This window comes from Cupressus sempervirens, chromosome 10 (assembly GCF_028749045.1).
Source record: "Cupressus sempervirens isolate cs-2001-9-10 chromosome 10, ASM2874904v1, whole genome shotgun sequence".
Taxonomy (NCBI): domain Eukaryota; kingdom Viridiplantae; phylum Streptophyta; class Pinopsida; order Cupressales; family Cupressaceae; genus Cupressus; species Cupressus sempervirens.
The window spans coordinates 385,408,881-385,553,059 of NC_143127.1; positions in this window are offsets into that span (position 1 = coordinate 385,408,881).

The following is a 144,179-nucleotide window of genomic DNA, read 5'->3' on the forward strand; positions in this document are numbered from 1 at the left end:
CAAAGTTGTACTTTTTCAAAGATGCACTTTCCATAAGGTTTTCCAAATCAAGACGTTCACCAATAATTTTGAAGATGAAGCAGTGCATTGACAGTTAATTGTTAGTTGCTAATTTTAAGCATTCCATGCCTTAGAAATGCATTTTGACAATAGATCAACTCTCATAAATTCCTAGAGAAGGCCAAGCTTCCATTTTTAGAAGCCTCAATGACTCTCTGATCATCTCATGGCTTCTCTCCTCTTGTCTTCTTACTCTTTTATTGTTCTTAAGTCATGTAAAGGCTCATGCACTCATTAATTGATATAAACAAGGGTAAAGACCTACTTAGCGCCATTTAGAGAGTTAGTTTTTATGTAATTAGCTTTGGTTTGTTACTTTTTAGCGTAATTTTTACATTAGAAGAGCTCTCAGTCCTAACAAAAAAGGAGAGGATTTCTTTTAAATACATGGATGTAATATATACTCTAGGCTAATATTTTGATGCAATAATAAATGTTATTGGTGTTGTCATTCTAAGTGTAGTAAATCTTGCTAGAGTATGTATATTTTGTGATTGCATGTTCATGAATAATTATGGACATAATGGTTTTATTGTGTTGTTATAATTGTGTAATATTATAATTTTGGTGTTTTCCTTATGTTAAAAAATATTTTTGTTGTGATGAATTGGAGAAAGGATCATCATTGTTCTTACGTAGCATTTTGTCTCATGTGAGTTCACTTTTGATGACCTCGTGATTTAATGAAATGTGAGATATCTTTCGATATTTATTGAATTTTCCATCAATGATTGCATCAATGGAGTTGAAGAAGCATTGCTCATAATATCATTAGTTTCCTACTAGATCCTTTTGATAATATAATTTTTAGATGTGTTGTTACTTTGGCTTATGTTTGTTAGGAATTTCCCTTTCAGTAATTTTCTTTAATCTCTTGTTACTCTATCTTCATCATTTTCTTTCCAAAAACATGGTTAAAATAGGAATTCATTTAGTTGCATCAACTAGAAATTGCAGTAATCATGAAACAAAAAAAACACAAATATATTGTTTTTGTGGTTATGTTGCAGCAAAGTTGTGGAAAATTGGTAGATACCAGTAAGACCTCCTTGTGAACATTCACATTTATCTTCAATTGAGTTATCTAGTAGGATGAAAAAAAACCATCTAAAACCTTGGAGTTGGTCATTGATCAACTTTTCAAGAGAGATTTGAGAGAATTTCAATCATTAGCATTGTGTAAAATGACCGCTCAACACTATTCCATTTAGAATTTTGCCTACTATTCTCCCCCATAATCTCAACAATTCTAGGACACCTATTTAACTAATTTGACCCATTTATGGAAGTCAGGACCCCAAATTTTTTCTTTTCCCTACAAAATTCTCAAATCCTATGAAAAAGTGTTTGGATTTTTGCATGTTTTGGGTAATGGGACGAAAGTCATATTTTAAAAAAAGTTCACTAGTAAAATATCAGATACCCTATCCTAAATATGTAAAAGAATCACATGGAAAATGGATGGTGTGGATTAAAAGTTGAGGAGAGGTCCTGATTATCCCCTCCATGATCCATGTGACTTCTAAGTTGCATGTTTTTAATCATTATAAATGAGTTCTCAATCAAACAATTGTACGCAGGTTTTTAATTACAAATTATGATATTTAATATATAGTTTATAAGATATATAATTATAATATATTATATTATAGAATATTATATGATAATATATTTTATTATATTTTATTATATTTTATGATATAGTATATAGTATATTCATTCATATGGGTCAAAAGGGGTCAAAGGATAACCTATGACCACTTTTAACACATTTCTTAACAACATATCTTCATCTAGGGACCTATTTCATTTACTCATATGGGTTAAAAGGGATCATAAGATAACCTAGGACCCCTAGGGACATATTATGATTGTTTAAATGGATTGAAATGGGTCATAGAATAACATATGACCCCTTTTGACACATTTCATGACAACATATTTCCCTAGGGGCCCTAGGACCCCTAGGGACATATTATAATTGTTCATATGAGTTGAAAGGGTTCATAAGATAACCTATGACCCCTTTTGACACATTTCATGAAAACTTATATCTCTATGGGTCCTAGGACCCCTAGGGACCTATTATAATTGTTCATATGGGTGGAAAGGGGTCATAGCATAACCTATCACCCCTTTCAACAGATTTTATGACAACATATGTCCTTATGGATCTTAGGACCCCTAGGGACTTATTTCATTTCTTTATATGGGTTGATAGGAGTCATAGGACAACCTATGATCCCTTTCATCACATTTCATTTCTGTTAGGATAAACCACTGACAGAAATAAAAAACTACATGCAAAAATAACCTATAATAGAAAAATAATAGATCACACACAAATGAGCACAAGGTACCAAGATTTAACATGGTTCACCCAATCCCTGGGCTACGTCCACCAAATAGCAAGTCTAATCTTATTATAATCCAGTGATTACAACTTGATTACAATCCGTAATCCCTTACAACTCAATACCGCCGGCCATCAGTCACCATAATCTAACAATCTCCCACTTGGGGATTGATCAGGCTCCACACTAAACAACAATCTCCCACTTGGAGACTGATCCTAGAGCAATACCACTACCACAAGGGGCTCCCTCTAGATTAAACCACCCTGGACTCAACTGTTCTTTGATTCATGTTCAGTCTAAAAGACCAACTGAAGCTGAAGAGGAGTTCAAATTCTCCCTTGTTACAACCTTTGTCAATATATCTGTTGGATTATCATTTGTATGGATCTTCTCCAACTTTACTTGTCCATCCTCCAAAACTGGCTGAATGAAATGGTACTACAACTGTATGTGTTTGGTCTTAGAATGCAGAGCGGAATTCTTTGCAAGATGAATGGCACTCTAGCTATCTGTAAACAAATAATTATCCTTCTGAGGATGTCCCAATTCTTCCAAGAAGAACTGAAGCCATATCATCTCCTTGGCTGCCTCTATAGCAGCAACATACTCTGCCTCTGTAGTGGATAAAGCATTAATCTTCTGTAACCTAGAAACCCAGCTCATGGCTGCCCCACCAACAGTAAAGACATAACCTATAGTACTCTGCCTAGTATCAATATCCCCTACCAAATCTGAGTCAACATAGCCTTGTAAATCAGTAGTAGAGCCCCCAAAGTGTAAACACTTATTGGATGTTCCTCTCAAATATCTGAGAATCCACTTGACAGCATTCCAATGCTCAAAACTTGGTGACTCATATACATGCTAACAACTCCCACTACATATGCAATATCTGGCCTAGTGCATACCATAGTATACATCAAGCTTCCTACTACTGAAGCATATGGTACCTTGGACATCTTATCCTCTTCGTCCTGTGTCTTAGGACACATCTCCTTATTCAATTTCAAATGGCTAGGTAAAGGTGTGCTAACAACTTTGGCATTCTCCATAGAGAAACATTGCAACACCTTCTCAACATAATCAGCTTGAGATAGCATTAATGTTCTGTTCTTCCTATCTATACAAATTTTCATACCAAATATTTTTTCTGCGGCCCCCAAATCCTTCATAGCAAATGCATGTGCTAACGAGCATTTTAGCCCCTTAATATGATCCATGTTAGATCCAACTACAACCATATCATCAACATATAAACATAAAATAATGTAGCTATCATCATCCAACCTTTTAAAATAAACATAGTAATCTGAATGACACCTATTATATCCATGCTCATGCATAAAACTGTCAAATTTCAGATACCATTGCTGAGGTGCTTCCTTCAAGCCATATAAACTTTTCTTCAATTTTCACACTAAGTTCTCCTCACCTTTGACCTCAAAACCCTATGGCTAAGCCATATATATTTCTTCATCCAAATCACCATGAAGAAAGTCTATTTTAACATCCAACTGCTCTAAATGCAAATCTTCAGTAGCCACAAGACTTAAAACAATATGAATAGAAGTCATTTTAACAACAAGAGAAAATATCTCATCAAAATCAATTCCCTTTTTCTGTGCAAATCCTTTTACAACTAACCTGGCCTTAAATCTTTTCTGACCTCCTTCTTCTTTCAACTTATAAACCCACTTATTCTGTAAAGCCTTTTTACTTGCAGGTAACTTGCATAGGTCCCATGTCTTATTCTTTAGCAAAGAGTCCATTTCATCTTTCATTACAGACTCCCACTAAATCTTAGTATCCACCTACATAACTTCATTATAACTTTCAAGTTCACCAACATCAGTAAGTAAAATAGAATACAAAGAGGGAGAAAATCTTTGTGGAGGTCTAATTTTCCTCGTTGACCATCTAAAATTCACTGGTGTGTGTGGTATTTGTTGTTGTGGTTGTTGCACATCATAAGGAATGTCTAAAACATTAACTTTTGGAATATCATCCAGCACTACATAATTATCTTCTTTCTTCTCATGTTGTTGCAACAGATCTTTGTACAACACTTTCTCATTGAATATGACATCCCGACTTCTAATAATTTTATGATTTTCAAAATCCCAAAGCCTATAACCAAATTCATTAATGCCATATCCAAAAAAGACACATTTCTTTGATTTAGCTTCTAGCTTGGTTCTATTTTCAGAGTCTATATGAGCAAAAGCTTCACAACTGAAGGTCTTGAGAAAAGAATAACTCACCTTCTTACCATTCCATGCCTCCTTTGGAATACCATAGACCAAAGGAGTAGAGGGACCTCTATTAATCAAATATACTATAGTATTGATAGTCTCCACCCACATGTGTAAGGGCAACCTAGCATGCAACCTCATGCTCCTTGCATACTCCATTATAATCCTATTCATGCGTTCAACCACTCCATTTTCCTGTGGAGTCCTTGGAATAGTTTTCTATCTATGAATACCATTAGTGGAGCAATAATCTTCAAATTCATGACTTCAATACTCACCACCATTATCAGATCTGAGACATTTTAATTTCTTACTAGTCTCATTTTCAACCAAGCATTTCCATTTCTTAAAAGTTTGAAATACATCAAATTTCTATCTAAGGAAATAAACCCATACTTTTTGAGTTGCATCATCAATAAATGTAACATAATAATGAGAGCCACCAAGGGAAGATACCTGAGCTGGTCCCCATACATCTGTATGCACAAGCTCTAATTTCTCCCTTTTGTTTTCCTTCCCAGTCTTTACAAAACACTCTCTCTTTTATTTTCCATAGACACAACTTTCACAGAAATGCATATTAACACATTTCAGACCTAGTAAAACTTTCTTTGAATGAATTACTTTTATACCTTTTTCACTCATGTGCCCAAGTCTATTGTGCCACAGTGCTGTAGTAGAATTTACAACAACTATTTGTTCTCCCTGCTCAACTGCAGCAATTGTTCCTGAACATTCATTTTTCTCTGAAACAATCAAAGTAGAAGGAACAATATGACCTGTACAAAGATATAAGGTGCCTACTTTCACATCTTTATCTACTACAAGGGAACCTTTTGAAACCTTCCAATTTTTATCATTAAAAGTAACTACACAACCCTCATCACCGAGTTTCCCTATTGAAATTAAATTCCTACTTAGCCTTGGAACATGTCTTACCTCATGTAGTAGCCAATGATTCCCATTCTGCAACTTATTCTTAATTTTTCCCTCTCCAAAAATTTGATAGGGTTCATTATCCCCCAAATAAAAAAGACCAAAATCCCCTTGGACATAATCAATGAAATAACCTCTATGAGGTGTAGCATGAAATGAAGCACCAGAATCTAAAACCCATGAATCATCAACACTTTCTAAAGACAAAAGCAAAGCATCCTCTTTGGATTTTTTACTTACCACATTTACCTCCGTGTCTCCATCTGATTTATCTCCTTCATTTTTATTTTGATTCTAGCAATCTTTCTTTTTGTGCCCTAGTTTCCCATAGTACCAGCAATCATTTGGTCCTCTCGATTAAGACCTCTTCCCCTTTGACTTTCCTCTTAATTTTTCACAATTTCCAGAGTTACTTTCTCTCTCAGTCATTCTGCCCTTACTTTGTGCATTCAGAGCACTTCCTGATGTAGATCCACCTGAGGATTTTCTATGAGTTTTCTCACTCAAAAAAACACTGATCACATCATCATATTTTAGGGTACTAGATCTAGGAATGACATTACTCACTGCCATTACCAAGCCATTCTAGCTTTCAAGCAAAGAACCCAAAATCAAGAGAGCCCTAATTTCTTCATCAAAATTTATACCCACAGAAGATAATTGATTAGTAATAGTATTAAACTCATTTAAATGATCTGCAACAAATCTACCTTCTGCCATTTTCATATTAAATAAACGCTTCATGAGAAATACCTTGTTTGAAGCGGAGGGCTTTTCATACAGTGTCGCTAGGGTTTTTATCAACTCTTTTGTCATCTTTTCTTTTGTAATATTAAATTCCACTGATAGTGCCAGGCATAACCGAATGCTTGCAAGTTCCTTTCTATCCAAAAGATCCCATTCAGCATCTAACATAGATCCCTGATTCTTGGCTTTGCCTTCCAACGATTTTCATAAATCTTTCTGATACATATAGTCTTCCATTTGCATCTTACATAATTGAAAGTTCTATCCATTAAACCTATCAACCCTTAGTTTACCCTCATCTGCCATTGCTCTCACTGAACCGTGAGACTCCCACTCAATTGTGAAACTTTCCTACAGAGGATAACTAAAAAAAACTAGGCTTTGATACCACTTGTTAGGATAAACCACAGAAAGAAATAAAAAACTACATGCAAATATAACCAATAATAGAAAAAATAATAGATCACATAGAAATGAACACAAGGCACCAAGATTTAACGTGGTTCACCCAATCCTTGGGCTACGTTCACCAAACAACAAGTCCAATCTTATTATAATCCAGTGATTACAACCTAATTACAATCCATAATCCCTTATAGCTCAATACCGCTACAAGAAGCAATTTCACATCACAACATAATGAAAATACCTAATCCTAAACCCTTTTATACAAGTATTTTATCTGTTTTAGGGTTACAACATGTTGGCCATCTGTCACCCATAATATGTCGGCTACAACATCCATGACATAATGATGAAAAATCCATCCTCTAACCATGAGAATCAATCAAGGCATTAAACCATCAAAGAACTCAAAGTGCACATCATGAGCTCCTCAAAAGAAACCAAATAACCATGATCCTCAACCAAGAAGATATACCACCATAACTAAATCAAAAAATCCAAACTAATGAACGTCAAGGATGTACCTGAATATCCAATCATGTCATACCAAAAATACATGACACCATGATCACATCCATGAACTGAGCATCTGTATCTCAAAGTGTCCAACCTGTTAGCATAAAATAGTCAACCACAATCTTCCACCATGACTGTACCTAGTAACAACATCTCATCCCTTCTACATGAAGAAAAAATCAACGAATCATATTTCTTAAGGCATAGACAACCCAAATCCAAGCCACCAATCTGAATATGCATCAATAATGAAAGATCAATGGGAAAAGGCAACCCATAACCAAGCTATAAATACAACCTGTAAGTATAGATCACTTACAACACTGCACAACTTGTAGATCCAACCTGTCATCATACATATCTAAACCAAACACTGATAACCATATCATCATGAGACCAATCTAAATAATGAACTGAGTATACAATGACATCAAATCTTAAATCTCCAATGCCATAAACTCATAATGTTACCATAGTCAAAATGTACCATAAACTGTTTAGATCAATATATTACCAAATAAATCATGCCAAACCTACACCAAATCTAAACCAATGTGTAGAGCTCTCCAAGAGCTTTTTGTTAACTACTCGAAGTCCAAAATCTGACACCTTATGCCCAAGTTATGCCCTAATCTGTGCTCAAAATAAATAACATCTGACTTTAGGGCTCTTAAAACCTAACAAAATTTCAAAATCACAGAACCAAACCTATACCATGTTGTAGTGCTCTGAATTAGCTTTCCAACGCCTATAAGAACTCTAAAATTTGATATTCTGAGAGAGTTATGGCCATTTTACTAAGAGAAAATCTTTTTACCATTTTCAATGCAATTTTTCATTTTTTTTTATTTTTCTGTGATGAAAATTTTGATTGGATTAAATTTGAAAGCCATCATGGGCTAAAACAAAAAAAAATCTTTCATTTCCTCTATACATGGCCAAACTAGGGCATATTATATCAAAATTTATGAAAATGTTGACCCGGATCCAATGGTGAGGTTTGTTTTTACCCAAGAGGTCATTTCTACATGGTACCCCCAATACCCTCATTTTAAATGAAACATCCAAAAAATCTTTTTGTCCAACAATTTCATATGCCCAAATCTTTTAACATCCCATCATAACAACAAACTCAAAACCCTTAGATCTGCAATAAATCATTCATATATCTTGTCTTTTTTTATCCTCGCATGCATTCCCATGGATTCAATCTAAGGTTACAATAATAAAACTATAGCTCTGATACCACTTGTAAGGAAACTTAACAATAAAGAATATAACTATTTCCACATAACCCATAATAGATCTAAAATAAATACAAAATTACAATCCACATGCAAGAGAATAGACAACATACCCACAAAATTGTGACACAAGATATATATACTCTAGGAAACCCTCATTGAGAGAAAAACCTAGCCTCCAAAAGCATCCATCACCATGTATTATTCAGCAAAAAATATCATTTTCATACAACCATGGAAACTTTCATGGCCATAGCCACAACTGAGCAAAGTATGTGAACAAGCATGAATCCACACATCCCATGCCATGCTTCCAACCTTCACAAATGCTCCCTTGGCTAACCTATCAAGCCTTGTCCTGCTCGAGTCTTGCCTTTTTTTTCACTCTCACTCTACAAAAACTACCCTTGTGGCTACTTATATAGTAGCAAGTCTCACAAAACCACCAAGTGGTATTACATAAACCATGTGCTAAAATCATGTGCTACCTAACCCACTGACCCCACATTTAATATTGGGCATTTAATTCTTTTCCCCAATATTAAATAATTACATGAAATATTTTCATAATGTTACGATACAATTCATCAAAAATATTTCATGAGAATCTTTACATGTTGCATGTCCATCTAGACACAACATTACATAACAAAATATAACAATATTATGCAATGTGTGCAACACCCATTATCTCAACAACCTCCCACTTTTTTGTATACATTGCATAGGGTCAATCTGTAGCCACATAAATGAACAAGGGAACAATCCCTCCCAGCACATCCACCATCAAGGATCAAAATACACCAAGTGCTCCATCTTGGTACCTACAACAAAATCAAAGTATCCAGCATCTCAAACATGAATAATCTCACCTCCTATTATGCCACTGTCACTGGACATACATAGAATCCATCCAAAGAGAAAGCCAACCAACCTATCGCATTAGAAGATCATAAAATCTTGTACCAACTAATATTCCAAGCACAAAAAAAAACTGATCCAAAGGTAATCACATGTATCCGTAGTTGTCAAAATATTCATAGCTGAAATAGCATCCACAGCAAGTGCCAAACCCATCCAACTATCCATACCTCAAAGGTATAACAAGTGAATCTCATATCACTGACATATCCAATCTAAAATCTAAATTCACAAGCCTCAAGAGAAATACCTACCACATATTTACCAAGAAGCTCCCACTGCAAAAGATAATGTCAAATCTATAACCAATCCACTCACAACATCTCAAAGAAGTGAATCCATGTAGTATCAAGGACATCCATAATACATAAACTGATATCCTGCAAGAACAACTCTCATAACAAGTCTCTAATAATCTCCCAAATTCTCCACAACCAATAGAGAAAAGAGATAAAGGAATAACCATGTCATCTCTCACATGACATACATGAGCACAAACCAGTGATCACAATCTCTAACCAATCTCAAATCCAATGTAGGCAAAACTGAACATCTAGGAAGATAACTAAGATCAGAGAAACCATGCAAATCATAACCTGTATCATGTCCTTCTACACACACCTCTAGATGTAAACTGTGCAAGTATGATCTCCTCCATTAAACTCCAACAATAAGCCTCAACAACACCCAAACTGTACCATATAACTAATCATGGATGTAAGCCTCTCACAAGAAGACCAAACTCATAAAACTATTCCTAAATCCAAGGAATAACCATTCCTAATCCAAGGAATATGCCCAATATAAAACCATCTCTCAAAACTAACCAACATAACAACATATGCAAATAAAGATAACCAACACTAAACCATCTCTCAAATGAACCCTCCAGAACTAACTCATGTACCATAGCTCAAGATCCATATCCATGAAAGACAAGCATAAATATAATGCAACTAAGAGAGACAATGGGCTATACCTCTCAAGTAGCAAACCATCGAGTATACCAAGAGTGGGGAATGAGAATGCTCATCAAGATACCCAAATCTCCAACCAAGACTCATCTAAGAATAATCTCCTCTCAAGTCCATATTAGGTGACTACCCCTCAGATTTCTTGCTGAAACCATCAACTGTCCCAACAAATACTTCTCTAATCCAAGAGAAATCAACATCACCACCGTCTCTAAGTATCCATGAGCACCTGTAACCAATCAATCCATGCCAAATCCAAATGCAACATAGAAATATCATGAAGTATCCATCTTATGATCAGTGTACTCAATTCCATAAACTAAACCAAGATCAATGTCAAAGTTCAAACCATGGCCTCAGGAACATAAACATGACAACATGATCTAACCATCTCAACCAAAGAGATAACAAGATCCACATGAACATATTATAGCATGTCACAACTCTAAACGCATATCAAGAGTATACCATGACATAATAATGAAACCATCCTCATACCAAGGATGACATGCCAAATAAAAGCATAAGCCACACCTTTGCCAAGAACTATGTGAGTCCTCAAGATGCAACCATTTCCACACACCGTGAAGAAAAACCATCTCCACATACCAGGAAGAACCATCTCCACACACCATGAAGAACCATATCCACATACCATGAAGATAACCAAGAACCCCATGAGTCCTTAAGATCTATCCATCTTCACACACCATGAAGATAACAAGTGCACCATGCAAATGTCAAAGATGATTTTGTAGCAACAGGATCTAAGAAAAACCTCCAACATCTACAAACACTCAATAAATATATCAATGCCAACAACTCCCACTCAATTGTGGTAACAAGTCACCTATGGCATCATAAAATCCATCTCCTATATGAAGATCCAAACTAAACCAGGAACTAATCCTACACTATCACTTCATCAATGTCACAAGCTCCCACTAAATCATGTATCCAAGCTATCCATGACATAATGATGAAAAATCCATCCTCTAACCATGAGAATCAACCAAGGCATTAAACCATCAAAGAACTCAAAGTGCACATCATGAGCTCCTCAAAAGAAACCAAATAACTATGATCCTCAACCAAGAAGATATACCACCATAACTGAATCAAAAAATCTAAGCTAATGAATATCAAGGATGTACCTATATATCCAATCATGTCATACCAAAAATACATGACACCATGATCACATCCATGAACTGAGCATCTGTATCTCAAAGTGTCCAACCTGTCAGCATAAAATAGTCAACCACAATCTTCCACCATGATTGTACCTAGTAACAAAATCTCATCCCTTCTACATGAAGAAAAAATCAACAAATCATGTGACTTAGGGAATAGACAACCAAAATCCAAGCCACCAATCTGAATATGCATCAATAATGAAATATCAATGGGCAAAGACAACCCATAACCAAGCTATAAATGCAACCTATAAGTATAGACCTCTTACAACATTGCACAACTTGTAGATCCAACCTGTCATCATACATATCCAAACCAAACACCGATAACCATATCATCATGAGACCAATCTGAATCATGAACTGAGTATACAATGACATCAAATCTTAAATCTCCAATGCCATAAACTCACAATGTTATCACAATAAAAATGTACCATAAACTATTTAGATTGATATATTACCAAATAAATCATGCCAAACCTACACCAAATCTAAACCAATGTGTAGAGCTCTCCAAGAGCTTTTTATTGACTACTCGAAGTCCAAAATTTGACTCCGTATGCCTAAGTTATGCCCTAATCCGTGCTCAAAATAAAAAATATCTGAATTTAGGGCTCTTAAAACCTAACAAAATGTCAAAATCACAAAGCCAAACCTATACCATGTTGTAGCGCTCTGAATTAGCTTTCTAACACCTATAAGAACTTTGAAATCTGATATTCTGAGAGAAAGTTATGGCCATTTTACTAAGACAATCTTTTTACCATTTTCAATATGATTTTTTAAAAAAATTTTTTTTTTTCTATGAAGAAAATTTCGACGGGATTAAATTTGATGGCCATCATGGGCTGAAAGAAAAAAACTCTTTCATTTTCTCTAAACATGGCCAAACTAGGGTATATTATCAAATTTTATGGAAATGTTGACCCGGATTCAATGGTGAGGTTTGTTTTTACCTAGGAGGTCATTTCTACATGCTACTCCCCAAAACCCTCATTTTAAATGAAACATCCAAAAAATCCTTTTGTCCAACAATTTCACATGCCCAAATATTTTAACATCCCATCACAACAGCAAACCCAAAACCCTTAGATTTGCAATAAATCATTCATATATCTTGCCCTTTCTTTTATCCTCTCATGCATTCCCATGGATTCAATCTGGGGTTACAATAGTAAAACCATAGCTCTGATACCACTTGTAAGAAAACTTAGCAATAAAGAATATAATCATTTCCACATAACCCATAATAAATCTGAAATAAATATAGAATTAAAATCCACATGCAAGAGAATAGACAACATACCCACAAAATTGTGACACAAGATATACCCTAGGAAACCCTCATTGAGGAAAAAATCTAGCCTCCAAAAGCATCCATCACCATGTATTATTCAGCAAAAAATACCATTTTCATACAACCATGGAAGCTTTCATGGCCATAGCCACAACCGAGCAAACTATGTGAACAAGTATGAATCCACACATCCCATGCCATGCTTCCAACTTTCACAAATGCTCCCTCGGCTAACCTGTCAAGCCTTGTCTTGCTCGACTCTTGCCTTTTTTTTCACTCTCAATCTATAACAACTACCCTTGTGGCTGCTTATATAATAGCAAGTCCCACAAAACCACCAAGTGGTATTACATAAACCATGTGCTACCTAACCCACTGACCCCACATTTAATATTGGGCATTTAATTCTTTTCCCCAATATTAAATAATTACATGAAATATTTTTATAATGTTACAATACAATTCATCAAAAATATTCCATGAGAATCTTTACATGTTGCATGTCCATCTAGGCACAACATTACATAATAAAATAAAATAATAAAATATAACAATATTATGCAATGTGTGCAACACTCATTATCTCAACACATACGAGTCCTAGGACCCTTAGGGACATATTATAATTTTTTATATGGGTTGAAAGGAGTCATAGGATATCCTATGACCCCCTTCAACACATTTCATGCCAACTTATGTCCCTAGGGGTCCTACAACTTGTAGGGAACAATTTCATTTGTTCATATGGATAGAAAGGGGTCATATGATAACCTATGACCCCTTTCAACACATTTCATGACAACTTATGTTCGTAGGGGTCCTAAGATCCCTAGTAACATATTACAATTGTTCCTATGGGTTGAAATGGATCATAGAATAAGCTATGACCCCTTTCAACACATTACATGATAACATGTGTCTTTAGGGATCCTAGGACCCCTAGGGACCTATTTTATTTTCTCTTATTAATTGAAATGGGCTATAGGATAATCTATAACCCCTTTCAACATATTTCATGACAACATAGGACCCTAAGGGACCAATTTCATTTGTTAATATGGATTGAAAGGGATCATATGATAACCTATGATCCCTTTTGACTCATTAAAATGAATATATTATTTTCCTAAAGTTCTTAGGACCCCTAGAGACATATGTTATCATTGAATGGGTCCAAAGGGGTTAAAGGGTACTCTATGAGCCCTTTTGATTCATTAGAACAAGTATCTTATATATTGTATCATTTAATATAATAAAAATACTAAAATATAATATAATAGCCTAAAATATATTATAATATAATATGCTATAATATAATATAATATAATATACTAGATTATAATAATATATCTTATAAACTATATATATTAAATACAATAATTTGTAATTAAAAAGACTACATACTATTGTTTGATTGAGGCCTCATTTATAACAACTAAAAATACACAACTTGGAAGTCACATGGATTATGGAGGAGATACTCAAGACCCTCATCAACTTTAAATCCACACCCACCATTTTCCATGTGATTCTTTTACATATTTAGGTGGGAGACTATCAGGTATCTATTATATAAGATACCTGATATATCGGGTATCTGATTAGACTTGGTAATACCAAGCTTTCTTAGTCAACTCAAAGAATGCAAATTTGCATAAATTAAGAGTCTTCCACACTTCAACAAGGTATATGATGACTTGTGATCTGAAAAAAAATCATTGAAACAAAAAGAGTTTCTAGAGGACATTCTTAGATTTGTAGCATTATAATTGTTGTCACGATATTAGTTCAATAAGTATTTATTACTTATTTCTAAATGAAGATACCAATACGATGCTTAGTTACATATTGATTGAAAAATAGGTACATCTTTCAAATGATAAAACATTTTTGAAATCTAAAAGATGTATCACATTCTATGTTTCATCTAATACAATAATTCTTTTTAAAAATTGAGTAATGTTTTGAATTAGTTATGGTGGTTAGATGTAAGCCTTATTTTTCCTAATAACATTGTAACAAAAAAATTATAATTAATTATTTCTTTAGAATAAAATTAACCAAGAATATGTGTGACATCTAGGTATGGGTCTACTTATGATATCTAGAATCTAATAAAAAAATATAATTATTTACTTATGATTAAGGTTGTCAGACATACATATACTTCTTATTTTTTCCCTAAAATTTCCATAACACTGTATTAAATAATAAATTTTTGAGCAATTGCATTAAGTTATTCTCAAATAAGACCTAATAGTTTGTCAACTACATTCATTTTTTTTATAGATTCTATTCTTACAACTTTTTAATATAAACTTCACAACTAGATCAAAATTGCATGACAAGTTTGTTAGAGTAATAAGATATTTCCTTATTAATTAAATCATTCTAATTTTATTATCAAGTCACTTATTATCTCTAGTTTACTTAACCTAAATTTTAGGCATATAATAATTATTTATTTTATTAATTATTATAATGCAACCTAGGTTAGTTACCTATTAGGGTTTTGATCTCCTTTTATAAGGATTGATCTCTTTGTAATTTATTCATTCACTTTTGCTTATAGCAACCTCTCTTTTTGCTCACCAAGAATGTCTCATCTATGGATCTAGGAATTCTAGCCTCCATAGCTTTTGCTTCTCTCTTTTTGTGATAGGTGTTTGTATGTAGGTGAATCTTGGGGGCTGTAGAGTTGAGCTTTCATCAACTTCAACATGGTATCAGAGCTTCAGATCTCCCCCTATTTTCTTCTTGAGAGATTTGGCATCAGTTTTCAGATTTGTGGCTTTCAGAGGATTTTTATGTTGAATCTAGGGGGTTACTAATTTTTGGTGCACTTTAAGCCCAAACATACATCATCGTTGAGCTCAAAACACCCAAAAACCCATATTTTCATATAATTTTGTTCAATTTGGAGACAGTTGGAATTTGAGGCTAAAATTATTGCTCCTAAGTTGCGCATATTTCTCAAGGCAATAATTTTTTAATTTTGAATGTAAATTGAGATTTTCTGGTTCAAAAATTGATATTTTGCATGTTTCCTAAGGAAGTGCTTTTCTAAATTTTGGATCACAAATTGAAATTTTTGGCATGTTTCATGATGCCACAATTTTGTTCTTTTTGACACAAAATTGAGAGTTTTTGGCACGCTAATAAAGATTTTTGGACATGCAAATCAAGATAGTTTTGGTATGAAACTAGCACACTTCTCAAGGTGATTTATTGTACTATTTGGCACAATTTTCAAAATATTTGGCACAAATCCTGAGGTGGTAACTTTCTTTTCTTTTTCACGCACTTTTTTGACCTCCATGTGATTTTTTGGCCATAACTTGCACATCCAGACTCAATTTTTTTATCCGAAAGAGTTGTCAAAAAGCGGACTCTGAGCCTATCATGATGGTGCAATTTATTTGGATTTTTGATGTTGTTTGGTGGCCTATTATGGTTTTAAAATTTAGAAGTTCTATTTTGTACTCTAACAAACATATTTTGAGACATTCTATTTTCTAGATTTTGCTCTAGGCATATCCCATTCAATTTTTTACTTTTTTGCACTCTGATGGGTATCTTGGTTATTTTAAGTTTGAAGATCAATTTTGTTGTTTCAAATTATTTTCCATGGGTTGTACTATCTATTGTATCATCTTTATGTCTCTTTTGATCTTTGTTGACATTCTTTTGTAGTATTTTTGCAAACACACTAAAAGTGCCACTCTATTGCATTTTGGGGCATTTTGGGATCTTGCACATATTTGTGTTTTTTTGTACTCATACTACATTATAAATTTCCTTGGTAGGTTTCATGTTGTCCATATTCTCCATCTTCCTTTTTCAAGTGAGTGTTCCTTCCACGATATTAGTCTCATGATGTATCCATGACACATGCCATTATAAGTGTTTTTACTTCTTTTGCACTCTTAATATTCCTAGTTCTTCTTTTTGTAGGAGATATTGCATTGAGTTTCATTTTTTATGTCTTATCTTTTAGCATTATAGGGGGTTATGTTGGTTATATTGTTTTCTTGGTTCAATGGAGTGAGCTATGTATTAAGTACTTGATCCTATGTACTAGGCCATTGCAGTGGCTGGATACCTATGCATTTCAGTAAGATGGATCATTTACCATATAGAAATTGTTTCATTCCTATTTTTTGGAGTCCATGAAGATGCCTTTTATCTTCTATTGATCAGCTCTTTAGACTTAATCTTCTCTACCTAGTCATATTCTATACACTGGAGGTTCTTCAAATTGACAGTTTGGCAGTGTTTGCAACTTCATGCTTTAGTGATTTTCTTTATGATAATCTTTTGTTCCTATCTTATGGAATATTCTTTCCATCTCTTTTTGGAGTCAAATTTTTCTCATGTGATTTTCTCTAATTATCCTATTTACATAGATTTGGTTGTTCTTGGGTACCTCATCAAGCCTTTTTGTCAAGACCCAAATTTTCTTTCAAAAGCAGTTTCTAGGTTTTTAGATACGTACTCCCTAAGTTTATTTTAAGGGGGGATGTTAGAGTAATAATATATTTCCTTATTAATTAAATCATTTTGATTTTATTATTAAGTCACTTATTATCTCTAGTTTACTTAAGCTAAACTTTTGGCATATAATAATAATAATTTTATTAATTATTATAATGCAACCTAGGTTAGTTACCTATTAGGGTTTTGATATTCTTTTATAAGGATTGATCTCTTTGTAATTTATTCATTCACTTTTGATAATAGCAATCTCTCTTTTTTCTCATCAAGAATGTCTCATCTATGGATCTGGCAATTCCACCCTCCATAGCTTTTCCTTCTCTCTTTCTATGACATGTGTTTACATGTAGGTGATTCTTGGGAATTGTGGGGTTGATCTTTCATCAACTTAAGTTGACATAAACCTAATTTATTTATTTTACACTACTATTTAAGGGTATAGTTTGGCCCACCATGATCTTGTGTATACCTGAGAATGTTGATAAGTATATGATGTTGGATGGAATGGATTTTTTAAAAAAATCTCTAACATATCTATTATAATTTTATTGTGTAATATGGTTAATGTGCTCCTATTAAGGAAATTGATGATATGTAGAAGAGTTGTGATCATTAGGATAATGTTATTGATTGTGAAAGGATTGGTTGAAATGAACTTAGTTGGACTTATGTGTTTCTTCTTCTCTTTATGTATTTATGATTGTTTTTAAACTTTCTTGTTGGTAAAAATCCTTAACTATTTGAAAATTGATTGGAATTAGGTAAATTTTATATGTGAATTTTAGGGATGTTTAAATAGAGTAGTAACAAGTTTAATAAGTGAACATTTGGACAGAACCCTAAGACTAGAGATTAAATTTACTAGAATTTTCTATGAGTATGGATATTGTTTTGGCAATTGAATAGTAACAACTATTATAGAGTTATAAAATATGTCAACTTATATTTTGTGTAATGAGGTATGAAATATGTCATGTATGTGGGATATATGAATTTAGATATTCTCCTATGTTATAACATAGACCTTTGATGGGAATGAATTAACTTCTATTCATAAAGGAGATTTTCACTATGTCTTCTACAAGATTTCTTATAGAACTATATATTAAGGTGAATGATAAGTTTTGAGTATTTATAATTTCTCTATTAAAAAAGTATATATAATATGCAATGTATATCAACATTTTATACCCATCTTCTGTTGAACTTGTGATCTAGTATAGAAGTAGAGAACATGAATTTTGGAGCCCTCATTTGAGATTTCATGTTATATTTAGGGATGTTAAAATATGCCCTGATAGAACTCATAAAGTATAATTCCTATAAATTGAATTTCATGTTGTACTAATAAATTATTAATATGAATGATGTCATACTTTTATGAGTTATATTTTATATTTATGAGAATTGTTAGAAATTAGTGCATTACAATGAATCCTTGCTTCTTATTCTGTTATAGTAGATAAAGGGCTTTGATATAATATAGTATACTAAGCATTCCAATGTGTAAATCATGATCTTTTATAGAAAATGGATTTAATCTATATCAGAACCAAGTAAGCAAGAATTCTTAGGGATTACAGAACTAGTGTAAGAAATAGTATTTTTTAGAAATATATTAGGTGTCTTGTTGACTACCTTATTGTATGAAGTATAAGAGTTATATAGTTATTTCTTGCATTGTGATAGTCTTTTTTTAAATTTTACTATGATTAATCCATGTTATTCTACATTAAGTTATAATAAGATCTAGGGTTCATCAAGAAATTTGATGGTTTTCTTAATTGTGTGTGTATTAAATATATTATCAAGAGTACTAATAGTTGTAATTATATTAGCTAATTATTTCTAATTATATATTATATATATTTTTCTAGTACTTTTCAACTTTTGGGAGTAAGTAAAATTCAATAGGGAGGGGGGTTGGGATGTAATATTCCTCCAATCTTAACATGTCTTTGATAAGCTTGTGGAATCTCGAAAATGTTGTAGGAACCCTTGCACTCTTTTGCTATTTAATTTTTTGAGGCATTTCTTTAATCCTTTTTTTTCTAGCTATAGTATAATGATAAACATAATGATGTTAATGATATTTTAGGCAAACATATATGAATTCTATTTGAGTGTTCTCTTTATTAATGATTGTTATCATTCTTAGGTAAACTAGTTGATTTGACCAAGGACCTTAGGATCAGTTAAGATGTCTTGATTGAATATTCTAATTGATATTCATGTTTTCGTTATATGATCTCATTAATTCTTAGGTTAATATTTATTATCATGATTATTGCTCATGCATATTTATATGTTGTATTATCCTCTCACATGACTCTCATTTTCTCATTTATGACAAGATAAGTATGGCATTATTATCATTTATTACCTCTATAATTATTTTTTACATTGATAGATTTAGATGATGATATGACTTAGATTATTATTTTCATATTCTTAGAGTAATGTGTTCATGATTATTGTCATCTATGCTTATATATTTATGATTTTTATTATATCTTCATTTATTGATTTGATTATGAGACTAACCCTACTTGTGTGATGGATTATGATCTAACTCTTGTTTATATGAATCATAATGTTAATGTATACTTAATGCTACATGTGCATGTATCTATGATGTGAAGTTGTAGTCACTCACCTAGTGAGATCCACACAATGTCTCAATCTTTAGTCATTTTTCTAAAAATGTTTTCTTTATATGTATGTATATATGCACATGTGTATTTTTTTTGTAATATAGGATTGTAGATACTAGGCACAAAAGTGTTCCCTCAAATCCTTGATAGTGGTTGTTGCAAAGATAATACCAAGGTTCTCAATAACATCTCACTTTTTCATAGGATTCTTGATTAGTTGATTTATCTCAGCTAGTTTGGGTATATTGGTGATCTTTGTTGTTGGTATTTTATTTAGCCATTTATGTAGATTCATGTTTGGAAATCTTGATTAATGTCTTTCAAGTATTTGGTTGACATTTTTTTTACTTTATTTTCTATCACTTATTGTCTTCTTTCACTTTCGCACCTATGAATAAGGATACTAAGGAATTATAAATTGGTCTTGTGATCCTTATGTTAGTGTCATAGTTGAACCAAAATATTGAATTTTTAATACCCAATACAACCACTAGACTTATATGACATAGGAGGTTGTTAAGTCATGTCATCAATCCCAAAGGGGAACATTGGAAGTTAGTCTAATAATCCCCCCTCAACATTACCCAAGGAGATTTAAACATGTGACCTAGCTCTAATACAACTTGTTACAAGATAGGATTGTCATTATACCAAAATATCAACTTATCCATACACAATACAACCACTAGACATATAGAAAAAAGGAGGCGCTTGAGCCATGTCACGAATCCCAAAGGGGAGTATTGTTAGTTAGTCCAACACCTGGTATATTCAATGATTATAGTGAAGATATAACATCTTTGTGGTAATTAATGTGTATAATAAATATAATTTTTTTATTGTGCTTGGTTATTGTCCAAAAATATATAAATAACTAAATATTATATGTAGTGGATACACACACACACACACACACACACACACACACACACATATATGTAAGTATATATATGTGTATATATATATGTGTGTGTGTGTGTGTATTCATATGTATAAATATATACATATGTATGTAGGTATGTATATATGTATGTATGTATAGGTTCACACACACACACACACACACGTATGTGTGTGCTACACTATATTTATTACTTGTCCTAGTGGGTCTTTGAGAGAATGAGTAAATTAATTTAGAGGAAAAATAATATAAATATTTTAGAAATAGAAGTTTTCTTGGCACTTTAATGTAGTTTTTATGTCTTGTATTGATTACAAGTTTCACCATTGATGACATCATATATTTATGTGATCATGACATACATAGATTTTGTATATCACAGGCTGATTGTTGGACAATTAAATTGGCATGTAACAAATTAAGCTAATCAATCTTAGAATTGTGTTCATGGATGAATATAGATATCATGTCTATGTTTGTTGGAAATTATGTCGAGTTATGAATGAGCTACAAATGATTTGATGAAGACTGGTAGCATACTAGTGTACAAGAAATAATGTCAAAGGCACTTGGAGACATATTTTATATATCTTATCAGAGAGGTGGACTTAATATCAATGAGATTGGATCATGTTAGAGTAATTATTCATACAAATATGTTTATGATAGAAAGGCTTAGAGATTGTTTTGGAAAGGTTTCTATTATGAAATGTGCAATATGTTTTAGTAGCAACCGCTTGGGTTGAGGAAATGTGTTGATTATAATTGTAAAATATAATTTATTGTATTATAACATGTAGGAAGATTAATTTAATACTTTTAAAGATCTCATGAAGGTGTGTATGCCTTAGTATGGTTATATGTAATTAAATATACATTGGGGAAGCTTTAACATGCTGACCTAATTAACTATTTGTGTGGGTGTAAAAGAAATATGTTTTCCTAGGTTGTAAATAATCATGTATGTAATGTATATGGTCAATTGACACAAGCTTGAATTTTGGATGATTAGGTAAAAGAATTTAATTTAGTTGATTGTGTTGAGATTCAAAGGATCTATTTTGCAAGTAAGTTGTAACGAGACTAGATCACTTGTGTTGGATATATTATCCTTAAATTTGATCTTTACAGTTCTTAGACCATTTAGGCAGTGGGCCTACATCTATCTTTAATGAAATTTAATAGGTTATAACCTTCTAACAAGATTCCAAGGTCACCAATAGGGATCTTTCCACTAACATTGCCTGTTGTACAAAATGCACTAGAATTTGCACCTAATAGGGTCACATCTTTTCACAAGAAAAATATATCTTACTAAATAGTCTTGTGGGTGCAATATCTTAGTAAACTATTAGCATTTTGAACCAATTTCAATGCATCCTTCTTACAATAAGAATTTCTTGATTAATTAAGTCCTATTGTACTAGGCATTTTAGGTTCTAATTATCTTTACTTGACCTCAATGTCAAATGCAAAAAATTCCTAATCTATATTAATCAAATACTTTATTTAATTCCTAAATATTGATTAAATCAGATAAATTAACCTTACAATAGAATTAATTTAATTTAATTTCCTAAAATCCACCCCCTTTAGCTAATACAAATGAAAAAGGAATTAATTTAATTTAATATTCTCACCATAATGGTTGAAATTAATGAAAATATTAGACAATGATGTCATATTTTAATGGATCAATATTCTTTCCTAATTCATCTCCTGTGAAAATGTAATTAAATATATCGATTTCATTAAATACCCTCATCATAAATTTGAAACTAATTATTTAATTAATTAGAATATTAGATTATGAGGTCATAGTTGAATGGATCAATATTATCCCCTAATTCATCTCATTCAACTCTATTAAAAATGGAGGACTCAATCTCTCCTCCAATTTGAACCATACGTCTGATTTAATCTTGACCATTGATTAGATCCAAGATTCTATAAAAGGGACCCCTGAGCTCTCATTTGGAAGGATACAAGTGAAGAGTATCTAGTGATTATCTATTGTGATAACATAAGTATAATCAATATATCTAAAAATCTAGTGATGCACACCAAGACAAAACATATTGTAATCACCTATCATTTTTTGAGAGAATTAGTTCAAGATAAAGAGGTTAGTTTGGAATATGTGAACACAAAGGAGTAGGTTGATGAGATATTTACTAAACTATTACCTAAGGGTGAATTTTTTTATCTAAGAGAAAAGATAGGGGTCGTTCCCCTATCTGACATTCACTAGAGTATAGATTACTGATGCATCAACCAAACTACTTTGAAGAACTATCAAGTTGATGCAAAGGAGTTAAAGCTCATTGCATATGAATTAGTACATCAGGTACATTGTAAAATTACTATGTCAAATCTTTGGCATTTTATGTCAAAGAGGGAGAGAATCATGTCATATATTCATAAGGGAGAGATTTGTGTAATCAGAGCAGAGGTAGTAATTTGCAAGAGGGAGAACTTGATTTGCTGGAGTCTGAAGATAAGTTGGCAAAGGGAGAATCTCAAAGGGAGTTCTCATGGATGGAATGAAAATTAGAATGAAACTAAGGACATTATAAAATCTTATAAATCATATTAATTTCTCTAAGTTTTTTTTTCTTAATGACATGTTGGGTTGCCATCAATGCCAAAGAGGAGATTGTTGATAATAATTATTCAATTGTATATTGTCATTGATATTACACAAATGTTATACTCTAATCGAGTACTACTAGTTGGAACTAAGTTCAGAAGACTCCAGCATCAACCAAGAAATTTTTTAGGAATTCTTGTGTAAATTGAGTCAAGTCGCTTACCAAAGGAGTTTAGTGCAAATCAAGTCTGGTTAGTTACCAAGCAACTTAGTGCTAACTGAGTGACCTAGTTTTTAGTCTTAGCTGACCTACTGTAGATTATTTTTATTTATTAGTTGGTTTATGCAGTCTAATTCAATGGATGTTATTTTTTTATTTAAAAGGATATTCAAGTGAAATTGACATTGGGTTTCATATATATGAAAGGTCAAGATGTGGATTGAAATATGAGAAAGTGGAGAAGAAGATAAGATGTGAATAAAGAAGGATATTTGAGTTAGTGAAAAGTATCCAAGAACCTACAAAGAATATTCTAATCAGGGAGGATCCAGAGGACAAGCGAGAACAGTGATTTGAATTTGAAATTTAGTTACTTTTCAATCAGGTCAATCATTGTTACTCTTTAACAATTGTAGCACTGAAGAAATCTCTTAACAGAGTTGATTAATAGTCATTTTGTAAATCCTCTAACTAGGTGGCATTTCTAGATTGAAGTGTGTTAAGAACCCTATCAAGGCCATTCCTAACAAGGTGATTTAAATCCTTTAATAGGGTCACACCGAACAATGTGTTTTGTAGCCCTTAATAGGGTTGACTCCTAACAAGGCTCACTTTAGAAGAGTGAAAAGTTGTTACTAGTTGTATTGGTGGTTTTTCCAAATTGTGTTTCCATGATAAATCATGGTGTCTCTTGTGTCCATATTATTTCCTTACTACTTTATCTTTTTTCAACTAAGTTACTAAAGGTTAATACACATCATTATCTTAAGATTTCTTTGTTAACCATGTTACAGTGAATATCTAGTTCTAACCAAGCTATGAGTTAAACAGAAGTTTGTATTGACATCTATAGGATTTGGAATTGTTTTTATGGTAACTAATTCATCCCTCCCATCTTAGTTACTCTTATATTTCTTTTTGGAAATGTAATGCAATTTAGGTGACTAAGAGGGGTGGGGGTGAAGTAGGAACTACTTAAACTTCTTTCTTTAACCACTTTGTTAAGTTGTCTAATCTGCTCGCATGCATTAAACATAAAACAGTAAAGTAACAACACCATAACACAATATTTGGTAACTTAGAAACTCTCCATGTAGAAGGTAAAACTAGGGTGGGGATGGAATCCACAATGGTTCACTACTAAAATAATAAGGTTGGCCTATTAAGGCTTTACAAATGATCACTTTTGTTGATATTACTTGGTTAAGAGAAATAAGGAATGTTAGGTCCACCTTGTGAAAGGATTTATAAATATAGTTAAGTATATACTCTGTTAGGAGTTTCTGCAAAGGACTGTTAGGTCCACTCAGTTAAAGGATTTGGGAACAATGCACATATTAGGATGACTCAGTGGATTAATCTCTTTTATGAAACTCTGATTGCTGATGAAGATCTTTTGTAGTAAACTAATCACCTGACTATGATAGATGAGTCTCTTCCTTTCCTTGGAATGGTTGTAGCCTTCAAACAATCTGCTCTTCCATATTTTATAATGTTCTTCAATTACAATTCTTATGTCTCATCTTTGGATAAAAATAATAATTCATACTTATATCCATCCAAATAATTCCTTCATAGGTCGACTACAACATAACTAATACCAAAACAATTACCAAGTCGGCTCAATGCCCTAACTCAGGTCCAATGGCTTACTTAGGCAATGTTGAAGATACTCAAACAATACTGTCACCTTGTCTAACTTTAGCACTTGGATAATACTAGATTTTTAGTTCATGATGATCACTTGGTAGATATCGCTAACTCAATTTTCATTTTTTTGCCAACTTGATTAACACCTTGGAACAAAACTTCTTTGCTAACTTGGTTCGCACTAGAGCTTGGTAGATAATGACAACTCAGTTGACACTACAGTTTTGTGTGAACTATCAACTCAATTGATACAACAACTTAGTTGACACTTGTTACTTCCTATAATTTATTTTGATTGGATGGTTCCTTTGTGAGTTCAATTAACACTACAAACTGGAAACTCGATTACTTATGTCTTTCCATTATGATTAAGTGATTTGACACTAACTAGAAATATATTTTATAATGTGATTAATAATCTCCCCCTTTGGAAAAAGTGAAAATAACACTTATCATACACAAGATCTAAAAAAATTCTTCAATCAAACTCCCCCTTTGAGTATTCTATGTTATGTAGCTTGGTTTGCATTGATGACTCTACAACTCGATTTGAACTAAAATTGTTTTTTGAGTTTTTCAAAATTATTTTTTTAATTTTATTTTACATATCTTTCTTGTTTTATATAAGTATGTACATTTACTTTCTCTATATACTTTCCCCCTTTTGTACACCTTATTTCTCCGTTGTATAATGCGCTTTTCTCGCAATATACTTTCCCCCTATTTTTGTTACAAATGCCAAAAAATTAAAAGGTTATACCAAAATGAGAAATAAAATCATTATGTACCTTTCAAATTATAGAAAATATCTTGTCCTAGTTATGTTGTAGGGCCTTCAAGATGTGTAGATCAATCTAAAACTTTGGTGATAACTCAAGCATGCGATCTACAATTGACAAATTTGTGTCCTTGACTAATGTCCTTCCATGATTTATTCTCTTCTACATAATTTCCATGTGGGGAAGTATCATAACTTGTATATCAACCAACATTGTTCTTATTCTAGCCTCTTCCCTTAGCAATTCTACTTGAAGGTCTGTCAAAATTTTGGTTTTTGCAAAATAATTGGGACTAGAGCTTGGATCAAGTGCCAATTGATTTGCACTATCCTCTAAGTCCATGTCAATCTTGGTCAATTTCTCTTTTATTTCCTTCATAAAGTTAGTGGAATCACTCAACTTCATAAATAGAGATACAACATTTTTTTACAACAATTTCTAATGCAGAAATTAAAGTAGATAGATCTACTTGATCAATTGCTATCTTTTGTGCTACATTTTCTAGCACTTTATTCTCAAAATTCCTTTCAACTTTCATAAGTATTTTGTCCTACCCATTAGTGTCCTCATTGAATTTATGCATAATATCAATTAATTTATTAATGATAGGTACTTTATCATTTACCTCTATAGATAAAGCATCTACAAATATTTCTTTCATATCTTCAAAAACTTTTCTCCTATCTCTCTTGTCTCTTAGCATTTGTTGCTTTGCTCTTTTCTTCCATGGCTCTCCAAAAATGTCCATTTCCTCAACAAATAGATTATATTGGTCCCAAATTAGTATTATAATCTCCTCATCAAGATCAATGTCTTCAACTATCATCCCTTTTGCTTTGCTCTTGTTCTTGATAGCTAAAGAAGGAATAATTTATTTTCCCTTGTTAATTGAGTTCTTTTATTTCTGTAGCTCGGTTGAGACTATGGGAGCCTATTTCTCAAAACCTTTGGGGTAGAGGTTAGTGAAGGTGTGATAGTCTTCACTTAACTACTTGTTTCAACTATGTTCACCTCAACAAAATTTTGCTCAAATTTTGCCTTAGTTGGAGTAGATAGAAGTGATGTCATGACCTCTACAACAATCTTCTCAGCATTAGAATCCTCAATTGTCTAAATCTCTAGAAGAGATCCTTCTTCCTTGATGTCAAAAATGTTCTTCCATGTCTTTGTTGTGGATTTCCCAACGTCTTCTATATTATTTAACAAAACTTAAAATTTTTAAATCTTAGAATTTGTTTGGTTTCATTTTTGGATATTTCCTCCTTGATTTCTTTATCAGGGAGATTAGGCATGAGATTCCTAAGGGTCTTCTCTCTAATATCCTTCTCTATTTTTGTTGCATTATCCCAATGATGTGAGACAACCTTCAGTAGATTTTTAGGAGCATGCCCTTAAAGCTCAGAAGGGTCATATTTCCATCTTTCCTTTTTTAAAACTAATGCTTCCTCAATCTATCTACTCCTCTTTTCTTATGGAGTCATACCTTAAGTATTTAAATCCTACCATAACCCTTCCTTCCCTTATATTTTCTCGTTGTTTCTCAAAGGTAGGGGGTGCCTTCTTCAAATATATAATTGGGGTATTGTCTTAATCTTCATCATCTTCATCCTCATCTTGTAGCTTTATTTTCTTCTTTGGTTTTCTTTGCTTTGAGGTAGTAATCATAGTTGTAGACCTTGTAGATCTCCTTCGTGGAGGCTTGGATGGGGTATTCACCTTTTTCTTGGGAGGTTCCTCTACCTCTTCCTCTTTTTATTTTCTTTCCTCTTCCTCTTTCTCTTCCTCTTCCTCTTCTACATCATTACCCTTGCCTTTTATGATCATGAGAGATGAGTTTGATTTTACAAGTTTCTTTCCAATTCTTTCTAGCCTCTTCTTCCTCTCTTGAGAATTTTAGGGATCTGAATCTCAAGTGAGATTATTATCTTGGCTTCCTCATATGTTCCAAAATAAATATCCTTGGGGTCCAAAGGCTCATTTATGATTGCCTCAATAATTTCTCTCATATCATCAATATTCACCTCATATGTCAGAGGTTTTACCCATGCAATCTTAGGTCTGACTTATTGTATATGAACTCTATCATAGTCAACCAGGAAATATATATCTTGTTCATAATCCTCTACAATTTTCTTATGGATCCTAAGCCTTCTTTGTATCCTTTCTTTGAAATTGTCAAAGTATGCATCCATTATGCTTTCAAAGTTCTCACCCATCTCATTTATGAATTCATTAATCTGATATAGGACTATGGTGTCTTTCTTCCAAACAATATTTCATTTTCAAGGAAGTAATTTTTGTACATAAAAGAATAAATAGAATAAGGTTAAATAGAACTTACATGAGTTTTTATTTGAGGCCTAAATACTCTCTGTATTCTTTCTCAACTATGTACATTGAAACTCAGCAAGGTTGAATGATAGATTCTTCTTGACAACTGTGTATGCCAGGTCTACTGCCTCACATGATGCACTATTAGCATAGCTTGAATTGTAGATTTTGTGTACACTAACATGGATTCCAAATTTGACTTCCAAGTTAGTCATATTGTTCATCTTCATGTCTCTGTCATCCCATTCAACTAGGGTTAGCTTTTCCAATTCTACTCATCCTAAGGTTTTGGTAGCCTTAGATTTCTCTATCATTGGATACCCTATTATCTTGTGAATCATCTTCTTCATGATAGGATAGGTATGTTCCATCCAAAATGACATAATGTGATTTCATCTTAGTATGAGAAAATCCATTTGACTTGAAAGTTCCTCAACATGTAGATTATGTAGGTTAGATCCTTGACCTCCAGACATTTGTGCTCTGGCTTCAGCACATCATTATTACATAATATACCATATGCCTGATCTAGCTAAAGATTCCCTAGTTCTTGAATAGAGTAATGATAAAATGACCTGATGTCATAAATGAGAAATACCTTTGGATGGATTGATGAGTGAGCTCATTGAGGATCCTTCTCTTTGGAAATTGTTGGATAAAGCTAGAATTTTAGAGGCATATAATCTAAACTCTTTACCAACATTTCTGAGCCCTTCTTGACCTTTGAACTAGAAGATACTTCCATAATGCTTGGTTGATAAAGGATCTTGAAGCTATTATCTTTACTTGAGAATTTTCTTCAACAAACTTGTGCCTAATCACTTTGGGGGATTGAGGAATTTTGCACTCTTTACAAAACTCTAAAGTCATGGTGAAAATGAAACTATGATTTCTCCTTTTTATCAAATTTACAATTTTAGGTCTTAATTGAATGCTTCATGCTTGGGTAGGTAGAAGAAACTTAGTCTAGCCTTCAACCCTTGAATTCTCAACTATCACTAACTAGCCCTACTTGGTTGGGTCAGTGACTCAGTCAAGTCTATCTATGCTTGGTTAGGTCTTAGAGGTAACTTGGTTAGGTTTGACAACTTGATTAGGCCTAAGGAGTAACTTGGTTAGAACTAATAGATTAGAAAAGTATATGACTTCCTTCTATTCAAGTGCATCTGATATGATGATTTGAACTTTAGTGCTTGGATAACTAGAACTGATGTGGAATATGAATTTAATCACATTTGTAGTGATCTCCTTGCTTGTTCAAATAGAGATTATTGAATCACCCAATCCATTGTTTGGCATGTCAATAACCTCACTATTTTTAGTTGAATTATCTAGAGATTTCCTCATTCATTGTTGCTTCATTTGAGTCTTGATCTTCTCAACCTTCAATTTCTTTTCATCTTCAACCTTACCTCTATTCATGTAGTTCTTTTCTAGGTAACCAAGTTCTTTGCATATATAACATATTTTGGTAGGATTTCTCTTTTTGAGGTGAGCCTTCATGCAATTAGGTCCAATATGTCCAAATTCTCCATATAGATAACATTTGTACCAAGTATTATAGTCCCAACCAAGGATTGCTTTGACAAGTTGTTTAGTAGGATTCCAATTCTTGGTTCTATACTTTGAAGACTTATGACCTTTCTTATTGCATGTAAAACATTTTCCTTCAAACTTAGTTTTCTCTATGCATTCACTTTCCCTATGTCCATGTTTGTTACAACTATAACATTTTCCATAAAGTTTTGACTTTCCATTACTTCAACATTTGTTTTAAGTATGCATTTTCTTTCCACAATGATTGCATGTAGGTCTTTTATTATTTTAAGCTCCTTGTTTAGTGTAGCCTAATCTTGCTTTCCTTTTATGTCTATTCTAAGACATTTAAGCTAGTTGATCCATGCTTGCTTGCGATCTCATCATTCTTTCATTGGTTTCTCTTTCTACTCCAAGATCATTCCTAAGTCTTTCATTTTCTATCCCTAGATTGATGCCTTCTTGATTTGCATTGTTCAACTAATTTTCCATATCTACCTAATGTAGTGAAAGTTGGTGGATTTCATTACATTTTTCTTCTATCTTGGTGTTGAGTAGTACTTGTTAATCTCATATTGGTTTTGACAACTACGTGAAAACACACTTACATTCATAATGTATGTCGAGTGATCAAAGAAAGTTGACTAATTAATGTGAGTCAAGTGATCAAAGCATGTCAAGCATTAGTTTCCAAACAATACATGTCAAGTAATATACACAGTTAGTTTCAAGCACCAGAACATGCCGAGAAAATAGTGAGTGTCGAGTCACTCATAAGTTGAGTAAACATAGTATGTCAAGACATTAAGAATATGAGTTATAAAATTGAAGATGAAATGGATGCCAAGCATCAGAGCCTTCAAGTGCCAAGTAAACAATTTTGGATATAGTTGTTTGTAGTGACACAAACTCCTATGTAAACTATTTTGGGTTGACTAAAGGATTTTTTTCAATTCTTGAAGATATATATGAAGGTATATTATGAATCCCTATGCAATGTATGCAACCAATCAGATTAAGGGATGTTCTAAGCTAAAAATGGGTGAATTGCAATCATTGATGCATACCTAATCCTAGCTCACCTAAGTCTTCTTAAGGAAGGAAAATCCTATAGATTTTGTGTGCACAGATGAGAAGAGAAGGGAAATTTCTAAGTGTAGAGAGAGCATTGATGGTGACTTTGGAGGTTATGATCATATTATAATTGTAGAATCGATTAGAGAGAATAGAACATAGTAGTTAAAGGACATAAGAGATACATATGATTAGGAGGATCAAGTATAGAAAGAGAAGATTTGATATCTAGCAGAGAAGTGCTAACTGAAGAATCAATGTTGAAACATTCTAACAAGTGAATCAATGAAAATATCTTAACATAGTAGCCTTTACAAGTTTCAATTCCTAATAGGCTTTTGTGTAAATCTCTTAATTGAGTGTTTTTTTTATTGTAAGTTTAAGTCCTCTAACAAGGCACACTTCTAGCAAGGTGTTTAAAACCTTTAACATGACATACCTTTCATAGGGTAGATCATAGTTTATGGTCAAACTTATTGTAGCCTTCATTGGCTACACTTTATAGTTGCAACAACAAAGATTTTTGGGTTTCATCCCCACTCTAGTTTTACCTTTTCACTGGATGGTTTATGTGTAACAAATTTATTGTGTCATGTATCATTTATTTCATGCTATGGATGAACATATTTAGCTAGCTATTTCAATTACATGAAAATTGTGAGATGGATGTGTGGTGAATGTTTTTCTGATTAAAGTTTAGAAGGATTAATTCACCCCCCTCTCAGAGTTTACTTTCCCATTGTTAATTTCAACAATTGGTATCAAAACATTGGTTCTCTAGAAAGCAAAGCTTTGCAACTTTGAGGAAAGATCTTGAAGATGGAAGTCTACAAGTTGGGAAAATTTATTGATAACTAGAAGATTGAAAGCCAACTTGCTCTGCATCAGTTAAATAAAGCATGAGTTGAGTTGAAGCACTCATTAAAGAGAAGGAAAGAGATAGCTATTGAGGAAAATGACACACATTACCAAGAGGAAGACACTACTAATTTTTTTGTAGATGGAAACTCAAGTGATTTTGATGTAGTAGTTGAAAATATGATGGAAAAGAATGGTGCTCTTAGTCAAGAGGTCATAAATCTTAAGATAGAACAAGAATTCCAATCAGCATTGCTATGTGAGGTCACTAAGTAGAAAAAGAAAGTTGAGGAAGATAAAGTCATGATTGAAGATGACAAAAGAAAATAGAGCAATAGATTAGAAGAGAAGACATCAGAGGTGCAAAGAATTTCTAGCATGTAACTAGATATAATGAATCAACTAATGATTTCCAATCATAAATTGAATGGAAAGGACATTGAGATAACAACCCTAAAATTATAGAATGAACAATTGAGGAATGAACTAAGAAGAGAAAACGAATTTTTTGAAAGTTTTAGCAAACTTAGTGAAGTCATTAAATACTTTGACAAATGGATGAGATGCCCTAGATCTAACAATGAAACTATTGGATTGGGATACACCAATACTAAGGAAGGAGAATCATCTAAAAGTAGTGAATGAAGAAGAAATAAAGGTAAGAACTACAAACCCACTTGTCATAATTGTAGAAACTTAGGTCATATAGAAAAAAAATTTAGGAGCAACAATGCAAATCATAATCCTAAGCAAAAATTCAAGGGTTATTTTCATAAGTGCAACAAGCAAGGACACTAGGCACATGAATGCAGGACCAAGACCTTTAGTACACAAAGACTTGAAGGATATTGCCACAATTGTTAGAAGTATGGACATAAGGCATATGAATGTAGATCTAATGCCAAGTGGACATCAAACAAATAGACAAAGGCACAACACAATGGAAAATCATACAATTAGGATTACAATACAAGGTATAGTTGTCACTATTGTCAAAAGTATGGACATGTTGCTGAAAATTGCATTAGAACACATTTTAGAAGTGACTATAGTAGATAGTTGATTCAAACTACATGATCTAGTTGTTTGAAGACTGGTCATATAAGAAGGAACTATCCAACAATGTAAAAAACATCAAGCAATGAATTCAAAAAAGGCAAAGAAAAGGTTGATGTTGAGAAAGTAAAAGTGAAAATGAACAAGACATGGAAGAAGAAGGAAGATTGCAGCACATCAAGTTCAAATGAGGTCACTTCATCCAATGGATTAGGTGATCACATCACCCCCAATTAGGCAATGAAAAGGTATGTGGGACTAACATCACAATGATATATTTTACATTAGTTCCAAGAATCTAAGATCTAAAAGTATTATATTTTCATGAATTAAGATGCACTAGAATAGTTAGAACCTAGAAGAAATATTTAGGTTAGTTAGTCTTCATGTTGTTGCCAAGCATGAAAGGTTTGTTGCCAAGCATGAAAGGTTTCATTGTTACTATCAAGCATGAATGGAATTTTAGTTGATGTCGATTTGTGAAGGTATGTTAGTATAGATGGAGCATGCTATGTGAACCAAGAAAAGTGGAAGTGATGTGTAATCCAAAGAGCATGAAGGAAAATTTCAACATGAGACTGTTGCATTTTCTAACCAAATTCAACTACAACTCAACATATTCATTAGATTGTGAAGCTATTTTATTGGTTCTAAGTTTCATTGTTTGAGTTTTCATAAACCCCACATATAAATAATGGTAGTGAGCTCTTCTAAAAATGTTAGGAAAGAGGGAAATGAAGTTTTGAATGTGCAGTTAATTAGTAATGAGGTTAGACAACCACCTTTTTGGGAAATACTTGAAATTGCATATAAAGGAGACCCATCTAGTGTGTTATCCATGATACTAAAAAAGTCTTAATGATTCAAGATATTAGGTGTTGTTACACATGAAAAGTTGGAAGTATAGGTGACATGGAAATAAAGGAATTGTACATTCAAATTTTTGATAATGGAGTTTTAAGGGAAGAGAATAAAATTGTACAAATGAAAGGGTTGACTCATGCCCTAGATTTCCCTAATGTATTCAAGATTGAATGGATCAAGATTGTAATTAGTAAAATACATGATAACTTTATTTAGCTAGAAGATGGACCCATTAAGATCACCAAAAGGATCGTTAACTAAGTTTTAGGGTATTCTACTCTTGATTGACCTAAGAGCATGTGAAGTGATTCAAAAGAGATGATTGAGAAGACCATAGGTGCATAATGGAATAACAAGGGAATGTATATTGATTCAATCATAGAACTTCTAATTGCTTTTGTTGTGAGAGTGATAGCTCATAAATTCTTTCAAACTAGCAGATTGAATAGTGTGTCCTACATGGCTATAGATTTGGGATAAAAAATAGTGAAGAGAGACCACACCTATAACCTTGTCAAGTTGCAACTTCAACAACTATCTGAAAACTTGTAGGCCATAAGGAAAGCCAAGAGTGCATCTTGCAAATTTGGCTATTTATTAGTTTGTATATTCTTTTATGTGCAAAACACATTTCCTTCATTTGGTAAAGTTGCTTGGAAGACCAATAGGTCTATTGCAGTTCAAATTGGAGAATTCATAGGGCAACTTGGATATAAATTTGAGTAAGTAATGATAAGTTATTTTAAAAACTTTAAGAATTTTATGAAGTAGATATTAATGATTCCAATGCCACTAGTTGAGAAACATTATGATGATTTTTTATTTCTAGTTGATGTTGATTATACATATGTGCAGGTAGTCCTACCCAGGGTTAGATGGCTTAAGTCCTTGCCATATGAGATAGATATTATTGAAGCATCAAAAGCTATTACAACTTTACTAGCAGAGGAAATAGGTAAAAATGCCACCTCATTTAGTAATTATGAGGAAGCTGAGTCCAAAACTACAATTGACCTGAAGATGACTTTTGTGGTAAGTAAGAAGAATAAACTTGTGAAGAATCTAAAGGATAGATTTGGTGGAGGGATGAAGAAGAAGATGAAGATGAAGAAGAGGAGCAACAAGTCCAAGCCCCTTTATCAATTACTCAAGGACAAGGAGAAGATGAGGGAGCTCATGAAGAAGGTACCAAGGGAGAAAAAGTCAAGGAAGCACCTAGGCCTGCTGAAAATAAAAGAAATGATAAAGAGCCTATAGTGCAAAAATCCAAGAAGGAGGTTGCAAAACTGTAACAGTAGAACCCCAACAGCTCCTATTACTAGGCATAGCACAAGGGTGGCCACTAAACAAGTCAAGGTTGTCAAGAAACCTAAAGGTAAAAGGACTATTGCTCCAGAAGAGTTAAGCCAACTAATGAAGAAGACATATGAGAGGAGAAAATATGTAGCTCCAGCTGAGTCAAATGAGGAGAAGATAGATTTAGATGACATGAGTCTATTCAATGTGGTAAGCCATAGTCCCTCCTCTAATTTAGATAATTTGTGTGCCAATGTAAAATATAATGCAAATTTATCTAGTTTTGCAGACATATTTTGATAAGATAGGAAAAGTTGAATAAAATACTATAGAGGAAGTCATATATGTGATGATGGATACATTCAAATCAACTCATATAGAAATTTCCAACTCATTACCTAAGAGTCTTTATGACCAAGTTGAGAAAAAATGGCAATACAATCTATAGTTAGAAAGATAGATTAGGGAAACTACTTTAGCCCAAGTCATGCCTAAATTGCCAAAAATAATGATAGATGAGGCTATGGAGTTGCACAAAGGTAAATTTACTACAAAATATAGAGCATTTAGTATATTAAAGAAAAATATAGAGGATGTGGTAACTAGAGTAAAGGATATGGAGATCTATTTACAAGTTACTCACTCCTACTGTAATAGAGAAAGGTGAGAAAGCATTGCAAGACCCTAAGCAAGGTGAGAAAGAGTCAACAATACAAGAAGTAGAGACTACAAAAGATGAGTCAATCAAGGATGGAATTGAGGAAATATTAGGAGAATAGACCATAACAAAGGAGGAGTAGCAAGATTATCAAAATGTACCTAAGGTAAAAGTGTCCAATGTTCGTCCTCCACATGTAGACAAAGTGAGTCAATAGGACTCAATAAAAATCAAGGATGTTCCTAACAATTTTTCTCAGAACATCAATCCTTTGCTTAAGGATTATTTAAAGAATATATAGAAGAATTCAACCATGGAAGCTAATTTATGCACAAATACTATATTGTTGAGGACTTATGAAATTGAAAAGATAGATAGCAGAATGGTAGAAGAAAATAAACACATCTAGTGTGCCCCTAGAGGTAAAAACTATAGAAATACATATTGCAAGCACTAATAAAAAAAGTTTTGTTACAACACTAGTTGCATTATCTCTTGTTCCATTCATTTCTCACAAGAAAGGTTAATTATAGTTGAGGAAGATGGAATAGAAACCAGATTAGGTTAGGAAGCAAGTCCTACAACTACACCATAGATACAAGGTGAAAAGAAGAAAGAAGATAGCCAGATTTACAAGCCTAAAGACTCGAAGGTGACTACTTGTATAGAGGCACAAGTTTCTATTTAGACTTTGGCTACCTTGCCAGTTTCTGGTACTCCTACTAGTAGTCAAGTTCTTCTAAGGCCAAGCACTCAAGCCACACCATTGAAAATATCAAGACCAAATGTAGAGACATCAAGAAGATCAAAAGACATATCTTATGGAGATGTGAGTCTTGATGAGGAAATTGAACTAGCCAAGTTTGATCTTAGAAAAACCACTATTGAGTATATGAGCATTCTACAAGAAGCTCTACATAGGAAGAAACATCAAGAGTTGCTAAGAAGGGAGCACAAGCAGAAGCAAGTTGTTCATGAGATTAAAGACATATTTCTTAATGCCTTTAGTCTCCTAGCTATAAATGAAGATAAACCTATTCTTGAGCAACTGGTAAATATTGTTGACAAGATTAATGATGATGACCTAGACTCAAACACTAAACTATTAGAGTGGTTAGAAAAAAAAAAGCTTTAGAAAAAAGAATTTGAACAGATATCTAGTGTTATTGCACTAAGACAAGTTGAGTTAGCAACCAAGATGGAAGATGTGAAAAAGGCTTTGGAGAATATCTCTTCTCTATACACAAAGCTATGTGATGTGAATTTATTCATATATGAAGTACAGAGGGCTATTGGCCGGCTATGGGGAGATCTAAAGTCTATAGGTAATATCCTACAACTATCTCCAAGTCAAAGCTAGACTCATTTTCAAAGATTACTCTCTACTCAAGGTTAACTACTAGCACTCCAAGCACAAGATGCTAACATTCATGCTACCTTGATTAGCATCCAAGCCATGTTGACCCCACACATGGAAGTGTTACACAAGGAACTAGCCTTTGCAAAAACATTGATAAAGAAAGATTCTCATCTTTCCAATCATGATGTCCTAGTTAACCTTGCTATCGAGCTAGATATTTAGTATTAGTCTCTAGAGGTAGCATGTAACAATTGGGATGTAGCATTAAAGATCATAATGGAGGTCCACAAATCATTTTTGGAAAAACACATTATCAATGTACCACCAAAATGACATAAGTGTCAAAAAAGGGGGAATGAGAAAGAATAGGGGAGCATAGTTTTGAGACAAAAATAGGGGACATCAATAGTACAACAAATTTACTCAGAAGGAGTTATCAAAGGAGAACACAATTTTGAGATAGAAATAGGGGACAGTAACATATTTACTTAGAAGGAGTTATCAAAATTTAGATATGGAAAGGAACACTCAACTCAAAGGGAATTATGGAAATTTGAAGAGGTATGACTATTCAAGTCATCAATTTTTCAAAGTTTTGAAGTTTAGAAATTTTGTATGGAATAGAGTAAAGTATATATATTGTATGAGTTACTCGTATAGTTAAGATATATATGCATGACAATGTATTTTTGTCACTCATGTCAAAGGGGGAGGTTATTAATCTTAGATTAGTTTTGGCAATTGAATGACAAAACACTTTTTCATATTCATAATGTATGTCAAGTGATCAAAGCAAGCTGAGTAATCAATGTGTGCTAGGTGATCAAAGTATGCTAAGCATTAGTTTTAGACAATACATGCTGAGTAATATACATAGTCAATGCCAAGTACCAATATGTGTCAAGAAGATAGTGACTATCGAGTCACTCATAAGACAAGTAAATAGAGTATGTTGAGTCACTCAGAAGATGGGTTAAAACATTGAAGATGTAATGGATATCAAGCATTAGAACCTTCAAGTGCCAAGTAAAAAAATTTAGATATAGTTTTTGTAATGGCACAAACTCCTATGTAAACCATTTTTTGGCCAACTTAAGGATTTTTTTATGATTCTAGAAGATATATATGAAGGTATATTATGAATCCCTATGTAGTGCATGCAACCAATCAGATTAAGGGATGTTCTACATAGAAAAATGGTTGAATCACAATCATTGATTCATACCTAACCATATCTCACCATAGTCTTCTCAAGAAAGGAAAACCCTAAAGAATTTGTGTGTGTGGATGAGAAGAGAAGGGAAAATGCTAAGTGCAGAGAGAGAATTCATGGTGACTATGGAGGTTAAGATCATGCTATAATTGTAGAATCAATTAGAGTGAATAAAACATAGTAGTTAAAATACATAAGAGATACATCTAATCAGGAGGATCAAGTACACATCAAGAAATAGAAGATTTGATATCTAGTAGGGAAGTGATAACTAGAGGATCAATGTTGAAACATTCTAATAGGTGAATTAGTGGAAATCTCTTAATAGAGTAGCCTTGATAGGTTTTAAGTCCTAATAGAATTTTGTGTAAATCTCTTAACTGAGTGCTTTTTTTATTGCAAGTTTAGGTCCACTAACAAGGCACACTTTTAATAGGGCGTATAAATCCTTTAACAAGGGGAGACCTAACAATCTTTGTAAGCCTATAGCAGGGCAGACCTTTCACCGTATAGATCATAGTTTATGATCAAGCTTATTCTAACCTTCATTGGCTACACTTTACAGTTGCAATAGTAAATATTTATGGGTGTCATCCCCACTCTAGTTTTGCCTTCTCATTGGAGGGTTTATAGGTAATAAATTTACCATGTCATGTGTTATTTGTTTCATGTTATGGATGAATATGTTTAGCTAGCTATTTCAATTACATGCAAATTTTGAGATGGATGTGTGGTGAATGTTTTTATGGTTAAATTTTAGAAGGACTAATTCATGCCCCCCCCCCCCCCCCCCAAAGAGTTTACTTTCCCATTGTTAATTCAAATAGTCTTCTATCTTCTTTTGCCATTTTTTTGTCATTTTCAGCTTGGTTCTTTTATTACATGACTTCACATATCTTGACTAAATGAATATTTTGTTCTCTTTTCAATTTTATGTCTTCTTCTTCTTGAAGAATAAGGTTCCTTCCAAGTAGATATTCTATAGTTGCATCTACTTCATCTGAACTTCTCTCTTTGCAAGTATCTTCAATTATTTCTTCTATGTAGAGATTGTCATTCATCTTTTCTATTAATTATTTTCTTCCTTTTAGAGATTGAAAGAGTTGCTCATTCAGTTTCTTGATTTCTTCCATGGCTACATGTAGATCCAAATTTTCATTCTCAGTAGCTTTCTCTAGCTTGTATACTTCCATTGTATTTGATATTTTCTCTAAAGTTGCTAAATTTTTTGTTATGAGAACCTTGGCTCTGATTCTAATTGTTGGAAATGTAATGCAAGCTAGGTGATTGAGGGAGGGGGGGGATGAATCAGGAACCACTTAAACTTCTTTCCTTAAACACTTTTTTAAGCTATCTAATATAGTTGCATTCATGAGACAAAAGGTACTAAAGTAACAACATGATGACACAGTATTTGGTAACCTAGAAATCCTCCAAGTAGAAGGTAAATTTGGGGTGGGGATGACACCCACAATGCTTCACTACTATAGTAATAAAGTTGGCTTGTTAAGGCTTACAAATGATCACTTTTGATGATATTAATCAGTTAAGAGAAATAAGGACTATTAGGTCCACCTTGTGAAAGGATTTATACAATATAGTTAAGTATGTACTCTATTAGGAGTTTCTACAAAAAAACTGTTAGGTCCAGCTGGTTAAAGGATTTGGGACTAATGCACCTATTAGGATGAATTAGTGGATTGATCTTTGATGTGAAACTTTGATTTTTGATGAAGATCCTTTGTAGTAAACTAATAACTTGAATATGACAGATGAGTCTCTTCATTTCCTTGGAATTCTTATAGCCTTCAAACAATCTGCTCTTCCATAGTTGTTAATGTTCTTCAATTACAATTCTTATGTCTCATCTTTGGATAAAATAAAAACTTCATACTTATATCCATCCAAATAATTCCTTCATAGATCAGCTACATCATAACTAATACCAAAACAATTACCAAATCAGCTTTGTGTAGTAACTTGGGTACAATGGCTTACTTGGGTGATGTTGAAGATACTCAGGAAACACTATCACCTTGGCTAACTCTAGCACTTGACTAGTCCTAGATGTTTGGTTCATGTTGATCACTTGGTAAACACTACTAACTTGGTTCACACTATTCTTCCAACATTATTATCACCTTGGAATAAAATTGCTCTACCGACATGGTTGACACTAGAGCTTAGTAGATACTATCAACTCGATTGACACTACAACTCAGTGTGAACTATCAATTTGGTTGACACAAAAACTTGATTTACATTTCTTACTTCCTACACACTAGTAAATTTAGGCCTAAATTTTGACACGAAGAGGTCAAAATTTTGACAAGAGTAGGTTGATAAGGTGACCAAGCTTGTTGTCAGTCTTTTTTGGTCAGTTTTTCGCCACGTACATTCTATATCAAAATTTTGACTTCAGAAAGGTGGACTTACCGACGTGAATTTTGTCAATTTCTCTAGTCCAAGCTGAAATATTATTTCCTCATTTGCGGGCAGCTCTAGTCAAAATTTTGATGTAAACCTACACCAATTTGGCATCAAAATTGTGACAAAAACATCTTACTTTTGTATGCCGGTGCCATACAAGCAACATCAAAGGTGACCAGTTTGGTGTTGAATTTGTGACCAAAATACCAATTCTTATTTGCATTTATGTCAAAATTGAGACCAAGATATGTAGAAATTTCAATGAGCTATCCTAGTTATTGTAAAAGCTTTGCTCTCATAGGAGCCTTCTAAACTGCACAAAACTTGATTCTAAAGCATAATTGCTCGATGCATGAGAGTCAGGGTATTGTGCACATTTCTACCTCAACACCATTATTTCATTTGTCACATGATTTATTTCATACAAAACAATGGGAAGGAGGAATAAATGTGCATGATATCATGAGTCTCCACCGAGCAATTATGCTTTACAACTCAAATTTTGTGCAATTTAAAAGGCTGCTATGAGAGCAAAGTCTTTGCAATAATTGGCACAGCATGTCTAAATTTTGGTTCTTGAAGGGAAGAATAAAATTAGGAAAGAATTATTTATCAGGAATGAAAGCCAATAATTTCATCTATTTTTCAAACAAATAAATGTGAAAAAAAAACTTACAGTCCCAATCACATCATCATAAGAGTGCATATATAACTATAACTATAACTATGTCTAAAACCGACATAATTTACAAATATCCACAATTCAAATATTATCCCTTGATGTTTTCTTTAATGCAAAGTTTTAAGTCAACTATGTTATTGCCCTGGATGTAATACCAAACTGTCATTAGGCTAAAGACTGCAACAAGATTTACAATTTAGAAATGCAAGGAGAACTACCCAACCAAAGTAGAAAATGACATGAAAAGTTAACAATCTATCAATTAACAATCTAGATGAAATATTTCTAGCAATTGAACTATACATTATAGAAACAAGAAATTTCCTTAAAATTGACACCTCACCAGTTGTTCATTTGCATCCGTAATGGCTTCACAAAAGTTGAAATCTTACGATTTGTCAAGACCGCAAAAGGCACTCATAGTTCAGCTGCATCAATAAAACTAAAGTAGTTTAGTTGCATGGTGAGGGCAAGAGACTGTCAATATCGATTGTGGAGTTGTAGATAGGTAAGCGATAAACATAAAAAGGTAGTACAAGATCTTAATAGCAATTGTGACCTTCACAATTTTTCTTAGTAGTTTTGGGTCATTAAATTGGATAGAAAATTGATAGTAAAATGTGAAAGAGAACACACATAATGTCACATCAAAATAATTTTGCATCCTACATATGAGTATGCATCAAACTGAATTTTTATCTCCTCAATCTAGCTATATCAATAAAGAAATAAGTCATTTTTGTAATACAAAATTCTTGAACCCTATTCCACTATAATCTTTCAAACCTACAAAATAAAACAAAAGCCATACGAACTAAAATAAAAGGATTTATTTCTAACAAACTATCACAAATGCTTTGTATATACCTTAGGACATGATACAAGCTGCTTCACAAGGAACACTTAACATTCCAATTTTTTTTCTCGTTTACTAGAGTGATGATAAACTATATGAAAAGTAGAAATAGTGCAGCATAATAGATGATTAGTAGCTACAATTTTTAATACTAAAAATTATAAAGAATGTAATACTCATTCATTGCATTGGGAATATCCTACTTATTTGCAAACACCAATAACACTGCATCTCATAGTTCATCTTCCAAGAACAAGAAACTTAAATGATAAAAAAAATTCTATGGATAACATGAAAATAATTGTTAAAAGAATGAGGCCAATTTTACACATAATAACCAAAGTTGCCATGAGAAAGACATGAAATCTTCTTGATCCATTTTCCTATTGTGTTTATATAATCCTAAAAATTCACTTTGATAGTTTTGACTAATTATTGTTGGAAGGATTTTATTTGCTTCATCAAATAAGTGTGTTGGAATTATGATATATTTGTCATTAGTTACAACACTTATTCGATTCTGAATGCTTACCAAACTCATCACTCACTCTACAGTTTATACCGAGCATTCCTTTGGAAACTGAGCATATGGGCAGTTCAACAGTGTTTGCCAAGTTCATAATGGTTACCGAGAAGAATAGTGTTCTCCAAGTAGTTAGTGGTCACTGAGCTTCACACTGTTTACCAAGTTCTCAGTGTTCACCGAGTCATCAGTTGAAATCAGTGTTTATTGAGTGATCAAGGTAAACGAAAGACTTAGTGTTTACCGAGTGATCAAGGTAAATGAAGGACTTAGTGTTTACTAAGTGATCAAGGTAAACGAAGGAATCAATGTTTACCAAGTGAAGAAGGTTATCAATGGATTCAGTTTTTACCGAGTAACACAATATTCACCGAGTCACCAATGGTTACCTAGTTCAAAACTACTTAGAGTGATTAGTATGGACTGTGCCTCTACTCTTACCAAGTGCATGATGATGCAATGTATTGTAGTGGATGCCGAGTATCAGAAGGTCACTGAGTCATCTTGAGGAACCTGAGTTTTCTACTATCTGGTCGACTCAGTAATGTTTTGTTCACTTCTGTTTGGTCAACCTTGCCAATGTAAATATTAGAATGGTATATATGTAATGTATTATGTCATTTTTTTAAAAAGAAAAGGATGATGAAATGTTGTGTATCGTTGTATGGTTTTGTATTGCAATATTTTGAGAAGAATAAAAGCGAATCAACAGCAGAATAGAGGAATACAGCAAGGTCAACATAGATGCAAAAAAGTTATATCTATCACATCAGGTGATCAGTGCATAAAGGATCTTATTAGAAATTAGTTGTAACTAGATCCACTGCTTCATCCTAATAGGTGAATTAGTCTGTAAATCCTGAAATAGAGTAGACTTAATAATCTTTTGTAAATCTCCTAACAGAGTGCATACTTTATTGTATGTTTGTAAATCCTCTAACAAGGTGGATCTAGCAATCCTACTTGCTCCTAATAGGGAAGATCACTAGAAGTGATCATTGTAAGCCTTAACAGGCCAACTTTATACTGCAGTATTGAAGTTTTGTGGGCATCATCCCCACCCCAGTTTTACTTTCTGATTGGAAGGTTTCTGGGTCATCAAATTAGTGTGTTCATGTGTTATGAATGTTTATCTTTTCATGCATACAATAGATTAGATGGATGAATGGTGAATATGTTATTGACTTGAAGTTTTAGAGTTACTAATTCACCCCTCCCCTCTCAGTAACCTTGTTAGTCTTGATTATTTCCAACAATTGCTATCAGAGTATTGTGGTTCTCAAGATAAATTTTGACAGCTTGAGCAAAGATCAAGGACAATGGAGATATTTAGACTTGAAAAATCTATTGAGAATGAAAAGCTAGATTTGGAAATGGCCATGGCTCAACTCAAAGAATCAAAGGAGCATCTTTCTCAATCTCTAAAAAGAAGAAAGGAACTTGCAAGACAAATGAATGATCATCAGTATGTTGAAGAAAAGATTGAAGACCTTTTACCATCAACCAGCTCAAATGAAGCTAATGAAGAAATCAAGGAACTCCTAGCAAAGAATGGTTCTCTGCAGGAAGAAGTAAGAAAGCTCAAAAGAGAACACGAAATCCAATCCATTAGGCTATGTGAAGTTCTAGAACAGAGAAACAAGGCAAATGAATACTTAGAGGTAAGAAATAATCAATCCCTTCAGCATGAAAATCTTATAGGTCAACTATCTAATGCAAATAAAGAAATTGTGAATTTAAGATCTGAGAATGAAAGTTTGAGAAATGATTTAATCACTGAAAGACGAATCAATGAAAGTTTGGAAAATGACTTAAATATTGAAAATAAAGTTAATGAAAGGATGATAAAATCTCAAATAGATGTGGATCAATTGAATCAGCAAAATAAGCAGAATCTTCATAAACAAAAAGGTAAAGCAGGCCTTGGATATAATGAAGAAGGTGAATCTTCCAAACAAGGTGCCCAAAGGAATCAAAGACCCACTTGTAATCACTGTGGCAAGATAGGTCATATATCTAACAGATGTTGGAGCAATGGTAAAGGGAAATTCAATGGTAAATGCTACAATTGCAATCGGCATGGTCACAAAGCCAATGAATGCAAAGAGAAACCAAAATTTGAAGGCAAATGTCACAAATGAAAGAAACAAGGTCACAAGGTATCTGAGTGCAAATCTAAATCATTCAATCCAATAGAACAAATTATCAAAGCATTATTTGGTTGGGACTGCAATACTTGGTGCAGATGTCACTATTGTGCTGAAAATGGACACATTGGAGTAAACTGTACAAGGCATCACCTAAGGAAGAAAGATACTACCATAAGATGTTATACATGTATCGAACTTGGTCATATATCCAAGAATTACATGAACAAAGGAAGAGTTGAAGATGAAAAGAAAGCCAGAGCTAACAACATTCGAAAATAGATGAGACAACAATGGATTCCTAAATCTACAGAACTAGAAAGTTCAAATGATGGCAATGTCACTCAAGAAGTGGGTGACTCCACCATTTCTAATTAGACCCATCAAGAAGGATCAGGGACTACATCTTCAAGCTATATCCTAAGCAGTTCCAAAATGAAGGAGTGCAAATGAAAAATTAGTATTTCAGATACAAGACATAGTTCACGGTGATGCATCTACCGAGCAAGGTTGGTCTTAGACTTAACCAAGCTAGGTCGGGAATATGAAAGATTTTGTTTATTCACTGAGTTTCAAGGTTTATCGAGTAAATCGGTGACTATCTGAAAAACCTTAGGTCATCTCAACTACCTTTGTACCTGAGCATTAATGGCAAATTTTTCATCAAAAGGGTAGAATTTGATCTCATTTTTCACCATGAATTTAGAATATACAGAACAAAGAGATTTCCAAGAGCACACAAGTGAGATCAAGCAATTTGAAGTGATTTTTCAGCAAAGAATTTGTTTTACAAAATCATTCACTCACCAAACAACAATGGCATCCATGAGCACTAGCAGTAGCAAGGCGAAGAGGAGCTCTGAAATGCTTGTGAAGGGAGTCAAATGGAAAGCACCTAGCTTCAAGCTTGTTCCTACCATAGCTAAATCGCTCGACCCACATGGAGCTCAATCAAAAATTCCACCAAAGGTACTCCTTGTTAATGATATTCGTACTCATTTTAAGTGCAATATTCAAGAAATTGGTACATTAGAACTCTCAAACCCAAGCACAAGCATCTGGAAACCAAAGGTTTGACCCATATCCTACACTTGCCAAGGAACTTTCAAATGAAATGGATAAGATACATTTTAAGCCATGTGCATAATGGTCAGTTGTGGTTAGAGCAACCTGTCATGATAATGAAAAAGATTCATAAGATCACGGGTTTACCTTTGTTAAGAAAATCCAAAACCACTAAAACCCTAAGTCGGGATGAACCTACAAAGTTAACCCTAGCTGAATGGGATGGTAGAGGACTAAAACGTAACAATGTATTAGATATAGAGCTAAGATTTGGAATTCATTTAATTTCATATAAGATGTATAGTTCTAGCAGATTGAATAGTGTGCCCTATGAAGCTGTGGACTTAGCATATAAGGTTGTGAAGAAGAATATGGAATTCGACCTGGCAGATGTACTATTGAAACAATTCAACAAAAATATGGATAGCATAAGGACTTCAAAGAGAAACCCTTGTAAATTTGGTTCTTTGTTAACCTGTTTATTTTTCTATGTGCAAAATTTTTTCCCTTCTAAAGGTATAGTAGTATGGAGAAAGGATGTTCCAATTTTGTATCAGATTAATGAATTCATTGCAGAAATGGGTGAAAATTTTGATAAAGTAATGGATATCTATTTTGAAGATTTCAAAGAGAGAATGAACAACAGGTTTAGAATTCCCCCTAAGCTTGTTGAGGACTACAAAGATGATGTATGTTTCATGGTTGACTATGACAAAGTGTATATACAGGCAAACATACCCCGAGTAGCATTGGTAAAACCATTGCCTTGTGAGTTGAATATTGATGAAGCAAGAGATGTAATTGAGGCACTGATGAATGAGCTAGCTATTCCAAATATTCTAGCATTCAGTACCTATGATGAGGCAAAAGCAAGAATTGAACTTGAAATCAAGCTGCCTCAGGCAATTAACAAAGGAAAGAGGAAAATTGCTAAGTTAAAAACTAATACTAGCCCTCTTATGCTTACCAAAGGAAAATATGAAGATGTACAAGAAGAAGAATCTGAAAGAGGGGAATCAGAAAAGGAGGCAGAGCCTGTGAAGAAGAAAGGTAAGGTAATCATTACCAAACCTCGGGCAGTATTTTCAAGGAGAACAAGGAAAGGCAATAAGGAAAGTGAAGTTGTGTTTAAGAAGCCTCCTCTCACATTTTAAGATAGGCTAAAACAACTCAAGATTGGTGCAGGAATCAGCAACTTTAAAGCCTTAAAGTATGAATTAAGGACTCCTGCTGAGCAAAAGGAAATTGAAGATTTGGTAATGGAGAAGTTGGGAACTTGGAAATTCTCCCCAGACCAATTTGTCTCCCAAATTCCTGCAATATTGTTTGATAAAATAAAGGTAAGAAGGGAGATCACTGAGCAAACTGTTAGAGACATTTTTGAACAGAAATTAAGAGAACTGGTACCTAGCCTGACAGATGCAAAAATCAAAAAGGCAATGAAGGATCAGAAAGGAAGAATGAATATGAGATTCAATACATGTCTCATATTGTTAAAGAATATAGGACCAATTGTTAAGAATGCAACTAAAGTTTGGAATGATACTTATAAACTGCATAAGCCAAGTGATGAACCTATTGAAATCAAGGATGATGAAAGTGATGATATGGATGATGAGCAAGGTAATGATTCCATCTCCATGGATGTAACTAATGAAGATCTCCATCAATTATTAAAGGAGAAGGAAGAAGAAGAAAAGGAGGAAGAAGCAGTTCAGGTGGAGGATGACCCAATGAAAATTGCAGCAGCAGTCATTGCATCTCTTCCTCACACTCCACCAAAATTTGTTACTATAGAGACAACTTTCACTAGTGAGATTGTGACCACTATAGCCACATCAATTGCTCAATATTCACCAGTCTCCTCCTAGCTCCAGGTATTACCAATACAAGTGCCAAGCACTTCATCTACCGAGCTGCAGGCAACTTCTTCAGTTACCGAGTCATCCACTGCAGCAGCAAGCACATAAGGTATATCAAATCCTCTTGCAGTATGTACAGTAAGTTTTCCAGTTTGCTCTCCAATTATGTCAACATCAACTACATTAGCACCAATTTTTGCACCAGTAAGTTCTCCAATTGTGAATATTTCAGTATGCACATCAATTTTGGGAGGTATATCAATTTTGGATACATTTAGCACTTCTCTCAGTCTTCCTTTAGTTAGTCCTATTCCAGTTTTGACAGCCAGTCCAGCCTCATCAACCATTGTCTCTATTTTCAAAGGAAAAGATGTTAGCATAGCAGAAAAACCAAAGACTCCATTAAAATTTCTACTTATAGGCAAGACAGTGGATGAGGATATAGAATTGGATAAAGAAATTGTCATTCCCAAGATAGATATGGATACTGCTTCAATTCATGAACTAAGACTGCTCAGTCAACGCATAGAACTAAAGGCAAAGCAGAAACAACTAAGGAATGAGAGAGATAGAGAGATTAATATTATTGAAGGAGAAAATAATATTATTACTGAGGCTATAGGTGTTGATTTTGATACTTCTCATCACATTTTGTTACAATTAGAAGAGGTAGTTAATAAATTCAATGAGGATATCTCTGGTCAAGAAAAGTTGATGGAGAAGGCAGAAAAGAAGTTTGATAATAAGGTGCTTGAGCACATTTCTCAGCATATAGCAATAAATCAGGTTGAATTAACCATAGTTTTGGCCAACATTGAAAATTCTTTTAATAATGTAACATCTCTTTTTGCTAAGATTTGTGATGTTACCAAGTATACTAAGGAGATAAGAGAGAAATTGAATAAGATAGATGAGGATCTGAAAGCAAGTGCACAAAAGCTGAAGCTTGACCCCTGTTCAAGCTCATCTCATCACCTTAGAATCAAATTTTTGTCAGAGAAGTAGGCAAAGTTGCTTAGAGAAGAAGGAAGGATTCAGTCTACACTTTTAGATATCCAGAACATGATTCTTCCTATCATGGACACAATACAAAAACATATTGCATACTCCAAAACATTGATCCATGACAACAATTTCTCTGTTGCAGACCATGTGATTGAACTTTCTGTAGAATTTCAATTAGCTCTATCCACATGCAAAATCTTGCAAGAGAATTGGGATAAGACTCTGCAACTCATTCTCAAGGTACATTCTGAGTTTATCTCACATTTTGGTGTCTCTATGTAAATACATTATTTGATTCTTTGGCATTATAGTCAAAAAGGGGAGAAAGAGATACTCAGAAAGAGATATTGGTAAGATCAATGTACAAAAGGGACAAAGAGATACTGTGAATAAAAGTCATATAACTCATGTAAATACCTTGTGTATATTGTATGGGGGAGTTATATGTAAGGAAGCCATGCATATTCAGCAGAATTAGACATCAGTATGTCAGATGTTGTATATAAGTTTTGGATCATAAGTGTTTTTGTCACTAATGCCAAAGGGTGAGATTGTTGGAATTATGATATATTTTTCATTAGTTACAACACTTATTCAATTCTAAATGCTTACTGAGCTCATCACTCAATCTACAGTTTATACCAAGCATTCCTTTGGAAATCGAGCATATGGGTAGTTCAGCAGTGTTTACCAAGTTCATAATGGTTATCGAGCAGAACAGTGTTCTCCAAGAAGTTAGTGGTCACCAAGGTTCGCAGTGTTTACCAAGTTCTCAGTGTTCATCGAGTCATCAGTTGAAATCAGTGTTTACCGAGTGATCAAGGTAAACGAAGCACTTAGTGTTTACCAAGTGATCAAGGTAAATGAAGGACTTAGTGTTTACCGAGTGATCAAGGTAAACGAAGGAATTAGTGTTTACCAAGTGAAGAAGGTTATCAATGGATTCAATTTTTACCGAGTAACACAATATTCACCGAGTCACCAATGGTTATCGAGTTCCAAACTACTTAGAGTGATTAGTATGGACCATGCCTCTACTCTTACCGAGTGCATGACAATGCAATGTATTGTAGTGGATGCCAAGTATCAGAAGGTCACCAAGTCAGCTTGAGGAACCCAAGTTTTCTACTATCTGGCCAACTCAGTAATGTTTTGTTCACTTGTGTTTGGCCGAGCTTGCCAGTGTAAATATTAGAATGGTATATATGTAATGTATTATGTCATTTTTTATATATAAAAAAGGATGATGAAATGTTGTGTATCATTGTATGGTGTTGTATTGCAATATTTTGAGAAGAATAAAAATGAATCAGCAGAAGAATAGAGGAATACAGCAAGGATAACATAGATGCAAAAAAGTTATATCTATCACATCAGGTGATCAGTGCATAAAGGATCTTATTAGCAATCAGTTGTAACTAGATCCACTACTTCATCCTAACAGGTGAATCAGTTTGTAAATCCTTTAACAGGGTAGACTTCACAGTCTTTTGTAAATCTCCTAACAGAGTGCATACTTTATTGTATGTTTGTAAATCCTCTAACAAGCTGGATCTAGCAATCCTACTTGCTCCTAATAGGGCATATCACCAAAAGTGATCATTGTAAGCCTTAATAGGCCAACTTTATACTGGAGTATTGAAGTTTTGTGGGCATCATCCCCACCCCAGTTTTACTTTCTAATTGGAAGGTTTCTGGGTCATCAAATTAGTGTGTCCATGTGTTATGAATGTTTATCTTTTCATGCATACAGTAGATTAGACAAATGAATGGTGAATATGTTATTGACTTGAAGTTTTAGAGTTACTAATTCACCCCTCCCCTCTCAGTAACCTTGTTAGTCTTGATTATTTCCAACAGAGTGTATATTGTAGTCTTGGCTTCTTGTATTTTTCAAGATAGTATCATTACTCATCTAGTATTGTTCAATCTGGAAGGATGATATTGATATGTTATTTTTCTATAATAGCCAAAACAAGGGGTTGTTAAACTTTACACAAACAAGGGATGAAAGCATAAACATAGGGCATCAACAACACAACAAAAAAACCTCTTCCTATGCACTTGGACAAAAGTCTAAGCAACGCTATTGTTAGGATTGCATCAAAGGAAACCCCACTACAACCTATCAACAAGGCCCAAGAGTGATTATTTAAGAGTCAGCATTATTAGTAGAATTTTGTTCAAAATAGAAGTGGAAGCAGTAACTTCAACAACATAGGCCACAAGGCTAGCAGGCATCGCACCTGAAATATGGTCTAACATCCAAAATTGTGACAAGAATGGAAGTGATAGAAGTCTAGCTCAGACCAAGAGCATGAGAAGCATCAATATAATAAATAAAAAAATTCTTCTTCATTAGAAAACAAGTCCTCAAAAGAAAAATCTAAAATAGAATCAGAAGCTCTAATTTTCAAATGGTCATTTTTCATGGCCCTCCATCAAGTGTCAGTACCTATCCAACACAAAATGGTGATCATTAGGCATGTATCCTATAGAGATGCAATCTCTACAAAAAAATGGAAAACCCTCATATTCAATGCTTCACCCATGGCCTCTCATCAACCATGATTGAACTGGAGAGATCTCTATTTCAACTAGAATACAAACATAGAATAGCCCAAAATTGTACTAGATCCATCCAATTTTAGCAACTAGCAAAGGGAATTTCCAATGGCCTTGGGAAAAACAACTCACAAAAGTGAAATGAAGATGAGGAAGGAAAACCCAAACATAACTCACATAGGTATAGCTCAATGTCACCAAACATTAGGGACTTCAAAGAATTAGTCACCCAACGGTGTAAATCTTAGAGGCACTAGAGACTCAAAGAATTTATAGATCATACTTCTACACTTATAAAAGTCCATATTATCATCATAAAATAGGACAAACTTTGCATAAGACTTGACAACCCAAGCATAGCTCCTTCAACCAAAATTTGACAGATAATTATCTAGATCATTCAGCGGGTCTAGAACCACCAACAAGAGCAAATATCCTAGCACCTAGAAGCCTAGCTTAGCACTACACTAGGAGAGTCGAACCCCAACAAAAACTATCCAATGGATCTCTTTTGATGGGGTGTGTTATGATTATATTAAGTTCCCCTCTTTCTCTAGAGTGGAAAACATCATGAATTTTGAGTTCAGATCTACATTATGTAATACTACTTTACTCATGTTTAGAGATCCTTACAATATATTCAAAGATACTTATTATATCTACTCTATAATAAATGGAAGTGTAATAGCATACTAGCATCAGAGTTCATAACCCACATCAAAAGTGGATAGTTACACAAGAAGAAGCATCCAACATGGGACATGAGAAACAAATTCAGATTGATTTCTCCTCTATTATCAGAGGATCATAGTAAGGCACAACACAAATTCTCAAATATAAATAATAGTCAACTGTCATTTTCCTTAGATCCCTATGAAAATGTAGCACTGAAATACAATATACATTGGAGTTAGGAATTTAGTTGACAACCAAAATCAATTGAATTGAAATAAGAAACTTCACCAAAGAATCAACTAAATATGTAATTTCAAGCATATTTTGCTACTCAAAACATTATGACTTCTTCCTTCTTGACCTTAAACTCATGACATTTTCTAGTTTTATGGGGGGAAACATGATCTCTCCAACTATTAGTTCTAAATGGCTTCCACCTTAGGCACATAGAGTCTTTGAACTAGATAGATAAAATACAAAACCATGATGAAGACCATGGAAATAGAGGATAACATGGAAAATACCAAACAACAAGTTGGATGATGATGAAGACTATAGTGAAGGTAGAAGATCCCAACATCATCAATTAATACCAAACTACCAAATGGAGTATACAAACTTGAAAAGATAAGACACACCTTACAACTAAATGAAACTCTAGAAGCTACCATCAAATGGCATGACATTGAATCATTACCAATAAATGAATACAACATAGAGAAGCTACTAGATATGGTATTTCTATTCATTTTTCAAACAAAAGAGTGCAGTAGGTATGCAACCATGACTAAGGAAAGTGCAATTTCACACCATTTTCCATGTTGATGTTGAGATACAGACCTATGCAATCCAATCTCCCAAGGAATAGATAGCACCACATATCGCCATCTTTTCCATAACAGGATTTGTCATAAAGCGATGTTAGAATAGTTACTAAAATGGTCATAAATTATGTTGTTATAGTAAAAGAATACTTTAACTTAAGAAAAAAAACTATACAATATTAAAACATGATATCATGCTTTAAAAACTAAAAAGGTACCTATAACAAAGAACTTCATTTTGACTCGCTAATTAGTTGTCACTATTAACTATAAGCTTATCTTTAAAGTTTGAGCTTCACTTGGTTTCAAGAATAGTTAAATATTCAATCATTATAATCACATGATAACATTCATTAACACATAAAATTCATAAACACACAACATTCATGAATAATTCAAGAGTAATTCATTCATGAATAATTCATTAACACAATATTCATTAACACCCAACATTAATGAATAATATTCATTAACACAATATTCATTAACAATATTCAAGAGTAAGTCATTCATGAATAATCATATCTTTTTTTCTTTCTTGCCGTTTCTTTTTTTCATAAAATTTCTAAGAGGATTATCAATGTCCTTGTCATCCTCATTAACATTTAATAACATTCAATTCATCCATTTTTGAAATATAACATTCAATCATTATAATCACATGATAACATTCATTAACACATAAAATTCATAAACACACAATATTCGTGAATAATTCATTAACACACAACATTCAAGAGTAAGTCATTCATGAATAATTCATTAACACAATATTCATTAACACCCAACATTAATGAATAATATTCATTAACAATATTCATTAACACAATATTCATTAATAATATTGAAGAGTAAGTCATTCATGAATAATTCATTAACACCCAACATTAATGAATAATATTCATTAACACAATATTCATTAACAATATTCAAGAGTAAGTCATTCATGAATAATCATATCTTTTTTTCTTTCTTGTCATTTCTTTTTTTCATAAAATTTCTAAGAGGAATATCAATGTCCTTGTCATCCCCCTCCTCTACTAGTTCTAACACATGTCTCCTCCTCATCCGTTCAAGAACATCATGAGGCCATTGCACCAAAGGGGGGTCCACTGCAATAACAAGTACTTCATGAGTTAAATTCGCACCATTTTATATTAGTGAATTATGAGTTTTTATTTAAGTAAAAGAACTATAAATCAAAAAAAAAATTCAAAAGAACAAAACATAGATTTTCTTTACCTGAATGTGCGACATGATCTACCTGCTGATCAGTCTGAACATCCTCCGACACTCGTTCAACACGACATGATTCTATATCCTCAACACAAAAAGGTTACACCAACTTCAATTAAAGATGTTAAATTGTATTAATAATTATATAATTAGTTTTAAATAAAAAATGAGCACCTCCATCGATAGTACAATGCACATCAGGGGCTTCATGATGCTGCGTATGATCTGTGTCATGATTAATAGGCTACATTGCAATGCCATGCACATTATTATCAAATAAATTTTTTCTCAAGTATTCAATTTCTAATATATATTTTGGCATATTTACTTGTGCAGATGATGTTAGAGACTGTTTAGTTGGGGCAATGGAAGTTTGTCGTAGGCATTCAGCCACCGCTGCATAGCCTTGCTTGAAGGCAATTTTTTTGTGTTCTTCTGTGGCCTCCAGATTAAAATCAGCACCCCGCATTTTTTTATTAATTAATAAAATTATTTTCATTTTATAAATAATTTTTCTTTGGAATTCATTTATTGCTACTTACAACGCGTGCTTTGATTTTTCAATATCCCCTAGAGTCAAGTCTGTGCTGCCCAACATTTTCTAGCCTCACCTTTGTTGCCTTTGATGTGTCCTACAACCTATGAAAAGTTTGAAATATGTTAGATGATATAGATATAAAGATTAGTACTAAATAGTGGATTATTATATATTGGTATGAAGGTTTTAGCATAAAGTAGCATGTTCCACCAAAAATATGAAAAAAGGGAAGAAATTATAGCATCATACCTTTAATTGACATGTGTAATCATGCTATTTATCCATGGATTTCATGCTAAGTATTTATCCATATTCTGACATGCCTCTCCATAGAATTACACATCAATTTCGATAGTCTATATTACCCATTGTCACACAAAGTAAATGATAAGCTAAAAGTTCAAACAACTAGTAGATTTTATAGATAAAAAAAATTTCCCATCAAAGATAAGTCAATTTAGTTGAATGGGATGTGAACATATTTGGTAAATTGGGGTGGGGGGGGGGGGGGGGGGGGGGAGGGGGTGCGAGGCGAGGGGGAGCTTCAGGGAGGAACCACTAGTTCAAACTACAGTTTAGAGTCTATACGCTTAGTGGAAAGGCATGAGTCTAGTACCATTACCTTGGTATCATTACCTGCTAGGTCTTGATGTCTTGCAGAGTATCCATAGGTTCCACACTCAAAGTGTTTTTATCCCCAAGGCTGCAATAGGTATAAACTTGAGGGCGAATGTCATATTTTTTATTATTTTAGTAGCATTCCTTTTTACTCGTAGCTGAAAAGTAAGTATTTTTTTGTTTTCAATTTAAAAGACATCACCTTTATGCATCAAGTGCTTCTTTAGCCTCCACACTGCATGGAACTAATTTTATAAATGGTGGTTGTAACTGAAACAAAATTCCCACGGATTTGCTAAGATAACTAGAAACTAATAGGAACTACCTTGCATTGTTCCAGCAGAAGACTCATGACTTAAGACTTGTCTTAATCTATGTTTATTTTGATTGCTCCTAGCAGTGGAGCACCATTCAGTATATTTGAGAAGATCAGAAACGTTACATCATAGTTTGGAGGATGTTTTGTATAGTCTACATCCACAACAAATGATTTCAAAGCTGACAATTGGATAGAAAATTGTTTAGATAAGCTTCAACTATTCTTAAAAGTCACATAGTAAAAGAAGAATTAAGGATAGAAAAAAATAAAAAGTCAACTTTAACTCTTTTACTATAGAAATTAAGAAAATTAGTATGTGATCATGTTTAAACCATTTGCTTTAATAATGCCACATAATTTTGATCCTATAAATAAGGTATAAGAGTTTAAGAAACAATAAATTTCATAGAGTGGAAAGAAATAGCAGAAATTATCAGCATTATTTATAAGAATGAAATTTGGGTTAGAGTTTTCCAAAAAAAAATTCATAACTTTAAATGCTTGCAAACAAATGCTTTCATGCAGATTAAAATAACATAAATGCTTACACTTGTAGGGGACACGACCAATAATGGAGAATGCACACACAACTCCTCCAAATAAGGAAAGCATTGTAGAACTTTGACATTAGCAAAATCTTCATCATCAAAACAACTAATTTTCTTGATCGATTTCACTTTTTCAAAATGTTCCAGAAGTTGAGTGTTAGTTTCCAAATAGAGACATTTAGGTAAACAGAAGCTCACCATTATCTTACTGGGAAAATTGCAATCAATAATTCTAATGCTTTCTAAGAGTGGAAAATTTGCATCTAGTATCATATATATATCATTGACATGTCAGAGGGGTGATACAATCAAAAGATCAAAACTAAGTGCTAATCAGAGCACTATCGATATCTCAAGTCTCAAAATGATACATCAAATATACAATGAATCTCATGATCAATATAAAGATACAAAAAGGAACAAAAGATAGCATGGACCTAACTATAGCCTTCCCCCTCATCACCAAGAGGAGGAGGAGTAACATCTGCATGTGTAGGAGGCACTACACCATCAAAAGCTCAAGCATAATCAAAGAACCTTGAGAAATGTTGAGCTAGAGGTACTGTATTTTCATATACTACATAATAATGAGCAGCCTGAGAGGTATGATGATAGGTTGCATCTCGCTCTAACTCTATCTATCTCTTTAGCTCTATGATCTCAGACCATAGATTTACTATCTCACAGTTCCCCTCTTCTAGCTAGTCATGCATCTCTAACTATAACTTGCACTTGTAACTTGCCCACCTACCTCTGAGAAGTCCTCAATCTCTCCCTCACATGTCATAGAGAATCTTGAGTCTATGCTAATACATCTCCTATGGGTGAAACCTGTGGAGGCTAATTTGGCATGTCATCATCCCCTCCTCCACCCACATCCTATTGTGGTGGCTCCTCTACCCTATGTCTCCTAGCATCACCTCCTACTACACCCATGGTGCTCATCTCTCTATGAGTTCTCACATGAGTAGGCCTATGTGCCTATTCATTATTGCTCAATCTAAGATCCAATCTAATAGTATGAGAAGGAATTGTAACAAGAACTACCGGTAGCCATTATAATGGTCTCTCCTCCCTTAAAGGATGTTCTTGTGGTTGTTGAACATTAGGGTGTGGTGCCTGACTAACTACCCTTATAGGATCAGTTATATGAGGAAATAAATGTGTGGCAAAATGCTCTATGTACTAGGGAGTGAAACCATCATTCAGTGCATCTAGAAAGTAGTCCCACCTATAAATGGTAAGGCCACTAACATCTTCCATACATCTAATTGGGTCCAAACTAGGAGAACAACCTTTCTTTACCTCCTTGGTGAAGTAGGTGTAACTACAGTACTCTTGTGATATACTGTATTGATAGTCGAACTGTCTCTAGACATGGGTTAGCAGAAATCTCTCTATCTTCAATGAAGAATGGCCATTCAGTGGCTAAGATACCAACATGAATCCTAGCTAGGAGAAGACACGATCTTATGGCTCTATGCCTAACCATGGTTTATAAGTAACATACATCATGTCATCCAAATGAAGTCTCAAATAGTTTTTCTTACCTAGTGTAGGCTGGATCATCTCTCCACAATACCAATAAATATAAATCTACAAGGGTTTTTGTTAGTCCTCAAAGATAGGAACATGATTGTTGTCATTAACTTGTGTTTCTGGCATTGAACATGATGTTTATTACTTTTAGGAGACTGGCCATTAGTAAAATTCTTGCAAAGTTTTAAAACAAAATTGTACTTGTCATTACAATTACTGAATATCATTTATCACCTATACTACTAACACATACAACTATGGTACATGTAGTTGAGCATTACTATATTTTCAAGACATAATATAGCTATATGTGAAGTTATAAATGTACTATTTATATCTTATGTAGGATTTATGCCCAAATTGAGATATATATAGTTGTGTCAGCATTGAGATTGAGATTTATAAGCAATTGTGTCAGCATATGAATTTAGGATTTATAAGAAGTTGTCTCAGTTATATCTTCTGTAGGACTTATGCCTAGATTGAGATTGAGATTTATAAGCAATTGTGTCAGCATATGAATTACATACCTTTCATCAATAGATAGATTAAATTGAGCTAGTTGAAATTGTTGATACTGAAGTTGAACCCTAAATTTTCTCATTAATGTACTAGTAGTTAATACTATTGCATACCTTTTCGGATTTGCTGGTGTAATTTCTTTTGGATGTTCCCCTTTCTCCTTTTCATCCAAAATGAACTCATTCTAGTCCCTCACTGAAACAAAGGGAGGACGCTCATACTTTGGCTTTAGCACGAGGCTCTTTCTATATGTGTCCCTCACAATCTTAAGATGTCTAGAAGCTTTTTGTAACAATTTCTTATGATCAAAAATATTACTACCAAACTCATGCTCTATATCTTTGATGAGCTCATCTTTTAATTTTTGATCTTGGTAGCTCCACCTTTTAAGAAAAAACACAAAATTGTTAGATATAGCTAGTATACGAAAAGATCCGAATGAAAGGAAAAATGTTGCACCAATTAATGATATGAAAAAAAATAGTGGGATAAAATTAGTTCAATTATGATGTTCCACCTTTTATGTATGGTGGGCCCGAATCTTCGCACCATGAGGTCATAAAGCATCCTATAAAATATATCATTTCCTGCAAAAAAATGTCATGGGATAATTAATAGTAAGAACCATTAAAATGAATCATGCAAAGAATACTTTTCATAGTGAATAAAAAATACATAAAATGAGATACATTTCATCTTTTTAGTGATCTATTTCAGGGTTGGACGATCACCTTGACCAAAATTGACCAAAAAAGAAGTTTGGAAAAAAATTTAAAATGTCTAAAACCAATCAAACTCTACCAAGGTTCTGTTGTTGATGTTCTGAAACTAAAAAATGTACTATGACTATATTAATTAGTATACCTTGAAAAAAAATATAGTTCATAATACATATAACTTTCCATGACCTTCATTTTTTGTCATTCTTAATTGATGTTGTCACTAATCATACTTGGGATATTATGGAAAACAAATATTGCTAAAATAGATAGTGAAGCTTAAAGTGATCACTCTAAAACTCTAACAGGCAATAGAAATGATGTGGGAAATCATTGAAAATTGAATATTGAATATGAAAGAAGATTCCCACTTTTGGTTCTCTATAGAAAAATTGGTTAGTATCTTCTACTGAAAGCATGAAATTGCAATGTACCAAATTACTAAACTAGAGAATTACTTGTATAGACAAAAGGTCATTGATAATTCAGATGATCCTACCAAACCCCTAATAAAAAGGAATTCTAGAATAATTAAACAACTTCAACAATACAACATACTAAAGAAGGTCATGAGGCATCACTCCACATCAAAAGCCCTTGCATTCACCACTTCCTATCATGTTTACGTCTTGTAATAAAATCCTTATTACAATATAAAAAATAATTATTTAAAGTACCTAGAATCTTAGGACATTTCAAAGGTATAGATTCATTATCATCAATCAACAACGATGTTTGCATAGCTCACATGCTAGAAATATAGGTAGCTCTAGGAAATGATAGTGAATTATCACCAATACATGCACTATGATCCGCATTTAGTGGCGTACCAGACGGTGCATCTCCTACCAAAAAAAAAATAATACATTATGTGATGCACCCAAGATTAAAGTACATATTATCAACTCATAATTAACATAGAACCAAATATAGAAAAACAAGGATTTACTAGCTAGACATCCCCTTATTGCCGACATTGCAGTCGGCAATCTCGTACGGGCATCTATCAACCTCATAGGAGTCTCCTGCACTGGATGACTTGAACAATACATTGTTAGCAAAGACATTCTGAAATAATAAAAGTACAAGTTAAGAAGTTTTGAATGTTCAAAATAAGAAATTCCTTCTAACTTGTCAACTAAAAGAGCTCTGCTACTACTAGCCTCACTGCATTGTCCTTGACCAAGTTGTGGATCAGTTGCCAAAAATTCCTGTATAACAAGAACTTAGTAGTTAAATTTTCTTAGAACTCTTTAAAAAAATTGCATCAATAAAGTATTTTTACACATATTACATATTTTACTTCACAACATAAAAGATTATAAAATATAAATCTTTATTGAACTTTTGTTATAACTAAATATTCATTGGAGCTTACTTCATAATGACGAGCTTGCGCTCTCAAATCTAATAGCCTCTTCATCATCTCCTTTGATTCCATATTTTCTTCATCCAAAATTTTCATTTCTTCTAAATTAATTTTTTAAAATTTTTTCTTTAACATTTTTATGAAATTGGGAGTTTCAACAATATCCTCATCAGAAGGTGTAGCTAGTGGCTCGGTACTTACTGATGCTGCTGTACCCTTATCTTGAACATCAAATTGTGAGAGGAATATCAGTAAAACTATCATAAAAACTAAAAAATCGTAAATAAAATAATGTAATAATATAACATTTTTCAACTATCTAATTTTTACAATTTCAAAAAGGTTTACCCTCGCTAAAGAAGGGGTGGGAGTAGCATCTTGGTGACCTCTATCATCTGTCAAATTCATATCCTCTTGTGACAAAGATTAAACATAAAATTTTCAGCTAACTAAAAGCAATAGATAGCCAAAAAAAACTTATTAACAAAATGGTAAATAGTACTTACACTGTAAATAAAATAACATAATAATATAACATTTTTCAACTATCTAATTTGTAAAATTTCAAAAAGGTTTACCCTCGCTAAAGAAGGGGTGGGAGTAGCATCCTAGTGACCTCTATCATCTGTCAGATCCATATCATCCTGTCACAAAGATTAAACATAAAAAATTCAGCTAACTGAAAGCAATAGACAGCAAAAAAAAACTTATTAAAAAAATGGTAAATAGTACTTATAGGCCTCATGATAGTAACTTTGTTTGTATCTATGTGATTTAAATGGTAATCGATTAGCAATTCTTCCCCTACACTTATTGATTTTATTGCACAAACAAAAACTTCATTCCCCTCACGTGCCTCAAATATGCAATTGGGTTGCTTACTAGTTGAAGAAGGTCACGTACTATTTATAAAACCTGCAATATTACCTGTTGCTTTTGGTCTTCCATCAATGTACATAGCAAATCTTTTACTTTGATCATTTTTTTTTCGTTGTATATAATTAGTTGATACCCCATACCTACGCATACTTTTTTAATATCAAACAATCTGCATCCAATCATTGTAATTGTAACATGGACTGACATACTTGAACAATTCAACAACTTTTTTGTAACATACCTTTATCCCATCCATGGAAAATAGGCCCAAACCATGTAATGAGGATGGATCAATGCGGTATATCCTCTCATTAACACAAAAATGTGTGTTGATTGGAGGTAGCTCATTGGGTACCCATTCTTTCTCAATGTGTGAGTACCGAAAGGGCACCTTGATGTCGCCTTTGGTCTCATCATCATAAGAACATGACCCCCCATCAGCAAGGAAAAATTGCATGCATTTATCAATTTTTTTTGTATTCTTTTGACCTCTAGTTGATCTTCCTATTTTAGTCGTACTATATGTAGAGCTTTCATCTACCAGTTCCTCATTTCCCTCATTCGATGTAGATAGATCTAACAAGAACCTATTTGGTGGGTCCTGTAATCCATCAAATGGAAAGTGAAAGTGACAAATATAAAATGTAGTAAGTTGAAAGTGATTATACAATTATATTTCTATACGGACCTTCTTTTTCTATATATACATTATATGATTATATAATATGGGTGAATGCACAAAGTTGGGTCGCAATTTCGTGGAAGTCAAATCCACAAAATGAAACTTCTTAGAAACAAGTACCTGATTTTAAAAAACGGGCACCCGTTATTTTTTAAAATCGGGTACCCTTTTTTATTTTTGAGAAACGAGTACCCATTTCTCAAAAAAATAAAAATTTAAATTTTTAAGAAATGGGCACCCATTTTTTAAAAATAAAAAATGGGTACCCGTTTTTTAAAAATCGGGTACCCATTTTTTTAAAAATGGGTACCCGTTTCTTAAAAATTCATTTTTTTAAGTTTTCGATGGATTTTACATGCCACTTTTAGCTTTTCAAAATGGGTACCCATTTTTTGAAATTCAAATAGGGTGCCCGTTTCTTACAACATGAGGTGGGATTTTTTTTTCCTACCTCAGATTTTGGTTTGGGATAGGCTTGGTGAGACGAAGCCTATGTCTTGGCCTCTTAAGATTTGACTAAGTCATTGAACTGACAAATTCATGCCTTGCCATAATTTTTAGAGGGTTTTCTCGATCAAATTTTTTTACAAAACAAAAACCCATTAGAGTTCTCACTGTCCTGATTTCAAAAATATAAATTTTATAGAGTTATGTTTTTATTTACTATTTTTTTTTTTTTTTTAATCAAAGGTGGTACCTAAATGTAAAATAGCAACGTTCACTAAAACTTTAATAACTTTTTTATTTTTTATTTTTTCTTAAATTAATTTATATGTCATCAATCTACATTCAATTCTTTTGAAGTTTTAAGAAAAAAAATTGAAATAAGTAAAATTTTGATCAAATTATGGTGTCCGTACACGAGAGGTTTAAAAATTTTCTTTTATAGCCAATTAAAAATTAATTTAAAAAATATTCATTAAAAAATTCAAGAAAAATATTCTCATCAATCTCTGGTGTGTCAGGTAACTCCATTTAAAAGGATTCACAAAAATTCATTCATTTGTGTCAAATTATGGTGTCCGTACACGAGCGTGGTATGGTCCTGAAACAGGCATTTTGAAAAAGTGGTTTTTAAATATCCATACCAAAAAAATAATCTATCATATGGGTATACAAATAAATTACATATTCAAAATGAAGATTCCAGGCACTACAATTTTTATTTCTAAAATTTTTTTATATTTAATCTCTAAATGGCTCAAATTTTGGCATCAATTGACAAAATATTTCAAAAACAGGAAAAACACTTCCACTTTGTGGCCAAAAGTGAGACCCAACTTCTTGCACTGACCCATATGTCTATTTATAACATATGTGCTCAATGATAACAAGAAGAATATAAGAAAATTATGTCTATTTATTGACTTATACCTGCTGATCCATGTTACTGTGCACAATCCACGCCAAACAGGTCAAATTTCATGTTGTCAATTGACTGTTTGCAAAAAGGGTGACAATCAGACACAATATACACATTGGTAATTATAAATAACATATGTTGTAATTATTAGAAATGAACACAATAAATATGTAATCTTTCCTAAATATGTTAATAATTTACCTTAAGTTAGCTAAAAATTACATGATACATGTTTGCTACAAATAATTTAGAAGACAACATGAACAATAGGCAACATTGCAAACATGAACAAATTTCTCTTATATATGGAATGCAAGATCATCAATAGAAGGGGTGATGATGTACCTGTAGTCAATTGACTGTTTGCAAAAAGGGTCATAATCAGACACAACATAAACATTGGTAACTATAAATAACATATGTTGTAATCATTATAAATGAACACAATAAATATGTAATCAAATTTCCTGCATATGTTAATCATTTACCTTAAGTTAGGTAAAAATTACATGATACGTGTATGCTACAAATAACTTAGAAGACAACATGAACAATATGCAACATCGTAAACATGAACAAATTTACCTTATAAATGGAATGCAAGATCATCAACAGAAGGGGTGATGACGTTTGTAGTCATTGATTATCTTCTTCTTCATCATCATCGCCATCATCACCATCATCATCGCCATCATCATCTCCATCATCACCATCATCATTGCCATCATCACCATCATCATCACCATCATCACCATCGCCATCATCATCATCATCATCACCATCATCATCATCATCATCACCATCACCATCATTGTCATCACCATCAGTTTGATCTTCATCATCTGCTTCTTCATCATCTTCAATATCTTCTTCTTCCATAACATTATACTTTATTGGCCTTCCTCTTAGATCATGTCTAACAACAAATGACCAACCTTGTTTATGTGGAACCTTTGAGTAAAATACTTGCTCACATTGGCTGGGAAGAACATAGGGCTCATCTCCAACTAGCTCAAATGACCTTGTATTGATCATTGTAAATCCATTATCATGTTGAATAACCGTTCTATCTAGATCATTTTGATTTAGTTATAACTTGTACCATTTGACGATGAATAAAACTACTTTGAAGGTGTTAAATTCACACTCAATTATATCATCCAAGATTCCATAGTATTGATTTTGAGATTGTTGAGGATGTATGCCATTTATAGATGATATATTAGTGACCTCAAAAACTGCAGTTATCCCAGAATCACAAGTTTTCTTTATGTCATCCAACCTTTTATGCAAAATTTTTGGCTATGATGGTACATAGCTTTGTGGTGCTTGACCTGCAATTTTTGAAGTTTGTGTAAATTATTTGCATCGTGAGTTGATATGAAACATATGTCGAGTTATGATCATTAATAAATTTCTATGTACCTCTCCACCTCCTAAACCCTTTGCTAGATCAACTACCATCGACATAACATTGGAATCTCCATTACGATGAGCTTTTATAACCAATGAAGCAACACCTTCCCATGTTAATGAGCAACCATTTTTTTGACATCGTTCAATCCATTCCGTCATCCAATCAAGATTGTTCGCAATATACAAATGTATTGCATCCCACTCTCGACCACCTATTTCAAAAAAATACACCAATTAAAAATAATTTATATTAAATATTTATAAGAATTAATTAACTATAATAAAATCTTAGATTTACCTCTCACTTTCCTCGATCTACCTTTTCCCATCAAGTAATCCCCTTCAAATTTGTTAATTGAGTTGGGATCCCAAATATGATCTACATGGATCTTTGATGCAAACTTAGGAAGATATTCACTAATGTACACCATGGTTTGGTATACCATATATCCCTCCACCATAGGACCCTCAGGATGTGCTCTTTGTTGAACCAAGCTTTTCAAAAATTTCAAGTGCCTCTCAACCATCCACATTGACCTAGTTGGTACAGGTCCACACAATTCAATCTCCTCAACTTGATGTATGAGGTAGTGTTTTTGTGCATTGAAAAAACTTGGAGGTAGACACTTTTACATTTCACACATCAGAAGAGGAATTTTTCTCTTCCAATATTTTATATCTTCTTTATTGATTTCTTTAGATGACAACCACCTCATGTATTTTCCAAGATCATGTATAACCTGTTTGACATTGTTGGCGAAGTGGCGTGGGAGAGATAGAGGTAGAACATACTGCAATATTTGTAAAATGATCTTGTCAATAATTTATAAAAGAATGCAATTGAAACTACATGTAGTATATAAATATATAGTGAATACAAAATAACATGAATTACCTTAATAAATGTATGCCGATCGTGCATTTTCAACCCTAGCCCAAATTCACTTTTATTTGATATGACATTGTTTATGTTTGCAGCGAATTCCATGGGAGATTGTATTTTTTTATGACTTCTTTTATAGCATTGCTCTATTGCTCTAACAATAACCAACTAAGGGCACTTGTATCAATCTAGTCTCCATTGTTATTTGATTGAATGCCATTTTTCATTGCATGGTTGGATTCTTCAATGTCACTAGAAGTTTTGACGATTTGATCTTTGTCATGCCTTCCATCCAAGATTTTCCATAATGTCTCTGCTACATTCTTTCCAATATGCATAGGATCAAACAAATGCACAATTGGGAGTTGCTTGTAGTACGACAACCTAGTAAATTACTTAGCATAAATTTTTAGTCCTTTTGGAAGTTGGTCATTGATGTCTTGATGACCTTCACAAGCATCAATCACATCATCAGTAAACAAAACACAATATCAAAATATAAATTTGAAACAAAAACCATCAAATGGAATGACATTACCTCGACAATTTATTTTATTGTATGCCAATTTCCATAGGTGAGGTGTCATTCTCTATGGCTTTGACATAGTCTCTTCTAGACCATTGAAAAGATGTTTTTCGATAATTCGGTACTTATGATTTCTGTACAAAAAGTTTGTATTCTCATCAAATACCTTCTTTCTTAAACTTTTTGAATACGAGATTTCGTCTTTGGATCACAAATTGGACATGCAAATTTACCCTTTGTCTGAAGACCTACAAGATCATGTATAATTGGATTAAATGTGTTAACTTTGACATACCAAAAAAGAGGTATCAAGAAGAGAACATACCACAAAAATGTGTTAGCCTAGGGGCATCGTCTATTGTCCATACAAGTATTGCATGAAATTGAAATTGTCTTTGTCCTATTGGTCTACAAATGTCATACATAGTAACCCCATTCCATAACACCACCAACTCGTCGATAAGGGGTTCAATATATACACTGATATCTTTAACTTGGTACTTACCTAGTTGAATAAGAAAAAACATTACATAATTGTTTTGACCATTTGATGCATTAGTAATAATAAATTAATTTAGATCACCACTAAATCAAAAAATACCTGGAACAATCAGTGTCAACATTATGTGCTCTCTATTTATGGACAACCAAGGAGGTATGTTATTGTTGATAACAAAAATAGGCCACACTGAGTAAGTAGATCTCATCTCTCCATAAGGATTGACACCATCTTTTGCCAATGAAAGCTTGAGATTACGAGGTTCTTCTTTAAAATGTGGCCATTTTTTCTCTATTTCCTTAAATGCCGAACCATTTGTAGGCATTCGCATAATGTCATCTTGACTTCTATTTCATGCATGGTAATCCATAAATTGTGCCAAGCTATTACACTTGAATAATCATTGCAGACATGGAATAATGGGAATATGTTGAAGAACCTTGCGAGACACCTTTTTTGTTAATAGATCTAATTGATATCTACTGATATGACAAGTAGGGCATTGTGTTGCAAATTCATGTTGTTTATGATATATAATATGAGAATTCAGACATGCATGTATTGTTTGATACTCCATTTCAATATCTTTCATAATGGTAGTTAATTCTCGGTATGAGCGAGGTAGAATGTTTGATGATGGTAACAAACACTCACCTATCAACCTACGACCAAAAATGTAATTTCTTAATTTAAAGAATATTAATTGCTACACGAAACCAATGTTAATTATAAGGGAACTACGAGTCAAATAATGAAAGAAGATGGCATACCTTAACATACATGTCATTGCTACGTTGGATAAACCATTCATAACCTTCAAGTTCACCAATAGCAATACAGTGGTAAGAAGAGTTGTTTTGGAGCCTTCATATAGGGACTAGTGTGCCTTCTCAAGTAAAGGTACATCAAGCTCTACATCATCATCATCATCATCATCATGATCTTCATCATCCTAGTCTTATTCCATGGTATCATTACCTTCTACTTCAATATTCACACCTCCATGTTCCCTCGTTTGGAAATCTGCATTCTTCGAATTGTCATGGTCCATAACATGAAACTTAGGGATGTTGACCTATATGAAAATGATGACCTTATATTAACCATGACCATGATGTCATCATCAAATCATGTCTTATGTAATTTATAAACTATCAAAATACATACCAATGGACAATACTCATTTCCCCCTTCAATGTGACCATGTTGCCTACAATGTTGCTCAGCTATTGTGATTAGATATCTCCAAGTCTTTAAGCCCTTACACATTTTTCAAGGACAATAAAATTTTCCATCACCTTTTCTTTTTAAGTTAGACCACAGTCTAGCAATTTTCTCCCTATTTTTTTGTGCGTTGATATCATCAGACATCGTCTTTCTCGAATGGAATGACTCATTGGTGGAAGAAGGATGATTTGTTTGCAACCTAAAAATGGAGTAGTAAGAGTAAGATACATATAAAAAGGAGTTAGGTCTCTAAACCAAGTAGGAGTTAGGACATGTTGGAGTGGGGTCAGCCCAAGATATTTTGGAATCTTGAAGAACCTGGTAAAGGGTATCTGGAAAGGTGAAAATAAACAAGTATTTTTACAGCTACAAAGGAGGAATCGAGAGCATTATAAGTAATGAAGAAGAAACTTAAATCCATACAAATTCAGCTCTATTTACAATTTGACCTTTCTGCAAGTGAAATATGACAATATAAAAAATTTCCAGTCAGATTTTCACTTTAAAAAGAACACCAAATATACCTTTGCCACAGTATCTTCTACAAATTCTTCGCTATCAGATTCTTTAGAACTGCAAGCTCCTGTGTAGAAAAAAGATGATATGTACTAAGTAATTTTTTATGGGCAATATTTAAACAAATCAACTATCAAAAAAAAAATTATGAAATTCAGTTGCTTTATTATGAACTAAGACTTGGCAAGATGTTCCCAAGTCTATTTATAGAATGCCTATCTGCATGGTTGTTTGCAAATAGTCTAGTGTGGTGCTTCTTTTGAACAACAAAAAATGTCACTGGGGCTGGTAATTTGGCTCAAGAGATGCACAAGCCTATTGACACCATAGAACTTTTAGTTCATATAGCATTCAATTGTCTTCTTTAACAAAATCCAAAGAGAATACAAACAAACTAATGAGTCGTGTCTATCTCAATTGAATAGCAAGTACTATAGTGAGTATTAGGAAACTGACCTTGCGAATAGCATCCAGTTCATAAAGTATTAGGAAAGTGACCTTGCTAATTAGTTTAACATAGATTGATGAATAGAAAATTCATAATAAAAATCTAATTTTTTTCCACACTTGTTCAAACCATATAATGAAATGAAAAAAAATGAATTGTATATGAGTGACTCCAAATCCTTAGCTTTTAATACGCTTCATAGATGAGATTGCATTATATGTTTTGAAAAAGATGTGGAAAAAAATCAAATGACATAGATATAAGAATTCTCACACCATGAGTGAAGCAATAATTGCATAAAGCTTTATTGCAAAAAAATTGTCAATATTATTTACATTGTACATACTTGTTTATATAATGCTTCAATTCCTAAACTAAGAAACTATAGCTAGTGTTCTAACCATGCATAAAAATAAAATTACAGTGCAGATGTATGAAATTATATGCATAACTACTCCTATAGTAGTTTATAATACTAGATTATAATACAAGAAATCCTCATCTGAGATTTAGAATACTACTTTGATGATAAGCCTAAGGCTTTTGTGACTTAGACCAACACACAAGTTGATAGAATAAGATGGTCACATAATAAGGAGAAGAAAGAGGATCAAAAGTTCAGAGTTACTAACTCGAAAAACTTAAAAATGATCCCCTTGAGGTCTTGTATGAGGGACTCTCATGCACATTAAAAACTACACATGCACCCATATAGGCAAAACTTCAAAAGATGAAAATAAAAAGTTTGCATGGAGTTTGGAAGGCACTCCATGTGGGAACTGTTAGTTAAATGGCACAATTCCCATCAAAACATGAAAAATTACCTCCTAATTATTAAGAAACAACACTTTGAAAACAAAACTCAAGGGGCATATGGGAAAGTGATGAGAGGATTGTCGTTACTGAGGGAAGCTGACTCTTTTTTCTCATCCATATTGGATCTAGAAAATGAGATCCAACTTTAGGATATGTCCTAAGGATTTCTACTTCTCATCCACTGAAGAAAAGTATGTCTAATAGTAACAACTTATGTGAATTGGTAAGCCAATAGAATTGCTAGAAGTCTTCACAATCTACTCCTTCCATGCTACAAGTTTTTTGAATGATCTCTTTCAATGCCTTATCAATGGCTTCTCTTGCATATTTTCCCTTGGATAGTTAAAAGCATGATGGTGAGTGGAAGATAGAAAACTCTACTATTGCTACTCTAATAACAAGGTTAAGAAATGATGCCCACAACCATTTGTTGTCCATTTCATAATCCTAAATATAATTAAAATTGGTTCATACAAACTTCCATTGTATTTACATATTTTCAATGGTCCAATTTTGAAAAAGCTACTCTTGGTTTGATTGAGAAGTTCAAGAGGGCATAAAGTGTTTTAAGCACTTTCTAACTCTCCAACACACATCACAACCTGTCAAGCACTATTTGACACCCTACTATACTAATACCCACCAAGATCTTGCTTGCAATACTTTATGTTGCATCATGTCTATATATATTCCACCTGCACATATTGAAATATAAAAACAAAAACAATGACAATGAAAATAATTGGATGACACACAGCAGAAAAAGGCCTGATTTGGGGAAGACTCTCTAATAGTAGACAATTGAATACAGTAGGGCTTTATTAGCTCCTTCCTGGCCAAGGAAGAATGCCTTATAAATAGTCTATACAAAAGCATGAGCAGAGAGTTAAAGAAGATTTTCTAGGCAAACAAAACAACATCCTTTCATTTTAAGATGATATATAAAGGCATTCTTCCAGAGAGGGACCAACTTGGTTCATTTTGAGTTTGCTAGGTTTAACCCATAGGCATTACTAACTGAACTGGATCTCAAATAACCTTTATATCAGACCCAGATCCAGGGACTATGAGTGCCAAACTGATAACTTAGCTTTTTGTACAATCAAATCAACATATTAAAGACATAAAGCCATTTGTACAAGGGTGATATTTCCTCAAGTTTTCTTTGTTGCCAGATTCCTTTAGATAAAGATAGCTACTGTAAAGAAGTGGATAGATTCACCCGAGAATCTCTCTTGTAAATGGAATTCCTTCTCAATTTTGGAAGGATAATTTCACAAATATTGTAATGTAAACTTCTAAAATTAGTTCATCCAGACACAAAACCAACAAATGTCTACCAAATCTTATGAGAGAGAACAAAAAAAAAATCAAGAAATTGAAGTGGGTTATAGGATCAGACATTTCACATACATTTCCATGTAATTATTAGTCTAAAAGGTTGAGCCCTATCTTCCTTATGAGAGTATTTTTGGTTTGGATAATATTTTATAAAGCAAAAAAGCTATGTTGTGGACTGAATCCTTTGGTAGATACATATCCGAATTGGAGAAGATTATAGTGTCGGGTTTTATTATAAATGTTTTTTTTGTGATTTGACTTCAACATCCTTGAATCTTGATCTTAATTTTTTGTTTTAATTTGTATTTTTATTATGTAGGTATAATGGGAGAGAATTGGGGTATGTATAATTTCTTTTGTTCCTTGTAAAATTGAGCTTCAAATGAGGTTCAGGGGTGGAGCCAATATCCATTTGCATTGGATTTTCTGTAAGGTTTATAGTTTTGGTAGGTTCAAATTGCATTTTGAATGGGTGTCATGGGTGGTGGCGGCATTGCTCTATTCCAGAATTGCTTCAAAAATCTAGAGGTGAGTCATTTTATCCAATTAGATTGGATTTGCTGAAATTTTTTAACATTCTAGTTGATTGGAAAATTATTTTATTCTTTTATCTGTCATCTTTTCTTAGTTTTCAATCTTATCCTTATTAGACATGGTTTGTTACTCTTGTTAATTGAGACTTTCATTCCTTTATTAATATTGAATCTTTAGGTAATCATTTTGTGTGTCATTAAATTTTGCAATACCCCTGTCCCCGAGATGTTTTGGATATCAAGGCATTATATCAATCTTGGCCATGCATCCACATGGAATTTCATTTTAAGCCACTAAAATCTATATATCCAATGATATACTCCTCTCTAATTAGTTTCTAAGAAAATAGATACTAACAATATAATTATGCCATGGGATTTATCCTTCTATGAAATACATAAATTTTGAAATCTTTGAACTTAGGAAAATTTGACATATCTATCTATGAAGTCTTCAAAGATAACTGAAAATATCATGACTTTATCTTTGATGGCTTCAAAGATCACACAATGTGAATTTTGTTTGAAGCCCTTGAAGATTACTAAAAATATTGTAAATTAATCTATGAATCCTTCAAAGATCAGTCAAAAATAATTGTAAATTTTGATCTATGAAGCCTCCAAACATGATCGGGATCTTAGCGCCGAAGAACAATGTGGTTGCATCACAGATCATCTTCTGTATTAAAAAAAACATGTTAACAAGGTTATAGTAGTATATTAGTTCATATTAAGGGTTCCAATATCTATCTTCATAAGTCACAAATATGATCATATCCCCCTTATTTAATTAATTTTCTATATCCATTAGGAATGATTTTTGAATTTTTGTGTCCATTGACTCTTTTCTAACAAAATGAATATGTTGAGAAATCTTTTCTAACAATGCCTTATCAACCATGAACATGGTTGTGAGGTAATATGTTTGGTGTCCAACCTCAACAAAAATTGATTTCGTAGAATAAGAGCATAGCATAATTTCATAAGCTATGTCAGCTTCTTCCCTTGCATGCTCCAAGAGGCTTGAAAATTATATTTGGAAAATAAATGTTGATGACAGTCCTCGTTAATTATAATCTACCTTTTCCTATTCTATTTAGATAATATTTACTCTGTTAGATCTAATCTGTTAGTATATCAAATAAGATTTGGGGACATTACATTGTGATAGAGGAGTGAATCTAAGTAAGCAAAAGACTAAACTACACTAGCAACCAAAGTAGGTCATTGAGTTACAAGCTCAATCATAATCACAATCACAAGAAATAGCTCATGGATAGATGAATGAAAGGGGGTATATTTTTTGGATGATAATAGCTCACAGAGACCGCAAATCAGACTTCACATTCCATCAAGTTTGAGTTCCCTTCTAACATCTCAATGTATCATACCTTGAATACATAGGATTAGTAGCACATAGATCAGAAAAATGGATCAATTCCAATTGATAGATGAATAAGTTTAAGTTCATTTCCATCATCTTGGTGTATTAGACCCTTGATTTACAACAATATCAACTCATTGATCTCACGACTCCAAGACTCCATAAATGTCCAAAATGATATAGGACATTTTTTTTTCTTCTCAACCATACATGAGCCTCAACATATTAGCAATTTGGAGTCCAATAAACCTTTTGAAAGACTAACATAGTATCTTGACACTATTTGAATGCTTATGAAATTGCAGTGTCTACTCTAGAAAATATGATTTTTTGTTTGTGTTGAAACCCTAGAGTTGAGTTATGCATGATGGCCTTTTGTAAATACTATGTGGGGGTGGTTTAGTGTGATAGGTGATGTTATAGAGTCTGGAAGAGTTAGCAGAGTTTATGCAACAGGTTGATTAAGAAAATTGGGTGCTCATACATAGGAAAGCATCAATTGGCAATGAAGCATGATATACATGTGGTGGAAATTGCTAAAGAGATTGTAGAGAAAAAATTTGTTCAAAATGACCTAATGGGTGCCATGGCTAAGATTGAGCAAAAAATGGCAGAAAAATGTGATAAGTACCTTGATTCCTTGCCTCTTCCTCGATTTCTACCTCTTCTCCTAAATTGCTTGTGTAGCTCCCTTGCGCATGCTCCGTAGAATCTTTAAAACCAGGGGAGACGAGAAAGATAGGAGCAAAGGCTTAGTGAATAGAGGCAAAGGCAATAGTAGAGGTGGTGAAGGTGGATATAGTTTCAAGACCAGATATAGATTATGTTGACCTCATTGCCCAAGCGTATTCAGATCCAAATCAAGATACACATGCCTTATGAGCCATATACCTCCCACCCTCTACATGCACCAACAAGTGATAATCTACTGCCTCTTAATTTAACAAAACAATGAAATGGGCGGCCAAAACCCTTTTTCATTTTAATATGTTCAACTAAGTGTTGGTCAAAATTTTGACCAACACGGGCATGGATTTAAAAAAAGAGAGATTTTTCCTTCCATATTCCAACCAATCTAAAACATTTTAATAGATGGTCAAAAATATTGGTTGAAAAATGACCTCAAATGTACTAGTGACGTAGTTAACTTTGTTTTCACGGTTCCTTTGTGAGCCCAGTTAACACTAAAAACTAGATCTCAGTTACTACTTTCTTTCCATTATGACTAAGTGTTTTGAAACTAATAGAAAATATATCTTGCAATGAGATTAACAAGAGACCCTTGGGCTATCATTTAGAAGGGTGCAAGTGAAAAGTATCAAACTATTTTTGATTGAGCACTCAAGCATTTTCCATTCGCATCTTCATTGGTTTTGCATGCTTATCATCTAGATTATGATGCATTCATTTAAAACTAATTTTTTTATCATGTTTTTTAAATTAATTCAAATATCATATAGATTAATTTATATCTTTGCATACAAAATTTCAAAAACATAGATTAATCATGTATTCACATTCATTGAAATCCTTCATACTAGTTTGGTCTTATTGCTAAACTCTTGATTCTGAGAGCATATAGTAAAACCCTGTCTAGTTAGAAGGCAACAGATCACCTCGTGTAGACATGTCAGATGAATAATCTCATGTTAATTTTAGGATATTACTAACAAATAATGATCATGTTCAAGTGTGTGGTTGAATTAGAGGCCCATATTTAACACTCACAATGAGTGTCATTTGAACCACAATTTTCCCTTTGCTAAAGGGTTTATGTAGTCAAAAAATCATTTTGTTATGGTGTATGGTTTTTTCATGCTATGCTTCATTTTCTTAATTATTGTCTTTGAGAGTTATAAGTTTGGATTTAAGTTTAACTGGTCACAACTGATTCACCCCCACCAATTGTGTGTGGAATTTGCTTCTTAACAATTGGTCTAAGAGCAATGGGTCCTCTTTGAGAAGGAAGCTTTACATCTTAAGGAGATCCATCGCATATAGGAAGGAAAGTCCAAATTTTAATGGTGAGAATCATTACTATTAAATGGAAAAGATGTGAACACACTTGATCTGCATGAGAATTGACTACTAGTTAATTACAAACATAGAATTTAAAGTTAAGGAAGAGAGTAATCTATATTCATGTGTAGATGAAGAAAATAAGAGTTTCCACTATAACATGATTACAAGGGAAGCATTAATTGCTACACTTTTAGAAAATGAATTCATTGAGGTAAAAGGTCTTGATCTTTCATTTAATATTTTGACTAGGTTAGCAATATTATATGAAGGTGATATGCATACAAACAAAATAAAGTTGTAAAATTTAAAATCTAATTTAGAGAATGATAGAATGCAAGAAGATGAAACTATTAGGACATCTGTAGAGAATTACAAGAATTACTATAAGTATAAAAATCTCTACATAAACTATATCAAAAGACGGAGTTTGTTTAAAGATTATAAGATCCTTAATTCATGCTTATGCCAAAAACATAAATGATATTGAGGAAGATGCTCCTCTTATGAAATATTTTAATAGAGAAATATTTATTGGGAAGTTTCAAGATTTTTAAACTAGTAGATTGAAAGATGCTTTCCTAAGAATCAAGACTTCTTTTAGAACCAATACACACAAGGACAAGAGAATACTAGAAAAAAGTGCAAGCACCAGTGGAAGCTATGGATATTATCAAATTTATTGGGAAGATATTCAGGAAGAAGAAAAGAAGATTGATGAACTAGTACCATTTATTACAAAAAGGAGTCCAAAGGTAAGGGTTTTTCATAAATAAAGCCCTTTGGTTTGTTGGCATTGCAAGTAGATTGGTCACTTTTCTTATAAGTGTCCTTAGAGAGAACCTAAAGTGAGACCTAGACCTTAAAAATCAAATATTTCTAAGGAATGTCTTTATGTGAGTGATGATTAATTTGAAGTTAAAGAGATTAAATTTCTAGGATACGATGATGAAAATGAAATTGGATTTATTGCTATTATGGAAGAGAGTCTAGTTTTTAAAAAATGAACTTATGTCACATATTAAGATAAGAAATTAGACTTGATTATAGATAGTAGATGCTCACATCATATGTAATGTGATAGAAAAATTGTTGATCTTAGAAGCTATGAAGGAGATGTAGTAAGAGTTGGTAATAGTGTACCTTGTCCTATTAAGGGAAAAGGTTCTATTACTCTTGATGGTAAAAATAACTCTGAAGATGTACACATTATTGATGGTTTGAAATATTACTTGTTGAGTGTTGAAAAACTTGTTGATAACGGATATCATTTGCAATTCATTAATAAGAAATGTATAATCAAAGATAAGAAAAGAAGATTGATTGGAACATGTATGAGAATAAGAGGTAATGTATTTCATTGGAATCCTACCAAGATCAATTGTTTGGTTGATAAAGTTGATAAGAGTTGGCTTTGAAATAAAATATTTGGTCACATAAATTTTGGTAACATAGTGAACATGAGTAACTTTAATACTATAAGAGATCTTCTAAATATTGCGAAACCTTCTAACATGATTTGTAAGGAATGTGTGATGGATAAATAGAAGAAAAAAGCTTTTCCTAGAAAGAAATATACTACTTTTGAAAAGTTATAAATTCTTCATATAGATCTATGTAGTCTTACAAAGCCAAGAAATTTCTATGGTAAGAGGTATTTCATTCTTCTCATGAATGATTTCACTATAATGGTGTGAGTTACAATATGGATGGAGAAATATGAAGCTTTTGATAAGTTGGGATATTTAAGGAAAAAAATGAAAATTAATTTGGTAATAAGGATAAAATGTGTGAGGTTTGAAAAAGGTGAAAATTTACTTATACTTAGTTCAATGCATTTTGTGAAGATAATGGTATTCATAGGAAAATATCAGCACATAAGACACCCAAACAAAATGGTATAATAGAAAGAAGAAACATAATAGTGAATAAAGCAACAAGAGTGTTGTTTATTGAGGGGGAGGTATCACATCTATGTTGGAGAGAAGCATTTAATATTGTAATATACACTATGAAAAGAGTCTAGATCAAACGAGGATTAGGTAAAACCCCTTATGAACTATGGTTTATCATACATCTACTATTATATACTTCAAAATTTGTGGAAACAAATTTTAAATCTAAAGAGGAGATGATATAGGGAAATTTGATCCTATAAGTGATGAAGGCATATTCCTTGGTTATTAACTGAGAGTAATTCATATAGATGTTATAATTAGAAACTAAAGAAGACTATTGAGAGTGAAAATATAAGGATTTATGAGAGATTTTAAGTATAGGAAATAACATTTGAGTATGACTTTAATGATGATTCAAATAACACTAGCACAAGTTAGAGACCACTGATAAATTAGAATATAGAGAAAGAACATTTATTTGAAATGGATGATGAAATATAGGTATAGATTGAAGAGCATAGAGAAGAGAAAAGAACACCCAAATATGTTGCAAGGAACCATCCTAGTAATTAGATCATTGGAGATATTTGGAGAGGAACGATGACAAGAGGTAAGGTAACAAATGATTTTTTTCTTATTTCACAAATTGAACCCAAGATTACTGATCAAGCATCTAAGGATGAATTATGAAAAAATGCAAAGAAATAAGAGCATGTAAACTTTAAGAAACCTCCATCGAGAAAAAGATATAAATGTTTGGCAAATCCTTCATTATTTTGAGATACAAAATTATTTCTATTGGAAAATCTCTCAAACTTTTTATTCTAATATTATTTATATTGGCAATTTTTTTAGAATCCAATTTTTTTATAGAAATTTTAGAAAATTTAAATAATAATAGGAAGTTCATTAATCACTATGGAATATTGCAAATCAGAATTCAACATTTATTACCTCATGAAATATTATGAGGATCATTACATTATAGTTAAATCACTAGTGAAAACTAAATGTTGGTGGTATACCCCTAAAGTAACTAATAATTATAATAATTATTGATGAATTATTTTAAATTTCTCCAATAATATATAATATTTAGGTGAATAAAATCTAATCATTTATCAAATATTGTGGCGAATTTTTGAGTTTTTTTTTTTTTTTAAAATAAATTATTGAGCAATTTTAAATATTTTAGAACTAAATTTTATAAAAATGTGATGATTTAGTTTGCATTAAATCTTAAATTATTAGCCAAATTACTCGCCAAAAAAAATCTAAGATTAGTCAATTGGCAAATATTAGCCACTAAAAAATACCTTGAATAAGAGCTTGAGAAGATAGAAAAATAAAAATACATGGGAAGTGCCTTAGGCTTGAAGACAAAATTGTTATTAGTACAAAATGGATTTTTTAGGAATAAAATGGATGAGAAAGGTGAAGTTGTAAGAAACAAAGCAATGTTGGCATGTAAAGGCTATTCAAGATAAGAAGGTATAGATTTTGAAGAAATCTTTTGTTGGTAAGTTTTCTAATATGGATACATGGATGTTTTCATTTATGGAAACACTCTTACAAGTAAAGGTATTATTTTGGTTTTAGTTGAATAAACTATCTAACATAGGATAACTATCAATAGAGACAAAATTGTATTCACAGAGCTTCACTGGAAGCATATGCGTGACCATAACTTAGGATTATGGGACAATAGAGACTATAGATGACATATTTATGCTCACCAGTATTAGCGTGATAGTTAGAATGAATTTTTTTAGAAAGTATGAAGTCAATTTGTTATCATAGAGATAGAGTATATGGTAAAGAATCGATAATTTGACTAAGAAATTAATTTTGTTCACAATTCAAGAACTTGGAAATGTAGGGATAAAATCCTAGATGTTAATCCTCACCTATTAGATTATGATAAAAGGCTTTGATATTTATTTAAACATCTTGTTATCAAGCCGACTAGATATGGGAAATGTAGAAGGGTATATATGAAGGCATTTTTAATATGAGAAGATATACAATGCTATGATTATGTTATGTGAGATTTATGCATGTTGGTATATGTATGTATTCATGGTCATATGTGATTAGATGTTATATGAGCATGATTAGATGCAAGGAACACACAACGACTAATGAAATATTAAAAATATCAGAGTAGTTAGTTTTGGTACGATATCTATATCTTTTTTATAGATTATAATTCATTGTATGAGTATTGAGCTCCTTTTGTAATAAAAATCCTAATAGGGTTGAAGCCTGTAAAAAGTTCTAGCCCTCTAACAAGGACTGATGCACTAAATGTATGCAATATACTCCTAACATGGTCAATACTCCTTAGAGAGCATTTTTTTATTAGTGCATAATTTTGTGGGTACATCCCCACCTGGGTTTTCCCTTTGCCATGGTTTCCCTAGTTAACAAATATGATGTTATGAGTTTCATTGTGTTATGTACTTTATTTTTTAGGTTGTTTATTTATGCAAGTATATGGTTAATAGCTGAAATCCATAATTAGGTAAAAGTGTTGGAATATTGATTCACACTCCCCTCCTACCCCACTCTCCCAAGTATTCCCTATTTCTAATAATTGGTATCAGATGAAGTTTAACAACTTAAGGAAGATCTCAATGAACTCAATAGCTTTTCAAAGAAACCATGAAGTAACACTTGATGAATTGGATGAAGAAAATGATGAGAATGAAATATTTATAAGATTACATTAATTGGATCAAGGGTGCACATGATTACATTAATAAGATTAAAGATCACATAGATACTTCAAGGGTCAATATAAAAATGCAACCTAAGAAGATCAAGGAATTAGTTTTATTTACAAAACTAAAGAAGGAAAATCAAGCACTAAAACATGAACTTGAATTCACATCACTCAAGTTAGTGAAGATATCAAATGAGAAAAAATAAGAGAAAGAAAATCTTTAAGTACATATGAAAGGTAGAAATATTTAATCTAAGTTGTTTCACATTGCATTATAAGGAAGGAAAAGTACAGAGGCTATTTGTATAGTGAGTTTAGTGGTCTTCCTTTCAACTCCTAATAGGGTTGGCACAACTCCTAATAGGGTCAAAATCTACTAGCAAGGATTCAAAGTATCCTAAAAAGGAATCATGTGTATTGATTGTATTTGATTGACTCCTAATCGGGTCTATCCTCTAACTAGGAACTTTTATATTATTACATCGGGGTATGTACAAGATCATGGTGTACCAAACTATGGCCTTAAGTGGCAGTGAAAAATCAACAAATCAGGGTTATGTCAACTTGACACATAATTTTGAAGTGGTTATGGACTTTATATCAAAAAGTTGTAAGAAAATAATTTGTAGAAAATTGAATGTAGTTTCTAAACTACTAGGCCTTATCAGGGGAAAAAAATAATTGATTGGTCAAAAGTTTGAATTTTAATGCAGTACTAAGAAAATTTCAGGGCAAAAATAAAAAGTAGGTGTATGTCTGACCACCTTAATCAAAATCAAATCATAATATTTTTTTAATATAATTATAGATATGAAAACTAGACTCATGCCCGGATGTGACGCATATTTTTTGATATTTTTATTCCAAATAAATAATTAAATATGAATTTTTTACCAAAAAAATTTTGGATTAAAAAAAGTCCCGTGTCTGACCACCCTAACTAATAAAAAATTTGATCAAATTTTTTTGTTTTTGTTTTTTTCTTATACTAGGCGAAGTATAGAATGTGACACAACTTTTAGATTTAAAAAATGTTATACCGTTTGAAAGTTATAGCTATTTTTCCTTCAGTATGTCAATCAGCACTTTACAATAATCTTCATTGATAATTAACTAATAAATACTTATCGAACTCAGAATTTGACAAAAATTATATTGATGGAATCTAGAGAGCGATATTAAAAAACCCATTTCGTTTCATTCAATTTCGATCAAAATAACATTGTCAGACGGATACCTGAAGTCTGAGTATCACTAAAACTCTCTATAAACACGTCTTTGGGGTTGACTGGGCAGGCTTGGTAAATACCAAGCCTGATCGGATATCCGATTCAAAATCAGATATTCGATTTCAAATCAGATATCCGATTTCAAATCAGATATCCGATTCAAAATCAGATATCCGATTTGATATCGGATATCCGATATGGCTCGGTAGTCAAATTTTAAATATCTTCAAATTTTGGAAGGAAATTCGATTTAAACGTTCTAGTTTTTTATTTTTAAATTATTTCACTTATATTAATATGTAAAGGCATATTTTAATATATTATATATATATAATAACATAATGTAAATATACAAGATATAATCTAGTAATATATAATAATATTTTATGTTAATCTTATTACAATCTATAAATATAATATATATTATTATTATTTTTACTAAATATAATAACATAATTTTTATATATATAAAATACGTATTATATATTATTATATTAATATGTATGTTATTAATATATACAATAACGTAATATTTTCATTAAATGTAATATGTATTATATATTATTATATTAATATGTATAATAATATAATATTTATATAACAACATAATATTTTTATTAAATATAATATATATTACAAATATTATTATATTAATATGTATGTTATTAATATATTTATATAATAACGTAATATTTTCACTAAATATAATAATGTAATATGTATATGTATATATATATATATTATTATATTGATATGTATATTATTAATATATATGTATATTATTAATATGTATATTATTAATATATATGTATATTATTAATATGTATATTATTAATATAAGAGTCAAAGGGGGTCATAGGGTGACCTATAACCCTCTTTGACCTATTAAACGACGATATATGTCTCTAGGGGTACTAGGACCCCTAGGGACATATGTCGTCCTTTAATGGGTCAAAGGGGGTCCCTTTGACCCATTAAATGACGACATATGTCCCTAGGACCCCCAGGGACATAGTCGAATCGTTCATATCGGTCAAAGGGGGTCATAGGGTGACCTATGACCCCCTTTGACCCATTAAACGACGACATATGTCTCTAGGGGTCCTAGGACCCCTAGGGACATATTCGAATGGGTATTATGGGTCAAAGGGGGTCATAGGGTGACCTATGACCCTCTTTGACCCATTAAACGATGACATATGTCCCTAGGGGTCCTAGGACCCCTAGGGACATAGTCGAATCGTTCATATGGGTCAAAGGGGGTCATAGGGTGACCTATGACCCCCTTTGACCCATTAAATGACGACATATGTCCCTCAGGGTCCTAAGACCCCCAGGGACATAGTCGAATCATTCATATGGGTCAAAGGGGGTCATAGGGTGACCTATGACCCACTTTGACCCATTAAACGACGACATATGTCCCTAGGGGTCCTAAGACCTCTAGGGACATATTCGAATGGGTAATATGGGTCAAAGGGGGTCATAGGGTGACCTATAACTCTCTTTGACCCATTAAACGATGACATATGTCCTAGAGGACCCCTAGGGACATATTCGAATCATTCATATGGGTTAAAGGGGGTCATAGGGTGACCTATGACCCCCTTTGACTCATTAAACAACGACATATGTCCCTAGGGGTCCTAGGACCCCTAGGGACATATTTGAATCATTCATATGAGTCAAAGGGGGTCGTAGGGTGACCTATGACCCCCTTTGACCCATTAAACGATGACATATGTCCCTAGGGGTCCTAGGACCCCTAGGGACATATTCGAATGGGCAATATGGATCAAATGGGGTCATAGGGTAACCTATGACCCTCTTTGACCCATTAAATGACGACATATGTCTCTAGGGGTCCTAGGACCCCTAGGGACATATTCGAATCGTTCATATGGGTCAAAGGGGGTCATAGGGTGACCTACGACCCTCTTGACCCATTAAACGATGATATATGTCTCTAGGGGTCCTAGGACCCCTAGGGACATATTCGAATGGGTAATATGGGTCAAAGGGGGTCATAGGGTGACCTATGACCCTCTTTGACCCATTAAATGATGACATATGTCCCTAAGGGTCCTAGGACCCCTAGGGACATATTTGAATGGGTAATATGGGTCAAAGGAGGTCATAGGGTGACCTATTACCCTCTTTGAACCATTAAACAAAGACATATGTCCCTAGGGGTCCTAAGACCCTAGGGACATATTCGAATGGTTCATATGGGTCAAACGGGGTCATAGGGTGACCTATGACCCCCTTTGACCCATTAAACGACGACATATGTCCCTAGGGGTCCTAGGACCCCTAGGGACATATTCGAATCATTCATATGAGTCAAAGGGGGTCATAGGTGACCCCCTTTGACCCATTAAATGACGACATATGTCCCTAGGGGTCCTAAGACCCCTAGGGACATATTCGAATGGGTAATATGGGTCAAATGGGGTCATAGGGTAACCTATGACCCTCTTTAACCCATTAAACGATGACATATGTCTCTAGGGGTCCTAGGTCCCCTAGGGACATATTCGAATCGTTCATATGGGTCAAAGGGGGTCATAGGGTAACCTATGACCCCCTTTGACTCATTAAACAACGACATATGTCCCTAGGGGTCCTAGGAACCCTAGGGACATATTTGAATCGTTCATATGGGTCAAAGGGGGTTGTAGGGTGACCTATGACCCCCTTTGACTCATTAAACGATGACATATGTCCCTAGGGGTCCTAGGACCCCTAGGGACATATTCGAATTGTTCATATGAGTCAAATGGGGTCGTAGGGTGACTTATGACCCCCTTTGACCCATTAAACGATGACATATGTCCCTAGGGGTCCTAGGACCCCTAGGGACATATTCGAATGGGTAATATGGGTCAAATGGGGTCATAGGGTAACCTATGACCCTCTTTGACCCATTAAATGACGACATATGTCTCTAGGGGTCCTAGGACCCCTAGGGACATATTCGAATCGTTCATATGGGTCAAAGGGGGTCATAGGGTGACCTATGACCCTCTTGACCCATTAAACGACGATATATGTCTCTAGGGGTCCTCGGACCCCTAGGGACATATTTGAATGGGTAATATGGGTCAAAGGGGGTCATAGGGTGACCTATGACCCTCTTTGACCCATTAAACGAAGACATATGTCCCTAGGGGTCCTAGGACCCCTAGGGACATATTCGAATGGTTCATATGGGTCAAAGGGGGTCATAGGTCACCCATTAAACTACGACATATGTCCCTAGGGGTCCTAGGACCCCTAGGGACATATTCGAATGGGTAATATGGGTCAAATGGGGTCATAGGGTAACCTATGAACCTCTTTGACCCATTAAATGATGACATATGTCTCTAGGGGTCCTAGGACCCCTAGGGACATATTCGAATCGTTCATATGGGTCAAAGGGGGTCATAGGGTGACCTATGACCCTCTTGACCCATTAAACGATGATATATGTCCCTAGGGGTCTTAGGACCCCTAGGGACATATTTGAATGGGTAATATGGGTCAAAGGGGGTCATAGGGTGACCTATGACCCTCTTTGACCCATTAAACGATGACATATGTCCCTAGGGGTCCTAGGACCCCTAGGGACATATTCGAATGGGTAATATGGGTCAAAGGGGGTCATAGGGTGACCTATGACCCTCTTTGACCCATTAAACGAAGACATATGTCCTTAGGGGTCCTAGGACCCTAGGGACATATTCGAATGGTTCATATCAAACGACGACATATGTCCCTAGGGGTCCTAGGACCCCTAGGGACAATTCGAATCGTTCATATGAGTCAAAGGGGGTCATAGGTGACCCCCTTTGACCCATTAAACGATGACATATGTCCCTAGGGGTCCTAGGACCCCTAGGGACATATTCGAATGGGCAATATGGGTCAAATGGGGTCATAGGGTAACCTATGACCCTCTTTGACCCATTAAATGACGACATATGTCTGTAGGGGTCCTAGGACCCCTAGGGACATATTTGAATCGTTCATATGGGTCAAAGGGGGTCATAGGTCTTAACCCATTAAACGATGATATGTCTCTAGGGGTCCTAGGACCCCTAGGGACATATTCGAATGGGTATTATGGGTCAAAGGGGGTCATAGGGTGACCTATGACCCTCTTTGACCCATTAAACGATGGCATATGTCCTTAGGGGTCCTAGGACCCCTAGGGACATATTCGAATGGGTAATATGGGTCAAAGGGGGTCATAGGGTGACCTATGACCCTCTTTGACCCATTAAACAAAGACATATGTCCCTAGGGGTCCTAGGACCCTAGGGACATATTCGAATGGTTCATATGGGTCAAAGGGGGTCATAGGGTGACCTATGACCCCCTTTGACCCATTAAACGATGACATATGTCCCTAGGGGTCCTAAGACCCCTAGGGACATATTCGAATCATTCATATGAGTCAAAGGGGGTCATAGGTGACCCCCTTTGACCCATTAAATGATGACATATGTCCCTAGGCGTCCTAGGACCCCTAGGGACATATTCGAATGGGTAATATGGGTCCAAGGTGCTCTAAGTGCATTTTGAGGTCGATCTTTCGAGGGTCATAACTCAGAGCTCGTGAGGGCTATCGATGAACTGTCAAATGCTACAGGACGGTGATCCTGAGGCCTAAAATAACCTATCTCATTTTCGAGAGATCACATTTCGTTTGGATTCAGCACAGTGATCTCGCTCGATGCCAAAACTCACAGTGTGCCTCAATTCATAGGTGCACCACAGCGTAACTTTGAAACCGCTAATCTTGGCATCGAATCGTCACTGCCATTAGCTCCGAATGGGTGGGTGAACCCTAGTCACACCCTTGTTCTGGCCACGAAGACCATCCATCATTTGCGGCCACCCCGTACCGAGGAGTCTCCAAGGTGCTCTAAGTGCATTTTGAGGTCGATCTTTCGAGGGTCATAACTCAAAGCTCGTGATGGCTATCGATGAACTATCAAATGCTACAGGACGATGATCTTGAGGCCTAAAATAACCTATCTCATTTTTGAGAGATCACATTCCGTTTGGATTCAGCACAACGATCTCGCTCGATTCCAAAACTCGCAGTGTGCCTGAGTTCATAGGTGCACCACAGCGTAACTTTGAAACCGCTAATCTTGGCATCGAATCGTCAGTGCCATTAGCTCCGGATGGGTGGGCAAACCCTAGTCACACCCTTGTTCTGGCCACGAAGACCATCCATCATTTGCGGCCACCCCGTACCGAGGAGTCTCCAAGGTGCTCTAAGTGCATTTTGAGGTCGATCTTTCGAGGGTCATAACTCAGAGCTCGTGAGGGCTATCGATGAACTATCAAATGCTATAGGACGGTGATCCTGAGGCCTAAAATAACCTATCTCATTTTTGAGAGATCACATTCTGTTTGGATTCAGCACAATGATCTCGCTCAATGCCAAAACTCGCAGTGTGCCTCAGTTCATAGGTGCACCACAGTGTAACTTTGAAACTGCTGATCTTGGCATCGAATCATCAGTCCCATTAGCTCTAGATGAGCAGGTGAACCCTAGTCACACCTTTGTTCTAGCCACGAAGACCATCCATCATTTGCGGCCACCCCGTACCAAGGAGTCTTCAAGGTGCTCTAAGTGCATTTTGAGGTCGATCCTTCGAGGGTCATAACTCAGAGCTTGTGAGGGCTATCGATGAACCGTTAGAGGAGACAAGTTCGTAAGGATGGAGTGGCTTAGTGTTTTTGCTAAAATAAGTTAGTGGGAAGGCTTTATTAGGGGGTCTTGGCCAAACTAGTGGGGTGTTTGCCAAAATTTCTTGTTTTATTTCTACTTGGTTTTTTTTTCTTTTTTTGTGCTTGAGTATTGTTATGGGATTGGGACTTACACTCACCCTTGTGGGAAGGGAAGAGAAATCTAGGGTGAAGGGCTTAAGTTGGGTTCAAAAAATGTATTGAGAACCTTGGAGTATGGGCTCCATTGTATGCCATAACATTTCATATCTTGCTGGGGGTGATAAGGAAAGTATGGTGTAGAAAGGAAGTTTGAGGAGTTATAGCTGATGGTAGTGGGTTTGGAGGAGGAAATGTGGAGGCCCCAAGAGGGCATTAAATGGTTCATTTATGATAGCCCCAAGAGGGCATGAAATTTGGTGAATTATGATAGCCCCGAGAGTTCATGAAAATTATTTATTGCAAATATGGTTCGGTATGGCAAGTCTCCATTTTAGAACACACCTTCACCCTATGTTTATGGTTCCATTTGTGAAGCCATTGTGAAATAGTCTTGGGGGGAAATTTTTCAAGTTTGAAATGTAATATTTATTCATTGAAAGATTGTATGTGTATCCCAGTTTGAGCCTTGTTCCCTAGCGCGGGGGTGGTCTCTTTGAGGCCTATGGTTGGGTGGAAAGCACCCATGGTCCTTGTTATTTTGTTGTGTTGCATATGCAGATTTGTGTCCAAGGGAGCAATGGAAATGGCTTGGAATGATCATCTTGCAGATTGATGTTGGATGAGAAAACTTGACATTGTGCCCTCATTTGTGAAGGAGGATTCACCAGCTTGTTCATGTTCTCAACGATCATGTTGGACAATGTTCATGCTACTCATTGTCCATATCTTTCAATGTCCATGTTCCTTATGATTTTGAAAAGTCCCTTATGTTGCCCCATTGTGATGGAAGGAGATTGTATCATTGTTACCTAATGTACGTGTAGAAGAAAATATTGATAAGGTTGTATATGCATGTTTCATTTGGAGTTTATATTGTTATGAAAGCATTGGTACGAGTCACAGATTTGCTTTGACATCATTGTTATCATTTGAAAATGTGAAAGAAAGTTTTCTCCTTATGGTATTGTAAATGACTAGTTGATAATAACAATCCATAGATGTTATGTGATACCATTGATTGTATAAATTTAAAACTTAGTAGATTGCTTACAATCTTGTTGTGCACTCAATAATTTGGTGAGGAAGCAATGTTGATAGATAATGAGGATATAGTAATATACTAATTTTCACATTAATATATATTGTAATGATTAATGAATGTGTGTACATTGATAATGAGGATAATAAGTAATTCTGATCCCCTTCCCTTACATGCTAGAATCACGACCTAGTCCATATGATACAACTGACAAACCCTAATAGAATATTAGTATCAGAGGCTTGTTAGGATATGAATTACTTCACTAATTTATGAGTGTTGTATCTTGAACTTGCTCGTTTGACTCGTGACGCTAACTTGAACTAAATTGTCATCCAATCTATTTGAAAACCACCTGTGACTAAAATGTTAACACCTTCACACTATTCACATGAATCTTGAACTCCTATTCAATGATAACCTTGTTTTACAATATGTAATTTCTTATGCGACTTCATAAGCTTAAAAAAAAAAAAAATTTGTTGTGTTTTTACTAGTAAAATTCAGGGCATGACACATGATCCACGATAAATTGAACAATACTAGATACTAAATTAATATGTATATCATTGTGCACGTAAATGATAAAAATATATATCAAAATACATGTATCCATAGACAAAATTTTACACAAATATATATCAAAGATCATGTATCCATAGACAAAGTACTCAAATATATATATATCAAAATACATAGATCCATATACAAAATGTGGCTGATCCTGCCATCAAAATGTGTATAATATCAATGTTTCTATATACAATGTGGCATATTCCATCTCAAAATGTCTCATGATGCATCCTACGAAAACTATACTATCTTAGGGTGTTGGTGGATGATCAAAATGCAGCCTCTTCGCTGCACTAGGTGGATCGGATGCCTCCTACATAAACAAAAAAGGAAAACCCAAAGTTAGACTACTAAATTTATATGATTCTACGTATCTAACATTGAATTACTCAAATGCATAATGATCTTTTCCGTATTGGAGATTAATACTATCAAAATTTCATAATAAATACCTCTCTCGTCGACCTCTTGTGCCGCTCAGGAGTCCTCTCGTATGCCCTCGGCAATGCTGGTACCTCTGTGATAGTGGGCTGTATATGTTCAAATACCTTTGTCAGATGAATCTACAATTTAAACTATAACATTATAATTCATAGCATGTTAAATTTATAACATATTTAATCATGAATTCAAACTACAACTTACTATTGTAGGTTCCTCCTCAGGAGTGAGTGGCCGCGTCATCAAATCTACATAATTGTCCCGTCGAACCTCATTTGCACTAGGAGTCTCCTATGAGATACAAAATAGTAGTTGTTAATATCACGGAAATTAGTTTTGAATTTATTTATGAAGATAAGTGATGCAAGAGCATCCCATGCTCATCAGGGGAACATTGAAGATCCAAGGCATTACAGAGGTCATGGAACATCTCTTGAAGTCAATTGGGCAATCCTTGCACCAATTATGGCTCATGGAAGCATACAAAGTTATAATGTTGGACTCATATGTGGAAGAAAGTTGTAATTGGGCATGAGATAGGATTTTAGGATTTTAGGATTTCTGCATCAATTAAAAAAATAAAAAATAAATGATACTTATAAATACAATGGGGCTCTCTGTGCGAATGAAAATCCCTGATGATCTAGGACGCTGAATCTGTACAGGCTCATCACCAGTAGCCACACCCTATATAAAATAAATAATGTAATTAAATGAGATTACCACAAACATTTTACAAGAATGCATCAATATTTAATCAATTAGAAAACATCTAATTACCTTTCCTTTGTCAATGCATGCTGGCTCACCCCCCGCACTTTGTCCCCCCGGGGCAGGTGGTATCTGCAAGATAAAAGAAAGATTAGCAACCATATATGCTACAATATCAAATAGAAAAAAGAAATGCGAACACAACATAATGTATCGTAGATGTCTCAAGGCCAAATGAAATGGCCGAGAGTGTAGCATCATCTATCTATCTGAGCTCCTCCTCAGTCATCAACTAAACATGAATGAAGATCACATACATGTAAAAGTCAGTATGGCTTAAAAATTAAAATTACTCTATTATAAAAATTAACTTTAAATCACATATGTCATAACAAAAAAATGTATACACGTACCGACACCGAAGGAGTCCATGCCTCTACATTCCTCTCGCATCAGGGTCTGTAGCCTCTGCATGTGCGTCTGGTGTATCCTCGTCTAATACAAAATGATACTCAGGAAGATCACCTATGGGACCCAGGCAAATATTCTTGCATGTAATGCAAGTGTGAGGCACACAAATGTGTGATGAGCTAGCCGATGATGAACTGGCACCAACATCATCAACACGAGGAGGCAAGATTGACCTAGCCTGAGATATCATTAGGCTACTCAGCCTATGAATGGCTCTGATGGTCTGAGAGCTAGCCTCTGCCATAATATCTAGATGCTGCACTCGAGGAGGGGGGGAGATATTAGGGGGGGGGGGGGGGGGAAGTGCCAAGTTTCTTCCGCTGGGAAGAGGGTCTATCCTGAGGAGCTCCTAGTCCTAAGCCCATGTTGGGCTTCATGCTCCAATAGTTCACTTTAAGTTTCAACACAAATTCTGCATATAATTTTTTAAGGAAATAAAATGGTATGTCTAAATTTCCATGTGGAGGGATATCAAAGACCATCCACCAACGGTCCAAAAAATTTGCACGTATGGCGTCATTTGTGCACCATTTAATCGATAGTTTGGTTTTTTTTGGGTCAACTGGTATACCCATTTTTGGGTTAGCAAAAAGGCTTGCCAAATTGTCTTTGGTTATGTTGAGGGCCGCGACCTCATCATAATCCAAACCATCATCAAACATCTGGTGCATTTCATCACGCCAACGAAGAGCGGCATTTTGTTGGTTTGTAAGAGTTTCAATGTTATCCACTATGGTGTTTAACGTGGATAACATAGGAGCCAATGCAGGTACATTATTGTATGTTCTATGCAAACCTCTCAACTCAGTGAGATTTTCATTTATCAAATCCTCGATTCGAGGAGGGTTTTGAGGAGGTAGAGGATCATTTGGTGGACGGTTTTGTGGGGATACTGGATCGTTTGGTGGTGGGTTGCGAGGAATTTTATTCCGTGCCTCAGTGTCATCATTTTGATCAGCCATTCCTATTGAATTGCAAAACGTAATATATATTTAAAAAAAATCTAAATTTTAACCATTTTTGTCAAAAAAACCCTAGATTCAACTAAAACAAACAAAATCTTGTTAAAATCTATTAAATTTAGGTTAAAAATGAGTCAAGGGGGGGGGGGGGGGGGGGGGGACATACCTGATATCTGATATCCGATTTGCTATCTGATATCCAATTTATTATCTGATATCTGATTTGACTGGCCCAAATTCGCGTGAAAATAAGGGCCGTGGGTCTGTGATTTTGTATTTAATCCATGCACAGGTATCGGATATCCGATATTATAATATATATAATATAACATATATATTACATTTTATATATTTTTATATTATATTTTATATTTATTATATTAATTTACTAAATATTATAATATAAAATATTATTATTATACTATATTATTATAATTTATAATATATTATACTTTTTTATTATATATTATATTATAAGATATTACTTTTTATTATTATATTATATTATATATATATATATTATTACATTACTATATATTATAATATATGAAATATTATATTATATTATTATAATATAATATGTTATTATAATATTATTATTATAGTATAATATTATACGATTATAGTATATTAATAATATTATTATTATATTATAGTATAATAATTATTATAATAATATTATTATTATAATATAATAGTATGATATATTATTTAATATTATTATTATTAATAAAATAATAATAATAATATTAAATAATATATCATACTATTATATGATTTTAATTATTAGTCGGATATTGGATTTAAAATCGGATATCCGATTTGATATGATATCGGATATCTGATAAGGCTCGGCTTAACCTTCCAGGTTTGGTTCCTGGATAGGTAAAAAAAAGTCAGAGCGGATTTTGAAGCGCTTTTAGGCGTCTTCAAACTCTCTTTTTTTCACATCGCCACTTTTTGGCACACCATGATCCTACACATACCCATCATTTTGTTGGTACCATACTAACCGGGGTTTTCTGTCTTATCAAGGGTTTCCCTAGATAATATATTTGGTGTTATTGTGCATGGTTACCTTTCTATGGTTAATGCATCTTATTGTTTACATGTTTCATAAATATTAAGATATTAAGAGTTGTTTTAAATGCAAAATGGATTCACCTCCCCCCTCTTAGTTATCTTGGTGGACTTTACTTTCTTAGAATTGGTATCAAAGCATCAGTTCCTTAAAGGAAAAGATTAATTGCTTAAGTAGATATAAGGCACATTTTACGAAAGATAGTCTCAAGTTTGATGGAGTTAACTATTAGAGTAATTAGATATTTCCTAATTAACTCTTGTTTGCTTACACTAAACTCCAGGCATCTTATAATTAATTCTTTTATTAATTATTATAATGCAACCTAGGTTAGACCTTTTTAGGGTTTAAATCTCCTTTATAAGGATGATATCTCTTTTTAATTAATGAATTTAATTTTGACAATAGCTATTTATCTTTTTGCTCATCAAGAATGTCTCGTCTATGGATCTAGGAATTCCAACCTCCCTAGCTTTTGCTTCTAGCTTTCTGTGACATGTGTTTGCATGCAGGTCATTCTTTGGAGCTATGGGGTTGATCTTTCATCAACTTTAACATGGTATTAGAGCTCCAAATATTCATGCCCCTATTCTGTTCTTGAGAGATTTGGCATCGATTTTCAAATCTATGGCTTTCAGAGGATTTTGTATTAGATTGGAGGGGGGTTTTTTTTTCGGAGCACTTTGAGCCCAAATAGACATCATTGTTGTACTCAAAGCACTCGAAAACCCTCATTTCCATATAAAATATGTACAATTTCGATGCTATTCAAATCTTAGGCCAAAAAATTTTGCACCCAGGTCATTTTGACCTAGGTACATAAATCGAGGCAGACATTTTTTTATGTTCTGTCAAATATTTTATTTCCTTTTTTAATGTATCCTATTGGTGATTTTGAATTCAATTCCATATTAGGCTCCTCCCATTTTGATGTCTTCTCTATCCTTAAGCCTCTCACAGACCCTTCTTTCAAGTGTTTTACTAGACACATCAACCCATCAACCCTCAAAAGTTTAGCTTAAGTAAACTAAGGATAATAAGTGACTTAATAATTAAATCAATATGATTTAATTAATAAGAAAAAATTGTATTACTCTAACACTATTCATTGACCAAATCCTTATGATCCTTCTACAACCAATCAATATGGTAGGAATATTTCAAGTGCTTCTTTCTTTCTAACCTAAACTTATTGACCATTTCCTAAAAAAAAGGATTATTTATGCTAGTACAAATAGTAATAATATTGTATACCTTACCATTACATTTGCACCTAGTGCAAAAAAAATTCTTCCTTTGTTCAAGTTCATTCTCCTTACTCAACAAGCCACTTTTGATAACCAAGACTTGTCCTCTTTCAAAATATTTGAAATTTGTGAATTTTGCATCTTTTTCTACATGTACAACTCATGCATTTCCCTTGTGTCTTTTTTTGTTTCTTCCTTTATGTTGAGGAAACTCATAAGCTCTATGTCCTTCTTCTATGTAGTGAAAACATGTCTCACAAAAACCTCCTCTTCCTAGTCCTTGGGCTCTTGCTCTTACTCTCTAATCCTTGTTATTTTGACCATGAGAATGGTTATTATTTCCTCTCTAATTCTAAATACCACTAGCCTCATCACTCTTTTTATAATCTTCATTTTGGCCTCTATAAGATTGTCTATTAGATCTTCCACTATGACCTCTTCCATCTTTCTTACTTTCAGAATTTGTATTCAACTTTTGTTCTGCCCTTAAGGAAAATTGGTATCCCTCAATAGTACTAGTCATTCTAACTAGACCTAACCCCTTCTAAATACTTGGCCTTAACCCATTAAGGTAATGATCAAATTTTTCCTTGTCATCTTATGTATGGCCTATTCTTACGAGGACTCGATAGAGCTCTTCTATGTACTCCTGATCAAATCTTCCATCTTACTTTAACCCTTGCATTTTCTTTAGTAGATCAATCTCATAATCAACAAGAATGAATTTCCACTTCATATTTTCCACCATTTTATCCCACTTTGGATTTTCTCATTTCTTCTTCTATTTCGTTCCAACTAAATCTCCTACCACCAAATTTTTGCATGCTCTTTTAGCTTGGCCTTTACGAATTTGACCATTTTAAGATCTTCAATTTCTTTATAATGAACATATTCTTCTAGATCATTTATCTAAATGATTAGCTCCTTTGGGTTAAGATTTCTTGAAAATGTAGGGACTTCACTCTTGGCTCTTTTTCCACTTCTAGAAATGGATTTGAATACCCTATACTCCATAGGATCCCTATTAACTTCTTCTCTTTCATGTTCAACATGTCCTTAATTTTAAAAATTCATCCTCACTTTCATCTCTTACCACAATATTTATTGTTCTATGAATATCCTCTTGCAATGCTTACACTTGTCTTGGGAGGGCTCTAAAACCCTCTTATGTCACACCTCTAATGCTTCTACCTCAATTCCTTTATGGAGGCATTTTTGCACTTATCACTCAAACCCACAACTACAATCTTAATGAAAAAAGCTTCACACTCAGTGATCTTTAGTACACACTTGGGAAAACCTATTTTGATACCACTTGATGAAGCCCACTTCCCTTAACAAAATAGAAATAGAGAAATAACAAGAAGTTCCAAGAACATAATTTTTGGCTTCTTATTATCTCCAAAGTATGGAATTAAAAATTTCAAAAATAAAACATGAAAATCCAAATGGGCATTTTCCTTACAACATTTTGTATATCAAAGCCACCACAAACATCCCCAAGAACTTTCCAAGACAACCTTGTAGGCCTTCTTTATATAGACAATTTTCACTATCTAAGAAGGTTCTAGAAATATTAACCCTAGACCCTGAGGCCAACCAACCCTAAAATATTATTATTGTTCATATGTTATTACATTAGACTATGTCCCAAAAAATTATAAAACTCAAAAGAAATTTTGAAGGAATTTCATTTTTGCCCATTTCAGGTGGTGCGATTTCTAAAGATCATAACATATCACCAATTACTCTGATTGACTATTATGAGCCTATTTTGGGAATAAAAAACTTCTCTACAATGCTTGACTCATGAAAGCTCTAGTCAGCCATAATTTGACCCCTTTTAGAGCATCTAAAGCCTTCAAAATTGAGTTCAAATTTTTTATACCCTACTTCCTATACTAACAAAATTCAAAAAATTTATAGATAGACTTAATCTTGCAATGAGACTTTACTAGAAGGGTGATATATCTAAAATTAAATTCCAAAAAATAAATCACAATATTATAAGCTTGAATGACCAACTTACTAAAAATAGTAAGCTTCTAGAAATAGTAACTCTACACTAAGATAACCCTTATTGAGAAAGACAATAAAAATATTTTTGGGTGATGCAAGATTTCCCTTACACCTAGAATGCTCCTACATCACACCTTTTATGACATAACCAATTATCTTTAACCTTTACAAACAAATAATTGTTAACTATAGTACTCAAATGGAATAAGTTACCTTTTATTTATCTCTTGATAGCAATTGAATCTCATGAACTTCCTAGATTCCTTCACGCATCTTTGTTGAACTCTAGACAATGTCCTTTATCATATAGTTGACCAACATTGAGAAAAATGTTATTTAAACAAAATAAACATCATCAATATTATTATTTCCATTTAAATAAATAGATCATGTACCTTTCACCATACATGGAGTATTGTTTCTAAATATCACAACACCATTATCAAACTCTTCAAGTTTGATGGAATTTCTTCTATCACCAGTCATGTGATGCAAGAAACCACTATCAAAAACCCAATTAGGATTAGAAAAAACATGATAAAAAAGAGGTTCCTTACCATCTATAATATTTTCCTTGACTGCAAGAAAGACAAATTATTCTCAGTCATTGTCATCATATTCATCATCATCAGTTTATTCTTCATCAACTACAACATAGCATTTTTTTATCCCCTTTTTCCTTAAATATTCTCATTTTGTCTTTATAATATCTATTAGGTCATTTCACTAAAATTTGACTAATCTTATTGAATGATAAATAAAACAATGAAAATTTTACAATATACTTATTGGTACCTCTAGGCAATCTCTTTGCAATAAAAGATTCAAATTCATCTTTCATCCTTTCTTCATTGAAAAAAGAATCAATATCATTAAGATTAGATTGAACAATAATTCCCTTACTTTTAGTTCCTGGATTCAATGATAAGGATGTTTTGAAAGTATCTTCAACCTTTGGAATACTATTTTCATAATTATTCATCTCAAAAGCATCAAGCTTATCGAATAGCCCATCAATGGAAACTGTCTCAAATGTTATTAACTCATAAATTGTAGAAACTCTTATAGTATAAATGTGTACCAAGGTTCTCAACATTTTACTCAATACAACATAATCCACTAACTTCAAATTCTAATCATAACTAAATTGATTAACCAATATCAAATCTAACATTTGTATTCATCCATTCATTCAATGTTAACTTATGAGACTAACAATATGATAACTAATAAAAGAATCCACATAAGTAACACAATAACACCAATATTTTAATTGTAGAAACCCTTTTTTAGAGGGAAAAACCATGATGAGAATTGATAACCATAAGTATTTCTCACTCTTTTAAATTATTTTTGATTAAAGGTTTGGTATTGTTAGGAGCTTACAATTATGCCTAATTAAGAGTAGACATTGTTATGAGTCACTTAGTTAAGGGATTTATCTTAGACCCATTTAAATGTTCACCCTAATAGGAGTAACCTTGTGAAAGGATTTTCTATCTCAAATAAATGAGCTGCCCCATTAAGGGACCTAACGTTAGATTTTGCTAAAGGTCTTGCTTATTTTGTTAAAAGTGACCTTGTTAGAGGCTTTCAACTTGACAACCTATTAGGATTAACCAATAAGAGTGATATAAGAAATATAATTTTAATATTTCTTGAAAAGATCCTTTTTACTTCATTATATGCATCTACTTTCAAACATTCAGCTTCCAAATTGATTGTACAACCTTTTTAATCACACAATCCACTCTTACACACTTGAAAAATAACATTCTACCACATTAAAATGCTTCTCACCATTAGGTCAATTCACCATATTATCTTAATTTCATCCTACAATAGAAATAAACCATATCTTGACCATAATATATTAGCAAAACCTAATTCATCATCACCTACTATGAAATGATTAACGACTAGAATCACACATTGATGCAACAAAGAATATTTGGCAATGTCAATTTTTTCAATAACCAAACACACTTCCAAGAAATTCCATTACAAATACCAATGTATAACCGATCCATCAAAACTTATAGATTCTATATCATTTCTACATAATCAAAGAATTCATCATTGTGGAATATCTACCAGAAAAGATGTAGATATTACTAGTTCAAGATCAAAAAAAATATTAAACTTATTATCCTTCTTGAACTATCTTTAATCCACTAAAAGAATATCTTCATGTTAATAAAATCATACATATGTCTGACCATGATCTAACAACTAAGTATACATCATAAATCCTAAGTTTCATTACTTGAAACATTACATATAAAATAGACCAATCAAATCATTCATGTCCACCATAAACTAATCAGCCTAGTTGAATTGTCTCACTTCATTCAAACATAACTCACTTAATACTTGTGTTCAGTAGATGAATTGTATGTGTAGAAACTAGAAACATATTTGGGTTCCCATAATAATCACACACTCTAACTCATCACACAAATCAATTGTGCAGTTGATTGGTAACCTACACAAAAAGGAACTTAGCTTCCAAATAAACAATTCTCAACCAACTATCAAGTTGACATAAATGAAAACTCAATAACTAATTCAATTACCATCAAAAACATACTTGACCAATAAATTTTTCCCTTTTGATACCACCATAAAATTTAAATGGTCCCTCATTTTCCTAAAAGAACTTTTTAAGAATATCATTATATATAACATGACTTGTCATGTTCCATTTTTAGCCTATGGTTGGAAACTCAATGGCTTGGGTAATGACATCTCCATTGCAAAAAATTGACCCTTCTATCCACCCATGAGATTTTTGATTGAATAGAGAGGCCCTTGTCATATCTACTAATGCTTTCTATGAATATTAAGACTCCCACCTTATAACATATCTGCTTACCCTAACCAATTTTTTCAATCAAAACAATATATAGAGAGAGCCCCACCTAGGTTTTTCCCTTACCTCAATTCATAGTGGTAAATAAAATTAGTGTAAATAGCCCTATGTAAGGGTTGAAATGATTTATCTGTGAGCTAGGTTCATCATTCCTATTTCTAATCATTTTCACAATAGTACACTCATGTGGATAATTTATATCTTAACATATAATAAAATTGGGCTAGAATCTCACACCTTGCACAAGTTTTCCACATTTAACAATACTTGTATATTTTTTTGTTTTTGTCTCATTGTGAAATTGTTTCATGTTTAACATGCTTTGAAAAATATTCTAATGACTTTTGCCTTGCCAAATGTGCCACATCATCTTTTCACACAAATCTCCTCCATGTAAGAGTATGACAATTCCTTTTGTCCTTGTCAGAAGTTCAAATCCCTAAAAATATTGCCCTTTTTCCACCTTTATTTTTCCAAATGTTGTATCATTACTCCTACTCACCATAATATTGTGTTAATCCTACCCACCATCAAAATCATGTGAAGAAAAGATTAAACTAAAACTATATTATTTTAATTCTCATTCTAATTATTATTTAGTTTACTCTCTTAATGTAGGATAGTTTTAACTTGAAGTGGGGTGCAATTTATGTTTCTCCATCATCAAGACCCTTAATTTCAACATCTGGGGATTCCATTTCATCATCTACCATGTTACCCTCTCTATAGGAATGATTAAGAACAAATAGACCAAATGAAAGAAATAATTTTAAGATATCCCCAATATTTCCTTCTATAGAAGAATTAGCTTTTATGTTGGAATTAAACAACATCAACAATCATCTTTGAGTCCCCTTCTGTTGCAAAAACTCAAAACCAAGATAAAGGGAAAATTCAATTCCCCAAAGTAGAGCTCCTTTTTTCTAGTTATTAATGTGTCCATTCAAATTATTAGTGATTAGAGAGTTCATTTTCTAATTAGCAGACCTCATAACACCAGCCACAATACTCTTTTTCCTCTTGTAGCTCCATTACAGTTCAACTTCTACCAACCAAGATTTGGTAGTTTCTATTTGGTGTTTCTCACTTCTATTCTCTTGGAGTCATTAAATCCAACATAGGTTTCAGGTAACTCCCAATTTATTGTTCTCTTATCATCAAAATAGTTGGGGAGGGGGGATAGGAAATTCTACATAGTAATAGAGATACTCTCCTTAAGCAATTTATAGAGGGTTCTAAAGACTTCCTCCATTTATTTTTCCACATTGTTGAAAATCATGGTGTTCCTTTCTCTTCACAAGCTCCATCCTCAATGGAAGGGATATTCCTCCAAATTTGTTCAAGCAAAGGGTTATGAGTGTGTCTTCTCCATTTAAAGACTATTTGTTGAATGGCACTATTCCTTGCCAATGGTATCTCAATTTTCATTAGCACCATTTTCCATAACACATGAGAAAATATATAATGAAGTTGAAATATGAAGAATATATTCTTCTTCTAACTTACAAAGCACACATTTGTTTGGTAACTAAAATCTTCTCTCAATTAGAATATCATATACTATAACATAAAAATTATTTTTGAAAGAAAGAAGATACTTAATAATTTATTGTCAAATCATTTATCATTAAAATATTCATTAAAACTAATCAATTTGTACCTTGCACATTTAAATATATAAAAATTAAATAATTTTGATATATACATAACAATATTCATTTATTTTTTACAAACAAAATTATTTACAAAACTCTAAACTTTTAGATTTTTAAAACACCAACTATATCTATCAAGTATATGATGATCCTTTGACAAGCCACACCATCATTTGAAGGACATTAGTAAGTAGATAAACAAGTAGTGGATAATCCTCATGATTTAAAAAGTGGAAAAAAATCCTAAAAAGAAGAGTCAAATTTAATCTTGAAAATGGAAAAAAATTTAGCACATGAAAAGTGTAAATCATCATTGCTATTTGCAAAACATGAATGTTTTTGTTTTGAAAATGAAAAGAAACCGTAATAATTCAATTCCCAACATGAGGGTATCATCTCCTAGAATAGTATAAAGTCGTTACAGTGCCCCCACTCTTGGATCTTTGTATTTAGATTCACTACAACGGTCACTTGAACCATACCAACCGATTAAAAATCTAATAAAGCTCATATAATTATCTTGGAAAACTAGCTATAATTATCTTGGAAAACCAAATACTCAATGATTAACCTCATGCAGCTTCTTCCTATTATTTCCTATTAGTAGATAGGAGGTGCATATGCAAAGATAGTCTCCTACCTTAACATTTTTGTTCTTATTATTGTTCTTATTATTAATTGTTAATTATTTTTAGTATAAAAAATTATATCTAGTAATTAAAATACAAAAGTTGAATGTTGGGTAAGTTATTAATATTTTTGAGGCAAGAGCCTATAACACAATGGTAAATTGTGAGCTTCTTATATGTGAGGTTCTTGGATTCAAGTCTATTCGAACTTAATAAATAATAATTAATTGAAATGTATAATAAAAATTAACCTTGACTTTAGCCTCTTACAGATTAAAAAAGAGTTATTAATATATTTTTTAAAGTACCATATTAATAAAAAAATATAGAATGACGATAATTTATATATATTTATATAAATATTATTATATTTGATTATTTTTAAGATTTAGATAAATTAAATATTGATTATTTGTGTTGGCTCCTAATTTAATAGTGTTTAAATAACCAAGAAGGTGAGACAAAACCTGGGCTAGCTATAAAGCAACTATCCTTCTACACTTCAGGCTTTGCAAAACCTAGGCAGATAGACGTTGGATTCATACAATATAACTAGTACTAAACATGTTCTTGAATCCAAAGAATGCAGATAAAACCCTTAGTCTTCTACATGTATGCAACAAATAGATGCATAGTAGTTGATTACACAATCTAAAAACTCACAAGCTAAGTGGGGATCCTCTTTTTAGCTCTACAAATAGGAAACGTAAATGGCCATTTTCATTAAAGAACTTTGACATAACCCATGAACCAAACAACAACAAAATGTAGATATTGTAGCTATGATCAATGTCTTTTCCATTGGGTATTACACAAGCTAAAGCATACATCATGATCCTTGTAAAATATGCATTCACTATGAATCATCTACTCATCAAAATATGTGCACTTTGTGAAGCTCTCCCCTATGAAAACATGGGTATGTATTTTAAAAGAAAATTGTCTCACAAACACCAAACACATCGGATCTTCACTTGCACAAAAAATTTTATCATTTTAGAAGATCAAAAGAGATGATTATCTTCCAAACTTCTATCACGAATAACACTCCAAAAATAAAGCACAGTCATTTCACACCCATACACACACTAGGTTTTGTAATTTTATTTTAGAGTACTGATATGGTTCATCTATACTCACCCTTGATCAGTGCTTTCCTGATATCCAACTCAAAGTCAATGCACCCCTCATCTAAATCTTCATGTAAATCTTGCAAAGACTAACGTGAAAAGACCTATCACTATCATTATGAATAGATTGGGAAGATAGTTCAATAAAAAAAGCTCTTGACTTTTGGACCATAGTCATGATAATGATGATGCACACATTTGGGTTCCAACCCACTAGTGAAAAGCATATAACACAATATCTCATGAAAAAAGTTTTAGACATCAATATCATAAGAGGGGCCATTTTTGAAGTGAACCTCAACATGTGAGCCTTAGAACCTTATTGATACATTCAGTTCCATACTTCATTGTTTACTATTTTCATAATCTCACACACCCATTTGATCTCAAATAATAATATGGTGTATTGAACTTCTATAATTCAACAATACTTACTTTCACTCACTTTGAATTTATACCCTTCTTTAGCACATTTATTAAATGTTACTTTTTAGATTCAAACAACACTCTTATATACATTGTATCTTATCAATTTGATAAAATTAGTCCGGCCCCAAAGTGGGTTTAGTTAAAAAAATTGTGTTTCAAACAACTAACTCTGAAACTGATCCACTTTAGTTCATTTCACTAATTGGACCCAAAAGTGATCACTGATTCATCATTCATAATACATTTTCATCATCTCTGCAAATTGTTCATTTTGTGTTAAGAGGTCCATAAACCAACTTTAAAAACTAACAAGATCACCTAATATGATCCTACCATTTAGCACACATGTTCTTTGTTCCACAAAGATTCATTTTGTAAATTCTCAACTCATGACAATTTTTTAGGAAAAAAGGTTTTAATCATCAATTTTGTCTACTGCAAACTATCATGCAAATGAACATGTTAGAAATAAATAATTGCATATGGAATGACCCTTGAAAACAGGTCAAATGAACACTTGGGAACTTGAGATCTAGGGTACATGTACACTCTTATATAGAAAATATAATTTTTCATTTATGGCTCACGACAAATAATAGGATAAATTTGAAAAGTGTACAAAGCTGGCTTCGATGATTTGCAGAAATGGGCAACCTTGTGAAATAGAGATTCTCACATATGAAATGGCTCTAGAAAAGTGCTCCAAGGGATTCGTGAAAACTTGAAAATTGGCAAACATGGAGTATTTTAAGAGTATAACATAGTGGTATGATTAGTTGGTCAAGCGAGGCTACTCATTAACTATCATAAAGGACAACTAGGCAATTTTAAGTTTTTACAAATGGAATTGGTCTAGGAAACTTATCAAATGGATTCATCAGGGATTCACATTGCAAACATAGGATGTCTTCTTTTACTACAATGTAGTGACACACCCATTTCTTCAAAATACTCTACAGGGCACAAAATATTGACTATCAAATATGGCTTCCCATATCAATGTGCAAAAATGCATCAACATGATAGAGATTAACAACCAACTTTGAGAAACTCAAAACCCTATCAATTTTTTTTTTTAAATGACTTGAAATCTAAAACATAGGTTCTTTGATATGCATACTAAACATCCCTAGAGTGGAAAGTCATTAAAGTCATTCAAATTCAAACTAACCCTCTAAACATTGTTTGACACTTTGGAAAAAATGTAGATTATGACAAGTGCTCAAGACAACACTTCACCAAATGATTTGAAACTTCAAACTAATGACCCAAGCTAGATGAGTATGCTAAATGTAAGACAAAGAGCACTTGGAACACATGATTGGACCCAAAACAACATATGGGCACATATACACAAAAAGTATTTATAGGAGCTAACTTTTGCAAAGTTTTCAATATTGTACTCAAAATCCTCTTGCAATTTTAAGTCCCAACAATTTATTCTCGAGATCAACATTTCTTACAACATCTTCTTAATGTCTTTTTTTATAAGTACACAATAATATTGGAAAAATATTAGAGATGACCATTCTTTTTATTGTTAATAGATTGAGGCTTGTATTTTTTTTTTTATTAATAGAAATTGAAATGTACACTTCCATTTAGGTAGGCATAGACATGAAAGAATGGTGCAAAGAAAAACTCTCATTTGGCTCAGGACTTAAAATAAGTCTAGCTCATCAATAATTTACATTAAAAAAAATTATCATGTGGTTTAGTAACAAATGAGGACAAGAGGTCCTCATATAAAAGTTTTTAAAAGTCTACATGCATTATTCATTTATTTGTCATTTGAAGGATAGTCCATCAAGTTGTTTATGCACTTTGTGTCTTAATGTTACAACAATTTGATCCATATTATATAGCCTACCTTTGGGATTTTACTCGTATATTACAACTAGGTAATGTTAAAATTGAAATCATAAATGCATTTACTCCTACTCCTATTACAATTTTGGAAACTACAATTGACTTGCTACATATTTAAGACCTGATGATTCTTTCTTCCATAGTCTAATTTATGCAACATGGCTCCCAAATCTCCTTGATTTTTTGCAAGGTCATTGAATCCCTTGCATACTCAAACTATCCAAACAATCTAGATGCCAATGTTAGCTAATAAATTATCATAGTTAGCTACATTGTATCCTACAATGCCATGGTTAGTGTATCTACCATTTACAAAATCTCTCGTATTTGTAACTTTTGGCACCCCCATCATAGCTATAAATGATAGCATCATAGACCACTATAGTATTATTATCTAAAAATTTGAGCAATATGTGTCACATATTTTGGTGAAGATAATTCCCATCACCCTAGACTAATAATTATTTTCCATTTATAGAATACAATCCTACCATCATATGGTAAGTGTTTACTAGCTTTGGTATGCAATTTTGAAAGTAAAGCTATTAAAAAACCATCACATAGATCAAGGAAAAACTGAGAAATATAGGAAGACTCATAACAATGCATCTTTATGCCCTCACTCTTGAGTATTATCTTGATAAAATAAAGAAATGGTCATTTTTGTTAGCAAGTGATTAGAAAAAATAGATTTATATCTAAACATTAATATATAAATTAATTAGACAATTAGATTTTATATCATATGATGTCAATGATAAAATTGAAAAAGTGCATATTTGTAATTCTTTGATTAAATGTGAAATGAAGTAAAATCATTTAATGTATAAATTTGTGTATACTTAATTAGAAATCTAAAAACTTTATTTAATAATCTAGATAATAAGAAAATCTCAATTAACAATCTTAAGTATATTCTATTCTAATCCATAATTAAATTTTATTTTTTAAAACTAATAAATAATATTCCCAATAAACATATATTAATATTTATAATCATGCATAATTTCTATATATATATATATATATATAGGCACTCTTGTAAGACACATCAATTCATGAAAAGTGATTCTTCTATTTTCGTCTTTGTAAAGGCCCAACACATAGTGCATCGATATATATATTTAAAGCTAATTAGTGGCATTCACTAAGCACAATTTTGTACAAACTTGGGAATGAGTAATCCATTTATAGATTTTTACACTCAAATTCCTTTTACATATTTGTTAGCATTCATGATATGATGTTTGAAACAAACCATATTTCTTTTAGGACATTAGTTTGTCCTTTTCTTTAGCTATCATGTTTGATGGTTTGGTTGGCCACTCTTTATCGCTTGTAAAGTTGTCTAACTAAAAATAGAGCTTTAATTAGTACTATGTAAAAAAATTGCAATTTCCCAATTCATCTATAATTTTAGCATTACGATCATAAAAAATAGTGATATTTTAAAAAGATAATATGTACGAGAGCCTTATTTATTTGGTTCTATTTTTTCATTTTATTATCTGTATGTAGACAATTATAAATGATTTTAGCTATTAAAACTTGTTTAGATAATCTTTTATTTATGTAAATGTATATGTGTCTTCTTAGCATGCTATGTTTTTGTATTGTGTTATTTATGGGTGTATCAATATTTTTTATAAAAAATTAACAAACTTCAAGATACTTGATAATTTCTTAAGTACTTTGTCTGATGTTATAATGGTCAAAACATAGAAAATGGTGAATGAAGCACATTATATATTTCTAAAAATTCTTTGAGAAAATTTAATAGTTGGAGTATGTTAGCTTAGATTTGTGGTCAAAAGCCCTAGGTGTTGGCATAAGACATGTCAACAAGAAGGAACTTTAACCTAAATCTTTGATACTTTTAATATTTCCCTAGATTCATATGAAGCTTATATGTAGTGCTTGGAGTTTCATTTATTTCAATCTTCTTTTGATAGAGTGTTTTAACCCTTACGAACTAATGAAGATGAATTAAGGTATGAAAAATCTTGATTGTTTGGAAAGCTAGATAAAAACTAGATTCTAGAGTTACAAACACATCTAGTTCTATCTATAGGATAAGAGCATGACAATCTTACATTCTATTGAATCAAAGGATATTAATGTGAATGGAAATTGTATTAGTATGTGATGGGTTTTTGAGGTGAGAATTATTTTTACTCTAAGGGGATCAAAATGAATAGAAAAATTCTTATCAAAATAGTATATAAAGTATACAGATAAAACCTTGGAAAAGTGGAAAGTGTACACTTTCAATTGTGTAGGTTAGAGATGACTCTATTACTACATTGTAGTTATAATTAATACTTCCTTAAACCTATTTACATTAAAATTAGTTGTATAGGCATAACTGATTAATGATGTTCTTTGGATGATGAAGTTTGTTGGAATAATGTTGATGATGATTTGGTACATATTGGAAAATGATTTGATGACATAGTAATCGATTGTATTGTTGTCATTGATGTCAATCTACTTGAATAAATGCTTTGACTTGTTACTACCTATTCATAAGAATAAAGAGTAACTTACAAAATGCTTGAAGTGTTTCTATCATACAAAGATGTTAAGTAATGAATGCTAGTTTGTGTTGACTAATTAGGGAAGTATTGTACATACTCCATAATTCCTTGGCAAGCTTTAGGGCCAGGTCAGGCCCCAAGCAAGGGTTTGGGAGTGACAACCCCCAATGCAGCTAAGGCCAATAGGCCATGGTTGTTAGGGGTTCCCTTAGAAATTTTTTTGGGGCTATTTTATCAGCATTTTTGGACCAACATTTTGTACCTAATTATAACCCTAAAGCGGCCAAAATACTTGTATAAAAAGGGCTTAGGATTACCAATTTTTAGAAGGTGTGATGTGATAATTACTTCTTGTGGCAGTATTAAGTTCTAAGGGATTATAGATTATAATCAAGTTGTAATCATTGGATTGTAATAATATTAGGCTTGACATAGCCTAGGGATTGGGTGAACCACGTTAAATATTAGTGTCTTGTTTTCTCTTCTGTGTGATTTATTATTTTTTGATATTGGTTATATTTATATATAATTGTTATTTATGTTTGTGGTTAATCCTAAAAATGAGCATAGATGATAATTCTATGATAGCACCCATTTATGTAAATATTTGAGTAAGTTATGAAGACAAGAATCAAAGTGGGTAACAATTGATATAGTCAATGATGAATAATTGAATGATTTGAGTAGTTTGTCAAATCTATAAAGAAATTAGTTTATTTTATTGTTGTATATAATTCATGAAGATGTTAAGGTGATATGATTAAGATAGAATCCTTAATGAATACAAGTAAAGGTGATTTGAACAGTTGGAAGTGATGCAGACATGAAGATTTAATTAGGTAAAGTGAAAAATGACTAGGTAAAGGAAATGTCTTACTAGTAAATAAGTCTTATCAGTAAATGGAGAATAACTAGTAAAGATCCATGGCATGATCATAAAGTTTGAATTATTATTAAAAAGTGTAATTTTTATTGGACAACTACAAGGATGAGGTATAATTTAAGGAAGGAGGTGATGACACAAATATTGAGGTAAAACATTTGAGAAAGATTCTTCAATAAGTTCTCTACAAGGTCAAAATGGCTTATGGAGTTTTGAGGTAAAGATTAAATGGAAGGACAAAATGGTTAGATGAAAATAAATATGAATGGTTAGATTTTGATGGTTAATATATATCATTGGATTTAGTTTAAGTATTTTTAATTTTGACTAACCCAACCCTTAACTAAGTCCTAACTCGGTGGTTCAGACTCAACCCAACCCATTCAACCACACTAAACCTACTTGATTATCTAATTAAACCTAGTTGATTAAAGTACTCACTTGCATTTGTCTAACATACCCACTTGCCCCATAATCACCCTTTAACCCAAACCTAATTCCATCCTAATCATTTGCACAACCTTAAGCATGAGGATTAAGAAATCCCAACCCTCCCCAAAGTCAAATATAGTCACATCCCTCACATTCCAACCCAAGTCCTTTTATGACATCCTTAAATGCACTTACACATCCCTTACACATTCAAAATCCCTCATTACACCTTTTTCCCCTTTATAATCCCCAAAATGGTCACATTCCCTCCAAAACCATTATCCCCTCACATGTATTCTCTTGTGCATTTGGAAAATCACAATCCATGTGCTTCACTTTTCTTGCATCTTGGACACTCTTAATATTTTCCCAAGCTTGCATCTTGACCAACATTCTACCCTCTCTCCGATTGTAAATTGAACTCATTTCCCTTCCCAATTTATCCACCTTTTGAGATAAATTTATCATTCCATTTTTAGAACAAAAATGATCAATCATAACCTTATTATGCCAAAATCACCCCACATTTCCACACTTTTAGTTTCTACATACATCCTCCATCCTTGAAGTATTGAAGCATTATAGTATTGTTGAGAATACGTCCTTCATCTTGGACTATATACAAACATTAAAGGAGCTACAAGGGTTTGTGAGCTTTTCAATCCCTTTCAGTTAGTTTCTTTTGGTATTTTCATAAGCATTTACTTGATTTACTTTTTGAATCTTAGTTTTGATTTAATGTTATTTGCATTTTGATATCATTGAATATATTTTGGCACACTTGATGGGAGCCACAATAAAGGGTCATTCTCTCATATTTGTGCTTATTTTTTATTTGCAAAACTAACCGCATATCTCACATTTTTTGTTGTTTGAAGTGCATTGCTAGGTTCTTAACTTTTTTGTAGGTTGTAAGCAAGAAAGAAGGTAAGACATGCCTTTTTTGAAATCAGATTTTGTACAACAAAAATATGGACATGGGGGATCACAAAATTTGTAGGAAGAACTATGAACTTACAACTATAGAAATAGCATCATCAATCTTGATATATAAAATCCCAAACCTCTTCATGTCTATTCTAACTTATAAAACATATAAATTTCTCATGGGATTGTTGGTTGACTAGGTGTGAATTATTTTGACCTCATGGGAACACTTTTATGTAAGCCTAAGGGCATTTGATTAAAATCTACTAGTGTTCATTGAAGGGAATTCCAGCTATGTCAGTGGGAACATGTCTTTTGTGGGATTTCTCTATGAATTTTTACTCTCAGGTTTTTCTTGTTTGTATCGTTTCATTTTGTAAGTTGTGTTCTTAGTTTTAATCATAGTTAACAAGACCACAAATGATGCAGACAAAATTTGAAGATCTGGAAATCCACATGTTTAATATCATTGACTATGGTAAAATAGTGCAACAATAAGAAATTTGAAGATTTTTTACTCTATTCAACCCAACTGGTCTTAATCTAACACTCTTTCTAAAGAAAATGTCAGCATTCTCAATCTATGAAATCCACAAATAAGCATTTGTTGGTTGCTCATGCATATTGGCTGTACATACCCAAATCTTTCTACATTATGAAATTTGGAATTGACTCTATTAAATCCCAATTAAAAGCAGATTTTTTTGTTTTGTTTTAAGTAGAATCTACACAAAAGAACCGAGAGCATTCAACTTAAAAGCCGTCTTCAAAAGATATATAAATCTGCACTTTCCAAGCTGAAACTATACCACACAAATTAAAACTAAATTCCATCAACTTCTATTCTTCATGAATGAATTGATTTAATACTAAAAATGTTTGAGAATTTGGATTAATTCAGCATATAACCGATTCTTTTACCAAACCACCATACTCATAAAATATGAAAGGATGGGAACCTCACTTTTGCTAAATCTATGAATCAATTCATATACCAAAAATCTATTTTCAAACCCATACTACTAAGTATAGTTATCAACCCATATTAAAATCTGATTTCTTTTCCCATGATTTTTGAACAAGATTTGAATTTCTTTCATATTATGTAGCAGCATCAAAACATACTCAATACAAATGTACTCCCTTCCAAAATCTTTTAAAACTAGAATCAGGTTGCTTCCTTTTTCTATGTCATTCTTTTGCATATCAATTGCTCTCATTACTACCATATCTAATATTCTATTTTCTAACAAATAAAATCAATCATCCACATCATTATCCAGCTTCCCAAATGTATCAGCTTTACAAAGTGACTATCAGTTTAAACAAGAAACATGTAATTGAAAGAACCAATATTACACAATGTCTCAACAAATGAGAAAGTGTAGTTTTAAATTAAATAGGAGCATAACCAATTCTTGAAATTGGTTTTCTTGAACAGAAGACAATGGCTACCAATAACATAAACAAAAATATTTAAATTCACTTCCTCTCTGACTATGACTGGCAGTAGTCAGAGGGATTTAAAATTTACATTCTTTTTCACCCTCAAACATCACTCTGTTCAATTACATTTAGCCTTTTAATAAGGTTTTTGACAATTATATGGAGTTGGTTATTCAACTTGCATATTACATTTGGAAAAATTAAAACTTTTCCATTCGTTCACCTTTCCATTTATGTAATTTCATTGCATTAATAACTTTAGCAAGACATGGGATTTAGTCTCATTTTCCCAACTTTGGACTTACATAAAATTGGCATAAAAAAATAATGAATTTAATTTAACCATTGGTGCTCCTATTCCATACTCTCAGAATGTAAAAATTTCCATGTCCCATGGAAATGTTGGTTGGGTCACACTTTGGCTACTCACTTTGATGTCACAACTAACTTGGCTTCTATCCACCTTGCTTAAAACTACTTCACACCATCACCTTATTGCCATCTTACCCAATAGTAGACTCGGTCCGGTGATGCACTTCCCACTCTTGCTCAGTGGTTGCTTTCAGCATCCTTCTCTAGACGTATCTTTGAAAGAGACAATACTAAGACCTCTACTCATGAGATCTTCACATAAGAACATATTTGTTCTATTACAGCTTCGATGGACTACTCTGGTAACTAGTTACTGATTCTACCCACCAAATCACTAGACCTTTTGTTGGCTCTAATACCAATTTGATGCGGATGGAATTTGAACATCTAAAAATCTGCATGTTTAATGTAATTGACCATGGTAAAATAGTGCAACAGTAAGCAATTTGAAGATTCTTCACTCTATTCAACACAATCGGTCTCAATCCAGCACTCTTTCTAAAGAAAATGTCAACATTCTTAATCTATGAAATCCACAAATAAGCATTTGTTGGCTACTTATGCATATTGGTTGTACATACACAAATCTTTCTACATTATGAAATTTGGAATTAACTCTATTAAATCCCAATTAAAATTAGATTTATTTATTTTTGTTTTAAGTAGAATCTACACAAAAGAACTGAGAGCATTCAACTTAAAATTCCTCTTCAAAAGATATATAAATCTGCACTTTCCAAGCTGAAACTATACCACACAAATTAAAACTAAATTCCATTAACTTCTATTCTTCAAGAATGAATTGATTTAATACTAAAAACCTTTGAGAATTTGGATTAATTGAGTATATAACTTATTCTTTTACCAAACCACCATACTCATAAAATATGAAAGGATGGCAACCTCACTTTTGTTAAATCTATGAATTGGTTCATATACCAAAATTCTATTTTCAAACCCATACTATTAAGTATATTTTTCAGCCCATATTAAAATTTGATTTCTTTTCCCATGAGCTTTGAACAAAATTTGAATTTCTTTTATATTATGCTACAGCATCAAAACATACTCAATACAAATGTACTCCCTTCCAAAATCTTTTAAAACTAGAATCAGGTTGCTTCCTTTCTCTATGTCATTCTTTTGCATATCAGCTTCTTTCATTACTACCATATCTAACCATCTCTTTTCAACAAATAAAATCAATCACCCACACCATTATTGAGCTTCCCAAATGTATCATCTTTACAAAGTGACTATCAATTTAAACAAGAAACATGCAATTGAAAGAACTGACATTACACAATGTCTCAACAAATGAGAAAGTGTAGGTTTAAATTGAAAAAAGCAGAACCAATTATTGAAATTGGTTTTCTTGAATTGAAGACAATGGCTAATAGTAACATAAACAAAAATATCTAAATTCACTTCCTCTATGACTATGACCGGCAGTAGTCAAATGGATTTAAAATTTACATTCTCTTTCACCCTCGACCATCATTCCATTCAATTACATTTAGCATTTTAATAAGGTTTTTGATAGTTATATGGAGTTGGTTATTCAACTTCCTTATTACATTTGGAAAAATTAAAACTTTTCCATCTACTCACCTTTCCATTTATGTAATTTCATTACATTATTGACCTTAGGAACACATGGGATTTAGTCTCATTTTCCCAACTTTGGACTTACATAAAATTGGCATAGAAAATAATGAATTCAATTTAACCATTGGTGTTCCTATACCAAGAAACCCAAGAAGAGGGGAACATTGTTGCGTGTCATTTTAGTAATTTGTTCAATTGCGCAAGAACACAGAAAGGGTGAAATCTAAATTTTTAACTTAAAATGAACTCACATTTTATTACTAGATTTAAAATAATATTTTATATCACATTTTTAACCTCACACCTCTCTTTGGGCACTAAAATTTACAAAGGTTAAAAATTCATCCAAATCAAATGTTGAGTTTCTAAGGGAAAAGGAACAAATAATGACAAACTTTTCAATTTGTGCTTTAAAAAAATTCACAGATTATTGAATTCCTTAAAGGTTGTAACAACACTTTGTCCAAATGTTGTACATTTAAAAATTAATTCTTTCCAAAATGTGAACAGTGTATGTTAAATCATGAGTGTTTGATGTTTTAGGATTAAAAAATACTTAGGGTTAAATAACTCTAATTTGGAATTGACAACTTCATGGCATGTTTGAAGGAGTGTTTTTCAACAATTCCTTGAACTTTTTTATTTTTTCAAAGTAGAACTCATTAATTACATGACATGCAACCAAATTCGCTTGTAAGATAAACATAATAGGATTTAGTTCACCTCTAGAGAAGCTAGTCTAGTAGAAATGCACTTCCCCATTGGAGGATGACCTTAATCTGGTAAATTGCCTAGCTAGTATATAAACAAGACATTGAGTAAACACTCATCTATCCCCTAAAGCTTAGGCAAGGCATGTTGATGGAAGCCTAAGGTAGGTGAATATCCCTAAAATATTGGCATGGTAAACTAGGCTCTTAAGTGAGTCAGGCACATACAAACTGATTGAGAGGACACCATGAATCTTACTATAATCTAACTTATAAGTCACTCCTTTATCCTTAGTATGTTATTCATGGTGCAAGAGAATATAAGGCTTCTATGTAGTTACTCATTATTTTTGTTTTCCTTACTATAGGCATAAGGCTACTTGGGCTTCATCTCCAAGAGTTGTCAACCTTGTAGAAAGGGGGCTTCTATTGTCATGCCTTGAAGGTTCTATGACATGTAATTTTTTTGATTGAATATTGTATCAACTCACCTCTTATATTGAAAGGGACATAATGCACAAGAACTAGAAAACATCAAGATTGGGCTCCTCCCTACAGACCTATAAATAACATATTGTGAGTAAGATGACCTTAGGGATAATGTGCACTTGAAGGATATAACTTTTGACATGACCTCATCAAAACATTTTTCAAAAAAACACAAGAATTTGGTTTTTGTTGAAAATAATTATTCAATTGTATATTGTCTTTAATATTACACAAAATTTTAAGTCTTTTTTAGTCAATGTCTATTGAGCTCACTCGAGCAAGGAAGACAATTTCTACTGTCTATCAAGCATTCTGGAGTAAACCAAGTTCAAAGATAGTATGTGTCAAGCTTCACCTGGGTAACAAAGGAAGTTTGTAGGAAGGCAGTGTCTACCGAGTTAATTTGAGCACCAAAGAAAAGTTGGCATGGAACCAATGTTTTCAAAGAAATAATGATAACAACAACCTCTACATCAAAGAAGGACTAGACAAGAAGATTGTGTTGGCATTTTTTTTGTCAATGATACATTTTTACTCAAAATAATGGCCTATGAAAATCTTTTTCAAAAGAAATGAGTAAGGAATTTGAGATGTCAATGTTTGGAGAAATCAAATTCTTTGTTGGCATGCAGATTCAACAGAAGAAGGATGGTAGCTATATTTCTCAATCAAAGTACATCAAGGAGATACTAAAGAAGTTTGGAATGGAGGATTCTATACTAGTTGGAACACCTATGTCTAATGGACATAAGATTTTCAAAGATGATGATTCAAAAGAGGTAGATCAGACTACATACAGATCAATGATTGGTAAACTTTAATATATGGTGCATACAAGACCTAATATAGTATTAGCAGTTGGGATGGTAGCAAGATTCTCTGCTAATCCAAAATAAAATCACATGATGATAATAAAAATAATCATGAGGTATCTAAAGGGTACTAAATATTATGGTTTGTGGTATAAAAAGGGAGGCAACTTTGAATTGAAAGCATTCATTGATGTTTATTGGGTAAGAAGCATTGATGATAGAAAAAGCACTAGTTCTAGAGCATTATTTCTTGGAGGGAGGCTAGTATCTTGGACAAACAAGAAGCAAAACTGTATCTTTGAGTCAATAGCAGAAGTAGAATATGTTGTTGTAGCAGTCAATTTTTCAAATATTATTTAGTTCAAACAATTATTGATAGGTATGAAGAAAGAGATCAAGGATCCAATTTTTGTTTTCTATGATAACACCAGTGTAATTAACATTTCCAAGAATCCTTTGATGCATACCAAAATCAAGAACATTGCAATTAAGTATCATTTCTTGAGAGAATTGGTGCAAGAGAAGGAAGTAAGATTGGAATATGTGAATACAAAAGAATAGATTGTAGACATATTCACCAAGCCATTACCTAAGGATGCATTTTTGTATCTTAGAAATAAGCTAGGGTCATTCCCCTATTTGAAGCTCACTAATCATATTTTAGTGATGCATCAACCAAACATGTTGGAGATCAGTCAAGTTGATGTAGCAATGTAAAGGATAGATTGCATATGAATCAGTACATCAAGGTACATGGAAGTTCATTGATTACATTGTCTTTGGCATAAGATGTCAAAGAGGGAGATTTTTTTCATACATTAGAGAAATTTTATGTTTTTGCATGAGATGTCAAAGTTTGTTGTCAAATTAGACAAAGAGGGAGATTGAACTTGAGTTGATATAAAATAGGGAGAGTTTGATATTGTAGTCACTATAATAAGATTAATTAGAAAATCATTTCAAAGGGAGAGATTGATGTCAAAAGGAGATCACACTAATAGAGGGAGTTCTCATGGATGAAAACTAGAATACAACTAAGGATATTTTCTTTACCTTTTATTTTTATCTAAAAATTTCATTTTATTATGACATGTTGTGTTTCCATCAATGCCAAAGAGGGAGATTGTTTAAAATAATTGTTCAATTGTATATTGTCTTTGATGTTACACAAAATTTCAAGTCTTTGTTAGTCAATGTCTATCAAGCTCACTTAGGCAATGAAGGTAGTTTCTAGTGTTTGTCAAGTATTCTAGAGTAAACCAAGTTTAGAGACAGTATGTGTCAAGATTCACTCGGGAAGCAAAGAAATCTTGTAGGAAGACAGTGTCTACCGATTTCACTCAGGCACTAAAGAAAAGTTGGCATGGAACTAGTGTTAACTAAGCTCACTTGGTTACCAAAAGAATTCAATTCAGGATGCAGTGTTAACCAAGCTCACTCAATTACAAATGAAGTCTAAAGGAAGTCTTTTCTGAGTTGGTTTTGATAGAGATGGGTCGGCTAACAAAGGATTTTCTTGAATGAACATATTTAGTTTGATAAATGTATTTTTTAAGTCTAGCTAACTTAAGAGATGAATATCGAATATTTGAAGGTATATTCAAGCTAACTTGACAAAAAAAAAGATATAAGTATAAGGTCAAGTTGTGAATTTGAAAGAGAGAAGCATGGGATTGAAAAGATAAATCAAGGAAGTGAATTGGAAGGATAGCAAAGTATCTTGAGTTTACCGAGCTGTAATGAACATTCTAATCAAGGAGGATCAAGCATTTGAGCCAAAATAGAGATCTAAAATCAAAAATAAAATTGCATCAGCAATTAGGTCATATCATTTTTACTCTCTAACAATTGTAGCAATTTATCAAATCTCTTAATAGAGTTTCCTTAACGGCTATTTGCTAAATCCTCTAACAAGGTGGCATTTCTAGATTGAAGTGTCTAAAGACCTCTAACAAGGCCACTCCTAATAGGGTGATTAAATCCTTCAACAAGTTCACACCTAATAGTGTGTTTTCTAACCTTTAACAAGGTTGGCTGCTAACAGGGCTCACTTCAAAAGAGTGAAAAGTAGTAACTAGTTGCAATTCATGGTTTTTCGCAAATTGGGTTTCCAAATTAAATCCTCATGTCATATGTGTTCATATTATTTTCTTTATGTTTTTGTAACTAAATTAACTAAGGTTAATCACATTAAACATATTAAGAAGTAATATTTTAGTGCTTACTGAGCTACAACAATTCTTAGTGTTTTCCGAGTGATTCAGGTCTAAGCAAGTTACAATAGTATTTTCAATTTTAGTAGAGTTTGGGTTTGTTTTGTATTGACATCTAAGGGAAGATTTATTTTTGTGGTAACTGATTCACCCCTCCCCTCTCACTTACTCCTCTTATATTTCCTACAAGTTTTACCAAGTCCTTTTTCCAAAAGAGATCATTTTCTTGTCTCCTTCAAGGTTTCTTTTTCCTTTGAGGGACTATTTCTCACTTGACTCAAAAAACATTGTATGCCTCTCAACCTTAGTTTAGGGATAACTTGGAATAGTCACTTCCTAAAGTTAAAATTTGTAAATCCTAAACACTCAAGGTAAGTCCTCATGTAAGATTAACCTTAATAGAAATTCAAGAAGGTCAAGCTAAAACTATCACTCACATATCAAGAACAAAAATACAAGCTTAAGAGGTTGGAACCTAGATAAATAATTATGAAAGAATTTTTAATATAGAAATAAGCCATCCAAAGCACTCACGAAAGAGAATGGGAATACAAAGTTTAAAATATGTAACATATATCTAGAGTCAATAAAATTTGTATCTTGGTGACAAAATACCCCTTAGATGATTAGATCTGTCATTTTCTTCCTATACATACTTTGCATTCTCACTATCATACCTTAGATTTTGTCCTTAGGAATCCCAATTTAGGTATTTATCCTTTAGGCATTGTTAGGTCTATCATCTTTATAGGAATTATTTAGAAACCTATTCAAATCAAAGCTAATAAAATCTAACCCAATCAAAATCCATCCCAATTGTTGCATACAACTGATTAATTGTGTATTGTCTTTGATGATACAAAAATGTCATATCATTATCAATCAGTATATGTCAAGCTCACTTGGGTAGTGAAGAAAATTTTCTAGCATTCCTATGATTTCCTAGTTCAAAAGGTAGTGCTATCAAGTTCCCTCAAGCGTCAAAGGAAAGTATGCAGAAGATGAGTGTTAACCGAGCTCACTCGATTAATGAAGGAAAGTTGGATGGAACCAGTGTTAACTAAGCTCACTTGGTTGCCAAAGGATTTTTGCAAGTTTGTAGTGTCAATTGAGCTTTAGTTGGTTAACAAAGGAAATCATTTTTGAGTTAGTTTCTACTGAGTTGGGTTGGCTAATGAAGGATTTTCTTATTTTGGCATATTAAGCTTAATTGATTTATCTATTGATTCCAACCAACTGAGGTTATGAATAGTAATTATTCTAAGTTGTGTTTGAGTCAACTTGAAAATATGAAAGATATAAGTATAAGGTCAAGTTTTGATTTCAAAGTGTGGATGTGAAAGTATGAAGATGTTATTAAGGATTTAATGATGAGAAGAGGAACTGAATTTAAAGGATAACCAGAATATCCATGTGTAGTAAAAAATTTATATTTGATTAGGAAGGATCAAGTACAAGCTAGAATAGAGATCTGTAATCAATAATTAAGTTGCATTCAAATTAGGTCATCTCATTGTTACTCTCTAACCATTGTAGCAGTGATCTAAATCTCTTACCAAAGTTGGCTTAAAGATATTTTCAAATCCTCTAACAAGGTGGCAATTCTATTGAATTGTTTAAAGACCTCTAACAAGGCCACTCCTAATAGGGTGATTAAATCTTGTAAGAAGGTCACACCTAACAGTGTGTTTGGTAACCTTTAATAAGGTTGGCTTCTAACAAGGCTCACTTTAGAAGAGTGAAAATGATAACTAGTTGCAATTGGTGGTTTTTCCCAAATTGGGTTTCCACATTAAATTCTAGTGTCAAATGTGTTTGTGCTATTTTATTTTATATTTTTGTAACTAAATTAAAGTAATGGTAATCAAAGATAACACCTAAAGTTTATATGTTAAGCATTTACCAAGTACTTATCAAGTTACAACATTTTCTATGTGTTTATTGAGCATCAACAATATTCAATTTTTAGTTTGCATTTTCGTATTGACATCTAAGGGATCTGGGATTTATTTTAGTATTAACCAATTCACCCCTCCCCTCTCAGTTACTCCTCTTATATTTCCAATAATTGGTATCAGAGCCTTTTGGTGCTTGCAGAGAAGGTTTCAAGGACCTAAGCTAAAGATCAGGATGTCTTACAAAAGAGAGATCCCCAAGCTAAATAGAGATAATTTTGTAGCATAGCAAGGACTTATGAGGTTATACTTGGCTACCATTAGTGACTTAGGATGAAAGTATCTTGATACTAAATACAAGACTCCCACTAGAACATTATCAATTGAAGATATTGAAAAAAGAAAAATCACATCATGATGATTGATATTGCATCTGCTCTTAGTTATGTTGAATTTGATGAAGTCAAAGACTGCAAGATAGCTCATGAAATGTGGATCAAGCTAAAAGACATATATGGAAGAGATGAAAATATAAGAAGAGCTAAGGCTAAAAGTCTCAGAGGTCATTTTGATCAGATGAAAATGAGAGAAGATGAGAACATTGCAAAATATGTGGAAAGGATCAAAACAAGTGTACGTGCAATTAAAGCATCTTGAGGAGACATTTAAGAGAAAATAGTTGTAAGAAAGGTACTTAGAATGCTTGTTCCTATTTATGCAATTAGAGTGTCTACTATTCAAGAAATGAGATGTGATCCAAATTTAAAAATATCTTTGGATACTCTAGTTCGAAAATTGATAGCTTTTGAGTTAGATAACTTTGATAATTGTGTTCCTAGTTCAAAGGATATTGAATATGCTTCTAAAGCTAAACTCTCACTCAAAGAAAAAGTTAAGAAATCAAAGTCTAGTCAATCAAGAAGTGAAGAAGAATGAACATCAAAAAAAAATTTAGGCAGTAAGCTTGAAGTTGTTGAAGCCCTACTTGCAAGGAAGTATTCCAAAGAAAGATGAAAGTACAAAGGTAAATTTCCTTTGATCTACTTTTCCTGTGAAGAATTTGGTCATGTTTCTGCAAGGTGTCTAAATAAGGAAATTAAAGATGAAAAGAAAAGCAATAAACATAAAGGCAAGAAGGATTCAAAGAAGTACAAGAACTACAAAGACAAAGGTAAGAATCTTGTTTTATAGCTAAAGATTTTGATAACAATGAAGATGAAATGGTATATATTGTCGTGAAAGATGAATCTGATGATGAATGAGATAAGATGGCACTTACCTCTCATGTTAGTAAAAATGATATATGGATTATTGATAGTGGTTATTCATATCATAAAAAAAAATTGAGCACATCGAATATTATGATGGAGGTAGTGTGAGATTTGGAAACAATGAACCTTGTAAAATAAAAGGAAAAGAATGTATTTCATTGACTAAAGAACTTGTATGTGACAATGTCTATTGGGTTAAAGGACTAAAGCATAATCTACTGAGTGTGGCATAATTGAATAACATTGGATTCAAGGTAGAATTCATGAATAGATAGGCCAAACTACTAGATGGAAAGGGAAATCTGGTTGGATCTGGCAAACAAACAAAAGGTAATCTATTTCATCTTAATCTTAGTGATTGTTCATGTGTTATTTCTCAACTAGAAGCAAGTTGGTTATAGCACAAAATTCTATGTCATATAAACTTTGATAATCTAGTTAAGATAAGAAAACATAGAAGAGTAAGAGGTATTCCTAGTTTGAAGAAACCTAATATGGGACTATGGAAGAATTGTCGAATTGGTAAGATGGGAGAGACTAGTTTCAAAAGAAAAAAACTATCAGTTAGAAGAACTCTTAAAAATTGTTCATAGACTTATGTGGACCTATTAGAATATAGAATTATAGTGGATAAAATATTTTCACTCTTTTTATTGATGAATATTCTAGAATGATGACTGTAATATATCTAAAAGAAAAATTAGAAGCCTTTCAAAAATTCAAGTGATATTTGGAAAGAGTAGAAAAAGAAACTAGAAAGAGATAGAAATGCTTGAGATCAAATAGAGGTGGTGAATTCATCTCCAATGAATTCAATAATTTTCACATTGAAAGAGGAATCAAAGGACAAGTATCAGCTCTTGGTACACCATAGCAAAATGGTATAGTTGAAAGAAGAAGCAGATCTATCATAGATTGTGCAAGAACCCTGATGATTGAAAAGAATATTGCTCTCAAATACTAGAAGGAAGCTATCAACACTACAGTTCATACCTTGAATAGAGTATAGTTGAAGAAAGACTCAAAAAAAACTCCTTATCAACTATGGTATGGCTACAAACCTAATGTAAGTTACTTGAAAGTATTTGGCAACACATGTTATATCTTGAAAGAACCTAGAAAAGGAAAATTTGATGTAAAAGGTGATGAAGGCATATTTCTAGGATACTTCTACAAAAGTAAAGCATACAAATGTATGAATTTATCTACTCATAAAAGTATAAAAAGTGCACATATTAGAATTGATGAGTTTGCAGAAAAGAGTGAAGAAAAAAGCAACAAGGAGCTAGAAAATTACAAAAGATTTGTTTACTATGAACTTGATACCCTGCCAAATCTATCTAAAAGAAAGGAGGCTTCATCTCCCAGGTCCCCAAAATCTTCAACAATTACCTAGTTTCAAATAGTGCAACCCGAGTTACAGTCTGAATGACCCAAGTCACAAATAGAGGTTACCGAGCTAGTTCAAACCGAGTCTAAAGGAGCTGAGTCACAAATAGAAGGACTCGAGCTTGAAACTAAAATTCATGATGAAGATGGTGGAACTCACTCAAAACCCAAAGAGCCTATGTTAGCAAGATATTTCAAAAGGCATCATGCACCTAATCAGATCATTAGAGACAAATCTGATGGAACAATGACAAGAAGAAAATAAAAAGGTACATGTTTACTTGCTGAATTTAAACCTAAAAATGTTAAAGATGCTCTGGAAAATGAAATTTGGATTGAAGCAATGAATGAAGAGATATAACATATAGAAAAGATTAAAGCTTGGACTCTTTTTCTTAAACCCAAGGATAAAAATGTAATCGGTACAAAGTTGGTATTCAGAAATAAGCTGAATGAAGATGGAAAACTTTCAAGAAACAAAGCAAGATTGGTATGCAAAGGCTATTTTAAAGAAGAAGGCATTGATTATGGTGAGACTTTTTCTCCTATGGCAAGACTAGAAGGTGTTAGAACTTACTAGCATATGCAACACATAAAGGATTTAAAGTGTATCAAATGGATGTTAAATTTGCATTCTTAAATAGAATTCTTGATAAGAAAGTCTACATTGAACAACCAGAAGGTTTTGTAGATCCTAATAAAAGAGACATGGTTTGCAAGTTACACAAAGCACTATATGGTCTCAAACAAGCCCCCTAAGCTTGGTATGAAAGAATTCATAATTACTTGGTACAAATTGGCTTTCAAAGGACAAATGATAATAGTAGTTTGTATATCAAGGAAGGACTAGACAAGAAGATTGTGTTGGCAGCAATATTTGTTGATGATACTCTATTTATAGGAAATGATGACTTGTGCAAAGCATTTTTAGAAGAAATGAGTAAAGAATTTGAGATGTCCATGTTTGGTGAGATAAAAAAATTTGTTAGATTGCAGATATAGTGGAACAAAAATGGTATCTATATCACTCAATCTAAGTATATTAGGGAGATAGTGAAAAAGTTTGAAATGGAAGATTTAAGACTAGTTAGAACCCTTGTGTCTACTAGACATAAGCTCTCAAAAAATGATGATTCCAAAGAAGTAGATCAAACCACATATAGATCAATGATTGGAAAATTGTAGTATGTAGTACATACAAGGCCTAATAGTGCTCTAGTAGTTGGAATACTAGCAAGATTCTCAACAAATCCTAAGGAAATTCACATAATGGAAATCAAGAGAATCATGAGATATCTAAAAGGTACTAAAAACTATGGCTTATTGTATAAACTTGGAGGCAATTTGGACATGAAAGTATTTACTGATGCTTTTTGGGTAGGAAGTACTAATGACAGAAAAAGCACTAGTGGTGGAGCATTCTTTCTTGGTAAAAGACTAGTGTCTTGGACAAGCAAGAAGCAAAATTGTACATCTCAATCCATAACAGAGGTAGAATATGTGGCAGCAGCAATTAATTGTTCTAACATTGTTTTCTTTACACAATTGTTGGAAGGAATAAAGATAGAAATCAAGGATCCAATAGTCATATACTATGATAACACCAGCGCAATCAATATATCAAAGAATCCAGTGATGCATATTGAAACAAAACATATTACTATAAAATATCACTTCTTAAGAGAGTTGGTACAAGAGAAAGAAGTCAGATTGGAATATGTGAATATAAAAGAATAGATTGCAAACATGTTCACCAAGCCATTACCTAAGGATGCATTTCTCTATCTTAGAGGTAAGCTAGGGGTCATTCCCCTATGTAAAATTCACTAAATAAAGTTTAGTGATGCATCAACAAGAGCTAGGTTGAAGATTAATCAGTTGGTGTAGAATTGATAAGGGCATATTGCAAATGAATCGATACTTAAGGTATATTAATATTAACACAATTGGTGTCTTTGGCATATGTTAAAGAGGGAGAAGTTTAATGTCATATCTCTAAAAAAAATTTGGAACCAAAATAAAGGAACTAAAAGAGGGAAAAGTTTACTATAATTCCAAAGAAGGAGAAGTTTGTTGTAAAAGGGAGAAAGTTCTGAATAAACTTGGCAAAAATTGTTGTAGATAGAGAAAGAATCTAGTGAAAGGAAGAGTTCAATATTAATAGAGGGAGTCCTTAAGAATGAATCCAAAATTTCATTGTGTTATGAGATGTTGTGTTGCCATCAATGCCAAAGAGGGAGATTGTTGGATACAATTGATTAATTGTGTATTGTCTTTGACGTTGCATAAATGTCATATCATTATCAGTTAGTATATGTCAAACTCACTTGGGTAGTGAAGATAGTTTTCTATATCTACCAAGCATTCCTATTATTACCTAGTTCAAAAGGTAGTGTCTATCGAGTTCACTCAAGTGTTGAAGGAAAGTATGCAAAAGATGAATGTTAACTGGGCTCACTTGGTTGCTAAAGGATTTTTGCAAGTTTGTAGTGTTAACTAAGATTCTTTTGGTTAACAAAGGGAATTACTTTTGAGTTAGTTTCTACCAAGTTGGGTTAGCTAATGAAGGATTTTCTTATTTTTCCATACTAAGCTTAATTGATTTATCTATTGATTCCAGTCGACTAAGGTGATGAATAGTAATTATTCTAAGTTGTATTTGAGTTTACTTGACAATACAAAAGATATAAGTATAAGGTCAAGTTGTGATTTCAAAGTGTGGATGTGAAAGTATGAAGATGTTATTGAAGATTTAATGATGCGAAGAGGAAGCAAATTTGAAGGATAAGTAGAATATTCTTGTGGAGTAGAAAAGCTATATTTGATCAAGAAGGACCAAGTACAAGCCAAAAAAAGATCTATGATCAACAATTAAGTTGCATTCAAATTAGGTCATCTCATTATTACTCTCTAACCATTGTAGTAGTGATCTAAATCTCTTAACAGAGTTGGCTTAACAACTATTTGCAAATCCTCTAACAAGGTGGCAGTTCTATTGATAGTCTAAAACCTTTAACAAGGCCACTCCTAATAGGGTGATTAAATCCTCTAACAAGGTCACACCTAACAGTGTGTTTTTTAATCTTAAATAGGGTTGACTCCTAATAGGGCTCACTTTAGAAGAGTGAAAATAGTAACTAGTTGCAATTGGTAGTTTTATCCCAAATTGGGTTTCCACATTAAATCTTGGTGTCAAATGTGTTCATGCTATTTTATTTTATGTATTTGAAACTAAGTTAAAATAATGGTAATCACAGATAACATCTAAAGTTTATATGTTAATCCTTTACTGAGTACTTACCAAGTTACAACATTTTCTGTTTGTTTACCGAGCATCAATAGTATTCAGTTTTCAATTTGCATTTTTGTACTGACATCCAAGGGATTTAGGATTTATTTGAGTAGTAATTGATTCACCCCTCCCCTCTCAATTACTCCTATATTTCCAACACCAATCCCACAACTTGGTGCCATCGTCTTTGAGTCATTTATCCTACATCCTTCACCCATACTTTGGTGTGACTCTTTCTTTGACTAAACAATGTCTAGGGTTGGCTAATCTTACTCCTTGTGACTCTCATCACCTTGTTCTATAGTTTGGTCCCACATTTGACTATATCACATCTTCCAAAGGTCATCAATCTACCCTAGGTTTGCATATCCACTCCATCTTGAGCTTAATTTAAGGATACAACTTGTTGGAAATCTGATTGAAAAGATCATTGTTGAAGATCAAAGTAGATTGTTTGCAAAGAGGGAGATTGTTGATAAAGAATGTTTTCAATCATTTTTTTGTCATTGATTTCAAACCTACTATTTTTTGCAATAAAAATTGCTTATAAGATCCAAGTATTATCACTTAGTTGATTGATGAAGAGGATTTAATCAACAAGATGTAACAAAAGTACCTAAGTGAAAGGTTGAGTTATGGTTTTGTAATGAGGTACAACGATCAGTTAAGACAATGGTAAAATGATGTATTGATAATATACTTGAAGATACAAAGGTTGGCCACACTTAGAAACTTTAGAAGTATAAGTTATAACAAGGCTATCTACAAAGCTTGACTAAGTTCATTAGTGAGTGCCAAGTAAGCTAGTTCATGCTGAGTAGATTTTTAGTTAGTGCCAAGCAAATGCAAAATCTAGTGTGTCGAGTGATATAGAATGAGCTGAGCAAGTAATAAGTGTCAAGCATCAGAAAAAACTTAGTGGATGCTGAGTGAATCCACAATAGGTGTTGAGCATCAGTAAAACGTAGTTGATGCTGAGTAACACAATATGTGCTTAGCACCAGAAACTCAATAGTGTCGAGCTGCTACATTATGTGAAAAGTCAAATATTTGCTAGATTTGAGCTGACAAGTTTGTTACCTTGAATTTTGTAAACCAAATGGAGGATAAGGATGATGAGTTGGTGGCACAGAATTATAGGCAAACTATTTTTGAGAAAATTTAGGAGGATTCTTCATGATGTTTCTAGAAGGAACAAGATATGGGGTAGATTCATTGAATCCTACCTAATCCAATCAATCTAGAAGGAGTGGGAAGATTTGAGAGGGAATTTTTGGGTCAAAGTTGTTGAAGGGTGTCAAGGAGAAGGCATCGAGAAGAAGGAAGAAAAGAGCACAGAGACTTTGCTTTGATAAATGGCCATATAGGAGATTGCAATGGTACATCAAGCATGGGGGCTCAAGGAGACAAATCCTAAAAGCAAGACAAGTTGTCAAAGCTGAAGAGACTAAAAGCTAGGAAAATTGTGAAGAGCTAAACTAAGATCTGAAGTCTTAAAGTTTAGTTGTGAGTTATATAAGGTCAAAAACCCTTGTTGTTACTCTCTAACAATTGTGTCAACTAGAGTAAAATATTATGGACTTAGGTTGGTTTAATAGCCATTTGTAAATTGTTTAACAAGGTGGCATTCCAAATGAATGTTCTAAAGTCCTCTAACCAGGCCCACTTCCAACAGGGTTGTTAAATCCTTTAACTAGGTCACATTTAATAGTGTGTCATAGCCTTTAACAAGACAGGCCTTTTACAGGGCATCACTTCAAAGGAGTGAGAATTGAGTAGCATGTTACTGGTGTTTTTTCCCAAATTGGGTTTCCATGTAAATCATTGTGTTATGTGTTGATCTTTCATGTCTCAATCTTGCATGTTGATTTTACAATAACTTGCTAAAATAGGAAAGGTTAAGCTTTGATGCATGACTAGTTTAATGGGCTCACTTTACTTGATGAAAAAGTTTTAAGAGGATATTTGGACTTTGAATAACTAATTCACTCCTCCCCCCCCCGGTTATTCTAAAGCATTTCTAACACAACTCTCATCATTTTTTAATGCCAAGTTACTCCTTGGGTCCTTAAGGAACCTTATCCTTAGGATTTTCATCCCATCACTTACATTATCACACATTTTTTTCCCTTCTTGAATCATCTATCCTTAAGTTCTTATGAATTCCTTGCATCATAGATTAGGAATCACTCCCCATCTTAGAGGGTACTATATCTCATCATGTGCTTTGCACCCACCATCATCTCATTTTCACCCCACATATTGACACAGTATCATTTCATGTTAGCCCAAACTTGTACTAAGAGGAAGAAGGAATACATGGATCCAAATATCATTGATGGTTCATCTAGCTCACCCCTCAATCTAGAGGCTTCAATGGTCATGTATGATTCACCTCCAACATTTCCAGAAACAAACACATACATGAGACCCACCACGTCTTTCATGGCAACATTATGAGTTACCTAGGGAATGTCATGTTGGTTAATGCCATCATAGACATGAAAAAAAACACCATCATGTAGAACTTGCAAGGAGAAAACATTGGGGCATTTAGCTTCTGTAGGGAACCACTACTCACAAATTGTATATATCCCACACACACTCTTTGGGATGCCATCACACTTGGACCCCAAGCTCCTCAATCATCCCCTCTACATTCCAAAAGATCTATATTAACCAATGGTGCAATAAATTATGGGCCTGACAATAGGATCCACCCAAGTTAGTACCCCCATCACCCAAAGTAGCGAACTATCCATTACCAATTATTGGTACATACCACACCAAAACAACCCATTGCATCAACACCACCATCTATTGTGAAACTATTTTCATCCACATCCATCATTCTTAGTGTTCTTGGACCCACCATCACTCAAGAAACTATCCATAATATTATTTTAAAACAACAAGCTTCCATGTCATACACCATACCTACTAGTGGTGCTACCTTTCTAAAACCTTGCAACAAATGCCATAGTACACCACATGGATGCCCCCAATAGGGCCTTAAAACCAACCCATTACTCCACCTATCATTTCCACAAATCAATTTGTTTTCATGCAAAGCATGAACACATCATTTTCATCTAAACCATCAAGGCCAACACAAGAACACATCTATGTTGCAAGAATACTGACTATAACCCCCATTGCACCCCCTCAATAGCATAGAGTTTTCTAGGAATAATTGTCATAACCAACACCACCCCTCACTAACTATTTGGCCATGCCACCCTTTGGAAGTAACCAAATTATTCTGCTACCATGACAACAACAAGTGGAGAAAAGCCTTTACATAAACTATTTCATGCCGCACTGTGTGAATACCCATATCCTATCATTTAATACAAATGTGTCCATCATATATTGAGAAAACCATGGCCTCACAACACAACATGCATCCCTATCAACCTCAATAATAACAGCTACCCATTAATCATATTGTATTATACATGTAGAATACACAACAACATGTACACCCATTTGTGCAATAATCCCACAACTACTTTGTGCAACTATACCTATACAACCCATGGCCTTAGCAATAATATATCCCATAGCCACATCCACATCAAACACAATGTCATGACCACCTAAAATAAATCCCAACGACTATACATAGTTAGAAAAGTTTATACTAATACATTAAATTATAATTAATTGATATAATATTTTATATTATTGAATACCCCTAAAGATTAAATACATATTACTAGACATTTTTACTAATTATCATAAATATTATAAATATAAGATAATAATAATATCATTATCTATATCAATTGAATATAATATTAAATATATTCAAGATGGTAAATTCATAGTAAATAAATATAAGAATATAAATAAATCAATTATAATCAATTGATAATCCAATTATCATTCTCTATAAATTAACCCTTATGTTAAATCTAACTACCAATCTACTTAACTAAAATAATATCATATTTAAATGTAATACACATTTGTATATAGTAGTAATCGATGATCAAGTCACCCTAAGACCGATCATATTATGGTTTAATAATATCAATTAATCTTATTAAAGTTGACTCCCCCTTTTGGTCGAGGCCCCACACAGGACAAGTGATTGTTCATTAAGATCACCCACCACATATATAATGTGGCCCAAAAATGATAAAGGAAATGTCGAAGAAGCTTAGGAATCAAATTTGGAAGCAAAGAAAAATTAGTGAATTACATTTGCATACCCATTATTTTGGAAACAAAGGAATAGTATAAAACATTTATTTTATTAAAGAAAGAAAATCACAAAAGGGGAATATTATTGAGGAAGTGTTAAGGGAGTAAAGTATCAAACTAATTTAATTGTCCTTCACCATCAAAAAAAGTTGAAATTATAGGGGGCATAAAAGACAAGGTTTTGAATGATATAACATAAAAAGAAAATGTATATATAATTTAAATTATATTGAAATTTTGGTCATACATTTGTATGTGTAATTACATATTGGGCTTATATGTTTATATATAATTATATATGATTATGGCTCTTTATTAATATAAACTATTACAAGTTATTATTGATAGACATATTCCAAACTCTAATTAGGGGTTTTGCAGGAAAATAGACAATATCATGGATAGGATCATATGTATAACAAATAATCCATGAATCTAAATAACATCATTTCCTAACATATAAATTTCATCATCATAAAAATAATTGTTAACATTAACTAAAAATGCATAGTATACTATCATCATGAAAATAACTTTAGGGCCCATTTGGTGAGCGGAATAGGAATATGTATTCCAAAAATTGTGAATTCCTTGTTTGGATGCACCAAAATAGGATTGGAATACGAAGCAAAAATGGAATACATATTCCATTTTTGGCCCAAAAATGGGGTTTTGCAATTCCACCAAAATAGGTGGTATTGGAATACGTATTCCTATTCCATTTTTATTTTATTTTAGAAAACATAAATTTTTGGGTCCGCAAATTCCCATCAAATATTGGCTGAACCAAATGGAGAACAAGAATACGTATTCCAGAATACATATTCCTATTCCGCTCACCAAACGGGCCCTTAATCATTAATTAAGAGTATATAAGGTATCTTTATCATATGAAACTAATCATCACTATCCACTAATATGATAAAATTAAATACTCTATATATCGAGGCATTGTATTACTAATAAAATTGAAGAATTAACATGTTCATAGAAAGGGTATGGTAGGGTTTAACAATACAATGTAATGCCCACCCATAGTTTTCTTTTCTGTTCTTATTGTCAAACTCTTTTAGACCTATTTAATATTTGTGTTAGTTTTAGGGATATTTAAATTACAGTTATATGATATATATATATATATATATATATATATATATATATATATATATATATATATATATATATATATATATATATATATATATATATATATATATATATATATATATATATATATATATATATATATATATATATATATATATATATATATATCAGTGTTAATTACTTAGTTGATTATATTTCATGAGTTATATTTGATGATTATGAATCCTTCCATATTAATTATGATTCAATTATTCCTAGTTATTAAATATGATTTCTCTTATTATGATGTCATATGATAGGTCTCTACATGATGATTATTTTATATTTATGATGATGAATTGTTATGTTTGAATATGCAATGATTTGTACTTAAGATTTATTATAGTACTTATCCCATATTTGTATGTGTATGGTGTGTGTGTGTGCGTTTATTTTACTTTTATGTTTAATGTGTTTGATGTGGTAGAGGGAAGGAGTCGTAGTCACCTTCTAAATTGGATCTACATGATGTACCACTCTCGCCCATTATTTGTTTACCTTGTGTGTGTGTAGCAGCTATCAAGTATCGACTTCCCTAAATTTTTAGGATGAGTGTGTCCTATCACAATAACTCAATGGTAAGAATGGGAAGATAATGATCATATCAAATATCATCCATTTCTTAAATACTTGTCATGTAAGTAGGACTCGTATCCAATTGTCTACCCTTTTTAAACCTGTGAGTCTATTTGTGTGTATGTTGTTTGACTTTTTTTTTGTTGGTTTTTCTTTTTATTTTATGTTGCTTTGACTCTATAATTTACTTGGTAGAATTCTAATTTTTTATTCTTGGATTAATCATTAACATTTGGGTTAATAAATGTTATTTGATTTAAAAAGAATATTTTTTAATATAAAAAGATGATATTTAATTCTTTGGAATTATTTGAATATTTTGCTAATTTAAAAGATTTAATTTAAAGTCATAATTTAGAAAATTAAATTAAAAGAATTTAAATATTAAATATTAAATATTATTTTAGTGTGAATATTTAATTAATATTGATTAAAATTGGAGATGCATTTAATAAAAATTCTAATTAGCTTTATTGATCAAAATAATAAATAATTATTTTTAACATGCTTACATTAAATAATAAAGTGGGAAAAATAAAATAAAAGAGTTTATTTAATTAAAAGTTGAGTTAAATATGCATGAAAGGATTAATGAAATTAAATATCTATATTTTAGGGCTTTAGAGATATACACCCTAAAGGGAGTTAGGACTCTATATTAGAGGTTTTTGATTCATTATTTAAACAAAAGAATTGTTGAAAGTTTCGGAGAGTTTGGATTTGCCTATATTCACAAATTGTTTCATATTTTAGCTGTGGTTTTGAGGTAGAGTTTGAAAACTCATTTAGAATTTTATTGAAAGATATGTCTACTTCATATAATTAATTTATTAATTTTTATTAAGAGGATGCATAATGTTTATTAATTTATTGTATTAATTTTTGGATAATGAATTATGTTGTAGATTTTGAAAAGGAAAACTTATTGATCAATAAACTTGACTCAAAAAAATACCAGAAAATTTAGAAAATTATTTTTACTTTATTCTTTTGAAAAGCTTTCTAATATAGGAAAATTTCAATTACAGAAAATTGGACAAAAACAAAAAATTGAACAATGAGGGTTCAACTTTAAATTTGTCATTGGAACCATGTGATTATCATGAATTTTCTAAATAAAGATAAATATTCTTCTTATATCTAAAATAATTTTATTGCAAAATTTATTGGAACAAAAAATGATTAATTGAGAGGAAAGTATGTTGTAACTTAACTTATACATACATATTAAATAAAATATACTAAAGATAGAAAATTAAGTATGTTATGCTTGCATGATTTTCATCAAAGGCATGTGAAAATACTAATTGCATGTTTATTTTTATTTTATAAAATATAATTCAAACTTTGGAGTTATTTTTTTTAAATTAATTATTATTTCTTAATTCTAATTTTTTTAAATGAAAAATTAAATATTATTTATTAATTTTATATATTAAATAAATATTATTTATTTATTTGTAAAGTGGATGCTAATATTAATGATATCTTAAGTCTAGTTAAACTAAAAGTTGCATATAAATGATTATATATTTATTAATGTAAGTGGGAAGTTAATAAATATTTTTTTTTGATTTTGTTATATTCTAAGAGAAGTTATGGTGGAGTCCATTATGTAATAATCTAATTAAGAGTATTTATTATTATGAGAGAACTTATAAATAATTTAATATAAAATTATAATTTCAAGTTTGACTTATTTGTAGTTGCATTATGAATTAAAAGAAAGTAAATATTAACATTGGACTTAAATTGAAGTCTTATTTTTTAAAATGAAATTAAATCAATTTTTAATCTAACAATATAAATCATTTATGATTTAGGATTATTTAAATTAATAACATGATAATATTGCATGACATTTTATATACACAAAGAGATTTGACATTTAAATACATATTCATTTAATTAAGCATATTAACTTAACAATTTATATAAACATGTATATTCTTATTTTATTGCTAAACATGTCATTGTGACTCAACCTAAACATAACAAATGATGAAATTAAACCATATGGCTTAAAAACTATGTGTTTTCTTATATTATATTTATTGTCTTGTCATGTTTATTTTTGTGATGGTTTTCTTTGTGGATTATTTAGTTGACCAAGTTAGAATGTACACCAAATGTGTCTTTGAGTTTTCTTTTATGATGATTATTTGACTATATATGTCATGATGTATTTTATGATTCAAAGTGAGATTTATTTTATGAGTTCTATTTTGATGAGCATTTATGAGATTTTAGATTTTGAGAATCAATGTTATTTTTGGGTTGCCTATCATAGAACTGAATTTGATCTTTATTATTTTTATGCTATGGGACACAATTGTGACTTATCAATTTTTTGGAAGGTAGTCTAGATGCATACTCTAGGAGTGGCCTGCAATGGGGGTCAAGGCCCAAAGTGGTTGCTAGGGTAACTCATTATAAGTTATGTAATAAGTGATAACATAGTAGTTAAAATATTTAGACACACATTAAAAAGATAAGTTAGAGATGTTTACCTCGCTCTTGCCTTGAGTGATTGTGTAGGCTAAGAATGGGAATGGGATGATACATAGTGAGAGAAATTATTAGTTTTCCTCATCTTCATGAGAGGGTATTCTAGTTCTGCATGTGTCCTATTAAGGGTCTAGGGTCCAAAGTGACCAGTCTAAGGTAACTCAATGCTTGAGGGTCTGGGGTCTAATGAGAGACTAGCCCAAGGTAACTCAAGTAATTTGACCATGTGATGACACTCCCTAGTATGTAGGCTGAGTCTCCTTTATATACTTTTTATATTTGCCTCTGGTGGTTTACTTGATGTTGGATGTACTTGTTGTTGGGTGTTCTTATTGTTGGATGTACTTGTTAATGGTGATGTTTTAATTGTTGGATGTATTCCTTGTTGATGATTTACTTTAGTTGATGGCAGTTGGTGTATTGATAGTTATTATACTTTGACATGTGGCATTTGACTTGAAGTATCTATTTTTCATTGATTTTTTCTCTTGATTGATGATACTCAATTTATACTTAATATCTATATGTTGACTTGGTATGTGGTGTTGGTATTGGATTGAATGTCTTTTCAATTTTGACTATATTTTTTTCTTTAGTAGTTGTAAACTCTTGAGCTAGTTTTGGCTATTAGGATTCCTTTCCTAGGATTTATTTTTGGTTTGATTATATGTATGTGGATCATTCATTATCCTCCATGTATGGTGGGAGTGGAATTCTGACTAGGTGACCACGTGATTGGGAGGTAGTGACTTCTTACCATTTGGGTCCCCCTCAGTTTGACAGATGTTGGAAGTTCATTGATGGAGCTATACCATTATAATTCTTATTCTTATCTTGGAGACTTCTATTCAATTGATGTATATATGTTATCATGTATCTTATAGTTTGATGTACTTATATCTATTTTCACATAACATGCAATATGTGCAATGGATGTTAATAATTACATGTATTTTATTGTACCATATGTACGTATGCATTTTTTTATGAGATTTTGTGTTTGTTATTTCTTTATGATTAGGAAAATTGTACTTAAGATTTTAACTAATTAATATAAACTTCTTAAATGTGACTCAATATGAAGGACCCCTTGAAGAATGAAATATGTATTGTAATTTTATATGTGTGATTGATGTGTATGAGTTTATGACAATTGTATTGTTACTTTGATGTTGTTTAAACTTTAAAAAATAGTTCAGTAAACATTCAAACATGTTAGATTATTTCTCTTGGGTTCTTGAGTGAAGCCTTACATACAACCTATAGTAATGGAAAAGGGACATGTATTACAAGTTTCACAAAAATTAAAATTTAAACTTCTCACAACATATCCCTATAAATATATTCTATCTCTAGACGACCATTCAAGAAAGCCACACCTTAGGTACTTCACTCCCTATTGGATCATTATTACTTGCAAATCCTAGCAACATGCTTTGAAAATATCCATTCCATTTAAATTTGTATAACCTTTCCCAACACTCCATAAAATTTGCATTGAATGATAGTAAAAATGTAGACAAAGCATCTCCAACTTGATCACCCAAGAAAAAAATGTGGTAAATTTTTAAGACTTGAAAAGTATTTAACAATGTACAAATAATTATTTATCATTCAAATTCTAATCAAGAGATTTTCCCTTTGTTAATGTATTTATTTTGATCAATTAATCCTCTTCTAAGTGGATTTTGGTAACAACCAACTTCTTTTCCATCATCCCCACTTCCAAAGTCACATGTGCTTTCGCTATGGTGTTTGATCCCTTCAAAAGCCTTTGTGCTCTAAATCATATTCCCCTTAGTATCTATTGCAATATATAATTTATTGAAAGGACCCATATTACCTTTAGATGCTCTCTCAAAGTTCACCTTCAATCATCCTTCCTAAAGTTAGAATAGCCTAGAAAATAAATTAGGATTTTCCCTTTCATACCAACACACAAGTTCTATCAACTAGATATTTCACATTCAAAGTGATGTGTTAAAAACTAATAGTTAGCTTGGACCAAAGTTTAAATTTATTTATAATAAATTAGAAACTTAGAACATCAATTGTAGTTCTAAATTAAGTTTAGATTTCACCTATAAATTTGAGCTAAGCTATAATAGAATAATATAAAGATTGGACTTTGATCTTTAAGAAATAAAACCATGCCATGTTAATGTTGGAAATATTCAAGACTGTGCTAAGTTACTAAGAGGGGAGGGGTGAATCAGTAACTTCTAAACTCTAAAAATTTCAAATCTTAATCCAATAATCCAATTAGTAATTAATTCATCACATCTAATCTAATTGCATGCATGAGAAACTGAAAACATGAAAGCATCCATAACACTTTGACATAAAGGTCTGGTGACCCAGAAACCTTCCAAATAGAAAGTAAAACTGGGGTGGGGATGATACGCACAAACTTTAGTACTATAGCATGGCTTGTTAAGGCTTACATTGATCACTTTTGATGATTTGCCCTGTTAGGAGCAATTAGGAATGCTAGGTCCACCTCGTGAGAGGGTTTACAAACATACAATGAAGTATGCACTCGATAAAGATATTTATGAAAGACTATTAGGTCTGTCTTGTTAAAAGATTTTGACTGGTTCACCTATTAGGATGAAGCAATAGTAGATCTCTAATTTGCAACTAGGTTTGCTAAAAGAGATTCCTTTGTGTACTAATCACCTTTCCATGATAGATATGTCTTTTTTGCTCCTTATGTTGTTATGGCCTCTACAATTTGATCTTTTTCTACTACATTCATAACTTGAACGTTTCACATACACAATCACATTCACAATGATATGGTACAATACATTACATATATATACCAATCCAAATTACATAATTACAAAGTCAACCATGATACAAGTTAACACAAATATTACAAAGTTGGCCCACATAAAGACACTTGAGTTCTAAAGACTGACTTAGTGAGGTTCTAATACTTGGCATCCACTATCAATGCTTGGCATCATCATGCACTCGATAGACATAGAAGCTTGGTCCATGTTGATCACTTTCAAGTATTCTTGAACCTAATCTGCACTGGTGACTCGGTAGATATTGTGCAACTCAAAAAACACTAAATCACTTGGTTAGCATAGAGTAGCTTGGTTAGCACTGGCTTTGCATCACATGAACTATGAACTCGGTAAGTATTGCAATGCTTGATATGTTAGATTGTGGTGACTGATCAGGAAAGTACTGTACATACTTCATAAATAGTGGTGTTCGGGGCATCGCCCCGGAAAAAAAAAATTTTGGAAGTAGCCGACATCGACATGGTAGCCGACATATTATGGTCGACATATGGCCGACATGTTATAACCCTAAAGCGGTTTAATACTTGTATAAAAAGGGCTTAGGGTTGGGTATTTTTGATGTGGTGATACGAAATTGGTTCTTGCGGCGGTATTGAGTTGTAAGGGATTACGGATTGTAATCAGGTTGTAATCACTGGATTGTAATAAGATCGGACTTGATGTTTGGTGGACGTAGCCCAGGGATTGGGTGAACCACGTTAAATCTTGGTGCCTCGTGTTCATTTCTGTGTGTTCTATTATTTTCTGTTATTGGTTATATTTGCATGTAGTTTTTATTTTTGTCCGTGGTTTATCCTAACAAGTGGTATCAGAGCCTAGTTGTTTCTCAGTTATCCTCTGCAGGAAAGTCTCACGGTTAAGTGGGAGTCTCACGGTTGAGTGGGAGCAATGGAAGATGATGGTAAGCTGAGGGTTGATAGGTTTAATGGGCAGAACTTCCAGTTATGGAAGATGCAAATGGAAGACTATTTATATCAGAAGGATTTATGGAAGCCGTTGGAAGGAAAAGCCAAGAATCAGGGAACTATGTCAGAGGCTGAATGGGATCTTTTGGACAGAAAGGCACTCGGAAGCATTCGGTTATGCTTGGCACCATCGGTGGCATTTAATATTACAAAAGAAAAGATGACAGAAGATTTGATGAAAACCCTAGCGACACTGTATGAAAAGCCCTCCGCTTCAAATAAGGTATTTCTCATGAAGCGTTTATTTAATATGAAAATGGCAGAAGGTGGATCTGTTGCAGATCATTTAAATGAGTTTAATACTATTACTAGTCAATTATCTTCTGTGGGTATCAATTTTGATGAAGAAATTAGGGCTCTCTTGATTTTGTGTTCTTTGCCTGAAAGCTGGAATGGCTTGGTAATGGCGGTGAGTAATTCTGTTCCTGGATCAAGTACCCTAAAATATGATGATGTGATTGGTGTTATTTTAAGTGAGGAAACTCGTAGAAAATCCTCAGGTGGATCTACATCAGGAAGTGCTTTAAATGCACAAAGCAGGGGTAGAACGACTGAAAGAGGAAGTAACTCTGGAAATCGTGGGAAATCAAGAGGAAAGTCAAAGGGGAGGAGGTCTCAATCGAGAGGACCAAATGATTGCTGGTACTGTGGGAAACCAGGGCACAAAAAGAAAGATTGCTGGACTCGAAAGAAAAATGAAGGAGATAAATCAGATGGAGACAAAGAGGCAAATGTGGTAAGTAACAAATCCGAAGAGGATGCTTTGCTTCTGTCTTTAGAGAGTGTTGATGATTCATGGGTTTTAGATTCTGGTGCTTCTTTTCATGCTACACCTCATAGAGGTTATTTCATTGATTATGTCCAAGGGGATTTTGGGCTTGTTTATTTGGGGGATAATGAACCCTGTCAGATTGTTGGAAAGGGAAAAATTAAGATTAAGTTACAGAATGGGAATCATTGGCTACTACATGAGGTAAGACATGTTCCAAAGCTAAGTAGGAATTTAATTTCAACAGGGCAACTCGGTGATGAGGGTTGTGTAATTACTTTTAATGATAAAAATTGGAAGGTTTCAAAAGGTTCCCTTGTAGTAGCAAAAGGTGTGAAAGTAGGCACCTTATATCTTTGTACAGGTCATATTGTTCCTTCTACTTTGATTGTTTCAGAGAAAAATGAATATTCAGGAACAATTACTGCAGATGAGCAGGGAGAACAAATAGCTGCTGTGGATTCTGATACAGCGCTGTGGCACAATAGACTTGGGCACATGAGTGAGAAAGGTATGAAAGTACTTCATTCAAGGAAAGTTTTACCAGGTCTAAAATGTGTGAATATGGATTTCTGTGAAAGTTGTGTGTATGGAAAACAAAAGAGAGTGAGTTTTGTAAAGACAGGGAAGGAAAACAAAAAGGAGAAATTAGAACTTGTGCATACAGATGTATGGGGACCGGCTCAGGTATCTTCCCTTGGTGGCTCTCATTATTATGTTACATTTACTGATGACGCAACTAGAAAAGTATGGGTTTATTTCCTTAAACAGAAATCTGATGTATTTCAAACTTTTAAGAAATGGAAATGCTTGGTTGAAAATGAGACTGGTAAGAAATTAAAATGTCTCAGATCTGATAATGGTGGTGAGTATTGCAGTCATGAATTTGAAGATTATTGCTCCACTAATGGTATTCGTAGACAAAAAACTATTCCAAGGACTCCACAGGAAAATGGAGTGGCTGAACGCATGAACAGGACTATAATGGAGCGCGCAAGGAGCATGAGGTTGCATGCTGGGTTGCCCTTACACATGTGGGCGGAGGCTGTCAATACTACAGTATATTTGATTAATAGAGGTCCCTCTACTCCTTTGGGCTGTGGTATTCCAGAGGAAGCATGGACTGGCAAGAAGGTGAGTTATTCTTTTCTCAAGACCTTCGGTTGTGAAGCTTTTGCTCATATAGACTCTGAAAATAGAACCAAGCTAGAAGCTAAATCAAAGAAATGTGTCTTTGTTGGATATGGCATTAATGAATTTGGTTATAGGCTTTGGGATTTTGAAAATCATAAAATTATAAGAAGCCGGGATGTCATATTCAATGAAAAAGTGTTGTACAAAGATCTGTTGCAGCAACATGAGAAGAAAGAAGATGATTATGTAGTGCTGGATGATACTCCAAAAGCTGATGTTCCAGCCATTCCTCATGATGTGCAACAACCGCAACAACAAATACCACATACACCAGTGAATGTTAGACGGTCAACAAGGCCAATTAGACCTCCACAAAGGTTTTCTCCCTCTTTGTATTCTATTTTACTTACTGATGCTGGTGAACCTGAAAGTTATGATGAAGCTGTGCAGGTGGATACTAAGATTCAGTGGGAGTCTGCAATGAACGATGAAATGGACTCTTTGCTGAAAAATAAGACATGGGATTTGTGCAAGTTGCCTGCAGGTAAAAAGGTTTTACAGAATAAATGGGTTTACAGGTTGAAAGAAGAGGAAGGAGGTAAGAAAAGATTTAAGGCCAGGTTAGTTGTAAAAGGATTTGCACAGAAAAAAGGAATTGATTTTGATGAAATATTTTCTCCTGTTGTTAAAATGACTTCTATTCGTACTGTTTTAAGTCTTGTGGCTACTGAAGATTTGCATTTAGAGCAGATGGATGTTAAAATAGCCTTTCTTCATGGTGATTTGGATGAAGAAATATATATGGCTCAGCCACAGGGTTTTGAGGTCAAAGGTAAGGAGAACTTAGTGTGCAAATTGAAGAAAAGTTTATATGGCCTGAAGCAAGCACCTCGGCAATGGTATCTGAAATTTGACAGTTTTATGCATGAGCATGGATATAATAGGTGTCATTCAGATTACTGTGTTTATTTTAAGAGGTTGGATGATGATAGCTACATTATTTTATGTTTATATGTTGATGATATGCTTATAGCTGGGTCTAACATGGATCATATTAAGGGGCTGAAATGCCAATTAGCACATGCATTTGCTATGAAGGATTTGGGGGCAGCAAAACAAATCCTTGGTATGAAGATTTGCAGAGATAGGAAGAATAGAACATTGACGCTATCTCAAGCTGATTATGTTGAGAAGGTGTTGCAACGTTTCTCTATGGAGAATGCTAAAGCTGTCAGCACACCTTTACCTGGTCATTTGAAATTGACTAAGGAGATGTGTCCCAAGACACAGGAAGAGGAGGATAAGATGTCCAAGGTACCCTATGCTTCAGCTGTAGGAAGTTTGATGTATGCTATGGTATGCACTAGGCCAGATATTGCACATGCAGTGGGAGTCGTTAGCAGGTATATGAGTCATCCAGGTTTTGAGCATTGGAATGCTGTCAAGTGGATTCTCAGATATTTGAGAGGAACATCCAATAAGTGTTTACACTTTGGGGGCTCTACTACTGATTTACAGGGCTATGTTGACTCAGATTTGGCTGGGGATATTGATACCAGGCGGAGTACTACAGGTTATGTCTTTACTGTTGGTGGGGCAGTCGTGAGCTGGGTTTCTAGGCTATAGAAGATTAATGCTCTCTCCACTACAGAGGCAGAGTATGTTGCTGCTACAGAGGCTTCCAAAGAGATGATATGGCTTTAGTTCTTCTTGGAAGAATTGGGACATCCTCAGAAGAATAATTTTTTGTTCACAGATAGTCAGAGTGCCATTCATCTTGCTAAGAATTCAGCTCTGCATTCTAAGACCAAACACATACAGTTGTGGTACCATTTCATTCGGTCAGTTTTGGAGGATGGACAGTTAAAGCTGGAGAAGATACATACCAATGAAAATCCAGCAGATATGTTGACAAAGGCTGTCACAAGGGAGAAGCTGAACTCCTCTTTAGCTTCAGTTGGTCTTTTAGACTAAATGTGAATAAAAGAACAGCAGAGTCCAGGGTGGTTTGATCCAGTGGGAGCCCCATGCGGTAGTTGTATTGCTACAGGATCAGTCTCCAAGTGGGAGATTGTTGTTTAGTGTGGAGCCTGATCAGTCCCCAAGTGGGAGATTGTTAGATTGTGGTGACTGATCAAGAAAGTACTGTACATACTTCATAAATAGTGGGGTTCGGGGCATCGCCCCGAAAAAAAAAAAATTTGGAAGTAGCCGACATCGACATGGTAGCCGACATATTATGGCCGACATATGGCCAACATGTTATAACCCTAAAGCGGTTTAATACTTGTATAAAAAGGGCTTAGGGTTGGGTATTTTTGATGTGGTGATACGAAATTGGTTCTTGCGGCGGTATTGAGCTGTAAGGGATTACGGATTGTAATCAGGTTGTAATCACTAGATTGTAATAAGATCGGACTTGATGTTTGGTGGACGTAGCCCAGGGATTGGGTGAACCACGTTAAATCTTGGTGCCTCGTGTTCATTTCTGTGTGTTCTATTATTTTCTGTTATTGGTTATATTTGCATGTAGTTTTTATTTTTGTCCGTGGTTTATACTAACATGATAACCACTGATAAACTCAACATATACTGAAATACATGGTTTAAACTATTAGACTTCACACTGACTGAATCTTCTTGGTAACCACTAGGATTTGTCCAAAGGACTTGGTAGCAACTGTAGAACTCGATAGCAGCTAAAATGCTTGGAAAACACTATAAACTATTCAATAAGCTCGGTATCTATACACAATCTCAATAAGTGTGTGTCACTAATAAAAAACTTGACTTATATGTCAACAATCTCCCCCTTTGGCGTTAGAAACAAAAATACTTATTAGCCAAAACTGAATACCTTGTATTCATCACCACGTGATGCTAGCTCGGTAGAGTATACTATATTTTTTAGATTTTCAAAATTGATTTTGTAAGGTATATGTAGTATACTATACATCTTTTTCTATATACAACATGTCTTACTGATCATTTCACACTTGTTACAAGTTCTCCCCCATAGCATATTTCTCCCCCATATTGTCTTTTGTCTTTTTTTTCATACTATGTGTCTCTCCCCCTTTTTGATAGTAATGCCAAAGATCTATTCTAACTTATTTACATAGGAACACCAAAATGAGATAAGAATTCAGAATGTACCTTGAGAATGACTGCTAAAGTTTTATGCCAATTTTATTGTAGGACCTTGCTTGTATGAAGTGCAATTTGTACCTCTACTGATAGTTCAATCATATGGTCCGCAATAGAGAAGTTATTATCATGGATCAGAGTTTTTGAATATACAATATGTTTTTTCATTGTATCCATGATTGGAAGGATCATATTTTGTATATCAATTATTGTTGATTTGATCCTTGCTTCTTCTCTTAGCAACTCAGCTTGCATGTCTAACAACAATATGATTTTCTTGAAATGTGTAAAGCTTGAACTAGGGTCAATTTGTAGTTGGTGAGCACTAACCTTTAGATCTATATCTATTTTGGACAGTTTTTCCTTTATTTCCTTTTTAAACTCAGAGACATCAAATAGTTTTCCAAACATTGATGACACATTTGAACAGGATGATTCAAGATTGACCAAAATTGTAGAAATCTCAACTTGATGAATGTTTATTTGCTAAGAAATGTGCTCCAACACTTTATTATTAAAAAAAATTTCAACCTTTTCTACTAGCTTATCTTTTCCATCGATGTCCTCATTGAATTTATGGACTGCTTCTGCTAGCTAATACAAAATAGGTTAAGAAGAATCAACCTCAATTCCTATTTCCTTGGACAAAATATTATTGGCATCTTCAATTATCTTATACTCTTTATCTCTCTCCTCTCTTAATCTTTGATGTTTAGCCTTTTTCTAGAGGTGTTCACCAAATGTTTGCATTTGGTCTGGAGTAAGCTTGTAAATATCCCAATTGGGGATTACTATTTCCTCATCTAAATCAATGTCTTCCTCTATCTCCTTTCCTTTCCTCAAAAAATTTGTACTCGGTTGAACCTTAGGCTAAACTATCCTTGCACTTATTGCTTTTGTATCTAGAATAGAAACAATAGTAAACATACTTGGGCTTGCAGTAAAAACTGATACTATAGTAACTGAAGGAATACTTATAGAAATACTTGAAGAATCCAAAATTGATGAAGTCAAAATTGTAGTACCCAAAATTGAAGTAGTCAAAGCTAGTGTGCTTACCACTAATGTACTCAAAATTGAAGAAGTCAAAATTGGAGAAGTCAAAACTGAAGCACTCAACTCAATAGATAGAGTCTACAACTCAGTGGATGAAGTGGAAATCACTTCTGTTAGTGAAGTGTTGAGCTGAGTTGGGGCAAAAAGTGATTGGACATTTGATGTATCACTAGTAGTCACAATCAAATTTTTTGAAGTTGTCTCCATACTTGATGTAGTCAATGGTTTGCTTGGGGAGTGAAGAAGAGAGGCAATGACTACTGCAGCTATCTTGACTAGGTTAGTCTCCTCATCATCTTTCTTTTCTTCCCCTGCAGCCTCTAGTCCTTGAACCTCTTCATCTTCTTCATTATCAAAGTGAGTCATTTCTTCAACATTCTCTTCCTCATCTTTCTCCTTATCTTCTTCTTCATCATCATCATCCTTTACTTCAACTGGAAATTCACTTTTTTTTTTAAGATGATAGACATTTTTCCAAGTATGTGTAGCATTCCTAACAACATGCTCAATGTCCTTAATCAAAACTAGACAAGTATTAAACTTTAGAGTCAATTTTTCTTCATTTTTCTTTAATGACTCTTTTACCTCAATGTTTAATAAGCTTGGTAATAACTGCCTCATGGTTTGTGCACATATGTCTTTGATAGTTTGTATAGAAAAATCCCATCTTGGCTTTATCTTTTCTAATAATTCACTAAGGACTTGAGAAGCAATCTGATCTAGTGAGTATTTTCACATACCTATTTTATTCAGCACTAGGTCTTCAACTTGCTTCTATTCTTCTGTTGTCCTAATCTCATATTTTAATGATTTAAAATTTGTTATCCCTACTCCTTCTTCCAATTGCTTTAATGTATCCTAGAAGGTAGGTGGAGGTTTATTGAATATAATGTCACCTCCTTCATTGTCAACTTTCTTTTGTGACCTCCTTGTCAAGACTACAATGGATGACTTTGTTGGCTTGGTGATGATCACCTTGCCCTTTTTCTTCAAAGGTTCTTCTTTCTCAAATTCTTCCTCATCCTCTGCTTTCTCCACATCCTCACCTTTTCCCTTGGTTAACAAGAGAGATGCACTTTATTTCAACTTTTCTATCCTTCTCTTTCCTTTGTTGACCTCCTATGGAGCTTTAATTCAAGTTTGATCCTAGCCTTGGCTTCATCATATGTTCCAAAGTAGGAGGCCTTGGGATCAACTAGTTCATTGACAAGGGCTTCATTGATGTCCTTTGTCTCATCAATATTCACCTCATAGCCAAGAGGTTTCACCCACACAATTCTAGGCTTAACTGCCTAGATATACACTTTGTCATTGTCCACCATTAAGCAAACAACATCCTTATAGTCTTTAACTAACTTCTTCAGAATCCTGAACCTATTGTTCATTTTCTTCTTGAATACATTGAAGTAGTTGTCCATGATACTATTGTAGTTTTCACCCATCTTGGCAATATACTTATTTGTTTGGTAGAACACATGCACATCTTTTCTCCAGACTATAGTGCCTTTAGAAGGGAAGAACTTTTGTACAAAAAAGAATAAGCAAGTTAACAATGAACCAAACTTGCAGGAGTTATTATTTCATGTTCTTATACTTTACATGTTATTGTTGAATTGTCTCAACAATAGGTCAGCAAGGTCATATGACAAGTTGTTCTTAACCACCTTGTATGCCAAATCCATAGTTTCA